Genomic DNA, 117,491 nt, shown 5'->3' with positions numbered 1-117,491 from the left:
GTGAGCTTATATCTTTAAAAATGTCAATAGTTCACAAGATACAAGGTCATTTCTTAATTATGTTGAATTGCACTGTATTTTCTTAACTATTGACATTTTCAAAGATATAAGCTCATCCCGATATTTCCTTCATCAAGAGCTTTCATTTGAGTACCCACCTGCATTTTTGATATATTTTTCATATATACATATATATAAATATATAAAATATATGAAAAATCGATGTGGGTACTCAAATGAAAGGTCTCGATGAGTGTAACATCGGGATGAGCTTATATCTTTAAAAATGTCAATAGTTCACAAGATACAAAGTCATTTCTTAATAATATATCTAAAAATAAAGCATTTCCGAATGCAGCCTAAATACTTATCATAATAAATTGACTATCGATGAGAATGATATGAAATTTTTAAAAGGTACAAATTTAAATCAAGACCTTTGCAATGACACTAAATTTCACTAAAAAAAACCGATTTTATCATATTACTATTCTGAACACAAAATTTTTCTTATCCTCAATAATACAGATTAAAATTTTTTTTAATTAATTTTTTATGCTTAAAAAAATTTTATTTTTCTTAAAAAACCTTAAAATAATTAATTAAGCTTAAAAATAAATCTCTTGAATCAAGTAAATTTTTTTCAGTGCAAAAAAAATTTTTTTTATAAAAGTAACCTCATAATTATATTAAAAAATGAACATTAGTAATCACTAATCAATAAACTTCTCCATTGCATTAGTCCTTAATTAATACCATTTATTTTTGATAATTGATTAAAAGAAACGTAAAATTTAATTTAACTATCAATGAGAGCTTGGAAAAAGCAATAAGCAATAAGTTAATTAAATTCCTTTAGCGCGTATTTCGCTAATACGCAGAGCACGAAAATGAATATAGAAATTAGAGAAGATTTCCAATTGTTAATTAAATATCTCTTTTTTTTTTTTTTTTATTCTAGCATCAAAGGTGTGTGTTATTTTTACTAAAAAAAAAAATGACAAAGCCGCATCGCGTCAATGAACAAAAGTATTGATTTAACTACAAAGAGAACTTTTAATTATAATTATAATTAAATAAAACGATATTGAGTTTAAATGAAATGAAATAAATAATTTTCTTTGTTCCTCGTCAAGTCACGTATATTTTTCTAAAAAAAAAAAATTAACGAGTGAGCCGAGCAAGAGTACAAAGTATCTGGGTTGGGGAAAAATATTAATTTAGTAAGCAATACCACAAAGAGGATTTAGCAATAAAATTGTACCTGGTATGATCCACAAAACGGGTAAGACCATCGAGGAACAAATTAAATTTTTAATTTTTTAATTGAGTCGCTGAAAGCCCATTTTTCCCGAATGTAAGAAAAAAAATGAATGGAAAATGTTTAATGATAAATATTGTGCTAGAAAAATATTCTACGAAAGTTGATTGATACCGAAATTTTTTGTCTGGTTGATCCAGTTGGGGTTCGATCAATTTTTGTACAAGACGCCACGTTGCCGGTAACGCGACAATCTTAATTGCCGGCCTCTTTACGAACGGTTAATTTTGAGACTTGAGATTAAAGTATTTAAATTCATAAGACTTATTATTATAATTATATTATTTTATTATTTAAAAAATATTTGCTTAAAATGAAAGTAAAATATTCACTAAAGTTATTGTGAATTTAATTATTAAGTGTAGTTATTAGTTATTAATTAACGATTAATACACGGTGAGAAATTTCTGTAGAAATTTACTATGCATACATAATAAGACTGAACCTTAATGACTCAATTCAAAATATTACGATAAAAATTTAAGAATATCATATTGTACCAATCAATATTTACTAGGAACCATAGTAAATTTGACCATGCAACTGTTACATAAACATATATAAAAAATTTTCGTAAACTGACAGAACAAAAACTGTTAGTGTGCTTAAAACTTTTCATTATAGTTCCATAGTAAAATTTCTGTTGCTCAGTCGACAATAAAAATTTATAAAAAAGTTTCACATTTAGTCACGTGTACTCGGTTTAAATTTAAAATTGTGACTATGAAATTTTCAAATGTCCCATAGTAAACGTATGCGCGTCAGTCGCGACGCGCGCTCTTTCATTTTTTCGTGTTGCTTTGTTTTGTCAACATAAGTGTACAGACGCTATCAGTAGTGGTTAACGGTGTTATGAAAATTGCAATAAACATTAAGTTTTAAATAAATATTAGTTTATAAATCCATCAACACATGAATAGTTAATGAAAATTTATAAGATTCATAAATAATAAAATATTTAATAATTTACCGTGAAAAATTAAAATGAAAACAAACATTTGATGGTTAATCTGCAACCGACACTTCTAATAATAATAAAAAATAATTTAAAAGTTATATATTGTGTTTATAATTATTCATAATAAAATTAACTGCCAAAATAAATCCTACGTTCATTGTTAAAAATGAAAAAAAAAATAAAAAAAAATATATTTTAAAAAAATATTTTTAAAAATTATTGCAAACAAAAAAAATCTTGTTTTATTTTTTACTCTAAAATTTTTTATTTTTTACAAACGTTTTCTTATTTTTTTTGCTATAGTACATTCGGAAATTTAAATTATTGCATATTTCATTTTACTATGGTACATTTCAATTTTTACCATTTACTATGTCTGATTTCATTTGTTTCGGAAATTACTATGGGCCATTGTAAAATTTTATTCTGAGTCAATAAGGTTCACTAGTAATATGCACCATTGTAATATCTAAAATCCATGCAGAATAAAAAATAATGGAAATTTCTCACCGTGTACCCTCGCGGTTTTGAGAATGCTGTAAAAATATCGTAATTTTTCGGAATTTACGATCATACCGTATATTTACCGCCACAATGCGGTTAAACTATGGTTGTTTTGGCCAGTTTTTATACTGTGATTATAAATAAATACGTAATTTATTTAATCCCAAAATTTAAAAAAGATTCACCGTTTAGTTACGTAGATATTAAATTTTAAAAATCACATATTTTATCTCCTTATACACGGGCTCTTATGGCGGACAAACGTTTTGTCGAGACTTTAATTTTTTTTTTCAATATTATCCTCCCAACTTTAACGGATGAAAAACTATACACAAGAAACTTGGATTATTGCAAAATATAAGAACAATTTAATAATAATACATTACCGATATAATTTTTGAAATATTCAAAGTCAAATTTTATGTTTGTAACTCGTTTCTCGTCAGCCATTTATTCGAATAAAGATTTGACAACATCGCGTCAACAGCTGAGAAAAAAGAAAAAGATAGAAATATAGTTACAAAGAGAGAAATCTATTGCCAAATCTGTTTATTTATTCCGGCAAGTAATAAATACCAAAGTCATTTTATTACTTTACTTTATTAAATAAGTAAAAATTATCAATTATTTAATTGTTTAAATTATTTTAAATTAAAATAAAGAATTTTGACCAATATTGGGAAAACTAAAATTTAAAAAAAATTTTAACATTATTTTGACTCATTAGTTACGCTCGAACTTCCTTAGTGCCCAAATTTTACCCTAATAATTACCGTAATAATACAATAATTTTTAAGTCATAAAACCATATTTTTTCGCTAACAATACCGTAATTATTATCGGTCCGCTATTGTACCCCTAATTTTGGGTAATAAATTCTAATTCTTCATATTAGAAATAAATAAAATGAAAAATTTCCAATTTTTCGTACACAGTAAAAAATTTTGCGTCAAAAAACTTAGTGTTAAAAATTTTTATGTTAAATATTTAACACTTTTATGTGTAAATTTAATAACACTTATTCTATTAAATCAACACATAAAAGTGTTAAATATTTAACATAAAAATTTTCAACACAAAATTTTTTACTTTGTAAATATTTCAGATTTTTAGCGTAAATATTTCGCATTTTGAGCTTAAATTATCCGCAACTTTACTATAAATATTCCCTAATTTTTCGATAAAAAAACTGACCAAAATAACTGAATATATGCTGAAAAAATACATCATTAATACTGTATAACTGCGACATTTTTTCGGCACTTGCAAAACCACTAGGATAATTAATTGATCAGAAAAGAGACGGCCTAATGGATGAATTTTGAATGCCAATCAAAATTATATCGTTCGTAAAAGTAAATAATTATTTAATTAATCACATCCTCGATAACTCGCTGGCCGAGTGTTTATTTAGCGGGCGTGACACTAAAGAAAGTAATCTTTGGTGAATATGCGTATTTACATATAAATATATATAAATTTAAAAACAATCAATTTCTAAATATTATACAAAAAAAGTTCAATGTAAATCAAATTCAATAACTATAAGATTTTTATTTATAATAATATAAATTATAACCTTTTAAAAATCTTCAATATTTAATCTCAAAAATATTTTTCTGCGTAGTTGCAATGATAAAAAAATATATATCAGATATAAATGTTAGATTTTAAATGAAATAAAATATATCTAAAATAAAATTTGCGCTTATCTCACCTGGTGAGAAAGGAAAGACAGAGACGATTATATTAAAAAGTGATAATTATCATAACTATCAAAAAAATATCTTAAGTTCTTATAAAAGAAGAAAAAATCAGTAATTATAATTACAATTAATTGTTGAAAAAGAACTATTGATGTTTGTTTTGTGTAAAGTAGTGTTAGATATATAATGTGAAATGTTTGTACCGACAAAATGGTCTCCAGAGATTCATATAACCTAATTAAAGCTGTTAAAGTGTCTATAAACTTATTAAGATAAAAAAATATACTCTAAAGAGCGCAATTGAACTATATTAAGAGCGCACAATGATCTATCGGCCTACTTAAGGTGTAGCAAAACACGAAAACCTTCTTAAGGGACAATCCGATGCAAGAAACTGCTATCGAAAATAAAACTTTTTCTATAACTCGATTAAATAAAATTTTTCTACCTTCAGCATCGAATACTCGTGGCCTCTCGTTAACTTGAAAACAATTCTATAAATATATATTATGTATGGTCTATTGCTGTGTTAATAATTGATATTAAATAATAAAAAAAAAATTGCTTTCACCCCCGCATGGAAAAATATATTTTTTTTGCGCTAAATATATGCAAACTTTTATGCCGCGATAAATAATAGAATATATATATCTACATATACGCTCGCATATATAAATATATATGTCTAGATATACATAAAAAAAAATTTAATTTGAATCAAGTAAATAATTTTGAAGAATTTCAAATTTTTTTTTCAGTGTCACTGATAGAAGGATTTAGTTCTATTTAATAAGATTTAGTAACAGATACTAAATGATTTAGTAACAAATATTTCATTACCAAATATTTAGTTATAGGTACTAAATCATTTATTAAAGCCCATTTAATTCTACCAAATAAATATTTAGGAGTATTTAACAAATGATTTATTGCTACGCAATAAATCGTTTATTGGCATCAAAGAAATTAATTTTTTAACTAATTTTAGCGTGTAACCTAACTTTTTAACTTAAAATAAATCAAAATAATTAAAATAAATAATTTTAAGTAAAGATATAAGGTATTATAAAGAAAAGAATCTCATTAAATTATATTTTTTTGTTTGAGACATTTATAAAATTTAAAATTAAACAAGTTTTTAACATATCAATAATAGACTAATTGAAAAATGTTAACTAAACTCTACTGAGAAAAGACATAAATAGAAGACATTTATTGGGAGTGTGTGTGTTTTTAAAGGTTTAATAAATCTCCCGAAATCGAGCTGAATAAAATAATCTGAGTGAGTGAATAGGTTATGTATCACATAAACATTGGAATTAAAGCATAGCCATCTACCGACAATACTTGCCAAAGAAATATTTAGTACCTGTTACTAATAGTATATTACACACCTAGGGAAGTAAAGTAAGAAATGTCTCAGATCACATGTAATTGTCGGCCGAGGCGAAGCCGAGGTTGACAAACATGTGATCTGAGGCTTTCTTATTTACTTCCCGTGGAGTGTATACTATTTTTTTGCTTGACGAAGGCGGAAAGCGGCAACTTTGTTTAGCGCAGCGGGACGAAAGTTGCCACTTTCCGCCCGGAGGGCAAAAAACATTATTTGGTGGAAATAAATATTTATTTCCATGTAATAAGGCTTTGTTCATATAAAGAAATCATTTATTACACTGTAACAAATAATATTGATGGGTACAAAATATTTGTTTCTTCCAACCCTCGCGGTTTTTAAAATACCGTAAATTTTCGGTATTAATGCGTTTACCATAAATTTACCGTTATAATTCTGAAATAATACGGTATTTCTGTGGTTGTTTTGGCCAGTTTTTTTACTATAGTTATACAGCATTTTTACCGTACTTTTGCTGAAAAGTTCAGAAATAATACGATAAAATTACCGTAAAACTCTAGAACTTTTACCGTAAAAAATCTATGTATTAACTATAATATTACTATAATTTTACAATAATAAAATCGTGTTTCTACGGTAAAAATACCAAAGATATACTGCAATTTTGCCGCGTTTATACTGATATAATTAAAGATATAACGCTTTCTACCGTAAGATCGACGGTTGTGTTTATTACTCGGTGAATGTTATTAGGTGACTGAGTAAATAGTTGCGGATAGTGTCTCTGATAGCTCAACTGGTAGAGCCTTCGGCGCGTAACTAAATGATCCGGGTTCGAATCCCGGTCTGGACTAAAAAAAATGATAATAATAATAATATTAATAGAGAAATTAATTTATCTACCTCTTAAAAATTATTCGTGATAATTTATAATATTATAAAAAAAAATTTTAAGCTATTAAAAAATAGCAGTAAAGCAGCATATTTTTGGTATTTTGCCGGTAATAGAAAGTAGGGATCTTCTTTTCCGTTTTTTTACTGCAATAGTGCCGCAGATATACAGTAAATATGTGGTACATTTACGGTTTGAATGCTGTTAATATACCGTAATTTTTCTACTGTTTTGCCATAAATATTCTGAATTTATTTCGTAATAATTCGAAAAAAAAACTGGCTAAAATAACTGAAGTATTACGGTAAAAATACAGCATTCATATCGTATAATTATATACCGAATCTTTACGGCATTTTCAAAACCGCGAGGGAAATAAATGAATAAAAATTTTGTTACTAAATCAATTTAGTACTCCGTACTAAATCCTTTTATCAGTTTGTATGTCTAGATATATGCCTGAGTCTATGTTTATATATGTTTACATATTTTTTTTTTTGCGTAAATATATGCGACATATATATTTTTCTATGCGGGCCATTTTGGACACAGTGCACTAATTAAGAGTTTAAATTTTGAATGAATATTAAATAGATAGAAACGCTTATATTAAAAATGTTTTCTACAAACGAAAATAATTTTCAAAAAACTAAACATAATTGTCTTTTTAAAGTATAAATTTAAGATAATTATTTAAGACAATTAAAACACTACCATCTATCTGATTTGACAATCGATCCTACGACTCATATTTTGGAGTTAATTATGCGTGCATATTTTATGTATGCGTGTATATATATATTTGTATTGGCTAATATTAATAATTATTATTACTATTACTAATAACTCAAAGCTTATATAAAATTACCATTTATGAATATTCCATAGAATCGTATGTAGATTTATGTATATAGAAGATAAACGCTTGGGTCCGAAACTTGCTGCATTAAACTGCTCACAAAGTTTCTCGGTGAAGAAGGATAGATATGTTTCAAACTTTATTAAATAATTTCAACAACTCTCATTTACATATTTTGATTCTATTATTATAAATATTATTATAAGTGTGATCATTGATTAAGGTTGTTATATTAGATTACCATTTCTTATCCCAATTATCTTAATAAAATTACTCATTTAAATTTTAAATTTATCACCGATAATTTACTGTTTTAACAACTTTTTTTACTAACTAATTTTTTAGGTAGATTTCATTAGAAATCTAGCTATTGCATTAGTTCTCATGGTGGAATTTTCACCTGATTTTGCTATCATATGTCATAATTAGTCAAGTAAGTTCCAAAAATAGCATTGGTTAAAAAATTTATTTATATATGTAATATAACCGACCTTGTAATCAGGATAACTGCAAAAGTTTTCAACCGATGGTGATGAAACTTGGTACACATATTCTTTGGGTAATTACCTTGAACGAGTTTGAAGATGAGCAAAATCGGTCAATTAGTTTAGAAATGGCGGCCATTTAAAATTTTCAAAACTAAAAAAATCGAACGCGCTTTGCGCGCTTCTGTCAAAATGTTATGAACATTAAGTTAGCTGACATCTAAAAACTTTTGGAATTTTTTTTATTAAAAAAATTGTTACAAAAAAAAGAAAATAAAAAAATTCATTCTTAAAAAGCTATCAGTGCAATTTTTTAAAAATATTTTTTAGTTCTTATTTAATAAACGAAAAAAAATCATAAAATTAAAAACGTCGGCTAACTTTAGTATTATCAAATTGTTTATTACCGACAATTTAATTAATCAATATTTTTTTTGTAGCTTTATTGAAGAATTACTTTTGGTTGAAAAAAGATTGCCTTTAATTTGATGCACATAACATTAACTTTTTTTTGTTTCTTACCTTCGCTATAATGACTAAAATTAAATATTTTTTATTAAGTCAATTTTTTTAACTTATTAATGATAAAAATATTCATATCACCGTGAATCTATTCGACATAATAATTGATAATTTAATATTAAAAAATCATAAATAGATTTTGCTCATCTTCAAACTAGTCCAAGATAATTATCCAAATAGTCAATACACCAAGAAAACTTTAACAGAACTTCTTTATTTTAATTAATTTCAAAATTTGGTTGTGAACAAATTATGATAGCGAAAATAAAGAGAATTTTATATCAAATGAAATCTACCTTCCATTTCTGGTGAGGCCAAATGGCATTTTTTTTTAATATTAAAACGGTAAATAAATTCTTCAGAGTTTTTCTTCTTGCTAATTAAAATTTATCAAACTATTGATAAAATATCTAAAAATTGTACTTTTTCGACAATCTCGGAATATTTAAAAAATAAACAGTTCAAATGTACGGAAATTTTTTTGAGTTATTAAGAACGATCTAAGCTTGAGAAAATAAAGTAACAATTCTACTGTGGAGGTCTAGGATTAAATAATTCTACTATAAATCACTAGCATTACGTCCAATCATGTAAACCATTAATGTTTTGAAGAAAATACTAATAAATATATCAATTAATGTTAATTTAAACAAATAGACATATGAGTAATGATTAATAATAAATATATTAGTGTAAGGGACATAAAATAATCATTTGGGACCCATATATGAACATATTGTGTAAATTATTCTGTAAGATCATTTTTTTATAATTATGTTACTAAATTATGTTTCAAATTTCTCCATTATTTACAATTGGACTCTTCTCTGATAAAACTCATTAAATTAATGTTAATTGAATATTAAATTGTACATTTCATCGCAAAGTATGAAAAAATCTTTATTGCCGACAGAAAAAGCTGTTTTCAGTGTTATAAAAAATATATTTTAATAATTATTGAAGAATTCAACACTTAAATCTCTTCAACTACCAAAAATTATTCAATTTTCATGAAAATAATTTTGAAAAAATTTTAAACTTATTTAAAATTAATCTGCCGATTAGGAAGCGAAGTTTGTAGTTAAACTTGGGGAAAAAATACCCTTAAAAATAAAAAGTATAACTTATAGTTAGGCGATATATATGATTAATTATCTGTAATTATAGTCATGGTAACTAATGAATAAATAAATTAATTAATTAATTAATTAATGTAAAAAATGTGTCGTGTATTGTGTATTGACTGTCACAAGCCATATATACTGTATAAAATAATGAAGAAATGATTATTAATCAATATGTGAATGATGAGTTAAGCAACGGTACTAACTTTCATTTTAACAATTAATAACATAAATAAATGGATTGTTTAATGATTATTGACAAAAACTGGAACAGAATGATGAAAAATGAATGATTTTTTTGTATTATATTTATATAAATGTGAGTGAAGTGATGAATTTATATTTTCCCGTTTAATTTATATTAAAATTATTGGTAATTTTATTGTTGGCGATTTTTTAAGTTCAAAATATAGTGTAAAAAATGTTATAATTATTGTGAGATTGGATTTATTTAGAAGCGGACTTGGATGACTGATAATTTATATTAATGTAAATATATAACAATTAATATAAAATATGATATGATTGATGCAAATAAACATGCATTGTGGTTCACTTTATTTACTCAAAAATTGGAAATTTTTAGTGTAAGAAATTAGAATTATTTATGTAATTTAAAAATTTATGTAAGACAAGAGGTCAGATTACCAAATACAGATTTAATTAAAAATAAATTTTGTGAATTATTTATTATAAATTTTTTTGCTAAGGAGCCATTCATCAATTAGGGGAGAAGGGGGTCAATTGAACCAAAAAAAGTTTAGTAATTTTTTACTATTCGAATTAAAACTAAATAATAACTTTTTTTTTCTTGGAATGATAGTTTATTAAGTCTACTATCATTATCAATACATAAATTAGTTAATAAACAACGTGAATTTTTAAAAATTATTAATTTATCCAAACGCGTCGAATGGTTCAATTGACCCCCGCTCGGGGGGCAATTGAACCACTGCTCGGGGTCAATTGAACCAATGACATTTATAACTCAAACCCGAACTTTTAATAAATAACATATTAATTGTTACTTTCTAATATTACTGTTGCACATTTTTAATACACATATATTATATTTGATAAATTAAAAATCGATTTAAAAATAATTTTAATTACAAATTGAGTTTATCAAATTGTTAGGTTATTTCCCTGAGTATTTTTCACGTCGAGTCAAGATGCGCGCGCATGTCCCATGCTTCTCCGTATGGTTCAATCGTCCCCGGGACTGCTGGTTCAATTGACCCCGTATAATTTTAAAACAATTAATAGTAAATAATAAATAAATAAACCATTCTATCACTATAAACAAAGTTGAGGATTATAAAATATAAGTATATACAACTACTATAATTCAAATTTTATCAATTAATTCAAAAATTTAAATATTATTAAACAATTTGTCACCAGCCGAAAAGAAAGTTTGCATGCCTAAAAATAAGAAAATCTCAATTTTTCAAAATTTATCGATCGCAATGATTTCAAATTTTGATCATATCCAAGTTTAACATATTAGAATCTAATTCTAAGAGCATGAAGCGTTTTTTCAATTTTTTCGATTTTTTAAGTCGAGTGGTTCAATTGCCCCGTGGTTCATTTGACCCCCTTCTCCCCTACGTAAGGACAATTTTTATCTTGATCTTCTAAATAATAAACTGTTATATTAGGAAAGGATCAATTTCACTAAAATTTACAATTCAAAGCGGATCCAGCATTATCAACAGACTTGATAGAGTCTGGCGCCAAGTTCCGTTCTCAAGCCAGACTACCGAGTATGTATATACCGTAAGCAGAACAGTTTTTTGAGGTTGCAAATTTTTTTTCAAATTTACTTTGATTTTTTTTTTATATGATATTTTATAATAGTAGTTCATGCTTTTTATTACGCGTATTACTTGATTATTATCAATTATCTTTATAATTTCTATTTAAAATTATTAAAAATAATCAGCACAAACTATAGCGACCCAGATTTTTAGATTTTAACTTTTTTCTTATGTAAAAAGCGGACGACCAGAGACTAAATAATATAAGGATGCATGCTAATCTTATAATAGATGGGAAACTACAGTGAAAAAAAGATATTTGACAGCTTGCAATTACACACGCCAGGCAGTGCAAGAATAACTTTTACATGAACTATAGCTTAAAGGGGATAGTTTGCCACCGGAAATGTATTAAATTAAAATTGTCAATTTTTATTATAATTACAAAAAATACTGAAATCCGAACAAAAACAGTTTCACTGTAAAATAAATAATAGTTTAAAAAAACTAAAAACACGCTTTTTATAGAAAACCAAACTAAAAAATAGAAAATAAATTTTAATAAATTTAAATTAAGAATAGTGTCAAAAATTTCAATAAATATAAATTAATTATAGTGTAAATAAAAAAAATGTATTTTATTTTAAAAAAAGCGTGGGGTGCTTTTTAAGATATTATCAAAATGATAATCACTCTACTCATATCTGTCAATAAAATATTTATAACTATTGACACCATGCACCTCACGCTTTTTTTAAAATAAAATATATTTTTTTTATTTACACTATTATTAATTTATATTTAAGCCAGTCCCATGGCTAAGCGGTATAATGCTTGTCATGCTTGCTTGGGACTGGTGAGGCGTGGGTTCGAATCCCGGTGTGAGCTGAAATTTAATTTTCAGTGAACATCGGTGCTCGTAACTCATGCCGGGCTGTACAGGTTTGGGTTTTTCGATGGTTTCCCCAAGCCCTGTGCTACCGGTGGGGCACAGGCAAATGCGTGCAGTTTCCCCAAAGTCGGCCCATCGCCGCATTACTCTCCATAGGCTGAAAAAGTATGTAATACCGCCAAACTTATTCTGCCAAACTTAATGTACCGATCAGCCTGGAGTCCCCTTCCGGTCTCGGCCGGACCCCCATCGAGACAGAAGTCTGAAAAGCGGAGTTAAAATAAAAAAATTTATATTTATTGAAATTTTTAACACTATTCTTAATTTAAATTTATTAAAATTTATTTTCTATTTTTTAGTTTGGTTTTCTATAAAAAGCGTGTTTTTAGTTTTTTTAAACTATTATTTATTTTTTACTTTTTAGTTTGGTTTATTTATAAAAGCGTGATTTTTTAGTTTTTTTAAACTATTATTTGTTGATTATCAAAAATATTCAGGCGCGCAAATTACCCACGGAGAATTACATACTGATACATACTGACATACAAGTGAAGCTAATAAAAAGCGTGTAAAAATCACGCCAAGTCCACGTTCATAAGACTATTAAGAAAAAAAATTTTTATTTCTTTACAAAAAGATACAGTCAACGCTCTCTGTATTGGACCTCTCTGTATTTTACCGCTCTCTGTATTTGACCACATTCTTCCTCTGTATTTGACGATTTTACACAGCTCTTATGGACAAGGACGAGTCAAATACAGAGAATGGTCCTGTACGAGCGAGTCAAATACAGAGAGCGTTGACTGTATAAAATAAAAAATTAAAAAATCCAAGTAACCGATATGGTTGTATATGATTTTCGGAAATTAAAAAAAATTTTGTTGTAAATTTAAAAATTAAAAGAAACAATTTTGGAACGTACTTGGTGTGCGTCATTGTGTACTTCAATTTTTTTTAAAAGTCCTAGTAGATAGATTTTAGGAATTTCATAAAAAGTGAAATATTTCGTAACCACGCACACTAAATACGTTCCAAAATTGTTTCTTTTAATTCTTAAATTTACAACAAAATTTTTTTTTAATTTCCGAAAATCATATACAACCATATCGGTTACTTGGATTTTTTAATTTTTTATTTTATATCTTTTTGTAAAAAAATAAAAATTTTTTTTCTTAATAGTCTTATGAACGTGGACTTGGCGTGATTTTTTTACAGTGAAACTGTTTTTGTTCGGATTATTTTTTAACAAGTAATAAATAAAATACTTGAAATATTAATTTTAATTTAAAATGTACTATAATTTTTTCTATAGAACCAAACATGGATAACAATAAAAATATAGAAAATTTTAATAAGTTATTTTTTTTTCAATAAACAATAAAAATTATTGAAACAAAATAAAAATTCGACTGTACACTTCAAAATTAAAAAAACTATTTAGAATCCAATTTACTCAAACATTGGACATTTTTAATGTAAGAAATTAGAATTATTTATGTAATTTAAAAATTTATGTAAGACAAGAGGTCAGATTATTAAATACAGATTTAATTAAAAATAAATTTTGTTGTGAATTATTTATTTAAAATTTTTTTCCTTCTTTACCTGAAAGTTTTTGTTATTATTATTTGGATGCTAACTAATGAGACAGACCGTTTTATTCTTCGTGTAAAAATTTATCCTCTTTGGTACGGCCTACTCTTCTCCACTTTAAATTGAAAAATCCCACTTTACCTAAGTAGAATCAGACCCAGGTACTTCTAACCATTTATGAATATTCTAGTCTTAACGATATTTCAGTACAGTAAGGTTGTAAACCAATTCGCTTAAAGCAAAGTGAATTTTTCGAAATCTATTCAAGTGAAAAGTATTTTAAATAATAAATATTCCAAAAATTAATCATAATATTTAGTTCCTTGATTATAAATTATAAAAAATGAGTAATCAAAGAAAAGTTCAAAGTTCGTTCGTTCAAACCCACGGCAGAAAAATAAATGTTATTACATTGAACTTATCAGAAAATTCAGTGTTTTCCAGAATTTTCAAGATAAATATTATCATAATAAATTCATTCAATCATCCGCTTATTTTTGCGGTTCGTCTGGGTGACATTGAAAAAGTGAAGGTGTTAGTACAAGAAGGTGTTGATATGAATGAATTGAGTCAAAGAAAGTGGACAGCTTTGCACGTGGCTGCTAGGTACGGTCACCATAAGATCGTTGAGCTTCTTCTACAAAATGGTGCTGCTGTAAGTTCTCAATTAGCTGAGGAAGAACTTAGATTTACTCCGCTTCACCTAGCTGTCTTAAACAATCATTTAAAGTGTGCGGAGCTTCTTCTTGAAAACGGTGCAACGGTTTTTTCCAGTACAGAAGATTTTTTTCATCCAATTCACATCGCGGTGTTTAAAAATAACGATAAAATGGCGGCTCTGCTTCTCAATCATGGCGCTGATATTAACCTCAGATTCAATAATAATTTTTTCCAAATTTTTTATCACGAGATGAACAATCACTTATGGCTCAATCACAATCTTCCATTACTACATTGTTCTATCCTTCGAAATTTCGAAATTATGACAAAATTTTTATTGGATCGGGGAGCTGATATTAATTTGAAAACAAACTTCGAAAAAACAACACTTATGCAAGCTGTGGAAGTTCATAATAGTGATTTGGTTGCTTTTTTAGTAGACAAAGGTGCTAATGTTAATGATAGAGATATTTTTGGACAACCTGTATTACATTTTATAGTAATTAACGCAAATTTCAAAGTGTCGATGTACAGTATAAAAGAAGTAGACTTAGTACCTAATAAATTAAAAATACTCTCTTGTTTACTGAATGCAGGAGCTGATATTAACGCTCAGTATTCTCCTGGTTGCACCCGCGATACAGTTTTTCACTTCGCGGTTTATTGTGGATATGCTGATTTAGTTGAGTTCATCTTGTTTAGAAGTAACTTTCGTTACAGTCTAATCGATTTATCTACTGCCAAGCTTGCGATGATAAACCAGTTGGCTGTAACGTTAGATATTCGGTTTAACTTGTATTATTATTCCCAATTGAAATTGAATATGAAATCAATCCCTTATCTGATAATGAAACACACGATGAGCCGACAATTAATGGGATTGCCAATTGATGAAGAACTCTTGTTGGAAAATCCGATCAGTGTTGATGTATCCATCGCAGAACATCGAAAATTTATCAAAGACGCCAAAGATAGTTTAGTAACACAAGTAGAGCTGATGAAACGAACCAAATTTGGTGATAGTGACGTCACTTTATGGAATGCGTTAACGTGCAAATTTAATGGGTTGGTTAGGTTGGTGGCAAAAGAAAATTTCAAGTTCTTTGAAGAAAAAAGTTATCATTACGAAAGTATTCATTTCTTTTTTGACAGATTAGAGACACGGATGTACGAGGCATTCAGAAGAAGCCTTTTGTTAGAAAAATCTGTCGAGGTTACATTTATTTTGAGCAATTGGTGTTTACCCTACGATTGCTGTGAATACATTCTTACTTTCTTGAATGTCAAAGAGTTAGAAGTAATGTTAGAGCTGTACAATAATATTACTAAAAGTAATTGTCGGCTCCCGACCAAACCGCCTATTATTATTACTAATATTAATTAATTATTAAGTATTTTTAATTAATAAATGTGATCTCTTGTAATTGATAAATATTTTTTGTATACATAATTTGTTGTAAATTTAATATAATGAAAACATTATAATAAAATATTGCAGTTTTCTAATGATTTTTCTGTGAACTTAATTTTATACAATAGATAATTTAGTAATAGGTTATTTGCCTACTACGTTTAATAACATTTTTAATTACCTTTTGATTTATGGATTTCAATACTTTAAGTAAGAAGCAAATGTATAGACCCTGACTAATTACAGAAATTTTCCTAAGCCCACATAAAAGCCGAACGAAACTCTTAATGAGATTACTCATTTACTTTCTTTGCCTACACTGATAGAAGGATTTCTTAGCATTTAAGAAGATTTCTTTGTATTTAAGAAATCATTTCTTAAACATCATTTCTTAGCATTTAAAAAATATTTCTTAGTATTTAAGAAATATTTCTTTGTATTTAAGAAATATTTCTTAGTAGTTATATTTCTTAATATTTAAGAAATATTTTTTTGTATTTAAGAAATATTTTTTAAATACTACACTGATAGAAGGATTTATTTGTATTAAAAAAATATTTGTTAATAGTTAACAAATCATTTATTAGAGACCATTTTTTAGTATCAAACAAATATTTCTTAATATTTAAAATGATTTATTTGTATTTAATAAATCTGATATTCATTCATTAAATATTAATAAATCTTTTTAAATACTAAACAATATTTGTTAAGGACTAAAAAGTGGTCTCTAATAAATGATTTGTTAAATATTAACAAAAATATTTTTAACTATAAAGAAATCCTTCTATCAGTGTGTAAAAAAAAACCGGTCTGAGTCCATTCGGTGTACGGTGTTAAAAATTCCGGTGTTAAAAACACCGGTCGCGGTGTAAATATTTTTTTTCGGTGTTAAATCGGTGTTATAAATTTTCCGGTGTTGATAATATTTTAAGTAACACAATTTTTATAATTAAACTTTTTATGTTTAATAATTAAAGATAAATAATCAAAAAAAAGTTAATATTTAATTTAGAAAGTTTAAAATAATAAAATATAAAGTAGATAAAAGTTTTTGATTAAAATAAATACATTGTAAAAAATTTCGATGTAAAATGGACCCAGAGCACTTTACATTGCCGTGTAGTGTGAAATAATGGTGTGAAATTCTCTCGGTGTAAATTTTCGATCCGTGTTACTTTAACACCATTATTAAAGAACAATTTTAGGACATCATATAGATAATCGGAAACTCTAAAATAGTGGATTTTAGTAATTATTTCATAACTTTTAAGTATTTTTTTAAGATTTTCGGAATACTTCTAAGATAATTTTAGAATCAATGCAATTTATTTGAAGCAATTTAGTTAAAATTTTGTCCTTAAATCTTATGTGGAACCTTTTTTGAATAATCTTAAAACATTTTTTTAACTATTTGAGAACAAATTTTGAATATTTTTGAGACATTTTTCGGATATTTTTGAGACAATTTTGGAACATTTTTTGGACAGTTTTAGAGTGTTTTTACAACAAATTTGAAACATTTTTAGAACAATTTTACTACAATTTTGAACGTTTTTTAAATGATTTTCATATAGATAATTTATTTTGGCACAGCTGTAGATTTTTCATGTTTAAAACATCCATTATATTATGAGAAACATCATGGTTACGATAAAAATAATTATTATATTGTTCCTAAACATTTAATATTGTAAATACTATTTAACTTGTTGTATAACATTCATTAAATCGATTTCTGCGTAATTTTATAAATTGAAAATTCTTAAATAAATGTTACTTGTCTCATTTTGATAAATATTGAATATTAATTGTGTTTTATGGATCATGTAATATTCATACTTCGATACGGTGTAAAATTATTCTACTGTTACACCTGTTTAACACCGGATTTTTAACACCGGATTTTTAACACCGGATTTTTAACACCGCAAAAGAGCACCGCTACACCGGTGTTAATACACAGGTGTCACATAGCGGTGTTAAAATGAGTCCATTTTAACACCGCTTTTTTTACAGTGTATACTTGAATGGAAATATTATCTTAATACAATGAAATGCATAAATTTCAATTTAATTATTTTTTGAACATAATACCTGAGTATGAAACTCTTCTAAGAATCAATTCTTTAGTCAAAATAATAATTAAACTTACACAGGTAAGAAATATTTTACTTTTTGTAATAAAAATAATAAATTATCAACATCATTACGTTTAATTAAACAAAATTAATTTCTTTAATATTGATGAAATTAAGTTTCATCCGGAAATTTTCAGGATTTATTAGCTAATAAATTATTATTTAGAGAATTCATAAAAAAAAATCTACTTTTTTTTTTTTAATATTAAAATTTATTTCTTTTATTAAGGAAAAATTTTATATTAACTTTTAAAATCTCTAAATACGCATTTTGTTATTTTTAAATGAGTAACAATTATTTTTTTTTTTTATATTCTATAAAAAAAAAAAATAAAAATTCACTCCGTTAAGTTTTTTTTTCAAATAATATATTTAAAAAAAAAATTATAAAATATCTGCTAAATTAATTTTTATATTTTAAAAAATTCAAATTTGAATTTATGCGCGCGCATTTAAAAAAAAACCTGCCGTACCGCCATCTGCAGTTCTAACTCCAGCTAACAGTTAGAAAAACAACAATGGCTGATTTTGCGCCAACACAGCGAGGTGCATTGTTGTGTGTTCATTTTCGTTTGTTACAATGTAGCGTTGAATTAAATTAAATTAAATAATTTATATAATTATTCTTTTTCAACATCTTAAATTAATCACTTACTGTGATAAATAAATAAAAATGTCAAAAGTAAAAGTTACTGCGGAATGGAAAAAAAGAGTGAGATCGGAATACATGAGACTCCGCCAAATGAAAAGATACAAGCGTGCTGATGAAGTGAAAATAGCATGGAATCAAAATCGCAAAGTTATGACAGGTATTTTTTATTTTTTATGAAATTTTATAATTAATTCATTTTTAAGCTGTCAAAAAAATATTACATTAAAATTAGTAGCAGTTACTTGATTTATTTTTTGCTATTATTTACTAAACAAATTTTTTCTGAAATATTATAAAATTAAAAATTGCATTTTTAATTTTATAAAATTTCTACATGTCAATTTTTTTTTGCAATAATTTATTAATTAAAAAAATTATCAAATATCTACTTTATTTATTTTAATTAAAAAAATGATAATTAATTTTTGTAACAAATAAATTTTTATGTCATAAAAAAAAATAAAATTATTAATGCCACCTTTAATGTCATTAGAAAAAAAATTAGGAAAACGGTTGACCCTGAAGGCCATCCCTGCAACTTCCCGCTAATTCCATACGTAGGCGCTTAAAATTGCACCAATGATGTTTTTGAGCTCTTCGAGCTCAAAAATACAATTTATGGGTTATTTTGAGCTCTCCGAGCTCAAAGAGATTGCTTTCCTATGCTTTAAAGCTCTTCGAGCTCAAAAGTCTGATAGAGATTTGATAAGACACTATTTTTTGAATTTTTAAACCACAATAACTTTTGAATGAATAAACCGATTTTCACGCGGTTGGCAGCATTCGACGCAGTTTTTCAAGCCTCACGAAGAATCTTAAATTTTGAATTGATCGCGCTAGGAATTTTGGAATTATTCCGAAAAAACACTTTTTTCGGTTTTCTTTCGTTCACGATATCTCTCGAATGAATCAACCGATTTTGACCGGACTGGTGGCGACCAACGTGGTTTTTTGAGGTTAAGAGCTGATTAGTTTTTGGAATTGAACCTTTAAGCCGTTTAAAAATTATTCCAAAAAAACCACATTTGAAAAAAAAATTTTTTTCAGTTTTTTTAAGATTTCTCAAAATCTATTGATCTGAATCATTCCAAATAGTTTTCAAAATCTAAGTTTGGTTAAGCCCTTTTGAATGGCACCAACCGCGATGAAATCGGTCAAGCCGTTCAAAAGTTATAAGCGGTTCACATACTTTCACACACACACACATACAGACACCGTGAAAACCTCGCGGGGATAGTCAGGGAAGCTTCCTGTGACCTTCAAACGTCGAGATCTGATGAAAACTCGATTTTTGCAAAACGGGGTGAAAACAATAACTTCCGATTTTTGAAAATCTTCGATTTTCTTAGCGGGAAGTTAAAAATAATTTTACAATTAAGTTTATAAAACTTAAAAATTTACAGATCTGCTGGTGACAGAGCAAAAGCGCTGGGCAGATGGCAAAGCAACGTGGGTGACCATGCAAGATGTCCCAGCTCACGTGTCCTGCATGAAAAAAGCCGAAGTGACGAGCTCTGAATCCGAAAACCAGACTTGTCCGGTTAAAATCATCAACGCAGTTACTCCCATTCCTACTATGTACACTTGGGCTCCAATCCAGCAGAATTTCATGGTGGAAGACGAAACCGTGCTGCATAATATTCCGTACATGGGCGACGAGATTCTTGACCAGGATGGGACGTTCATCGAAGAACTTATTAAAAATTATGACGGCAAGGTAATTATTGTTTATAATTAAATTAGCTGACAATTTTTTGATTTTTTCTTAATAATAAAATAGGTCTAGAAAATTATTTTTAAAAAATTACTTATAATTTTTTAGATCCTCTAAAGATAAAATTTTTTTGCTATAATTTATTTGTTAAAAAAAATTCTAAAAATTATCAGACATCTCTTAATTTCAGTATCATGTTATCTAACTATATTATTTACTGATTTTTAATTATGTCACTAAAGTTGACAGACACTAAAAAAATTTTATAGTAATTAAATTATGATGTAAAAAATTTAATGTGTCATATTAATAACTGCATCTAAAATTTTTTTGAAATAATTTTTTTATTAAAAAAAAATTTCTCAGATTTTATCTGTTGCCTCCCAACTTTAGTTTCATAATTATTGATGATTCCAAACTCAAAAAATTGTGACATTTTTCAATGGGACAAATAATGAAAAGAAAATCTCTTTTTCATAATATCATTTTTTTCTTAGAACAAGTTTTAATAAAAAAATTTTTTTTAGGTTCACGGTGACAGAGAGTCAGGTTTTATGGACGACTCAATATTCATTGATCTCGTAAAAGCATTGATTACCTACGAAAAAGAGGACAAAGAACGCGAGCCAACACGCAAAGTTCGTGATAAAGAGGATAAAGATAAGAAAGAAGACGCTCGTGGGGATAAAACGGACACCAAGGATATAAAACCTGTAGGACGTTCTCCAACCATGCAAATTTTCAACGTAATTATTTATTTTTTATATAGTCATATGATAAAATCGGTTTTTTAAAATGAAATTTTGTGTCATTACAAAGGTCTTGACTTGAGATACATAACTAAGAAATGACCTTGTGTCTTGTAAATTATTGACATTTTTAAGGATATAAGCTTACCCCGACATTACACTCATCGAGACCTTTCATTTGAGTACCCACATCAACTTTTTCATATATTTATATATATTATATATATATATATATATATATATATATATATATATATATATATATATATATATATATATATGTATATATGAAAAATATATCAAAATGCATGTTGGTACTTAAATGAATGCTCTTGATGAGTGTAACGTCGGGATGAGCTTATAACTTTAAAAACGTCAAAAAAGTACAGTGTGATTCAACATAATTAAAAAATGACCTTGTATCTTGTGAATTATTGACAATTTTAAAGATATAAGCTCATCCCGATGTTACACTCATCAAGACCTTTCATTTGAGTACCCACATCAATTTTTTCATATATTTATATATATTATATATATGTATATATGAAAAATATATCAAAATGCATGTGGATACTCAAATAAATGCTCTTGATGAGTGTAACGTCGGGATGAGCTTATAAATTTAAAAACGTCAAGAAAGTACAGTGTAATTCAACATAATTAAAAAATGACCTTGTATCTTGTGAATTATTGACATTTTTAAAGATATAAGCTCATCCTGATGTTACACTCATCGAGACCTTTCATTTGAGTACCCACATCAATTTTTCATATATTTATATATATTATATATGAAAAATATATCAAAAATGCATGTGGGTACTCAAATGAAAGCTTTTGATAAACGTAACATCAGGATGAGCTTATATCTTAAAAAATGTCAATAATTAAGAAAGTACAGTGCAATTTAACAAAAGTCATTATTTAATAAAACAAAATTTTATTTATTTATAGTTCACAAGTCACGGCAGTTACATAGTGACTGTAGGTTGCTAGTATTTTAATAACTAAGCAATAAAATTAAATTTTTCAGGCCATCTCAAGCATGTTTCCTGACAAAGGAAGTCCAGTTGAGTTGAAGGAAAAATACATCGAATTAACCGAACGCTCAGATCCAAATGTACTTCCTCCAGAGTGTACTCCAAACATTGACGGTATCAATGCTAAGAGTGTACCAAGAGAACAAGTCATGCATTCATTCCACACGCTGTTTTGTCGCAGATGTTTTAAATATGATTGTTTCTTACATCGTAAGTATTTTATTTTTTTTATCTAATTTTTTTTTTTTTAATAGTTGGTGATAATATTAATTTCAATTTAATTTAAAAATGAAGTAGAATTGATTTTTATTAATGAAAATTCTAATTTTAAATAACTTAAGCATCCAGGGAAGCATCACCGCAAGGTAATCGAAATATTAAGTGGGTTTTTAGTTTAGCGCAGTGACATCCAGAGATCATCTCACTTTTATCTAACATCATTTTGTGACATTGGTTTAAATTTATAAAATTGCAATTCTAATGATTATTTTTTGTAAAATTAGGCTTACAAGTTTGTCATCCGGGACCGAATCTGCAGAAGAGAAAGGGACCAGATTTGAAACCGTTCTCCGAGCCGTGTGGAAGCGAGTGTTATATGCATCTAGAGGGAGTGAAGGAAAAATTAGCGGCTCAGGCTGCTGATAATAAGGATGACGAAGGTGATGATAAACGCGGACCACGGAAGGTGAGGAAACAGGCGAGTGTTGATTCTGGCAATGAGGCTAGCAGTGAGGACAGCAATGACAGTAATAAGTACAGTCAGAATGGAAATTGTCAAGGTAATTTATATCAATTTATATTATTGAGATGATTGGGAAAATTTAGAGGCGGGCATATTTTTATTATAAAATTTTTTTATTACTATAGTTAAATTTAGTAACATGAATAAAATCGTACCTTAATTTTTATCTTTTCATATTTTGATATTCCTTCGAAAATATCGTTTGATATTTTTTTTAGTTATTCAAAAATAATAAAAATTTTTAATGGGCATATTTATATTTTAAAAAAAAATTTTTATAGTTACATTTAGTATTATCAAAAAGGTCTTGACGGAAATTGGTACCTTTTCAAGATTTTATATTTTTTTTTGGTGATAGTCAATTTTTTGGAAAAGTTTTAAATAGTTTGTTGTTCCATAAAATTAATTTTGAAATGGCAAAATAATTTTCAAAATTTATTTTAGAAATATTTGAACTATAAGTTATGATTAGAAATATCAAAAAATTATTAAGCCAAAATTTTTTTATCTATAATGTCATTTTTAACAGTCACATAGTGATTTCTGGTTATCATTATTGAACAAAATTCAATAATGATGATAATAATAACTATCAATCTTGCAGTCACTATGTGACTTCCGTGGCTGGTGAACTATAAAAAATTAAAATTTTCCTTTATAAAATAATGATTTTTGTTAATTTGCACTGTACTTACTTAAATATTGATATTTTTTAAGATATAAGCTCATCCCGGTGTTACACTCATCAAGAGCTTTCATTTAAGTACCCACATGTATTTTTGATATATTTTTCATATATACATATATATAAATATATAAATATATGAAAAATTGATGTGGGTACTCAAATTAAAGGTCTCGATGAGTGTAACATCGGGATGAGCTTATATCCTTAAAAATATCATTAGTTGGCAAGATACAATGTAATTTCTTAATTATTGACATTTTTTAAGATATAAACTCATTGTGATGTTACACTCATCGAGACCTTTCATTTAAGTACCCACATGGCATTTTTTATATATTTTATATATATGGTATTTGTGAAATATATATAATATATATAAAATATATGAAAAATTAATGTGGGTACTCGAATGAAAGGTCTTGATGTTTGTAACATCGGGATGAGCTTATATTTTTAAAAACGTCAATATTTCACAAGATAAAAGGACATTTCTCATGTATCTAGAGATAGAGCATTTTCGAATGCAGCCTAAATAATTATCATAATCAATTAACCATTAATAATATTTATATAAAACATTTAAATGATTAGATCTTGGGAATTTGGACAATAAAATTTTTTTTAGTTAATACAAATAATTAACATGTACAACAAAATAAGTTAAGATAACAATAGTTACTCTTATGGTTAACATCCTTGTCTCATTTTTACACAGTCAATAGATGTAATAGAGTAAAACAGCATATTCATAATGTCAAAAATTTTTTTTTTTTTTTTTTTTTATATAAAACTTTAAAAAGACACAAATTTACGTCAAGACAAAACTTTTGCAGTGACACATTTTTAACTAAAAAAAACTGATTTTATCATATAACTATCCTGAAAACAATAGTATATTACACCCCTAGGGAAGTAAAGTAAGAAATTTCTCAGATCACATGTGATTTTTGACCGAGGCGAAGCCAAGGTCAACAAACATGTGATCTGAGGCTTTCTTATTTACTTCCCGAGGAGTGTATACTATTTTTTTCCCCGACGAAGGCGGAAGCGGCAACTTTGTGTAGCTCAGTGGGGCTAAAGTTGACGCTTTACGCCCGGAGGAGAAAAAATTTCTCTTATTCTCTTAGATAGATAAATTTTTTATTTATTTTTCAAATTAATGTTTTGTCTCATATAACAAAAATATAGAAAAAAATTCAGATATTTTTTAAAGAAAATTTAATTTTATATAAAAAAAAGTTTCTTATATTTTTTTATCTTCATAAAACGTTAATAATAATCTTAGCTTAAATTTTAATATTATTATTATTATTATTATTATTATTATTATTATTATTATTATTATTATTCTAATATTGAAACTGTTCTAATAATAAAATAATAAATTTTCACAGTTAAAATTTCGCCAACAGATTTCAAGCAAAATGTAAACCACGAATCTGAAAAAACAGAAAAAACCGAAGAAGAAGATCAAGCACAACCAGACCACCAGTCGCCATTTATGCTCCTGGGTCTGGACAAGCGTACAAAGCAAGAGAGTCAATTTACATGGACTGGATCGGAGCAAAGTGTCTTCCGAGCTCTCTACAAAGCATTCCCCGGTAACCCATGTGCTCTCGCTCAAATAATGTTAACCAAAACTTGCAAAGAGGTTTACGAATTCGCGCAAAAAGAGGCTCACGACATTCCAGCAGTGGAGAGTCTTAAAGATTACACTCCACCGCGCAAGAAGAAGAAGAAGCACCGTCTCTGGTCAATGCACTGCAGGAAAATCCAGCTGAAGAAAGATTCGGGTGCGAACCACGTTCACAACTTTGCACCTTGCGACCATCCCGGTAGACCTTGTGACAACTCGTGTCCTTGCATCCAAGCCCAGAATTTCTGCGAGAAATTCTGCCAGTGCTCCACAGAGTGCCAGAACAGATTCCCCGGCTGTCGCTGCAAAGCGCAGTGTAATACCAAGCAGTGTCCTTGCTATCTTGCTGTGCGAGAGTGTGATCCTGATTTGTGTCAGACTTGCGGAGCTGATCAGTTCCAAGTCACTCAGATATCCTGCAAAAATGTCAGCGTCCAGCGTGGACTCCACAAGCATCTTTTGATGGCGCCGTCGGATGTCGCAGGCTGGGGAATTTTCCTCAAGGAGTCGGCTGTTAAGAATGAATTTATCTCGGAGTATTGCGGAGAAATTATCAGTCAGGATGAAGCTGATAGAAGGGGAAAGGTCTACGATAAATATATGTGCAGTTTTCTCTTCAATCTTAATAATGGTAAGTATTTTTTTTTAATTTCCTGATTTTTTTTTTGCGCTAAGGGGAAAAAAAAAAGTTTTTTTCAAAGAAATTTTTTAAATAATTCATATGAAAATTTGTATACATTTAATAGTTACATTTAACTTCAATACTAAGTTATTTTTTTATAAATAATTATTTTTTGAAGTTCTTATAGAAAATCTTTCAAAGGTTCGCTAAAAAAAGGTGTCTATCAAAAAATCCAAAAAAACAATAACGTCCCGATTTTTGAAAATCTTCGATTTTCTTAGCAGGAAGTTAAAAATTCTCTGATATAATCTCATCTCGATGTTACACTTATCAAGAGCTTTCATTTGAGTACCCACATGGCTTTTTTTATATATTTTATATATATAGTATTTGTGAAATATATATAATATATAAAATATATGAAAAATTGATGTGGGTACTCAAATGAAAGGCCTTGATGAGTGTAATGTCAAGGTAAGCTTATATCTTCAAAAATATCATTAGTTGACAAAATACAATGTCATTTCTTAATTATTGTCATTTTTTAAGATATAAACTCATTTTGATGTTACACTCACCGAGACCTTTCATTTGAGTACCCACATGAATTTTGATATATTTTTCATATATACATATACATAATATATATAAATATATGAAAAATTGATGTGGGTACTCAAATTAAAGGTCTCGGTGAGTGAAATGTCAGGGTGAGCTTATATCTTTAAAAATGTCAATATTTCACAAGATACAAGGTCATTTCTTAATTATTGACATTTTTTAAGATATAAACTCATTTTGATATTACACTCATTGATACCTTTCATTTAAGTACCCACATGCATTTTTGATATATTTTTCATATATGCATATATATAATATATATAAATATATGAAAAATCGATGTGGGTACTTAAATGAAAGGTCTTGATGAGCGTAATATCAAGATGAGCTTATATCTTTAAAAATATCATTAGTTGACAAGATACAATGTCATTTCTCAATTATTGAAATTTTTTAAGATATAAACTCATTTCGATATTACACTCATTAAGACCTTTCATTTAAGTACTCACATGGCAATTTTTATATATTTCACATATATGGTATTTGTTAAATATATATAATATATAAAACAAATGCGAATTTTTAAAAACATTTTTTTTTTATAATAATTGATTGGTTATAAAAATTCCAAGAATTTTCAGATGCCTACTAGTTTTAGCATCATGTAAAAATTAGAGACTATTTTTGATAAATCTTATTCGCTTATTTTGAAAATACAATTTTGAAAAAAAAAAGTTTAAATTTTACAAATAAAATTACAACTTTAAAAAATACTTTTCCGATTGACATTAAATTTTCTATGAACATACTTAAATATATCTACACTGCAAAAATAAAATTAAAAAAAAATTAATTTTCAAAAAATTCCAAGTGCGTACAACCCTTTAATTTATAAGTTGAAAAATTAATCATAAAAACCAATTATTTTTTCAGATTTTGTGGTGGATGCAACGCGCAAGGGCAACAAAATCAGGTTCGCTAATCACTCGATCAACCCCAACTGCTACGCGAAGGTAATGATGGTCAACGGTGACCACAGGATTGGAATTTTCGCCAAGCGGGCTATTCAACCCGGCGAAGAATTATTCTTCGACTACAGGTACAACTAAAAAATAAATTTCCTCTAAATCAATCAATCAATCAATTATTCCTACAATAAATCTAATTTATTTATTTTTTTTTTTTTCTTTCCAGATACGGACCAACCGAACAGCTTAAATTCGTCGGAATTGAACGAGAAATGGAATTCCTGTAATTTATATTACATAGTTGTAAATACATCGTTTAGTTGACCAGTTAATAGTTAATTGCTTAATTTATCTGTCTAATTAATCTAGACATTTTTAAAGTCTCTATATTTTTAGAGAAAAGAGTCTATTGATTTTCTGATAAAAATTTACATTTACAATGTAAATAATTTATCGGCCTTTAAAGTTCGCTAGTAATGAAATTTTTATACCTTTATTTACTGCTCCGGCACTATTGATCATTCCCAAGTGCTCGATGCCTTTAGATGTGTTCATGTTCATCATTTTTATGACTTACATTTTATAAAAAATGTATCGTCGTTTTATAATCAATTTTTTTTATCAATTTTTACGATAAAAATTTAAACATTTGATTTTTTTTTTTTAATATTAAAATAATTAATTACGCTTTTTCTATAATTTAGAAAAATAAAATTAAGGCCAGTTAAATAAAATTCTATTCAATTCTAAAAATATAAAATATATATATATATATATATATATATATATATATATATATATATATATATATATATATATATCGCGTGATTAATGCAAAAAGGGCGTATAATTTTTTTTTTTATCACCAATCGACTAGTTGACATATTCTTCGTCGAAAAATCAAGCATTGATTTCCTAAAGCTAAAAGAGCGTATGTCTCTAATTATGCGTCCTTTTAGCTTTAGGAATTTGAAAATTTTATGACCTAAAGCTAAAAGGGCTTACAAATTTTTTTTCTAAATAATTCATTAAAATGCTCATTTTTAGCCTAATAATAAAAAAAAAAACGGTAGATTAACGCTAAAGAGGCGTATTCTAACTCAACATAGACTCTTTTAAAATTACAATTAAAAATATTTTAAAAAAATTGCAAAATATGCATGATTGTATTAATTTATTTTTTATTTGAAAATTATTTCAATCCCATTAGTTTTCGATTAATTTAATTATCCTTTGCTTGTATAAAAATAGTTAAAAATTATTATTTTTTCAATATTGTTTAAGTACTTAAAAACAGCCGATCCCCTCTTTTTCTCGCGTCGCACTCACTGCAAGAAACGGTACTATCCTCGGTGCATTCATGATTATAAAGCTATTGAAGTTTTATGTGTTTCTTTTAAACAAATGACAATTTTGAAAAAAAACACCCTGCTATACGAAATAGATAATTAAAAAATCTATTACGTGACAGCGTTTTTTTCAAAATTCTTCTTTGTCTAGAAGAGAAATATAAAGCTGCAATCGTACGTGAAAAGAACAAGATGACACTGGATATCATCCCGGATTATACTGAGTAAAAAAAAATTTCAGATAGTAGTTAGTATAATCCAGATTACAATGAGTATAATCCAGATATCACGCAGTATAATCTGAATTTTTTTAAGCTACTATCTGAAATTTGTTTTCACCACAGATATAAAAACTATGGTGAAAAAAAAATGATTATATCGCGGAGTATAATCTGGGATGATACCCAGTGTCATCTTATTTTTTCCGTGTAGGGACCGGCTGTTAAGAAATTTTTTTTTTATTCATTAAACTTTTTTATATTATGTCTTGTGAAGCTATTTATCAAAATTTTTTATAAAAACTTAAATTTTTTTTATGTGCCCTTTTAGCTTTAGGATACTCGAATTTTTTTTTTTTACAGATCTTTGTGTTTCAAGTGATTTCAAGAAGAATGACAAAAAAAAATTTTTTTATGCACCCTTTTAGCATGAATCCCTACTAACCTGTAGCTATGCGCCCTTTTTGCATTAGTCACGCGATATATAATATATATATATATATATATATAATGGGAAATAATTTTTCCCGGATTTAAAAACTGGCCTTTTTATTTTTCTTTTTTTTTTTTTTGTTGACATAAAATTACAAGTATAAATTTTTTGGTTCTGACGTAATTCATATTTTTCGTTAATACTCATTAGTATTAGCAAACATACATACATACATATACATATATGTATACATAATTGTAATTGTACCTAAATGAATTTTCCTACACCATAAATTTGTACTTATAGGTTTGTAATTTGTCAATCAGTACGACTAAAGTCTTTCAGTAGTTAACTTAATAATTTTAGAATATTTAGCTTATAACTAAACTGCCTATTGATGTAATAATAATAAATAATAAATAATTGTAAAATTAATTTACATTTTATGTTTGGATATATTGTTATTATATAAGTGTGACTGTCAACTATTTTTATTTTTAATTGATAAAAATATATAAAAATAAAAATGGCAGCTACATGGAGAAGACATGTGAGATATGAGTATAGAAAAATAATTAAATCGCGAGAGTCGAGTATTAAGAATGTTAATAATTTGTGGAAAGATAATAAGAGTAAAATTGAAGGTAAGTTTTTAATTATTGCAATTATTATTTTTGTTTAAATTGTCAAATTTTTAATTTACTCTACTAGCAACCTTGCAGTCACTACGTGACTGCCGTGACTTGTGAACAATAAATAAATGAAATTTTGGTTTATTAAATAATGAATTTTGTTAAATTGCACTGTAATTCTTTGAATATTGATGTTTTTAAAGATATAAGCTCATTTTGATGTTACACTCTTCAAGAGCTTTCATTTGAGTACCCACATACATTTTTGATATATTTTTCATATATACATATATGTAATATATATAAATATATGAAAAATTGATGCGGGTATTCAAATGAAAGGTCTCGATGAGTGTAATGTCGGAATGAGTTTATATTTTTAAAAATGTCGATAGTTCATAATACACAAGGTCATTTCTTAATTATTGACATTTTTTAAGATATAAACTCATTTTGATGTTACATTTATCAAGAGCTTTCATTTGAGTACCCACATGACATTTTTGATATATTTTACATATATGGTATTTGATAAATATATATAATATATAAAATATATGAAAAATTGATGTGGGTACTCAAATAAAAGGTCTTGATGAGTGTAACATCAGGATGAGCTTATATCTTTAAAAATGTCAATAGTTCACAAGATACGAGTTCATTTTTTAATTATTGATATTTTTAGAGATGTAAGCTCATCCCGATGTTACTCTCATCAAGAGCTTTCATTTGAGTACCCACATGCATTTTTGATATATACATCTACATATATATAAAATATATAAATATATGAAAAATTGATGTGGGTACTTAAATAAAAGGTCTTGATGAGTGTAACATCAGGATGAGCTTATATCATTAAAAATGTCAATAGTTCACAAGATACAATGTCATTTCTTAATTATTGATATTTTTTAAAATATAAACTCATTTTGATGTTACACTCATCGAGATCTTTCATTTAAGTACCCACATGGCATTTTTTATATATTTTACATATATGATATTTGTGAAATATATATGATATATAATATATAAAATATATGAAAAATTGATGTGGGTACTCAAATAAAAGGTCTTGATGAATGTAACATCAGGATGAGCTTATATCATTAAAAATGTCAATAGTTCACAATACACAATGTAATTTCTTAATTATTGACATGTTTTAAGATATAAACTCATTTTGATGTTACACTTATCAAGATCTTTTATTTAAGTACCCACATGGCATTTTTATATATTTTACATATATGATATTTGTGAAATATATATAATATATAAAATATATGAAAAATTGATGTGGGTACTCAAATAAAAGGTCTTGATGAGTGTAACATTAGGATGAGCTTATATCATTAAAAATGTCAATAGTTCACAAGATACAATGTCATTTCTTAATTATTGATATTTTTTAAAATATAAACTCATTTTGATGTTACACTTATCAAGAGCTTTCATTTAAGTACCCACATGCATTTTTGATATATTTTTCATATATACATATATATAATACCTTGCCTTTACATATAAATATATATATATATAATATAAATATATGAAAAATTGATATGGGTACTCAAATGAAAGGTCTCAATGAGTGTAACATCGGAATGAGCTTATATCATTAAAAATCTCAATAGTTGACAAAATACAAGGTCATTTCTTAATGACGTGTCTAGAGATAGAGTATTTTTTTTTAATCGTAAAATTTTTAATTTATCATTTTTTTTATTGTAAAATTTTTAATTTACTATCTTAATTTTTTTTTCTTAGAATTTAAAATCGAATTGAATGAATGTCAACGTAGAAATGAATGGCAAGTGGGTGGTAGTAAAAAAGCAAAGTGTGTTGACATAGCGAAAATAGAGTCTGTCAATGAAGATGTTGAAGCACAAAATTGCTCTATCGTTAAATTTTATCCAGTTGAAGCTATTCCTCCTTCGTATTTCTGGACGCCGATAAGAGAAAACGTCAGAGTAGACGATGAAGTTGTCTTGAATCATCTTCCTCACATGGGAGATGAAATTTTTAAGGATGATGACACTTTTCTTATTGATTTACTCAAACACTACCGAGGCAAGGTATTGGATTTCATCGTTACTTTATTTTTTTTTAATTCTTGACAACCCGCTTGCAAAGTGCCCTTTTTTTTTTTTTTTTTTTTTTTTTCAAGGGAAGCAATCTCAGAAAAATTATCAAAATAAATTTGTTTAATTTGTTTTTATATTAATTATAAATTAAAAAAAATTATTTAATAGGTCCACGGAAAATCGGGAGTGTTAGATGACGATTTATTTTTAGAACTAGTTAATTCTTTAATTAAATATGACAATTCTTCATTAGATACTCCGAAAATAAAATGTAACGCTATTGTTAAAGTAACGCGAATGCCATCTCCTGATATCTTCAATGTAAGTTTTTTTTTTAAGTAATTAAAAAAAAATAGTTTATAAATTTTATTATATAAAATTTATGACCAATTTTTTTTAATTTTTATTTTTTATTTTCACTTTTTTAATTTTTATTATTTTTTTTTTTTATTTTCACTTTTTTAATTTTTATTTTTTATTTTCACTTTTTAAATTTTTATTAATTTTTATATTTTAATTTTTTTTTTAAAACATTGAAATGTTAATTAACTAGGCAATATCCGCGGTATTTATTGATAAAGGAACACCAAAAGACTTCTTGAAGAAATATTTACATCTGACAAAAGCATTAAACCCATCAGTAGCATTAGCTCCGCCGAATATTGATGGTGTCGACTGCAAAAGTTTATCAAGAAAAGAAGCGCTGAGTTCTTATCAGAAATATTTGTGTCGAAGATGTTTCAAATATAATTGTCTTCTTCATCGTATGTTAAATTGTTATTTTTATTTGCATATTTATTGATTTATTTCTTTCTTTTCTTCTTAAATAAAGTTTATTTTTTACCAGGTACTAAAGACAGCTTGGACCGAAATAAATTAATAGGACCGAGACTTGAAATATTTAAAGAACCTTGCGGTGAAAATTGTTATCTTCATAAAGTATTTTTATTTTTTTTTTTTTTTTTGATATAGTGTTTGAGTTTTTTAATATTTTTAATATGAAAAATTACTATTTTCAGGATGGATTAATTTCTTCAGAAAAAAAAAATTGTGGTGATGATATTAAAAGTAATAATAAAGAAGATTTAGATGATCAAAATACAGCCGATAAAAGTAATTATTGCTATTATCATTATTAGTAAACTTGCAATCACTATTTGACTTTGGAATTATAAAAAATTAAAATTTTGCTTTATTAAATAATGACTTTTGTTAAATTGCACTGTACTTTCTTAAATATTGACATTTTTTAAGATATAAGCTCATCCCGATGTTACTCTCATCAAGAGCTTTCATTTGAATACCCACATGACATTTTTTATATATTATACATATATAGTATTCGTGAAATATATATATAATATATAAAATATATGAAAAATTGATGTGGGTACTCAAATGAAAGGTCTCGATGAGTGTAACATCGAAATGAGCTTATATCTTTAAAAATGTCAATAGATTACAAGATACGAGGTCCTTTCTTAATTATTGACATTTTTGAAGATATAAACTCATTTCAATGTTACACTCATCGAGACCTTTCATTTAAGTACCCACATGACATTTTTTATATATTATACATATATAGTATTCGTGAAATATATGTAATATATAAAATATATGAAAAATTGATGTGGGTACTCAAATGAAAAGTCTCGATGAGTGTAACATCGAAATGAACTTATATCTTTAAAAATGTCAATAGATTACAAGATACGAGGTCATTTCTTAATTATTGACATTTTTGAAGATATAAACTCATTTTGATGTTACACTCATCGAGACCTTTTATTTAAGTACCCACATGGCTTTTTTTATATATTTTATATATATAGTATTTGTGAAATATATATAATATATAAAATATATGAAAAATTGATGTGGGTACTCAAATGAAAAGTCTCGATAAGTGTAACATCGAAATAAGCTTATATCTTTAAAAATGTCAATAGATTACAAGATACGAGGTCATTTCTTAATTATTGACATTTTTGAAGATATAAACTCATTTCGATGTTACACTCATCGAGACCTTTTATTTAAGTACCCACATGACATTTTTTATATATTATACATATATAGTATTCGTGAAATATATATAATATATAAAATATATGAAAAATTGATGTGGGTACTCAAATGAAAGGTTTCGATAAGTGTAATATCGGGGTGAGCTTATATCTTTAAAAATGTCAATATTTCACGAGATACAAGGTCATTTCTTAATTATTGATATTCTTAAAGATATAAGCTCATTTCGATGTTACACTCATCAAGAGCTTTCATTTAAGTACCCACATGCATTTTTATATATTTTTCATATATTCATAAATATAAATATATAAAATATATGATATATTGATGTGGGTACTCAAATGAAAGGTCTTGATGAGAGTAATATCAAAATGAGTTTATATCTTTAAAAATGTTAATATTTCTCAAGATACAAGGTTATTTCTTAATTAGGTATCTTGAGATTGAGAATTTTTGAATGTAGCCTAAATAATTATCATAATGAATTGACTATCGGTGAGAATGAAATGAAACCTTGAAAAGGTTCGAATTCAAATCAAGACTTTCGCAATGACACTAAATTTCATTTAAAAAACCGATTTTATCATTTGACTATCCTGGACACAAAATTTTTTTTTTTTTTTAATAATATAGATATTAAATTTTTGAAACAAGTTATTATTATTATTATTATTATTATTTTATTGTTATCATTAATTTTCAAAACATTTTAATAATTTTTATATTGAATTTTTTATAATAATAATAACTTCAAAAAAATTTATTAATATTATTATTCATTTATTTATTTAAAAAAAAAAAGAATAATTTTCATATTGAATTTTTTTCTTTGAAGGTTTCGAGTCTTTAAAATGCGAGGATTCAGAAACAGAAATAATAGCAGAGAAAGACGTTAAAATAAACAAACATACAAAGTTTACATTATCAAAGATTGATGAGAGAAGAGAAATATGGACCGGTTCGGAAGAAACTCTTTTCCGTGCCGTCTATCCAGCATTCCCAGGGAACCCATGTGCAGTAGCTCAAATAATTCTAACAAAAACATGTCAAGACGTGTACGAATTTGCATTACAAGAAGGCCATGATATTCCTCCCGAGACAACAGAGAAACTGAGTCCTCCGCGGGTCGTAAAAACGAATCAAAGCGTCTGGTCAATACGGCGCAGAAAGAAACAACTGATGAAAAATAAAGACAAGAGTTATTTATGCGGGTACGAGCCGTGTGATCATCCGGATAAGAAGTGTGACGAATTGTGTTCGTGCGTTAGCACCCAGAATTTCTGCGAAAAGTACTGCAAGTGCTCGAAAGAATGCCAGAATAGATATCCCGGGTGTAATTGCAAAGCACAATGTAATACGAAGCAGTGTTCTTGCTTTATCGCGATGCGTGAATGCGACCCGGATCTGTGTCGGACTTGCGGCGCTCACCAGTTTGATGTCTCCAAGATGACCTGTAGAAATGTTGGAGTCCAACGGGGACTGCAAAAGCATCTTCTGCTGGCACCGTCGGACGTCGCAGGCTGGGGAATTTTTCTCAAGGACTCCGCGGTCAAAAACGAGTTCATTGCAGAGTACTGCGGTGAAATTATCAGTCAGGATGAAGCTGATAGAAGAGGAAAAATTTATGATAAAAATAGGTCCAGTTATCTTTTTAATCTTAATAATGGTAAGTATTTTTTTAGATAATTTCTGGTTTTTATTCAAAAAAAAATTTTTGAAATAATTGATATGAAAATTTATACACATTTAAAGTTTAACTAGCAATTTAGCAGTCACTACGTGACTGCCGTGACTTGTTAGCTATAAATAAATAAAATTTTGCTTTATTAAATAATGACTTTTGTTAAATTGCACTGTATTTTCTTAACAATTGACGTTCTTAAAGATATAAGCTCATCCTGATGTTACGTTTATCAAGAGCTTTCATTTGAGTACCCACATGCATTTTTGATATATTTTTCATACATATATATATATATAAAATATATATAAATATATGAAAAATTGATGTGGGTACTCAAATGAAAGGTCTCGATGAGTGTAACATCGGGATGAGCTTATATCTTTAAAAATGTCAATAATTCACAAGATACTAGGTCATTTTTTAATTATGTTGAATTACACTGTACTTTCTTGACGTTTTTAAAGTTATAAGCTCATCCCGACGTTACACTCATCAAAAGCTTTCATTTGAGTACCCACATGCATTTTGATATATTTTTCATATACATGCATATAATATATACAAAATATATGAAAAATTGATGTGTGTACTCAAATTAAAGATCTCGATGAGTGTAACATCGGGATGAGCTTATATCTTTAAAAATGTCAATAATTCACAAGATACAAGGTCATTTTTTAATTATGTTGAATTATACTGTACTTTCTTGACGTTTTTAAAGTTATAAGCTCATCCCGACGTTACACTCATCAAAAGCTTTCATTTGAGTACCCACATGCATTTTGATATATTTTTCATATACATGCATATAATATATACAAAATATATGAAAAATTGATGTGTGTACTCAAATTAAAGATCTCGATGAGTGTAACATCAAGATGAGCTTATGTCTTAAAAAATATGATTAGTTGACGAGATACAAGGTAATTTCTTAATTATAGACATTTTTTAAGATATAAACTCATTTTGATGTTACACTCATCGAGACCTTTCATTTGAGTACCCACATGGCATTTTTTATATATTTTACATATTTGGTATTTATGAAATATATATAATACATAATAAATAATAGTTTAAAAAAACTAAAAACACGCTTTTTATAGAAAACCAAACTAAAAAATAGAAAATAAATTTTAATAAATTTAAATTAAGAATAGTGTTAAAAATTTCAATAAATATAAATTAATAATAGTGTAAATAAAAAAATGTATTTTATTTTAAAAAAAGCGTGGGGTGCATGGTGTCAATAGTTATAAATATTTTATTGACAGATATGAGTAGAGTGATTATCATTTTGATATCTTAAAAAGCACCCCACGCTTTTTTTAAAATAAAATACATTTTTTTATTTACACTATTATTAATTTATATTTATTGAAATTTTTAACACTATTCTTAATTTAAATTTATTAAAATTTATTTTCTATTTTTTAGTTTGGTTTTCTATAAAAAGCGTGTTTTTAGTTTTTTTAAACTATTATTTTTAGTTTGGTTTATTTATAAAAGCGTGATTTTTTAGTTTTTTTAAACTATTATTTGTTGATTATCAAAAATATTCAGGCGCGCAAATTACCCACGGAGAGTTACATACTGACAAACTGACATACAAGTGAAGCTAATATAAAGCGTGTAAAAAACCTACGGAGGAAAACACCTGGTTTCGAAATATAACTTCGGGATGGTCATCAGAGGATTCCGGGTTGATGTACGGGTTTATCTGTGCCATTCCCGATGAAAACCTACGGAGGAAAACACCTGGTTTCGAAATATAACTTCGGGATGGTCATCAGAGGATTCCGGGTTGATGTACGGGTTTATCTGTGCCATTCCCGATGAAAACCTACGGAGGAAAACACCTGGTTTCGAGATATAACTTCGGGATGGTCATCAGGGGATGACTAGGAAGGTCATCACCTGGGTTCTAGGTTGATAATAATCAAAATTTAAATAATATCATTATGGTAGTCTCTTTATGCGAAGGAGAGTTACATACTGACAAACTGACAAACTGACAAACTGACAAACTGACAAACTGACAAACTGACAAACTGACAAACTGACATACAAGTGAAGCTAATAAAAAGCGTGTAAAATATATCGACGTTCTAATTAGCAAATTGTCTAATTCCATTTTAGAGAATTTTCTATTTGTACGAAAAAAACAATTAGTTCAAAATTTATTATTACTTTAAAAAACCATTTAATATCATTAATATCTAATAGAGATATAATATTTAGGTTTAAATTATTCAAATAATTTATAATTGGATTATTGCTACATAAAAGTGTTAAAAAAAACACCCTCTAAAAAATAAGAAGTTAGACAAATTGCTAATTAGACCGTCGATATGAAAAATTGATGTAGGTACTCAAATGAAAGGTCTTGATGAGTGTAATATCAAGATGAGCTTATATCTTCAGAAATATCATTAGTTGACAAGATACAAGGTAATTTTTTAATTATTGACATTTTTTAAGATATAAACTCATTTCAATGTTACACTCATCAAGACCTTTTATTTGAGTACCCACATGCATTTTTGATATATATTATATATATAGATATATATAAAATATATGAAAATTGATGTGGGTACTCAAATGAAAGGTCTCGATGAGTGTAACATCAAGATGAGCTTATATCTTTAAAAATATCATTAGTTGACAAGATACAATGTATTTGTATAGTATTTGTGAAATATATATAATATATAAAATGTACGCGAATTTTTAAAAACATATTTTTTTTTATAATAATTGATTGGTTATAAAAATTCCAAAAATTTTCAGATGTCTACTAGTTTTAGCATCTTGTAAAAATTATAGGCAATTTTTGATAAATCTTATTCACTTATTTTAAAAATACAATTTAAAAAAAAAAAAGTTTAAATTTTACAAATAAAATTACAACTTTAAAAATACTTGTCCGATTGACAATAAATTTTCTATGAACGTACTTAAATATATCTACACTGCAAAAATAAAATAAAAAAAATTAATTTTCTAAAAATTCCAAGTGCGTACAACTCTTTAATTAATCAGTTGAAAAATGAATTATTAAAACTAATTTTTTTCAGATTTTGTGGTAGATGCAACGCGCAAGGGCAACAAAATTAGGTTCGCTAATCACTCGATCAACCCCAACTGCTGCGCGAAGGTAATAATGGTTAATGGTGACCACAAGATTAAAATTTTCGCGAAACGGGATATTCAACCCGGCGAAGAATTATTTTTAGACTACAGGTATATTTCTTCCCTAAATAAACTAATTCTCTCCCACCAAAATCAATAAATTTTATTTTTCTACAGATATGGAAAAACAGAACAGCTAAAATTCGTGGGAATCGAGCTCAAAGATTAAAAGCTCCGTCAACAAAATAACTTCAAGAGTTCCAGTCCTCCACTCTTATCATAAACCACCTACACTTACCCCCTACTTCCATTGACACTGCCCAATAATTCTCAATAAATTCCACCACCCACAGTTCCGTCAAAGAAGATCAATTAAGCCCATTGATTACTTCTTTCTCATTTCTAAATTGAAGACAAGGGTGTAAATAGATAAATTCTTTCTAATTAACCCAATAAACTACTTTTTTATTATTGAGAATTATTGTTTTTTTTTTTATTTCTATGTGGGATTGCTCTCCAGCCGAAAGTACGCAACCCCGTGGAAGGGGTTTTGCAAAACCGAGGCGAAGCCGAGATTTTGCCGGGCGTGAGGGGGGCGCCGCCCGACTTTTGCAAAGCCGAGGCTTTGCTGGTCGGGGCGGATATAAAAAAAAAAAAAAAAAATAAAAGTTAATTAATTGAAAAAAAAATGTTATTTTAAACTTTACTAATAAATGCTCTGATTAAGAGTGATATCATGCACAGAATTTGTCACAAATATTTAAACTCATTCTGATTACAGAATTTATTTTTTTAAGTTGATTAAAAATTAGTTTTTAATTAGAATTCGACGGCTAAGAAAGATTGAAATTAAATTATTACAAGTTTATAGAGTACATGGATTGTTTTATAAACATTGCTTTACTAACTATCAAAATATAAAAAAAAGCAAATAAAATTCACAAAACTATTATGTTTTATTTTTTAAACTTTTTATATAAATTATTTGTGCAGTATTATTATTAAATAGTTCATTAACAATGATCTAGTTAAAAATTATTTTTATTTTTTTGACATTTTTTAGTTAGTTTATGCGCTGACATTTTACATACAGACGATGTTGTGACTGTTATATATACAGTTGAAACTCGCTGTATAGGCCGGTCGCGCCACGAAAATGCGAAAGAAAACGAGGTTCTGTGCTGCCGAGCCAGAAAATATGCGTAGCGCGCATGCGTTAGAGCAGGCCATAAAAGTTGCTCTTCCTGGAGTAAATTGCTGCCAGGAAGAGCGTACTTTCGGCTAGGAGAGCAAGAAAAATATTTGTTAACCGTTAACAAATATTCATTAACATTTAATAAATCGTATTTAATAAATAATTTATTAACTGTTATTAAAGCTTATTTAATATAAACAAATCCTTCTATCAGTGAATAAATAAACAATATTTACAGGCGACGTCACTCGGAACATCAATGTAACACTTGTTCCAGTACTCCAATAGTCTTCCAGCCTATTGGTCCTATAATACTAGATCGCACAGCGTATAATATGTACACTGTGTACATCTTATTAATGTATACTTATTAAATATATACTAGAATTCAAATTTGCGCGCGCAAGCGCGCGCCTCATATTTATGGTCATGATATATTTATGTGTAGTTTATGTATATTATATTCACTTTCAACCAATCAAAATGAGAATAAATATTTTCAACCAATCACCATCACAACGAATAAATTGGTTTCACATACATTTCATCTCAATTTTATTATGGGACTAAAATTTGAATTTGCGCGCGCAAGCGCGCGCCTGACTATAGCATTTGCATATATTTTCATGCTTATGATATATTCGACCAATCACGTTACGAATAGTTTGATGCCACATACATTTCATCTCAATTTTATATTAGGACTAGTATACGTTGCGCGCGCAAGCGCGCGTGTGAATGTTGGTATGATATTATCTGTATTTTCATGATTATGATATATTTGACCAATCACTTTACGAATAGTTTGCTTACATGATATATTTTCATATTTTTCATGTAAATTATTTATATTAGGATATATATATATATATATATATATATATATATATATATATATATATATATCTATATATATATATATATATATATATATATATATAGAGATATATATAGATATATATATATATATATATGTATGTATATATCTATATATCTATATCTATATATATCTCTATATATATATATATTACACACTCGTGCGCGCTTTTGTCCTTCATCGAAGTTAACGTAAATGTAGTGAGTAGTGGGTATATATTTCCACTCGGAGCTTGGCAAAGGAGCTTGCACGCAGTCTGCCACCAGTTGCAGGCGCCGTGTGGCCGACGACACTCGCGGCCTTATATAAATACGCGGGTTTCACGGTTAATTATAATTGTATCTATAATTATGACAATTAAATTAAAATGTTTGTATTTTTAAATATTTTTTTTTTTATAAATATTTATAATAATTTATTTAGTTATAAATATTTATAATAATTTATTTATTTAAAAATATTTATAATAATTTATTTATTATAAATATTCATAATAATTTATTTATTTATTGAATAATATAAAAGTGAATTTTATTTTTATTTTTTAGGGGTCTGGTGTAAAATTTTTTTTAAGAAAAAATAGAACAAGTTTTAATAATAAATTGATTTATTTTACTCAAGAAGAGATATAATCGTTGAGAAAATAGCTAGTGAATTGTCGATAGAAAGTGCTATCAAGTTTTGTTTAAAAGTTTTACCAAGAGTTTATGTATTATTCAGTTTTGTTCAAGAAGAACAAGAACTAGAGCAGGAACAAGTTCAAAGTTAAAGAAAATATTTAGTAAAATGGATGAAAAAGGTATGATATTTTAATGTATCTAATGGGGTATTATATTCTAATTTAAAGTTTAATTATTTGTGCACTAAAAATATTATTTTATAATTTTTTTAACAAAAAATTTATTATTAAAAATTGTAATTTTTAATTTCTTTAACAAAAAAATTATTAAAAAATAGAATTTTTCATTTCTTTAACATAAAAATGATTAAAAAATAGAATTTTTAATTTTTTTAACAAAAAAATTATTAAAAAATATTATTTTTAATTTTTTTAACAAAATAATTATTAAAAAATATTATTTTTAATTTTTTTAACAAAAAAATAATTAAAAAATATTATTTTTAATTTTTTTAACAAAAAAATAATTAAAAAATATTATTTTTAATTTTTTTAACAAAAAAATAATTAAAAAATATTATTTTTAATTTTTTTAACAAAAAAATAATTAAAAAATATTATTTTTAATTTTTTTAACAAAAAAATTATTAAAAAATAGAATTTTTAATTTTTACATGTTAATTTTTTTTGGAACAATTTATTTCTTAAAAAAATTTCTAAAAATCTGCTACATTAATTCTTATAAATAATTAAACAGGGTTTTTATTTTATAAAATTAGAATAAGGGAAAAATAAAAAATATTTCATGAAAAAATGTGAATTTTAAATTGTAAATTTAAATAATGCGAGGATGAGATTTATAAGGTGTGGAGATGAAGTGTTTTATATTAGAGAAGTCGTTTATTCAATCGTTAGATTGTTGGGTTTTTTGTGGAGGACTGTAAGATATATAAGATTATTTGCAGGGTTTATATCCAGCAAAACACGTCGTATGTTACCACGACGCTCATTTCTGTCTTAAATTGTCGAGTACACGTGACAATTCAATTTGTTATTATTTTGGGTATATTAAGGCACAGGAAGTATTTTTTTAGGAAGACACTTTTGGTCATGGTTAATTGAAGGTATTTTTAGTAGGAGAAATTTATTTAGAAAACAGGCTAAAATTGAAAATTATTTTTTTATTAAAATAGGTTTTTTTCTTCTAATAATAAAACTTTAATACTAAACTAAATAATGACAATAAAATTATTTGAAAGATCAAATTTTTAACACTAAACAATTTTTTGAAATGAAACGGATTAATATTAAATCAATAAAAAAATTAATAGTTACAAATATATATTTTTTCACAATTCACAAAAAAATAATTAATTAATTAGTAAATAATAAGTCGGTTTTTTCCAATCAATTAAATTTTATTTATTGAAAATTAAACAAGAGAAAAAATCAATAATTAGATTGTTTGGTTCGGAAGACAAATTATAAATCATTTCTTCACACTTTAAATAAAATAATTAATATAACTAATTTTAAATGACGCTTAATAATAATTTGGTTTTTCTAAATTTTGAACCAAAAATTTAAAGAGGTTTTTTTGTAATAATAACACTAATACTAATCTAAATAATGACGAAAATATTTGAAAGATCAAATTTTCAACATTAAATAATTTTTAAAAATGAAACAGTATTAATATTTAAATTTGCAAATTTAAATTTAAATCAAAGACAGTATCAATTTTTATTTTAAACTTTTTTTTAAAATTATAACATATTAAATCTTTTTCTATCTTAAATTATATTGCAATAATTATTAATTCAAAATGCAAGAATTCAAATTTTTTTAGTTAAATTCTGCAAATGTACATTAATACAAATAATTAACTGCAATAAATATTGCGGATAAGTTTCAGTCCCGAGACTTAAATAATTATCTACAAATTACCAGACATATAATTATTTTTTTAATTTTTAAATAAAAAAATCAACTATTGATAAAATAAAAACTTAAAATTCCACTAAGGAAAATAATTAATTATTTAATAGTAAATTGTCTGGTAGTTTCAGTATCATGACTAATGACCAATAAATTCGATAATTAAAATTTTGAGAAAAAAAAAACCATTTAATTATATTTTTATTCAAAGGAATTTATTTTTTTTTAATTTTTAAGCTAAAATTTAAAGGGGTTTTTTTGTAATTTTAACACTAATACTAAACTAAATAATGACGAAATTATTTGAAAGATTAAATTTGTAACATTAAATAATTTTTAAAAATGAAACAGTATTAATATTTAAATTTGCAAATTTAAATTTAAATCAAAGACAGTATCAATTTTTATTTTAAACTTTTTTTAAAATTATAACATATTAAATCTTTTTCTATCTTAAATTATATTGCAATAATTATTAATTCAAAATGCAAGAATTCAAATTTTTTTAGTTAAATTCTGCAAATGTCCATTAATACAAATAATTAACTGCAATAAATATTGCGGATAAGTTTCAGTCCCGAGACTTAAATAATTATCTACAAATTACCAGACATATAATTATTTTTTTAATTTTTAAATAAAAAAATCAACTATTGATAAAATAAAAACTTAAAATTCCACTAAGAAAAATGATTAATTATTTAATAGTAAATTATGTGGTACTTTCAGTATCATGACTAATGTCCAATAAATTCGATAGTATACTTATAACAGAATTTAATTTATCATTTTTATTATTGTTGTTATTATTTATAATATTCGATTTTTACTCAACTTAAAAGACATATCAAGCGAAGAAAGTATTACAGTCATCATAAAGATAAAAAATAAGCGAAGAATAATGTACAGACATAAATAACTCTCCAGATAAGTATTTTTTATCTATTTCTCCTGGTAAAAAATATTTTTTTTTATTTTCTCATCAATCATATGTTTTAAAAACGTTCAAAAAATCTAAAAACATCAATAATACCCCGCGATAAATTTCCCAACTCGCAAAATAATTGTCTTCTGCAGCAATAATAAATTATTAAATAATCCTGAAATTTATCAACCGGTCATGATTCATCTTTTTATTAACAACCGCGAGCCGGAAAATTGATATTCAACGATACAGATCCATCCGCGGGATTTTATTACTCGATAATTGTTACGAATGGCTAGAATAAGACATAAATACTCCCATAATACCAGTACAGAGGTCAGCTTTCAATTGTTTTTAATTCTAGTTCAAGAGCAGCGGTGAATAATATCAAACCTTTAACTTTATTCAGGCAATTTCTTCAATTTAATTGTTTAACTTGATTACTTTCGATATTACACGCTTAAAAAATCTATATTATAAAGAGAATAAGCCAAATTTTGTCGTCAGTGTATTTATATGATAAAATGGGTTTTTAAGATTAAATTTGGTATCGTTGGAAAAGTCTTGACCTGGAGTTGTGACTTTTCAAGGTTTTACATCATTCTCAACAATAGTCAATTTATGATGATAAGTATTTAAGCTGTATTCAAAAATACTCTATCTCTAGATAGATAACTAAGAAATGACCTTATATCTTGTGAACTATTGACATTTTTGAAAATATAAGCTCATCCCAACACTACACTCATCGAGACCTTTCATTTGAGTACCCACATCAATTTTTCATATATTTATGTATATTATATATATATATATATATATATATATATATATATATATATATATATATATATGTATATATATATATATATATGTATATATCAAAAATTGATGTGGGTACTCAAATGAAAGCTCTTGATAAGTGTAACATCGAGATGAGCTTATGTTTTAAAAATATTCATAATTGAGAAATGATCTTGTGTCTTATGAACTATTGATATTTTTAAAGATATAAGCTCACCCCGACATTACACTCATCAAGACCTTTCATTTGAGTACCCACATCAATTTTTCATATATTTTATATATTATATATAATTCACAAATATCATATCTGTAAAATATATACAAAATGCCATGTGGGTACTTAAATGAAAGGTCTTGATGAGTGTAAAATTGGAATGAGCTTATATCTTTAAAAACGTCAATAGTTAAGAAAGTACAATGCAATTTAACAAATATCTTGTGAACTACAGACAATTTAAAAGATATAAGCTCATCCTGACATTACACTCATCAAGACCTTTCATTTGAGTACCCACATCAATTTTTCATATATATATATACAGAGTGTCCCAGAAGTATCGGACGCCATTGTAGCATCTGATAAACAAAATAATTCTGAGACGAAAAGTCCTTAGCCATTTTTTAATCAGACGCATAGATAATTAATTATTAATTAAAATAACGTCCTTTTATGCGTTAGAGAGAGAGCACTAGTGTCAAGTCAAGTGCGTTCCAACGAAGATGCTTGCACGTGTGAATGTGTAAGTAAATATGTGTGACTACGTTAGCTATAGAAACTAGTTAGTCATACAGTTAGTTGTGTCTTTGTTTGGCACATATTTTACTGGACACTGGCGCTCTCTCTCTAACAAATAAAGAGACGTTATTTTTAATTAATAATTAATTATCTATGCGGTTAATTGAAAAATGGCTAAGGACTTTTCGTCTCAGAATTCATCAAATGCTACAATGGCGTCAGTGACTTTTCGGCCACCCTGTATATATATATATATATATATATATATATATATATATATATATATATATATATATATATATATATAATATATTTTTATATATATTATATATATGTCTATATAAAAAATATATCAAAAATGCATGTGGGTACTCAAATGAACCCTCTTGATGAGTGTAAAATCGGGATGAGCTTATATCTTTAAAAACGTCAATATTTAAGAAAGTACAATGCAATTTAACAAATATCTTGTGAATTACAGACTTTTTTAAAGATATAAGCTCATCCCGACATTACACTCATCAAGACCTTTCATTTGAGTACCCACATCAATTTTTCATATATTTATATATATAATATCTTTTTATATATATTATATATATGTATATATAAAAAATATATCAAAAATGCATGTGGGTACTCAAATGAAAGCTCTTGATGAGTGTAACATCGGGATGAGCTTACATCTTTAAAAACGTCAATAGTTAAAAAATTACAGTGCAATTTAACAAAAGTCATTATTTATTAAAATAAAATTTTATTCATTTATAGTTCACCAGTTATGGCAGTCACATAGTGACTGCAAGGTTGCTAGTTATTTTAATAATAAGAAAAAAATTTTTTCAAGCAAAAATTCCTTTAAAAATAGAACATTGAGCCACTCGATATTTTAATGAATTTTTCGCGAAATAATTCACCTGTGACATTAAAAAATAAACTTTAAAATTTAGATAAAAAAAAAACGAGTCCGTCAGAATCTATAATACCTAGGAATAAAATATAAACTCGACAATCAATACGCGATATGAAAAATAAAGAAGAAATGATTAGTATTAGAGAGAGTGGAGATATGATAACTCAAAACTAGCTATGGATGCAAGCTGATAGGAGTCTGGAGTCGGTACTATACTATATCCGCCCGAGGGAAAACTCCCGTACCCTTTTAGTGTAACTTGGTATCTTTTTCATCAACTTTCAGCAGAAATTTCCGTCTGCGAGTGGAATTAATACGATGCTCTTGGAATAGAAATAAAACGAGCGTGTGTAAATAAGCTGGCTCTACGTACTAGATACTACATACTACGTACGGTTGGTCGAGCTTTCACAAGAAAGTAATAGCGTATAGTACACGTAGTAGACTTAATAGTAGGGACAAACATTAACGTAAATCATGCCAGTGACAGCTGTTTTCTCATCTCGGCATTGTTTAACTCGCAAACTAAAACCCTTTTTTCTCTCTGAGTATTACGTATAGTACTCACTGTACTCCCTTTACCTACTTTTTATTTCATTTAATCTAAATCCGCTCTCGATTCATCCGGCTCACTTTAAAAATATTACAATACATTTTTAATTTATTTTTTTGATGCATATTTTTTTTTTTTTTTTTTTTGAAAAATACATAAAAAAGCAAAATTCGAATCTTAAAAATCAATTATTAGTTATTAACAATCTAAAATTACTATTTGACTGACAAATATTAAAAATTATGAATTAAATAATTTTTGCTTAAAGATTTTTTGATATTTTTAATTACAATATACAATTAGGATACTTTTAAATGAATTTTAAAAATAATATTGTTATTTTAAGATCAATTAAAAATAATTTAATAGAGAAATTTCAAAAAACTATTTAAAACTTGAGAAAAAATTGACAAAATAAAAATAAATAAAAATCATAAAAATGGCACAAATTTACATGAAGATATTTTTAATGATACAAAATTTAAGTATAGAATTTTTTTTAAATAAAAAACTCGGTACAAATTTTTGGTTATTCTCAAAATTCTCTTAATTTAAGTAACAATTTTTTTAATGATGCGAAATTTAATTAAAAAAATTCATTTCGTAATAAAAATTCTCAATTAAGGTAAAAGACCCAGTTATTGACACTGACCCAGTTACTGACACTTCTAACGTTATTTTGAATTAAAAAAAAACTTTTCATTAAATAGTTTTATAATTTTTTTTAAAATTAAAATTAATTAATTATGTACGTAATTAATTATATTTCCAACCGTGAAAAAAAATAACAATAAAAAAAATTCTTTAAGTCTTGAGTGACTGTAGAAGCCATTTTTAAGCTATATATTCTCAGCAGTATACGTAAGAGCGTTCGTCTATCGAATCAATCAACTATTTATCATAAAAGTATAAAAATATAATAAAAACTATATAAATTAGTTAATTATTATACATTATTTAGGTTTTAATTATAATATGTCACTTTAAATCACATTTATGTATTAAAATGTGGGTGTCAATAACTAGGTCGATTTTTTTAAGAACGCTGCAGTTATTGACACTCCAATTTTAACCTACTAGAATTTGAATTTGCGCGCGCAAGCGCGTGCCTGACTGTAGCATTTGCATATATTTTCATGCTTATGATATATTCGACCAATCACGTTACGAATAGTTTGATGCCACATACATTTCATCTCAATTTTATATTAGGACTAGTATACGTTGCGCGCGCAAGCGCGCGTGTGATTGTTAGTATGATATTATCTATATTTTCATGATTATGATATATTTGACCATATTTGACCAATCACGTTACGAATAGTTTGCTTACATGATATATTTTCATATTTTTCATCTCAATTATAAGAGTGGACTAGAAGTCAAATTTGCGCGCGCAAGCGCGCGCCTCATATTTATGGTCATGATATATTTATGTGTAGTTTATGTATATTATATTCACTTTCAACCAATCAGAATGAGAATAAATATTTTCAACCAATCACAACACGAATAAATTGGTTTCACATACATTTCATCTCAATTTTATTATGAGAATTATGAGATTATCGAAGTTATTTCGTTTTCGACGTTTCAATGAAATATTTAAATATTTATATTTATTATACTTAATATATTATAATAATATGCTTTTATTTATAATCGTAGAGTTAAATTAACATTAAAAATTTTTTTAAACATAAAAAAAGTGTTTTACTTATAATACAGGTTTAATTTATTTTTTATTGAATGATTCTATTTTATTTTAATTAAATAATGTAAACCTAACCAATAATGAATAATTTTTATAAATGAGTGTCAGAAACTACAACACAAGAAATTTTGAGTGTCAGAAACTAGGCCCTACAACGTTACTGTTTAAAACATTAATTTAAATTATAAAATGGTCCCATATCATTCTATCGCGTTCACAATCTTTTCAAGAAATTCTAAATTTTTTTATGATGCAAAAATTATTTACTCCAATTAAATATTGTAATAATTATAGTGTTATAACCTCTGCCATCACTCTTAGAGTGTCAGAAACTGGACCCTTTACCTTATATGGATTAATATTTGAAACATAATTACATTGATCTTTCCAAATCAAAATAAATAAATAAAAAAATTTTATCTAGCGCGAAATAGTAATCTATTTATTATAACTCCTCTGAAAATTTATCATAAAAATTTAACTATCGATAAAAAGCGTATGAAACTTTTAAAAGGCACATATTCAGGTCAGGACTTTTCCAATTGTCCTAAATTACACTTAAAAAATCAATTTTATCGTATAAATACACCGAAAAAAATTTTACTTTCTTATTTTATTAATTATCTAGTCAAATAAAATTTAAATAGGTTTAAAGTAAACTCACATAAGGTAAAAGCCCCAATTATTGACGCTATAAGAGACAAAGTTATGATTTCATTTTTTTTAAGCAATCAAATATAAATATCGATTAATTTTGTTTGTGGTAATGTCTTCAGTAATGTTTTAACTAATCAATTTCTTTTTTTAAAATGGTAATCAGTGATATTTACTAATTAATTTTAAATAATTAAATATATGATCTGGATACACCAATTATTGACGGGTTAAAAAACTGATTGATCTAATTATTGACGTACCGTAACCCCAATTATTGACGCCCCTTCTGAACATGCGTCGAATCATTTAGTTATATTGTTATTTATCAAAAACTTGATATAAAGTAATCAATATTATTAAAGTTAATTAATAATAATTTCTATGAATGAATAATTATTATGAAAAATATAAAAATTTATTTAAAAACTTATTTAACACTAAAACACGCCGAGTTATTTGACAGTTAAAAGCCTTGAATATAATCGCGTATATAACGTATTTTATACTTTAAAAAAATTAGGAAAACGGTTGACCCTGAAGGACATCCCTGCAACTTCCCGCTAATTCCATACTTAGGCGCTTAAAATTGCACCAATGACGTTTTTGAGCTCTTCGAGCTTAAAAATACAATTTATGGGTTATTTTGAGCTCTCCGAGCTCAAAGAGATTGCTTTCCTATGCTTTTGAGCTCTTCGAGCTCAAAAGTCTGATAGAGATTTGATAAGACACTATTTTTTGAATTTTTAAACCGCAATAACTTTTGAATGAATAAACCAATTTTTACGCGGTTAGAAGCATTCGACGCAGTTTTTTAAGCCTCACAAAGAATTTTAAAGTTTGAATTGATCGCGCTAAGAATTTTGGAGTTATTCCGAAAAAACACTTTTTTCGGTTTTCTTTCGTTCACGATATCTCTCGAACGAATCAACCGATTTTGACCGGACTGGTGGCGATCGACGTGGTTTTTTGAGGTTAAGAGCTGATTAGTTTTTGGAATTGAACCTTTGAGCCGTTTAAAAGTTATTCCAAAAAAACCACATTTGAAAAAAATTTTTTTTTCAGTTTTTTTAAGATTTCTCAAAATCTATTGATCTGAATCGGTCCAAATAGTTTTCAAAATCTAAGTTTAGTCAAGCCCTTTCGAATGGCACCAACCACGATGAAATCGGTCAAGCCGTTCAAAAGTTATAAGTGGTTCACATACTTTCACACACACACACATACAGACACCGTGACAACCTCGCGGGGATAGTCAGGGAAGCTTCCTGTGACCTTCAAACGTCGAGATCTGATGAAAACTCGATTTTTGCAAAACGGGGTGAAAACAATAACTTCCCGATTTTTGAAAATCTTCGATTTTCTTAGCGGGAAGTTAAAAAAGGCGTCATAGCGCTGTCGACTGGCTGTCAATATGGGATTCACCATGAAAATTATGAACTAGTTATTGACTCCCATTATTTAAATATCATAAAGCATACAATTAATTTCGATTATTTAATTTTATAAATATTTCATATATTGTTTATTAAAAAAAAAATAGATCATATAATTACATGAAAAAATTAATTTAAACTCGGCAGTTAAAAAAAATGCTTTTTTAACCAAAGTTGTTAAGAAAATAGACGCTCGTAAGCTGATTTGATGAACTGGTGCTAACTTTATTTTTTTTTAATAATTAATATTTAATATTTTGAACTGCATGTAATTTTTTTCAATTTTTTAATTAATTAGAATTTAATAAAAATTTATTTGATCGTTATTCTTATTACAGATAATTTAATATATTTAAAAATAATTTAGGGTGTCAATATTTAGACCCCCGTTAATAATTGGGGCTTTTACCTTACTATTTTTTTTTTATTTCAAAAAAACAAATCCAAATATCCGATATTTTACTTTGTCAGTTTAATTTCTGAGGAAGTAATACTTCCGTGTTCCATACTTGAAGGCGGATGTTTGAGATTCGTCACACATTGGAAAATCCAACTGTGAAAAATAAACATCGAAAAGCCTTGAAGAAACGGAACAAGTCATAAAAAACTAAAACATATAAATGGAAAACAAGAAAAGTACAATTTATCACCATCTGTCTATCATCACTAAAAACAAGCTTTAGAAATAAAATTTTTTTTTATTATAATTTCTTTAAAATAATAATATTTATCATTATTATTATTGATGTAAAAAAAGTATATTTTTCAATTCTAGGCAATTAGCTGTAAAAATTGCATTATTACTCTATTATTATTCAGCAGACTGAAAATGTAACCACAAAACTCTATTTTTAACCCCGTCTATATTTACGGAGTAAGTGCGCCAGTATCATCATCCTCTTCGCGCTTCAATCTTACATTAATTTAATGACATTTTATTTTATAGCGTTTTATAATATAATATTACATCACATACATTTAATCTAAAGGTTTAAAATTTATTTTGCTTTCAGAAACTCATCACAGTTTCAATATAATTAACTCGACAAAATATCCGATCAATTATCGTAAACAATTTAAGTATTCCTATCTGTCGGCGTTATCGAATTAAAGCGTCAAATTTACAACCATTGTCCCCAATGTGTTGACCTCAATGGTCATTATCGTGATAATAAGCGCGTAAACAAATTACCATTGAAATTCGTTAGGGGAGATATAATATTAACCGGCATTTATATTCAATTATTTTCAATTATAATTATGCTTTCTCATATCAGATATATGATTCATATTTATTACATAATAAAAATAAAAATAATAATAATAAATTTTTTTTATTTATTTTTTAAATCAATATTCTGTTTAAAATATAAAAGATACAAAAAAATTAAATAAGATCTTTTTTATAAAAAATTTAATTTTATACAAAAAAAATTTCTCATGTTTTTTTCTTATCTTCAATATTTTACTTAAAATAACAATAATAATAATCTTGGCTTATATTTTATTATTATTATTATTGTTGGTTTTAAAAAAAAAATTAGTAATAATAATAACAATTTTTTTTGTCAGTCAAAAAAATTTGATTTTTTATTTATTAATTTTTAAACTTAATCAATTAAAAATTAATTCAATATAAATATGACAATCAGCTGCTTTTTTTATTGGAACTTTACCAAAAAATATCACTCATCTATATTATGTTATATCCAAAAAAAAAATTAAAAGAAAAAAATAATATAAATGTAGTTAACTTTTGTTTCTTAAGGAAACATATTTTATTTTTATGACCTTGTATCCTTACGATACAAAGGGACACTGTAAAATGAAAATGCGTTAAACGTTCTGTTCAGCTCTTGAAGGAGGCCTGGAAATTTCTAAATTTTATGGGCTCTTTTTTTTATGTATATCTAGACTATAAGTAAACGTAACCTGAACCTAAGTAATCAAGATAAGTTTGGTATTTAACAGAAATGAAAAAAATTCTAAGAATTAATAAAAGAAAAATCCAAACCAAAAAAAAAAAATTAGGAAAACGGTTGACCCTGAAGGCCATCCCTGCAACTTCCCGCTAATTCCATACTTAGGCGCTTAAAATTGCACCAATGATGTTTTTGAGCTCTTCGAGCTTAAAAATACAATTTATGGGTTATTTTGAGCTTTCCGAGCTCAAAGAGATTGCTTTCCTATCCTTTAAAGCTCTTCGAGCTCAAAAGTCTGATAGAGATTTGATAAGACACTATTTTTTGAATTTTTAAACCACAATAACTTTTGAATGAATAAACCGATTTTTACGCGGTTAGAAGCATTCGACGCAGTTTTTTAAGCCTCACAAAGAATCTTAAATTTTGAATTGATCGCGCTAGGAATTTTGGAGTTATTCCGAAAAAACACTTTTTTCGGTTTTCTTTCGTTCACGATATCTCTCGAATGAATCAACCGATTTTGAGCGGACTGGTGGCGATCGACGTGGTTTTTTGAGGTTAAAAGCTGATTAGTTTTTGGAATTGAACCTTTAAGCCGTTTAAAAGTTATTCCAAAAAAACCACATTTGAAAAAAATTTTTTTTTCAGTTTTTTTAAGATTTCTCAAAATCTATTGATCTGAATCGGTCCAAATAGTTTTCAAAATCTAAGTTTGGTCAAGCCCTTTCGAATGGCACCAACCGCGATGAAATCGGTCAAGCCGTTCAAAAGTTATAAGCGGTTCACATACTTTCACACACACACACACACACACACACACACACACACACACACACACACACACATACATACATACAAACACCGTGACAACCTCGCGGGGATAGTCAGGGAAGCTTTATATGACCTTCAAACGTCGAGATCTGATGAAAACTCGATTTTTGCAAAACGGGGTGAAAACAATAACTTCCCGATTTTTGAAAATCTTCGATTTTCTTAGCGGGAAGTTAAAAATAAGATATAACCGTTTTAATTTTAAACGTTTTAAGTTAAGGTAGTTGTAGCGTGATAGGCATTTCAACAGAAAATTATGAAATTTTTTTTATTGAAAGATAAATATATCAATAATTCACTACCAAAATTTCAGATCAATTGACCGCACCGTTGTTGAGTAATTAATTTTTGAAATTGCATCTTTTACACGTAGCGGTATAGTGAGATGATAAAATTAGTATGAAATCTTTGGCCCACTCGAGTGGTATGGAAGATGTCATACTAATTTTACCATCTCTCTATACCTCTACGTGTAAAAGATACAATTTCGAAAATTAATTACTCAAAAACGGTGCGGTCAATTGATCTGAAATTTTGGTAGTGAATTATTAATATATTTATCTTTCAATAAAAAAAATTTCATAATTTTCTGTTGAAATGCCTATCACGCTACAACTACTTTAAACTAAATATATTTTCCCAACATTAAAAATTACGCTCGAAGAATTTATAACATACGCACTTTGATAAAACGTATTTATTTATCAATTATTATTTATATAAATAAATAATACCAAAATATTAAGTTGATGAAATTAATAATGAAGAAATATTAGTAGTATCCCGGGAAAAAATGAATTTGCCTAATTATATATAGTTATATATAATCACTTATATATAATTAGACCTGAAAATTGGCCAGATCTGATCATATATAATTAGATATAATTATTTCTATAAAAATAAAGAAAATTCACCGTGAGCGGTGATTAAATTTTGAACCGAATAAAGTAAATTAAAAATCGAAGAATAAATAGTGATTAAAATAATTAATTGTCGATGAAACAACTTCAGGTATTGTCTATCTTTTGTAATTCTCCAATGTAAAATTTGAATGTTAATTTACAATTAAGTAAAATTTGTATCAATCTAGTTTATGTTCAATATATATATTAAATAAAATGAATAATAATTTTTATTAATAAATCCTGTCCCTCTAGTCTTCTGGGTTCCCGGTCTAGTGGTGATAACTCACCAGGACCAAAATAAATTAAATTCGTTTTTGTCCAATCACGGACATAACAATTAATATATCTTATACCCTTTTTATAAAATCGTAAACTGTAGATCAATAGCTTGCGTCAGAAGTTTTATCAAAAATTTTATTCAATAAATAAAAAATATTTTTTTTATATCAAATTACAAATTTATAGAAAATTTTGAATTTAGTGGGATTATAATAAGTATAATTAGTAACAATTTATCAATAAATATTAAAAATGTATTAAGTAAAAATAAAGATAGTAACTTGAATTGTAAATTATTAACAAAGTCCACTCTAGAAGTAAAAACCGTAGAAAATAAATATTATACTTGTCATGACCATAAATCATATATTTATGGAATTTATGTACATACTTACTACCCTGAAAATTATGACCTCGTCAGAGACATTCTGTCGGGCTATGCAAATAAATAGATAAATAAATAATTATTGTACAAGTTTCAGGTGCTTCTGAAGCTATGAAAAATAAAAAAATATTGATTTATGTTGTAGAATCGATGCCAGTGAAATTATTATGAATTACACTCATTTTTTTTTATTTTTTCAACTAATAAATTGAATCTAAAAAATTGCATTTTTTGTTTTTTAAAAATTTCTTGATACAAAATTTTTTCACCATAATTTATTTATTAAAATTGAAATAAATAAATTAATTAATTAAAAAAAATGATAAAATAATTTTTTTCTACCTGAAAATTTTTATTTTTCCTAAATTTGAAACTATTAATTATTTTTTCAATAATTTTAATAAATTAAAAAAATCAAGTCACTTTAAAAAAAAATAAAAAGTTTATTTAAAGTTAATATTTATTTTTCAGTCTACTAAAAGTGAAAAGTAAACTGTACTCTGTAATAAATATATACCTTCTGCAGATTCTGTCAGTACAATATACAACGTACAAAATTTCCGCGTTATACACGCCGAAGTACATACCTAGTACTATTTATCTTGTTAATTAACCCGAACTGAGAAGTTTAATGGATAGATAATAGGGCAGGAGTGGTATGGGCTTACAAGTGTGATTCGACTCGCTATGAATAGAGCAAATCAGTGAGATTTATTTCGGTGATACTCTCATGCACCTCGCGGTATTTAAATTAGCCAATTAACAATAATTACAGTCTGTAAATCGTACAAATAAATAAATATATATATATATATATATATATATATATATATATATATATATATATATATATATATATATATATATATATATATATATATATTATAAAAAGATCTTATTTAATTTTTTTGTATCTTTTATATTTTAAACAGAATATTGATTTAAAAATATATATATATATATATATATATATCTATATATATCTATATATATCTATATATATCTATATATATCTATATATATATATATATATATATATATATATATATATATATATATATATATATATATATATATATATATATATATATATATATATATATACTGTCACTTTTCCATTAAAATTTTTATTTTTTATTTCTTCTTAAGTAAAACTAGGAAAGAAATATATAATTTATAAAAAATGAATTAAAGTTTATAATTATGGTAAAAAATTCAAATTTTCAATTTTTTAACATTACACTATTATAAAAATTTATTAAGCTTATAATTTTTTTAATTTGATAAATTTTTTTTATTAAAAAATTTTTAAAAGATTATTTAATAAATATTTTTTAATAGTTAATATTTATTCGGACCTTTAAATAAAAAAAAGTGTTTAAATTTTATTTAGATAAATTTTCAATTGATCCAGTAATATAAAAAAAATTTAATATATATATATTTATTGTCACTTTTCGATCTAAATTTTTATTTTTTATTTTTTCTTGGGTAAAACTAGGGAATAAATATATAATTTATAAAAAATAAATTAAAATATGTAATTATAATAAAAAATTCAAATTTTTAATTTTTCTACATTACACTTTTATAAAAATTTATTAAGCTTATAATTTTTTTAATTTTATAATTTTTTTCGACTATTAATAAATTATTCTTTATTAAAAAATTTTTTAATAAATATTTTTTAATAGTAAATATTTATTTGGATCTTAGAATAAAAAAAAATGTTTAAATTTTATTTAAATAAATTTTCTAATTGCTCTAGTAGTATAAAAAAAATTAGATATATTTATCTAGTAATTTTTCAATCTAAATTTTTATTTTTATTTTTATTTTTATTTCTTCTTAGGTAAAACTAGGGAAGAAATATATAATTTATAAGAAATGAATTAAAATATTTTATTATGGTAAAAAATTCAAATTTTCAATTTTTTAACATTACACTGTTATAAAAATTTATTAAGCTTATAATTTTTTTAATTTAACAAATTTTTTTTATTAAAATATTATTTAATAAATATTTTTTAATAGTTAATATTTATTTGGACTCTTGAATAAAAAAAAATGTTTAAATTTTATTTAGATAAATTTTCTAATTGCTCCATTAGTATAAAAAAAAAAATTAAATATATTTATATATAGTCATTTTTCAATCTAAATTTTTATTTTTTATTTTTTCTTGGGTAAAACTAGGGAAGAAATATATAATTTATAAAAAACAAGTTAAAGCATGTAATTGTGGTAAAAAAAATATTGAATATTTTTTAAAAGCTTTTCTATAATAATAATAATAATAATAATAATAATAATAAAAATATCGGTTTTAGGTGATGCGTTGGATATTCCCCGAGAAGAAACGAGTGTAGAGGAGCTTCAAGAGTTACCGGATAGATACGAGGGTAAAGTAACAGCTTCTCTTTACACTAGTACTCTCTTCATAGCTGCAGTGGCTTCACTCATCGCACTCATCACCTTGTGTGTATTGCACTCCAACGTAAGTGCATTCATATGATCTTCAGTCTATATATTTTTCATAAATGTAATGTCTCGCTTATTTAAAATTTTATCGAGACAATTTCACGCTTTTTAGGAATACATTTTGCAATTAATATCAAGATTAATATTAAAGATTTTTTTTCTTATATATTTACTCTTATTAAATCAAATTTGACATCTAAAATTTTTTTTAATCAAATATATTAGTATTAAAATATTTTTTAATAATTTTATTTAAAATTTCTTCTGTTTTAAAAATTTTACAAGTGAGATTTTAAAAAAATTTTCTTTATAATAATTAAATTATTAAATTTAGCAGAAATTTTTTTACTTAATAATTTTAATAGATAAAATATTTACTGCAAAAATCTAAATATTTGATATAATATTAATTATTAATTATTACAGACAAACAGAGACACTATTTGAGGGTGCATTGATGTAGTAAATAATAATAAAGTTGTGCAGTGTACCATCGAGTTAAAATTTAAATTACGTGGTAGTACAGGCTGTTTGATTTTGAGTAACACAATATGTGCAACTAGTTCTCGGCTTGGAGTTTATCCCGCAGCTTCACAATATTAATACACAATATAATGTAATTAAATCCAGCGCAGAGACAATATATCAGTAATTTATTAAATTACGCGAGCAATAATTAGCTTACTTTTTCTGTAAATAAAAATATGTTTCTCTGTCTAAATTTAGATCTTGACATTACAATATTTTATCGGTACAAATATAAATAATGCTGTGAAGCGGGAAATAATAAGAGTTACGGTAATTATTAGGTGAAGCGTTCCACATTCACGTAACAGGATTTTGGTAGGAAAGGATTGAGAAAAGAATGTGGAGAGGATCATCTTAATGTGAGTTTATAGAATATGCGAGAAAAAATTATTAGATAGCTCGGACTGGGATTCGAACCCAGAACCTTCCGAAGACATGTCGGCTACTTTTGCACGACTCATGATGCGAAGCATCAGAGAGTGCTTTACGATCGAAAAATTTTTTTCGCCTCATTTTGGCGGCTATTTTTATTATTATAGCCTTGTTAGTTCACGGAATCAAGATATTTTGCATACTATTGTCGAGATAATTTAATGGAGATTAATTTCATACTTTTTAAAAATTGATTTACTGCAATAGAATTGGAAAAAAACACCAAAATAGGCCAAAAAATTTTCCTGTCCGTCATGTGTGAAACCCGGAAACACTGTAACTTGTGAAAAAATCCATTATTTGAGTTAAATTTTTTTTTTTAAATTCTAATCGACGATTGTAGTTCACTGAATGCGAATGATTAATTAATTCAGTGTCGTTTAATTGCAATTAATAAAAAACGAAAACTACAAGACTGTATATCTATATATATCCATGTAAAATTAACATGGATGGTGATATATCTATATCTATAGATGTTATGTACATTTTATTCCACCAGGGGCGCTTGTGCAGTACCTTCCTACTACAGCTGTTTTTTCGGCAATTAATTTTGAACGACTCGAACCAAACGATCCGGGTTCGAGTCCTGGTCTGGGCTGTCTGAATTATTTTTTTCGGTTACCGAAAAAATTCCTACTGAGTAAGGTCCCTCCTCCCCCCTTTATCCTTTATTTCCCCAGTTCCCAAATTTGTCTTTAATGACAAATTTAGCTATAAATTATCGGAGTTTTTTTTTTTTTTTTTATATTTCATAATTAAATGAGCATTATGAGTCGTGCACTTTTGGATTTTCCAAACTTTTTTTTTTTTTTTTTTATTCAAGCGTTTATTTATTTAAATCATTGATACATAGATATAAACATAATACACAGGTATAAACGTAAGACCTGTTACTTAAAATAAATTGTCTACCTGGCCCATACGGGCTCTCATAGAGGATAACATAATAACATCATTGTGTATGTCAAATTTTTTTTCAGTCTTAGTAGATAGATTTTACGAATTTTATAAAAAGTAAAATATTTTGCAACCACGCACACTAAATACGTTCCAAAATTATTTCTTTAATTTTTGAATTTACAACAAAATGTTTTTTAATTTCCGAAAATTATATACAATCATATCGGTTACTTGGATTTTTTAATATTTTGATTTTATATCTTTTTGTAAAGAAAAAAAAATTTTTTTTTCTTATAAGTCTTATGAACGTAGACTTGGCGCGATTTTTTACAGTGAAGCTGTTTTTGTTCGGATTCTATATATATTAAGTTAAGCCATACCGTCCATCTTACGGCAAGCATTTTTACAAATATAAATAATGCTGTGAAGCGGGAAAGAATAGGAGTTACGGTAATTATTACACTTGATATTTATTTTTTATAAAAAATTATCTTCTTTAAAAATTCGAGTTTTCCATTAAATTTTTTCTCAAACTTTAAAGATTTAAGAAATAGAGCAGCCGAAAACTATAAATTACTATTTGGCCTAGAAGGTACAACCTTGGAAGAAATGACCATCGCCTCATTATATTTATGCTACTGGATATACCTTTACATATCTCTTTACCCTCAATGAATGTCGAATAAAAAGCTCCAGTCTATTGTCATATCGCATAAATAATAGAATCTTCTTTCAGTCTATCTCTTTCTTTGCGGATGAAAGGGAAATAATTGGAATTGTAAACGAGTCTCGATATCATAAGTAACTGTGTCAGTTATGTTAAATCCTTTATTTTTTATTTTTATCTTTCGAATTTTTAATTTTTTAACATTAGATTTTTGTCAAAATTTAGTTAGCTTATTTTTTAGATTTTATAAATTTTGTTTAATTATTTTTTATTAAAAATTTTTTAAAAGATTTAATTATTTAATAAATAAAGATAATTTAATAATTTAAAGAATTTCAAAATTTAATTATTTAATAAATAATTTTTAATAGTTAATATTTATTTAAACTCTTGAATAAAAAAAAAGTGTTTTAATTTTATTTAGATAAATTTCATAACTTGGATAGATAAAATTCCAATTAATTTAGTAGTATAAAAAAAATTAAACAAATTAAATATATATAATAAATAATGATAATTATGAATGAGAGAATATTAATTTAATATAGTAAAATTTATTTCAAAAGATATTTATTAAATTAAATATTAAAAAACTTTTTATTTCTTCCCAAAAAATAATTATTAAAATTTCAAAAGTAAATTGCTTATACTTAATAAATTTTTTTTAATTAAATTAATTTTTTTAAATATTTTATTTAATTATTGAATTTTAAATCAATTGGTTACAAAATTTCAAATTAATTATTTTAAAAATTGTAATTATAATTCAAATAACAATTTTTCATTCGAATAAAAATTACAAAATTGTAAAAATAAAAAAATTTGGAAAATTAAAGAAATATAAATTCAATATTATTTATTAAAATAATAAAAATTATCTCACATTAAAAAAATTAAAAATTAGATAAAAGAAATTTTAAAAGTAAAATTACTTAATTTTCCATAAATTCATTTTTTAAAATTAAAAATTTAATATTTATTCCCAAGAAATATTTATAAAAATTTGTTTATTATTTATTTAAATAAATTTTTATAAAATATTTCTTTTATATAATAAATATTTATATAATAAAATATTTATTTTATAAAATATTCCTTGGAAAGAAATATTAAATTTTTAATTTTAAAAAATGAATTTATGGAAAATTAAGGAATTTTTACTTTTAATTTTCCATAAATTCATTTTTTAAAATTAAAAATTTAATATTTCTTTTTAAGAAATATTTTATAAAAATTTCCTAGGAAGAAACATTAAATTTTTTATTTTAAAAAATGAATTAAGGAATTTTCAATTAATTTATAAAAAATAATCATTCAAATTTAATAAAATAATGAATAAATTTATCAACAGTTAAAAAATTCTTTTATCAGCGTAAAAAAAAATATCTTCTCTATTTAAAAATAAATATTTACAATTCTCAACTCTCGTAAATATTAATAACGCAAAAATAGTTATTTGAATTCTTATCTTTGTCCCGCGAGTCCATTAAACATCGCGTACACATTAGACCGTGTTCTTCAACATTAACTGGAACACAAATGTTAATATTTTGAAAAGGGATTACGAGATTGTAGTTAAAATCGCCTGCGGCACCTGTCTCTGCACAACGTTCCTTCTCTTCTGCTCCCAGCAGTGTCATGCTCATAGCTTTAGTTTATTTTCGCAGTTAGTAGCTCGAGTATGAATCACAGCATCTGAGAAACCGAGTTGGAACCAGAGGGTTACCCAGAAGTTTCCGCTACACCTGACAAAATCTCTCACATGAAATTCAGATCGAGATTAAATTAATACAACAATATAAATTGCCTCACATTCTAGTTAGTAATTTTTTGCCGACTTTACATTGACAGAAGGATTTGTTTATATTTAATAAGCTTTATCAGCTGTTAATAAATTATTTTTTAACATCATACAAATTATACTGAGTAAAAATAAAATTTCAGATAGTAGCTAGTATAATTCAGATAACAATGAGTATAATCCAGATTACAATGAGTATAATTCAGATTACAATGAGTATAATCCAGATTACAATGAGTATAATCCAGATCACAATGAGTATAATCCAGATTACAATGAGTATAATCCAGATTACAATGAGTATAGTCCAGATTACAATGAGTATAATTCAGATTACAATGAGTATAATCCAGATTACAATGAGTATAATTCAGATTACAATGAGTATAATCCAGATTACAATGAGTATAATCCAGATTACAATGAGTATAATTCAGATTACAATGAGTATAATTCAGTTTACAATGAGTATAATCCAGATTACAATGAGTATAATCCAGATTACAATGAGTATAATTCAGATTACAATGAGTATAATCCAGATTACAATGAGTATAATTCAGATTACAATGAGTATAATCCAGATTACAATGAGTATAATCCAGATTACAATGAGTATAATCCAGATATCACACAGTATAATCTGGATTTTTCTAGCTACTATCTGAAATGTTTTTTTACCACAGATAAAATCTGTGATGATATCCAGTGTCATCTTGTTCTTTCCGTGTAGGATTTAATAAATATTTATTAACCATTAATAAATTATTTATTAAATAATAAAATATTATAATAAAATATTTATTAACAGTTAATAAGGAATTTATTAAGTACAATTTACTAACTGTTAATAAATATTTATTAATGGTTAATGAATATTTGTTAACTGTTAACAAATATTTATTTAAAATAAAAACCAAAAATATAAATTTTCTTTTGACACTTTTTACAACCCTATAGCTGGAATTCATGATAATAATTCAATTCATTAAATAAATTGACGTTTTTAATATTTAAAAATATAAAATATAATTATAAGCTGTGATAGAATTTGCTATTTTACAATAAACGTTATTATAATGTAATGTAATTAATGCAAATAATTTATAAAGATGATTTTTTTTTAAAAGCAATCTTCATATTAAATGACATTGCAAGCGAAACAATTTCACTCAACAAAATATTTATCAACTGTTAAATAATATTTGTTACCTATTAATAAATACTTATTAACTGTTAATAAACATAAATTTTTCCCAAATAAATATTTATTGAATATTTGCAACCTCAAAAAACCGTTCTGCTTACGGTATATACACACTCGGTAGTCTGGCTTGAGAACGGAACTTGGCGCGAGACTCTATCGAGTCTGTTGATCCTTTATATACATATATATAAAGGACAAAAGGTTTAACTGAGAAATATAGATTCAGGTAGACGGAGAATCCCTAATGTCTTTTGTTTGACTAGACTCAACCGAACCAGTTTGGAGGCCGGGTCAGTAAAATGTCTATAGCTCCGAAAATAATTTAAATTTTCAAAAATCCTCTCGTAGACATATTCTTAAATAGTTAAACTTTGAAAATATAAAAAAAAAAATCGATTTTTTTGTAATTCTACACTAGAATACCCCCTTAATGCAAATAATTTATAAAGATGATTTTTTTTAAAAGCAATCTTCATATTAAATGACATTGCAAGCGAAACAAATTCACTCAAAAAAATATTTATTAACTGTTAATAAATATTTGTTAACTATTAATAAATACTTATTAACTATTATTAAATGTACTTTCCTTCCAAATAAATATTTATTGAATATTAAAAAATATTTATTAAATTAAATAATTGCCTTCGAATAAATTCAATTATTAATAGTTAACAAATCCTTCTATCAGTGTAATTTTTTGCCGACTTTGGGTGATAAATTTAAAAATTTACGAATTTTTGTCCGCTCATACGACCGATAAAAATGTATTTCATGTTTGGAAACTTTTTTATTACAAGGTTAAATAGCTTTCAACATTTTAACAGAATTTTCTTTCATACTCAGGCTTTTTTGTTCAATTTTTAGAGCGCTAATGGAAAAGTTTTTTTAACTTTTGATAAATTATTAAAGCAGGTTATTTAAAAGAAATGAACTTGTAAGTAATAGAGTAAATTTTTGGAGTTAATTGGAAATTAGAAAGAGAAAAGATCAAATACTTGGTCCTTTTTTTTTTTTTTTTTTTATTAAAAGCTTGTCGTGGATCTTTGAACTCTCTAGCCGACGAGGGGATAAAATTATGAGTGTCTAAATATTATTGTGTGGGGAATGTTAATCTGACAGCTTAAGTTACTTAGATTGATTACATAGGCTTAATAGTACGATTTGTAAGCAGTAGAAATAGCGGTAATACTTTATCTGGATCAAATTTATCGGAAAAAAATAACAACTGATATTTTTCATGGAGAAAAGTTATTTTATATTTAAGGGAATTAATTTAGAATTTTTTTTTAAATTTAAAAAGATTTTATTGTAATAATAACACTAATACTAAACTAAATAATGACGAAATTATTTGAAAGATCAAATTTTTAACATTTAATAATTTTTAAAAATGAAACATAATTGATATTTAAATTTGCAAATTTAAATTTAAATTAAAGACAGTATCAATTTTTATTTGAAACTTTTTTTAAAATTATAACATATTAAATCTTTTATTTTCTATCTTAAATTATATTGCAATAATTATTAATTGAAAATGCAACAATTCAAATTTTTTTAGTTGAATCCTGCAAATGTCCATAAATACAAATAATTAACTACAATTAATATTGTGGATAAGTTTCAGTACAGAGACTTAAATAATTATCTACAAAGTACCAAACATATAATTGTTTTTTTAATTTTTAAATAAAAAAATCAACTATTGATAAAATAAAAACTTAAAATTCCACTAAGAAAAATGATTAATTATTTAATAGTAAATTGTCTGGTACTTTCAGTATCATAACTAATATATAATAAATTGGATAATTAAAATTTTGAAAAGAAAAAAACCATTAAATGATATTTTTATGAAAAATTTGATAATTTTTTAAAATTTCGTTTTAAACAGGATTTCTTTAATTTAATTAATTTTTATCCGAAATGTAATTATTTCGTTTATTTAATTACTTTTAATATTTTTGATCAATTTATAAAAATTTCAATTTTCAAAAATTATTTTTTACCGAAAAAATTTTTTAAGTATACGTCAAAGTGCAAAAAAAGAAGAAAATTAGTTAAAAAATGACTGAAGTTCATAATTCTTTACCGTGAACCCTTTTTAAATGATTTTTAAGATGATGTTTGTGATAAGTCCTCCAATTTTCACAATACGGACAAATAGATTTCTTCTCTTTGCCACACTGGATCGTAATATGTCGACATAAATTTGTTTTATATTTATAGGACCGTGAGCAATTAGAGCAAGAGAAGCGACCTTTGCCAGTTTTAGAAAGATTCACAATTTTTTCAGACGTCTTCCTTCGCTTAACGGGCTTCACAAGATTTTTTGAGGGAATTTTCTCCTTATTATCTTTAGATTCGTCTCTAAATTTCACGCTTTGGTCAAGAGTTATTTCTTCAGGCTGTAAATTATTTTTCAAACAATCAAAGGAGTGTTTATCACGTTGGCGCTCGGTATTGAACGTCAAGTTGCATTTTTGAATATGACACGCGTATTTTATGCTATTTATATTCAGTTTGTTCAAATCATCGTCTTCTTTGACTGGGAAGGTTTCTTCGTGGCCTGGGAAGTCGTTGGAGCTCGTTTCCATGGTGGTTAATTCTGAAACAATTTTATTTATGGTTAATAATTGAATTTTGTTTTTTGAGGGATTAATATTCAACCATATTGATTAATAATTAATTAATTGGTAAATAATTACTCGATTATTTTTTTAATCAATTAAATTTTGTTTATTGAAAATTAAATAAGAGAAAAAATAAACAATTGGATTATTTGGTTTGGAAGACAAATTATGAATTATTTCTTCACAAGAATGAGACTTTTTAAGGAGAATTAATAAAAAAATGAAAAAACAACTTTCCGGGATATTTAATCAAATAATTAGGTTTGAAAATTGTAATTTTTACATGTAAAATGGAGATTCCACCAGCCGTGTATTTGGTTAAGAATTTAATGCAATTAACGATTTTGAAAAAAATTTTATTTTCATTAAATTTGATTGAAAAACTAATAAGCTTTCGATTAAAACAATAAAAAAGTAGCTTTCCGAACGTATTATGGAGATATTTTATATTTTTTATAAAAAATCACTCGGAACGCGTTCTTTAAAGTCTTGTATTTGACTTGGCAACACCGCTTGCGCAGTTACTCGGCGCAAAAGTAACCGCGGTTTTTTAAATGCTAGAAGATTTTAGTCATTTTAGTTAGACAGTAAACATAAATAAATTTTAAAGTTAGGGACACTCTTGCGGTGTTGTCAAGTGTATACCAGTAATTCAGAGTGCTATATTTTTTATCAGTCAATTAAATGTTAATAATTATTTAATGAATAAATTTATCGAAAATTTCCCCAAAAATGTTATTAATTAATTAAAAAATTAATTTTAAGATGCATAACAAAAGTATTTCTACGTATTATTTTTTTATAGACATTCTTTACAGTAGGAGCGTACTTGGATCTCCTTAAGGAGATCCACACAAAGTAGTCAAATTTTTAAAACTTCCTGAAAATTTGTAAATTCAATCTACATAGCCTAGTAATTAATAAAAAAATGAAAAAACAACCTTCCGGGATATTTAATCAAATAATTAGGTTTGAAAATTGTAATTTTCACATGTAAAATGAAGATTCCACCAGCCGTGTATTTGGTTAAGAATTTAATGCAATTAACGATTTTGAAAAAAATTTTATTTTCATTAAATTTGATTGAAAAACTAATAAGCTTTCGATTAAAACAATAAAAAAGTAGCTTTCCGAACGTATTATGGAGATATTTTATATTTTTTATAAAAAATCACTCGGAACGCGTTCTTTAAAGTCTTGTATTTGACTTGGCAACACCGCTTGCGCAGTTACTCGGCGCATAAGTAACCGCGGTTTTTTAAATGCTAGAAGATTTTAGTCATTTTAGTTAGACAGTAAACATAAATAAATTTTAAAGTTAGGGACACTCTTGCGGTGTTGTCAAGTGTATACCAGTAATTCAGAGTGCTATATTTTTTATCAGTCAATTAAATGTTAATAATTATTTAATGAGTAAATTTATCGGAAATTTCCCCAAAAATGTTATTAATTAATTAAAAAATTAATTTTAAGATGCATAACAAAAGTATTTCTACGTATTATTTTTTTATAGACATTCTTTACAGTAGAAGCGTACTTGGATCTCCTTAAGGAGATCCACACAAAGTAGTCAAATTTTTAAAACTTCCTGAAAATTTATAAATTCAATCTATATAGCCTAGTAATTAATAAAAAAATGAAAAAACAACTTTCCGGGATATTTAATCAAATAATTAGGTTTGAAAATTGTAATTTTCACATGTAAAATGGAGATTCCACCAGCCGTGTATTTGGTTAAGAATTTAACGCAATTAACGATTTTGAAAAAAATTTTATTTTCATTAAATTTGATTGAAAAACTAATAAGCTTTCGATTAAAACAATAAAAAAAGTACCTTTCCGAACGTATTACGGAGATATTTTATATTTTTTATGAAAAAAATCACTCGGAACTTGCGTTCTTTAAAGTCTTGTATTTGACTTGGCAACACCGCTTGCGCAGTTACTCGGCGCATAAGTAACCGCGGTTTTTTAAATGCTAGAAGATCTTAGTCATTTTAGTTAGACAGTAAACATAAATAAATTTTAAAGTTAGGGACACTCTTGCGGTGTTGTCAAATGTATACCGGTAATTCAGAGTACTATATTTTTTATCAGTCAATTAAATGTTAATAATTATTTAATGAGTAAATTTATCGTAAATTTCCTCAAAAATGTTATTAATTAATTAAAAAATTAATTTTAAGATGCATAACAAAAGTATTTCTACGTATTATTTTTTTATAGACATCCTTTACACTAGGAGGGTACTTGTAAATTTATAATTTATAATTTTACAGAATCTGAGCGCTGTGGTGTTCCAAATATCAGTTATAACGATAATGGTAGTGTCGTCAATAAGCTTCTTAGTGGTCCTGCAGTTCCCCATAATTCTGACCTCAGGACGAGCGCGTTTTATCATCGGATTGTCAGCCTCTTTGGTCCTGGGAGTTGCTGTGTCAGCTCTCGGCGGTGCACTGCCGCTCTTCATCACTGTCCTGACAATAATAGCAATCTTGCCGCGTATCAACAACAATTACTACCCGAGCATCATCGCCTTTCTTCTCGCCGGGTCCCACATTACACAGGGGATAATTTCCTGCACCGTCGACCAGCCCGCTCACGCTTGCTACCAGGTAAACACTGAGCATTAAGCTCAACAGTCAATTTATTTGCTTTTTTTATTTTTTTTACTCTCTGTACACTAGGCTACTCTTTAATAGCCTAGCTGTCAGCGCTCTGTAACGCGTGACAATCTATCGACATTTAGTCGGTCAGTCGCCAGTCTACATAAAATATTTTTTTATGTATTTAAACTAGGTTGTCGCGGATGGTGTTCTACTGCTTTCCGCTTGTCTGGCTGGAATTTATTACAGAATTTTAACCGCGCAAGCTCACAGGCAAACATTTTCAGGGACTAAAACTGTAATTGAGTCAAGGATTAAGCTTGAATGCGAAAGAGAACAACAGGAACAGTTATTATTAAGTGTAATTCCTGCTTATATTGCGGCGGAGGTAATCATTTATAATTATTTTTATTTAATTATTCATTCTTTTTAAAGGAAGAAAAAATTATGCAGTCAAAAAATTTAATTCCATAAAACTATTATTATTATTATCTATATTATTAAGATAATATGAAAAATTTTGACTGATAAATTAAGGCTGTATTTAAAAATTCTCTATCTCTAGATACATGATTAAGAAATCACCTTGTATCTTATGAAATATTGACATTTTTAAAGATATAAGCTCATCTTGATGTTACACTCATCGAGACCTTTCATTTGAGTACCCACATCAATTTTTCATATATTTTATATATTATATATATTTCATAAATACCATATATGTAAAATATATATACAAAATGCCATGTGGGTACTTAAATGAAAGGTCTCGATGAGTGTAACATCGAAATGAGTTTATCTCTTAAAAAATGTCAATAATTAAGAAATGACATTGTATCTTGTCAACTAAAGATATTTTTAAAGATATAAACTCACCTTGACATTACACTCAATGAGACCTTTCATTTGAGTACCCACATCAATTTTTCATATATTTTATATATTATATAAATTTCACAAATACCATATATGTAAAATATATAAAAAATGCCATGTGGGTACTTAAATGAAAGGTCTCGATGAGAGTAACATCGAAATGAGTTTATCTCTTAAAAAATGTCAATAATTCAGAAATGACATTGTATCTTGTCAACTAAAGATATTTTTAAAGATATAAACTCACCTTGACATTACACTCATTGAGACCTTTCATTTGAGTACCCACATCAATTTTTTATATATTTTATATATTATATATATTTCACAAATACCATATATGTAAAATATATAAAAAATGCCATGTGGGTACTTAAATGAAAGGTCTCGATGAGAGTAACATCGAAATGAGTTTATACCATAAAAAATCTCAATAATTAAAAAATGACCTTGTATTTTGTGAACTATTGACATTTTTAAAGATATAAACTCACCTTGACATTACACTCATTGAGACCTTTCATTTGAGTACCCACATCAATTTTTCATATATTTTATATATTATACATATTTCACAAATACCATATATGTAAAATATATATACAAAATGCCATGTGGGTACTTAAATGAAAGGTCTCGATGAGTGTAACATCGGAATGAACTTCCATCTTTAAAAATATCAATAATTAAGAAATTACCTTGTATCTTGTCAACTAATGACATTTTTAAAGATATAAGCTCACCCCAACATTACACTAATCAAGACCTTTCATTTGAGTACCCACATCAATTTTTCATATATTTATATATATGACATATATGTATATATGAAAAATATATCAAAAATGCATGTGGGTATTCAAATGAAAGGTCTTGATGAGTGTAACATCAGGATGAGCTTATATCTTTAAAATCATCAATATTTAAGAAAGTACAGTGCAATTTACCAAAAGTTATTATTTAATGAAGTAAAATTTTAATTTATTTTAGTTCACAAGTTACGGCAGTCACATCGTGACTGCAAGGTTGCTGCTTATTATTATTAACAAAAAAGTTTATTAAAACTTATAAATAAAATTTCTTCATAGATCTCGCGAGTACCATATACAAAATTTTATTATTCAGATGATCGATCCTCGAACTGAAAAAGTCACGTCGTTACTAAACTTTTCATTTTAGCGTGCATAAAAGCAAACTCAAAGACTTTCATTACAGGAATTTTATTCGCTTTTTACGATTTTGTGAAGCTCTTTACCGTCTCGATAATTCAATTGTGTGATCTTCATACTATATATAAGAGCATTAAAGCAATACAGCTAAGACCGTATGGAAAATTCCAATAAAAAATTAAAATGTGACACGAATGATTGATATTAGCAAATAGAAGCAAGACGTGATTGTCAGGTACTTAAAAATTTTAACATTCTCAAGATTGGACTATTATATCCAGTTTCCGATTATACTTTTCCGAGCTGACATTCTTTATCTATAAATTAAAGCGTTAACTTCTGTGACAGCCTTGAATCTCAGTACTTATTTTTTTTTTTTTTTTTTTATTAAATTTATACCATCGGAAACCAACTCACGTTCTCCGGATTTTTCATCCGTCTTCCATTTTTTTTAATTTCGTCAGGGATTTACGTCACATCGTTTCAAGTCATTAATTTTTGATTTTTCCGAATTATGCAAATTACATTAAAGTTATGGTTATTATCTTTATTTTCTTTTTCTTTATCTATGATAGAGAGATTGACCTTTTTTTAGTGATGTCATTTCTCGATAGCTGTCATGTTAAATTACCTTTAATGACCCAATCACAAAAAAGATCCGAGGTATGGGAGATATGGATCTTTGGAAGCCAGCTTCTAAGTAATAACCATCATTCTCATATACCGCACTAAAGCCTCATGGTAACATCATCCAATTACTCAACGAGCAAGTTTACAAACTAGGGGTCTAACTTGTGACAACTAGAACTAATGGTGTCTTATATCGATACTTCCAATTAATCGAATTATTATTAGTTAATTGTTCACTGTCTATAATTTTAGCTTTTCAGATTCATTTAATCGATATATACTTACGTATATATATATTAATATAACTGATCAATAAAACAATAATAATAATAAATTTTCTATTTAATAAATGATCATTATTAGTGATATTTTCGCCGAAATATTAAAGGTATGAAAAACTAATAACTAATTAGTAATAAGAATCTTTTTTTGAGAAAAATAAAAATTTTTCGTGACAAGTTTAAAATTATTTTTTTGAGGTGATGATAATAATAATAACTAGCAACCTTGCAGTCACTTTCTCAAATATTGACATTTTTAAAGATATAAGCTCATCTCGATATTACACTCATCAAGAGCTTTCATTTGAGTACCCACATGCATTTTTGATATATTTTTCATATATATATATATATAATATATAAATATATGAAAAATTGATGTGGGTACTCAAATGAAAGGTCTCGATGAGTGTGATGTGGGAGTGAGCTTATATTTTAAAAAATGTCAATAGTTCACAAGATACAATGTAATTTCTTAATTATTGAAATTTTTTAAGTTATAAACTTATTTCGATGTTACACTTATCAATACCTTTCATTTAAGTACCCACATGGAATTTTTTATATATTTTACATATATGGTAATTGTGAAATATATATAATATATAAAATATATGAAAAATTGATGTGGGTACTCAAATGAAAGGTCTCGATGAGTGTGATGTGGGAGTGAGCTTATATTTTAAAAAATGTCAATAGTTCACAAGATACAATGTAATTTCTTAATTATTGACATTTTTTAAGTTATAAACTCATTTCGATGTTACACTTATCAATACCTTTCATTTAAGTACCCACATGGAATTTTTTATATATTTTACATATATGGTAATTGTGAAATATATATAATATATAAAATATATGAAAAATTGATGTGGGTACTCAAATTAAAGGTCTCGATGAGTGTAACATCAAGATGAGCTTATACCTTCAAAAATATCATTAGTTGACAAGATACAATATAATTTCTTAATTATTGACATTTTTTAAGATATAAACTTATTTTTATGTTACACTCATCGAGACCTTTCATTTAAGTACCCACATGGAATTTTTTATATATTTTACATATACGGTAATTGTGAAATATATATAATATATATGATATATAAAATATATGAAAAATTGATGTGGGTACTCAAATGAAAGGTCTCAATGAGTGTAACATCGGGATGAGCTTATATCTTAAAAAATGTCAATATTTCACAAGATACAAGATCATTTTTGATGTATCTCGCGATAGCGCATTTTTGAATGAAGCCTAAATACTTATCATAATAAATTAACGGTGAGAATGATATGAAACCTTGAAAAGGCACAAATTCAAATCAAGACCTTTGCAATGACACTAAATTTCATTAAAAAAAACCATATGACTATCCTGGAAACAAAGTTTCCTTATTCAATTAATAATATAGATAATATTCATGCAATTAAAAAAAAACTCTTTGAGTATTTAATATTTTTCTCCCTTTGAATTATAAATAATTGCATTGAAAAATAAATTAAAATAGTAAAATAACAAAACATTATTAAATAATGAATTCTTAAAAAAAAAACTTTCCATTGTCTTTAAAAATTCCTTTCATCATAAAAAAAAAAATGATCCGATTAACCAGTAATCCTATCTATGAATTTTTATGAATGAACAAGAGACAAAGAGCACCTGGAATGAAATTCAGTCTCTAGAATTAGAACTAACGTTTGTTAAATCTTGTAATTAAATATCTTTTTCATAAATCCGTACAGAAGCGTGGGGTATAATTCGTTATATTACTACTGTTACCGTCTCAATTGTGAACACGATCGCTTCTATTCATATTACGGGCATATTATATTTAGACATGCATATATATAGTGACAAAACTAAACATAACACTAAGAGTGCATATTGAATTAATCAAACACTATTAAATGTCAGCATACACATAACACACCTGTATGCATATTAATATACATTATATAGATATATATTACTATGATAACTTGTACTAGAATCCTAGCACTCTATTACATCCAGAATTAGTCTTTAATTTACACGGTCTTTGTTACCAAATATTAACATGACAATGCACACACTTGAATTGCTGAATTGTGATGTATTTTGGTGCAGGTGAAGCGCAGCATTATGCTGAAGATGGCTGATGTGTGCCAGGAAGTCAGTAAGCACAAGCCGACACGTTTTCACGAAATGCATGTTCAACGCTTCAACAATGTCAGGTAAACTCTATTTATATATTTGTACTTATAAGTGTATATATGTGTGAAGAAACTTTCGCTAAATTACTTATACATGTCACGCATAATCCCTGTGTACATAAACTTGTATAATAGCAAACAACAACTGACAACTAAAATGTCTTCACTACAAGATTATTTATTCAATTTTACGTTCAACAAGTTCATTTATGTTTTAAATTCTTGACAAATTTAACTTTATAATAATATATAATCCTGTTTGTATTGTGATTCTGATTTTATCTAGAGTTTCCGGGGAAAATTTAGTTTTATTAAAAACTTTTCTTCTTTTTTTTTTTATTTTAACTTTGATAGAATTTAGAAGATTTAGAAATTGAGAAAAAAAATTTTAATTGTTTTTTTTTATTTTTAGCAATTTTTTTATATTTAAAATGTAATAATAAAAAATTTTTAAAAAAGTCAATTAATTTTATTTTTGAAAAATTGAAATTTTTCTTCATTTTTTTCATATTTAAAGTATAAAAATAAGAAAATTTTTTTTTATTCTGTTGATTATTATTTTTTTAAATTTAACTTTGAGATAAGATTTAGAAGATTTATAAATTGAGAAAAAAAATTTAATAGTTTTTTTTTTAGAGAATTTTTTATGCAATTTTTGATTTTTTGGAATTTTCTCGTGATTAAAGTGTAGAAATAAAAAATTTAGAAGAAAAAAATAAAAAAAAAGTCATTTAATTTTATTTTTAATTGAAAAATTAAAACTTACAAGTTTTCTTCATTTTTTCATATTTAAAATGCAAAAATAAAGTGCAAAATTGTTTTTTGATTTTTTTCGTTTTAAAAATTAAAAATAAAAAATTTAGAACAAAAAATTTAAAAAAATGTCTGTTGATTTTTATAAATTTTTGTTTTTAATTAAAAAATTGAAACTTAAAAGTTTTCTTCATTTATTTTGTATTTAAAGTGTAAAAATGAAAAATTATGTTGATTATTTTTTTTTAAATAAGAATTGACCCTTAAAATTGTTTTATTGATTATTTTTTTCGTTTTTAAACTTCAAAGTAAAAAATTTAGAGCAAAAAATTAAAAGAAATGTCATTTTTGATTTTCATATCCTTCTTTTTTAATTAAAAAATCAAAATTTAACATTATTTTTTTTTTATTCTAATTTTGATAAACTTTAAGAAAAAAAAATTATTTATATCATTTGAATTAATTGCAATATTGAGAGAAACTAAAAAGTTACTAAAAAATTTTAATTTAAAACAAAAACAACAATATTACAAATTTTTATTCTTTTTAAATAAATTTTGTTTTTTACTTTCATAAAAAAATAAAAGAAAATTAAATGTCAATTTTATGATAAAAAAAATATGATTTAGGGTTGAGAAAAAATGATCACCTAAGGCGATGTAGTAAATTTCTTTTAAAAAAACAATTTTTTTCTTTTAAGTTAAGAAGCTAAGCATAAAAAAAATTTATAACAAAATGAATCTTTATTAAGTAGCAATAAATTTTTTTCTAGCATACTGTACGCAGATATCGTTAACTTCACTCCACTTTCGGAGCAATTATCAGCGTCGGATCTTGTAAAAACTTTGAACGAACTCTTTGGAAGATTTGATCAAATAGCTCAGGTATGTACACAGTAAAATATAATATAATAATGGTTGTAATTACAATTGATTTACCAGATACGGGCTAGAGAAAAGAATAAAAAAATAAAATTCTTCAGATAATGATATTTGGAGGGTAGAATAAGACCGAATATTTTATTGAAATAGAAAGGAAATATCGAGTTGGGATGTACTTCAGCCCGAGGATTGAGAATTGGATTTTCCTGGGGTATAGAATGGCTTTTTTGTTTATTCACTCCACCTACATATACACTCATTTTATTGGATTGGATTTAGACAGACAATTCCGTTTTGTCAAAATTTAATTGTAGGCTAGGTTGAATCTATTTTTCGGACCATTAATAAAACCTGATGTTTTAAAAGATTGTAAACTATTGGGAATTATGTAGCTTCATTGATTATTTTCATGACACTAAATATTCTTTTATTTTGAAAAAGAGTATGAGAGTTGAGTAGTAAGATAATGTTGCGTGAGGGTGGAACTAAATAAATCACCCAGTCGATTTAAGATACTGGAGATCGAAAATAAAGTCAAGGAGACCGGAAGTTCTTATGTTACTTCTATGTATTTAACTAAATTTTAGAATTATGGGTTAAAAGCATTATTATTATTATTATTATTATTATTATTCATTTTTAAAACAATTTAATAATTTGTATATTGAATTTTAATAATAATAATAACAATAATAATAATAAATAATAAATAATAAATAATAAAATTTTGGAACAAGTTATTGTTATTATTATTATTATTATTCATTTTTAAAACAATTTAAAAAACCCATAATTATTATTATTATTATTATTATTAAAATTCAATATACAAATTATTAAATTGTTTTAAAAATGAATAATAATAATAATAATAATAATAATAATAATAATAATAATAATAATAATAATAATAATAATAATAATAATAATAATAACTTGTTCCAAAATTTTATCATTATTTATTATTATTATTATTATTATTATTATTATTATTATTATTATTAAAATTGAATATACAAATTATTAAATTGTTTTAAAAATGAATAATAATAATAATAATAATAATAATAATAATAATAATAATAATAATAATAATAAATAATAAAATTTTGGAACAAGTTATTGTTATTATTATTATTATTATTATTATTATTATTAAAAAAAAATTTTTTTCATTTAATTAAAAAAATTTTAAACTTGTGCTAGGAATAAAAATTTAAATTAATTAGCAATTCATGAAATTGAAGATAGAATAAAATATTGCAATGTTATTAAAAATATGTTAGCAATTTTATTACATCTATATTTAATTACAGACTTACTGTAAAAAAAGAAAAAAAAATAATAAATTGAATGTAAAGGAAAAATTTTGTTAATTAAAGTGGATTAAAGCAACAGTCACTCCCATTTAATAAATAAAATTACATGTCTACCTTAGAATCAATACGCATATGAATATGACTGTGAATGAATGTTTATAGTCGGTCTATAGACACTTAGATATTCAGAGGAAAATACCTCAAACAAATTCATTTAATTCCTCAGCTACTGAATTAGGATATTGCAAAAATACCTTCTTGTGTCAAGTAGTTGTTATTTGTTTCAATTAAGTATTTTTAGATGCTAAATTTTATTTGAATAAATTCATATTTATAGTTTAAATTCTTTGGTAAAGCTTCCGCTGACCGGTTATTAGCTCATAGATTATTCTAGGTATTTTAGTCAGCAATTCAATAGTTTAAGTCTATTTTGAAATTTTATTTTGAATATTAAATCAAAAATAAATAATTACTAGCAACTTTGCAGTCACTATGTGACTGCCGTGACTTGTGAATTATAAATAAATAAAATTTTGCTTTATTGAATGACTTTTGTTAAATTGCACTCTACTTTCTTAAATATTGACGTTTTTAAAGATATAAGCTCATCCCGATGTTACACTCATCAAGAGCATTCATTTGAGTACCCACATGCATTTTGATATATTTTTCATATATACATATATATAATATACATAAATATATGAAAAATTGATGTGGGTACTCAAATGAAAGGTCTCGATGAGTGTAATATTAAGATGAGCTTATGTCTTCAAAAACATCATTAGTTGACAAGATACAATGTCATTTCTTAATTATTGACATTTTTTACGATATAAACTCATTTCGATGTTACACTCATCGAGACCTTTCATTTAAGTACCCACATGTATTTTTGATATATTTTACATATATGGTATTTGTGAAATATATATAATATATAAAATATATGAAAAATTGATGTGGGTACTCAAATGAAAGGTCTCGATGAGTGTAATATTAAGATGAGCTTATGTCTTCAAAAATATCATTAGTTGACAAGATACAATGTCATTTCTTAATTATTGACATTTTTTACGATATAAACTCATTTCGATGTTACGTTCACAAGATACAAGGTGATTTCTTAATTATTGACATTTTCTAAGATATAAACTCATTTTGACATTACACTCATCGAGACCTTTCATTTAAGTACCCACATGTATTTTTGATATATTTTACATATATGGTATTTGTGAAATATATATAATATATAAAATATATGAAAAATTGATGTGGGTACTCAAATGAAAGGTCTCGATGAGTGTAATATTAAGATGAGCTTATGTCTTCAAAAATATCATTAGTTGACAAGATACAATGTCATTTCTTAATTATTGACATTTTTTACGATATAAACTCATTTCGATGTTACGTTCACAAGATACAAGGTGATTTCTTAATTATTGACATTTTCTAAGATATAAACTCATTTTGACATTACACTCATCGAGACCTTTCATTTAAGTACCCACATGTATTTTTGATATATTTTACATATATGGTATTTGTGAAATATATATAATATATAAAATATATGAAAAATTGATGTGGGTACTCAAATGAAAGGTCTCGATGAGTGTAATATTAAGATGAGCTTATGTCTTCAAAAATATCATTAGTTGACAAGATACAATGTCATTTCTTAATTATTGACATTTTTTACGATATAAACTCATTTCGATGTTACGTTCACAAGATACAAGGTGATTTCTTAATTATTGACATTTTCTAAGATATAAACTCATTTTGACATTACACTCATCGAGACCTTTCATTTAAGTACCCACATGTATTTTTGATATATTTTACATATATGGTATTTGTGAAATATATATAATATATAAAATATATGAAATTGATGGTAAATGAAAGGTCTCGATGAGTGTAATATTAAGATGAGCTTATGTCTTCAAAAATATCATTAGTTGACAAGATACAATGTCATTTCTTAATTATAGAAATTTTTTACGATATTAACTCATTTCGATGTTACACTCATCGAGACCTTTCATTTAAGTACCCACATGTATTTTTGATATATTTTACATATATGGTATTTGTGAAATATATATAATATATAAAATATATGAAAAATTGATGTGGGTACTCAAATGAAAGGTCTCGATGAATGTAACATCGGGATGAGCTTATATCTTTAAAAATGTCAATAATTCACAAGATACAAGGTAATTTCTTAATTATTTACATTTTTTAAGATATAAACTCATTTCGACGTTACACTCATCGAGACCTTTCATTTGAGTACCCATATGGCATTTATTTATATATTTTACACTAGCCGTTCCCGCCCGCCCGCTTCGCTGGGCGAATTATAAAAGGAAATCAATTAAATTTTATATTTCATTTTTATTTTTATTTATTTAAATTTTTATTATTATCCTTTTTTTTTTTTTATTTTTGTATGAACATAAATATGCCCCGTGGATAGAATTGTAAGCATCGATACTGTTTTGACTTGCACAGATTCCAAATTCCATCGAATTAGCCAGTTCCTTTTGTCCATTTGATTTTTCTAGCTAATATTCATTATAACTTTCGATGTGCAATGACTATAATATTTCCGTGGCTTTCTTACAAAATTTAATAATCATTGATACGAAGAAAAAAAGTTGAAATGAGCATTAAAGTTTTAGTTAAAGTAATTGCAGGTCTCATAAGTGAAGTTGAAATCTGCTTAGCTTAAAGGGCGACAAATTTTCTGTTAACTAAAATTTTCTCCATGACATCAATTTTTCATAAAAAATCAATTTAACATGTTTTTTACGAATTATATTCCAATAAGTAGCCAAATTTATTTTTCACATATATAGTTTTTGGAAAATGCATTCATTTTAATCTGTTACAATCCCACGATCCCGCAATAAGAACAATTTATAAGTCATGTAATCAGCAAAAATAGCATGTATGTAAAATTCTTAGTCCTTTGACTGAATTACTACATGTAATGTTAAGTTTTAGAAAACTTACAATGACTTTTTTCCCGCTTCTAAAGAGCCGTTTGTTGTAAGGAAATTTTTAGTAAATGTTATTGAAACTCAATAAACATGACCTAAATTTGATCTTTCAAAAAGTCCTAGTTTATACACAATAATATTTTTAGTAGATTTCATAGAAATCTCACTGTGTTATTTCATGGAACCAATTATTATAACCAAACACACGATCAGCATATAAATATAAATTTTCAACACTTAGTTCACCAGACAATAATTAGCTTCTTTCTTCAACTTTTTTTTAATGACACACTGATAGAAGGATTTGTTTATAGTTAAAAATATTTGTTAATATTTAACAAATGATTTATTAGAGACCACTTTTTAGTCCTTAACAAATATTTCTTAGTATTTAAAAAGATTTATTAATATTTAATAAATGAATATCTGATTTATTAAATACAAACAAATCATTTTAAATACTAAGAAATATTTGTTTGATACTAAAAAATGGTCTCTAATAAATGATTTGTTAACTATTAACAAATATTTTTTTAATACAAATAAATCCTTCTATCAGTGCATTAGATCAATCAAATATTAAGGTTATGTAATAAAAACAAAAGAAAATCGTATTAAAAACAAATGAATGAAAAATGAGTCATTAGTTTTTATTAGTGGGAAAAAATGTATACAAAAATTAATCGTAAAAAAAATGAGAAAGGGTTGATAAAATCCAAAAATAAGTAGCCTTTAATCATCTATGAAAAATTCTGCGTCGAATGGTAGCAGTCCCATCCCGATAGCTTCAGTAGTTTTGACGTTAAATTTAGTCAAAGGAACCCTATTTTGCTTATATATGTATATTTTCCACCCACGCGTCTGCCCATGCATGGGTAGATCAAACTTAATTCTAAAAAAAGAAACGTAATACAAATTATTTCCTTTTATGCTGATAAATAAACAAACGAATTGAAGAAAAATGCTCGTCTTTTGTTTTTATCGGCGGGAAAAAATGTTTATTAAAGTTAAACAGAAATAAAATGGTGAAGGATTGATGGAATTCGAAAAATAAGTAGCCTATAACCATCTACAATTCATTCTGCGTCGAATGGTCCTAGTCCCATGTCAATACGTTCAGTAGTTTTTGCGTGATTGACGGTCTACGAAACCCACTTTCATTATATATGTATAGATATATGGTAATTCTGAAATATATGTAATATATAAAATATGTGAAAAATTGATGTGGGTACTCAAATGAAAGGTCTCGATGAGTGTAATGTCGGGATGAGCTTATATCTTTAAAAATGTCAATAGTTCACAAAATACAAGGTGATTTCTTAATTATTGACATTTTTTAAGAAATAAACTCATTTCGATGTTACACTCATCGAGACCTTTCATTTAAGTACCCACATGTATTTTTGATATATTTTACATATATGGTATTTGTGAAATATATATAATATATAAAATATATGAAAAATTGATGTGGGTACTCAAATGAAAGGTCTCGATGAATGTAACATCGGGATGAGCTTATATCTTTAAAAATGTCAATAATTCACAAGATACAAGGTGATTTCTTAATTATTGACATTTTTTAAGAAATAAACTCATTTCGATGTTACACTCATCGAGACCTTTCATTTGAGTACCCACATGGCATTTTTTATATATTTTACATATATGATATTTGTGAAATATATATAATATATAAAATATATGAAAAATTGATGTGGGTACTCAAATGAAAGGTCTCGATGAGTGTAATGTCGGGATGAGCTTATATCTTTAAAAATGTCAATAGTTCACAAGATACAAGGTAATTTCTTAATTATGTATCTAGAGATAGAGAATTTTTTAATGCAGCCTAAATATTTATCATTATTTTGTTAAAACGAAAAAAATTTCTTCAAAAGTTTGAAAGAATTTTTTTAATTATTTTTAATATTAATAATAATAAAATTTTTATTCTAACAAAAGATCTCATAATTGCTCGATTTGTCCATTAAATTCAATAAAGATAACTAATCTCAATAATTAAATAATCCATCAAATTCATCATAGTTAATAAAAAAAGCGCATCAATAAATCATAGAAGAAATAGATAAAATAAAAATGATAAAGGATTCCTATTGACTGGATGTAACAAGTGAACCGAGGGATAAAGAAACAAGGTTCCCTTGTCCTGAGATAACGCCTCAGATAATCGAGGGTAGAGGAATAAACTCAGAATTTACTATAAACAAAAAAGTATCTGAGAATGAATCTCGGCGACCCTTGGAGTCCACACCGGCAAAACATTGTAAGCAATCAAACGAAAGCGATGAAACTAAAGATTCCGAAGAAGAAAATAAAGCTTATATCCCTGAGCTTTAGTTTTATTTATTTTACACTCTTCGGTAAAGATTCTACTCATTATTATTACGATTGTTATCAACATTACCATCACACACTTTTATTTTATTTTCTGCAATTAAAAATCGATTACTAATTCAATGTTACACTTACACCTTAAAGATAATAAGTATAAGTGTTATTTATATCCAACCAGCAGATCAACAAAATTAAAAGACATAAAAAGTTAGTAAGAACTTTAAAAAAAGTAGATCTCATTTAACTTATTTCATTTTCCTTCTTTTATTTTTTACCTCATTTTTTTCTTCACCTTACTTTTATACTTCTCAAAGTCGCTTAAACTTTATTTTTACAACCATTTTGTTCTCTCGTTTTAATTAAAATTTTATCTAATTATTATTAATAATTAAATTTCATTTTTTTTGTATAAAAAATAGATAGAAAAAAAATTTTTTTAATCTTAAATTTAATCGAAAGACGATTAAAGCATCAAAAGAAAATTAATCCACGAAAATTCAATCAAAGGCAAAGGGAATAAATTACTAATTCCGGAAATTACATGTATGGATTAATGTCTATTTATTCTTCAATACATGTGTTTACACACATGTATACTGTATGATAGAAAAAGTTAATCATGCTGATGCGGAGTAGTCACGAAACAAGCCCTTTAATTATTTAATAAGACTTTCCAACGTTTGAAATACGTTCACGAGATAATTATTAATGCATACTCGATCGAACTAACTACCGGTTTACTCTTCAATTATATTTATCTTTATCTTGTACTAATATTGATTTATTAGTAATAATAATAATGAAATTTTTATAAGAATTTATGTTGTTTTTTATAACTATTTATTTTTAATCAAAAGAATAATAATAATAACTAGCAACTTTGCAGTCACTACGTGACTGCCGTGACTTGTGAACTATAAATAAATAAAATTTTAATTTATTAAATAATGACTTTTGCTCAATTGCACTGGACTTTCTTAACTATTGACGTTTTTAAAGATATAAGCTCATCCCGATGTTACACTCATCAAGAGCTTTCATTTGATTACCTACATGCATTTTTGATATATTTTTCATACATACATATATATAAATATATGAAATATATGAAAAATTGATGTGGGTACTCAAATGAAAGGTCTCGATGAGTGTAATATCAAGATGAGCTTATGTCTTCAAAAATATCATTATTTGACAAGATACAATGTCATTTCTTAATTATTGACATTTTTAAAGATATAAACTCATTTCGATGTTACACTCATCGAGACCTTTCATTTAACCCTTCGTAGGTAGCGTGTCTTTTCCGAACTAAGTCGGTCGCATGGTGAGCGCTCCGCCGCCGTGTTAAAACGTACGCGCTGTTGCCAAATGTAAACTAATACTATTTCCTTGTGAGATAAAGTATTTTTTCAATGTTTTATGATTAAATATAATTTTACTTTTATATTTTATCATAAATTTAATTGAATAACAAAATTTTTTTTTATTTTTATCACATGTGATTAAATTTAACATCTAAGACCAGATTATAAAATTATAATATGACATTAAATCTAGCTGTCACTTAAAAATTTTTTAATTTTTTTTAACAAACAAATTTTTTCAAAAAAATTATTTTTAACAAATTGCATCTTTAATTTTTTAAAACGTCTGAATGTCAATTTTTTTTATAATTATTTTTTGTCATAATTTATTTGCTACAAAAATTCTTAAAATTATCAAATATCCGCTAAATTAATTATCATTAATTAATTATCATTAAGACTAGCCGACACAATCTTTGTAGAGGGGTGTGCTATTCCTTATAGTAGCACTGTAAAATACCTTGGGGTGACTATAGATAGTACTCTCTCATGGGAGAATCAAGTAACAAATGTGTGCAATCGCGCTATGAGTATTCTAGCACAACTAAAAATAAACAATGAAATATTTAGTGAAAGTTTACGTATTAAGCTAGTATCTACTTTAATAATTCCTCTCTTTGATTATTGTTGTGCGGCGTATACGAATATGTCAAACAAATTATTATTAAAGATGCAGCGTAAATTGAATTCATGTGTTAGATTTATCTATAAAGTACCAAAATATGAACATGTTACTCCATATTTCAAAAAGTTAGGTTGGCTAAAGCTTGCAGCGAGAAGAGATTATTTCATTGCTTGTCTGTTTTATAAGGAAATCCGACTAAATTATCGGCAGCTATTCGGCTCAAAACTAGACTTTTTGCCTGTAGCACTGCGTAGAGGTGATGTCCGACAAGACTATCTTCGTATACCGCAGGCTAATTGTGTCATGTATGATAATTCATTCTTAATTCATGGCATACGTATCTGGAATGCAGTGCCAGCTGAGACTGTGGCTGTAGATAATTTGGTTGAATTTAAAAATGCTTGCTTCAATCACTTTTTTGAACATGACAATTAACAATTGCAATCTTTATTTTGGATCTTATTTAAATATTTTTTCTTGTAGAATTATTATGACTTTAAATTAAGTTATTTGTTTGTATTAAATAATCTATTTGGATTTTATAACATTTGAAATTAAATCTAATTGCAAACCTTTAATTAGTTAAGTAATCTTGTAACCTATGTAAACCAATGTAATTTAAATATTGATGGCTTTGAGGGAGCTTAGGTTCCAGAGCCAAATAAATTTTTTATCTATCTATCTATCTATCTATCATAATTAGAATTAAATTCCATCAAAAAAAAATAATTTGAAAAATTGGCATCCATTGTTATTTTTTTTTTTTTTTTTAATTCGTTCACCTGAAATTTTTTTGTTTTTTCATTATTTAAATAATTAGTAATATATAAAGCCAGACATCTGTTAATTTTAGTATGATCTATTATAAAATAATTTATTTACCAATTGTATTATTATTACTATTTTTATATAAATAATATTTAATATGAGTGTAATTATTACAGTATTTTGAACAAATCACAAGTTATAATGTAAACAGTGAAACTAACCTCAAACATTACTTTATTTTTGTACCTCACATGCGGTAAAACAGATTGAAATAGTGGCGGTAACGACATTTGGCAACAGCGCAGTTAGAAAATCTCCCGGAGGCTCACTCGCACCGGGCGGCATAGCGCCGCCCGGTTCCGAAAATTGATTTTTTAAGTTATTTCGTAAATATTTTTATGCTTTTTGATAACGTCACGATTTTTAGAAAGGTTAAAAGAATGCACTTAATTTTTTTCAAAATTATCAATGAACTCAATTTCGAGAAAAAAAAAAAAATGCCGAAAAGGCGGCGCCGCGCTCATTATGCGACCTACGAAGGGTTAAGTACCCACATGGCATTTTTTATATATTTTACATATATTGTATTTGTAAAATATATATATAATGTATAAAATATATAAAAAATTGATGTGGGTACTCAAATGAAAGGTCTCGATGAGTGTAATGTCGGGGTGAGCTTATATCTTCAAAAATATCATTATTTGACCAGATACAATGTCATTTCTTAATTATTGACATTTTTTAAGATATAAACTCATTTCGATGTTACACTCATCGAGATCTTTCATTTGAGTACCCACATGCATTTTGATATATTTTTCATACATACATATATATAAATAAATGAAATATGTGAAAAATTGATGTGGGTACTCAAATGAAAGGTCTCGATGAGTGTAATATCAAGATGAGCTTATGTCTTCAAAAATATCATTATTTGACAAGATACAATGTCATTTCTTAATTATTGACATTTTTTAAGATATAAACTCATTTCGATGTTACACTCATCGAGACCTTTCATTTAAGTACCCACATGGCATTTTTTATATATTTTACATATATGGTATTTATGAAATATATATATAATATATAAAATATATGAAAAATTGATGTGGGTACTCAAATGAAAGGTCTCGATAAGTGTAACATCAAGATGAGCTTATATCTTTAAAAATGTAAATAATTCACAAAATACAAAGTCATTTCTTAATTATTGACATTTTTTAAGATATAAACTCATTTCGATGTTACACTCATCGAGACCTTTCATTTAAGTACCCACATGGCATTTTTTATATATTTTACATATATGGTATTTATGAAATATATATATATAATATATAAAATGTATGAAAAATTGATGTGGGTACTCAAATGAAAGGTCTCGATAAGTGTAACATCAAGACGAGCTTATATCTTTAAAAATGTAAATAATTCACAAGATACAAGGTAGTTTCTTAATTATGTATCTAGAGAGCGCATTTTCGAATGCAGCCTAAATACTTATCATAAATTGATTACCGGAGAGATAAATTTTTTAAAGTTATTATTATTGTTTTTATTAATAGTTAATAATTTTTATAATTATTTAATAATAACAATATTATTGTTTGATTGTTAATTAGGCAAATCAATGCATGAGGATCAAGATTCTAGGTGATTGCTACTACTGTGTTTCTGGTCTACCAATTTCTAGGCCAAATCACGCCATTAGTTGTGTCAACATGGGCCTGCAAATGATTGAAGCCATTAGGTATACATCAAAGTTCAATTATTACATGCAATAATTATCTAAAAAGAAACCCCGACAAACTAGAAATCGATAAACACAACCAACAACTAACAAACTAACAAACAACTTGCAACTGATACTTATCACTTCTATTATTATTATTAATAATAATACTTACAAGAGTAAAACTAGTGCTTGCAAGAAAAAGAAGAAGAAGAAGAGTTAATAAAAATTAAAGTCAGTACTTTCAACCGCTGCACACTCGGTACTTTACGTCAAGATATATTTAAAACTTGGGACAGGGTGACTTTTCAAGAGACATTAACTCCCTCGGTGAAATGAAAGCAAAGAATTGTAAAAAAGTAACGCTACATTTTACTATTTTCTGCGTCGGCTTTCCGCAATATATTTCCACTTGTTTAGCGAGTGGCGTTTAAATAAAATAAGTACTTTTGATGACGGCTGCCCTCACAATTATACTCAGACTTTTATTCAGTTATTTAATACCATTTGTCACAGACGCGCTTAAATAAAATAAAATTTATTTTATTTTGGTAATAAATTGTCGGGATTTAAATTTAATTTGCTGTTTATGATCTATAAATAATTATGATAGTAATTTATATTGTATTTGTGTGGCTCATAGATTTGTACGAGAAGCTACGGGATTCAACGTTGATATGAGAATAGGAATTCATACCGGAAACGTTTTATGCGGCGTCCTTGGACTAAGGAAATGGCAGTTTGACGTTTGGAGTGACGATGTCACTCTTGCAAATCATATGGAAAGTGGAGGATTACCTGGGTAATTTATTTTATTTTTTTTTTTTGATTAATTTCAAATTTATTTTTTAAAAATTTAAAATATTTATTCTTAATATTATCATAAAAAATAATTTTAAAAAACCTTTTAGACTTTTTAATAAAAGTTTTTTTGTTTAAATTAATATTTTATCTAAAATATTGAAGATACGAAAAAATTGACACTTTACAATAATAATAATTTTAAAAAATTCTTTTAAATTTGACAATAAAAATTTGTCATTGTTTTTTTTTTTTAATTTTATATTCTGTTTAAAAGATTGAAGATACAAAAAAATTGACATTTTTTCATATTTTTGATATTTTAGTTCAAAATAATAACAATAATTTTAAAAAATCTTTTTAAATTTGACAACAAAAATTTGTCATTGTTTTTTTTTTTTTATTTAATATTCTGTCTAAAAAATTGATGTTTTTTTTTTTTGAGAATTTAATTTCCGACAAAAAAGGTCTCATCATTTTTTCGTATTTTTGATATTTCACCCAAAATAATAATAATTTTAAAAATTCCTTTAAAATTTGACAATAAAAATTTGTCATTGTTCTTTTTTTTTTAATTTAATATTCTGTCTAAAAAATTAAATTAAAGATACTATAGTTGCTACTTTGGCCAAAATAACAATAATAATAAAATTTGAAACATGAAACTAAAAAACTTTGAAATTTTTCAATAAAATTTTTTTATTTTTTATTTAAATTTAATATTCTGTCTAAAAAATTAACGATACAAAAAAATTGATGATTTTTTCATATTTTTGAAATTTTTCACCGAAATAATAATAATTTTAAAAAATCCTTTTAAATTTGACAATAAAAATTTATAATTGTTTTTGTTTAATTTATTATTATGTCTAAAATATTAAAGATACGAAAAAATTGATAAGGACTTTTTTTTTCATAGAAAATTTAATTTTCTACAAAAAAGGTATCATTTTTTCATATTTTTGATATTTCGCTCAAAATAATAATAATTTTTTAAAATTCTTTAAAATTTGGCAATAAAAATTTGTAATTGTTTTTTTTAATTTAATATTCTGTCTAAAAAATTAAAGATAGTATTTTGATATTTTGACCAAAATAACAATAATAATAAAATTTGAAGCATGATACTAAAAAAATTTGAAATTCGTCAATAAAATTTTTGTATTTTTTATTTAAATTTAATATTTTGTCCAAAAAATCAAAGATATTAATGGAAAAAATTGATAAGGACTCTGTTTTTATAAAGAATTAAATTTCCTACAAAAAAAATCTCTTATTAATTTTTCATATTTTTGATAATTCAGCCAAAATAATTTATTGAATAAAAAATTTATTTTATTATTAGTACTATAATTGCTAATTATAATTTTTTTTTCTTTTCAGACGAGTCCATGTAACAAAAGCAACATTAGACCAATTAGAAAACCGTTTTGAAGTAGAACCAGGGAATGGAGAATCGCGGGATAGTTATCTAGCGGATCATAAAATAGAAACTTTTTTAATAATCCCTCTAAAGGTAAATTTTTATTACCCAATTTATCCTACAATAATAATTCGCGCACATTAAAATGATTGAGAGCCCCGAAAAAAAAATTATTAGATTATAACATGAGTCACGAAGCTAATTTAATATTTTATTTTGTTTATTATTCCAGAAAAAAACCGAAGAAAGCGAGCTGGAAAATGGAAAGCTATCGGGAGTTAAATCTGCCCCCACTCGCTCTCGACCCGGCAGCAAAATGACTAAATATGTCGAGTGTTGGGGTGCTGATAAACCTTTTGCAAACATTGCTGAATCTACACTTGCAAAAAATATCGGCTTAACTGTAAGTTATTATTATTTCAAATTATAAATTTATCAATTGTCAATAATTATTTTATATTTTACAGAGTATCGCGATGATCGAATCTAATTTTTTGACTAATGACTCTAATTGTTGCAATATGAAGTAAGTAATTACTAATTACCTAAAAAATAAATATCAATATTTATAATTTATAATAATAATTTTTTTTTTTTTTTTTTTATTAAATACAGACAATGCTGGGGAAATAATGAAGGAATGTCATCAACAACTTACTGGTTTAGGGATAAAAGTCAAGAGACACAGTACCGAGATCAAAGGGATGATCAATATCCTTGGTATGTCATCGCGTCTAATGTTTTGTATCTTACTATGTTTTGCATTCAGATAATTTATTCACCAAGGTAATTATTAATTTAAATATTTTGTCAGTTGGGGTTTTATTAAGTTTATACATTTTAATATATATTATCAAGAGAATAATTAAGAAATGACCTTGTATCTCTTGAATTATTGACATTTTTAAAGATATAAGCTCATCCCGATGTTACACTTATCAAGACCTTTCATTTGAGTACCCACATCAATTTTTCATATATTTATATATATTATATATATATATATATATATATATATATATATATATATATATATATATATATATATATATATCAAAAATGCATGTGGGTGCTCAAATGAAAGCTCCTGATGAGTGTAACATCAGGATGAGCTTATAACTTAAGAATTGTCAATAATTAAGAAATGACATTGTATTTTGTCAACTAATGATATTTTTTAAGATATAAGCTCATTCCGATGTTACAATTATCAAGACCTTTCATTTGAGTACCCACATCAATTTTTCATATATTTATATATATTATATATATGTATATATGAAAAATATATCAAAAATGCATGTGGGTACTCAAATGAAAGCTTCTGATGAGTGTAACATCAGGATGAGCTTATATCTTTAAAAACTTTAATAGTAAAAAAAGTACAGTGTAATTTAATAAAAGTCATTATTTAATAAAGCAAAATTTTATTTATTTTTAGTTCCCAAGCCACGGCAGTCACATGGTGACTGCAAAGTTGCTAGTATTAATTATTTTTATTTATTATAACGTACAAAAAATATTTTAATAAAAACTTTAAAAAAACTCCAATTGACTGTAAAAAAAAAAAATAAATAAATATAAAATAAAAAAAAAAAAGATAAAGTACCTCTTTTTAAATATTAGGAGCATAACAATATACGGGTGTTTCGGAGCAGGACTTATCTCCCTGACGATGTTCTCTGGGATTTCATGGTACGCTGATAAAACCAGCGACAGCTCCAATGATCACGATCACCCGACTGTTTTGAGCCGAGGGATTAGAATCACGGTTTATCTCATCACGGCAGTTCTTGCGATCGCTTCGGCTCTTATTTCTCTCATTGATTTTAATGCTGACGGCAATATCGCGCCTAACAATGTGAGTGTTTAAATTAATTTTTCAATCAAATTAATTTATTAATTTATTAATAACAATAACAAAATAAGCCAAAAGTATTAACCTTTCAGTACCCGCGCTCTGAGATTTTTACTCATGCTCGGTTTCAATCTCAATTATATATTTATTTAAATTCAATTGAAAATTTTTTTATCTTTCTATAATTTAATATTTTCATAATTTATGCAATAAAAACATCAAATTTGTTTAGAAAAAATTTTTTCTCACGGCGAGAGTATTTAAGGTGCTTAAGTAAGAGTATGAAGTTAGTCAATAGTCAAAACTCGCAAAAAAGTGAAACCTAATTCCTTATTGGTCAAAATAAAGGCGCGCGCATAGCGCGCTATTTAAATTTCTAGTGCTTAAAAATTCGGCTGCCTACGGCGTGGATCGGCTTTTTTCGGTAAGCGCTCCGCCGTTATATTTATATCATATGTTAATTAAAAATGTGAGATTTTTTCTCACGAAGTATAGATACTATCTATAGTATCTATAGTATCTATACTTGGTGTTTTTTCTCATGGCGAGAGTAATATAAAGAAGGTGAGCCGAATAACGTGGGTACTGAAGTGTTAATTAAGGTAGTTGCTGCGTGATAGGCATTTCAACAGAAAGTCATGAAATTTTTTTTCATCGAAAGATAAATATATTAATAATTCACTACCAAAATTTCAGATCAATTGACCGCACCATTTTTGAGTAATTAATTTTCGAAATTGTCTTTTACACGTAGAGGTATAGAGAGATGGTAAAGTTAGTATGAAATCTTGCGTACCACTCGAGTGGGCCAAAGATTTCATACTAACTTTACCATCTCTCTATACCTTTACGTGTAAAAGACACAATTTCGAAAATTAATTACTCAAAAATGGTGCGGTCAATTGATCTGAAATTTTGGTAGTGATTTATTAATATATTTATCTTTCAATAAAAAAAATTTCGTAATTTCCTGTTGAAATGTCTTTCACGCAACAACTACCTTAAATTAAATTAACATTAACAATAATAAAATTTTAAGGCAATATTCTGGTCTAGAAATGATAAAAAATCGATTTTAAGCCGGCCGATGGCTCAATAGAGCAAATCGCGCAATAAAAAATACAGTCGACGCTCTCTGTATTGGACCTCTCTGTATTTGACCGCTCTCTGTATTTGACCACATTCTTCCTCTGTATTTGACGATTTTACACAGCTCCTTATGGATAAGGACGAGTCAAATACAGAGAATGGTCCTGTACGGGCGAGTCAAATACAGAGAGGGCAGGTTGACAACTGTACTCCAAATTACTCAACTCTATGCCAGCTTTACTCAAGGAGCATCCGTAACTCGAAATTTTTAATATCACGGTGAAAACAACTGTACTCCAAATTACTCAACTCCGTACCAACTTTACTCAACAGCATGTGGCTGTAAATGAAAAATTTTTTTTCAATTCGCACTGTATTCAAAGCCAACAGTATTCAATGCAGAGTTTACTCAGCGCTGAATAGATAAATAAGCAAGCCTCGGTAAGAACGAATTCAATCAGAGAGAAATGACCATATGGCGCTGTATGGAGATTCCGAAATCATCTTGAATTAATCAAGATAATATTTAAATAGATTGAACTTGGTAATAAATATAAACTAGTCATTACTTATTAGATTTATTTATAGAAAAAAAACTAGTCTATTTTTATTATACATTTATAAATAATTATAAAAATTATAAAACTTGGGTTAAAAATATTTAAATATTAATGAAAATATTTTAATTTTGATAATTATGGTCACACGATTTATTTAAAAAATTAGTTTGATTATAAAAACTTTATAATATTTTATTAGTTAAAATTAAGACAATTTTATTATAAAATAACATTTTGTGCACAATTGTTAGCTTACATTAAAATAATTAGGTTTAAGAACAAGTATGTGAAAAAAAAATTGCTTCTAGAAATATATTTCTAAAAACTTGATTGTGTTGAATCAATAATACTCGTTTTATTATTAATTAAATATTATTATTAACTATAATAAATTTAATTAATAAAAAAAACTCTTATTATTGACTCAACACGATCAAATTTTAAGAAATTAGTTATAAGGAAAATTTTTTTTCTTATAAAAAAACGCTGGCGAAATCATAATGATTCAAATGTAAGAATAATTAAAACTTATTAAAATTGAAAACAAATGTTCGAAAAAAAAATCTTAAAATCAGTTAAGAACAGAAATATTAAAAAAAAATGCTTCCACAAATAAATTTCTGAAAACTTGATCGTGTTGAATCAATAATATTCGTTTTATTATTAATTAAATATTATTATTAACTATAATTAATTTAATTAATAAAAAAAAACTCTTATTATTGACTCAACACGATCAAATTTAAGAAATTATTTTTATGATTTTCTTTTATTTTTTTAATCTAAACCTGCACTATGGATGATTGGTAAATATTTTAATTTTTCGTGATTTTTCACGACAGAGTGGACAGCGATCTCCAATTTTTCGATTGCACTCATTGCAAAGACATAAATGACCGCATTTAATAAATGCCCAGACAGCAGCCCGAAATCTACAGCAGCAGCATATGCTTGTCCCTTCCGGAATAATCTCTGAAAATATTAATTTAAATTAGTAAAGAAAAATTGATTAAATTTCATATAATAATTTCTAAGTAAAATACCTTCGTCGTCACATGCTGAGTTACTTTGAGTTACTGTTAAGCCAGACGTTGACAGACTAGACTGTGACATACTAGAACTTGACAAATTTGCCATCGCCGGGCTAGAACCGGCGGGGGCAGACGCAGACGATTCGTTGACTGTTAAGCCAGACGTCGACGGGCTAGACTCTGACATCCTACGACTTGACAAATTTGCCATCGAAGAACTAGAACCGGATGGCTCAAACGCAGAAGAATTGTTGAAAGTTAAGCCAGATGGTGTGGACGCACGGCGATCAGTCACTGAAGTTACTAAGAAGTTAATGAAGTAATCTGTAACAAATCCAATTATTTATTAAATTGTTTCATAAGATGGCCAAATGAAAACTAAAAAAAATAATTAATGAAAAATTACCTTCATCATCACTATCCGATGAGATTATTAAAGTGTCATCTAAAGCACTCGCATTTTCCGATGATCCTGCAACCGTGTCATCAATCACAGCTTCAGCTGACATAGGCTGTCTTGGCATAGTCGGTCCCGTTGATGAGGTTCTTGGAGTGAACCTATCTGGGTAGGTACGTTGATTAATGACATTAGGCGGATCCTGCAGATCCGTTAATCGAGGCACTCTAATATTTAAACCTAGATGAGTTTAAGAGAAAACAGAGTAAAAAAAAAAAATATAAAGTAAGATTATTCATGAATTTTAACAACTATAGTGAAACATAGTTATTAAAGACAAAAAATCTTACTAGCTTCACTGGCAACAGCACGCAAAATTAAATCCTGCTGATAGCGGTCAACAGAAGTTGCCAAAAAATCTTGAACTGTAATTTGTGAAGCGAGCAAATTACTTCGCAGTTGGTCAATATTTCTGTTTGAAAATTGATTGTTAGTGTTTAATACAGGAGGACGATTCATTTCTTGTACACCATTTGTGAAAGCTGTGCTCCCTGATCAAACAACTGAATTCGACCGAATTAAAAATTTTAATTCTGTTATATTCTGTTAAATTCGGTAAAACCGAATTCAAAAGAATTAAAAATTTTAATTCTGTTCAATTCTGCAAAACAGAATTCAACTAAATTAATAATATCAATTCTGTTATATTCTGTTAAATTCGGTAAAAAAGAATTCGAAAGAATTAAAAAATTTAATTCTGCTCAATTCTGTTGAATTTTGCAGAACAGAATTCAACTGAATTAAAAATATCAATTCTGTTATATTCTTGTTAAATTCATCAAAATAGTATTTAAAAGAATTAAAAATTTTAATTCTGCTCAATTCTGTTGAATTCTGCAAAACAAAATCCAACTGAATTGAAAATCGCAATTCTGTTATATTTTGTTAAATTCGGTAAGACAGAATTCAAAACAATTAAAAATTTTAATTCTGTTCAATTCTACGGAATTTGGCAGAGCGAAAATTAAAAAAAAAATTGAAATTTTCAATTCTGTTCAAGTATGGAAAATAAATCTGAAAATTGTAACATAATGTAAATTAAATACTACTGAGTTCTTTGAAATTTAATTTTTTATATTTTGAATCGTCTTAAATCTTTTACTATCGCAATTTCACTGTTATTAAATCCTAAAACTATGATTAAAATAATATCTATGAAAGGATTTTTCATCCAAATGAGAAATATTGTTATCAATTTTTGATTTTTCCTTACCAAAGTCTTGTTTTAATGAATAAATTCTAGTGATAATAAATATCTTGCTGTCGAGCAAAAAAATAGGATACACCCCTCGAGAAGTAAATAAGAAAGCCTCAGATTACATGTTTGTTAACCTCGGCTTCGCCTCGGCCAACAATTTTAAATGTGATCTAAGACATTTCTTACTTTACTTCTCTAAGTGTGTAATATACTATTATGGCCGGGAAGGGAGTTCAAAATATTCTAGAGCCAAGTAGAAAAATTTCTCGGATATGAAAATTTTGAATTGAGAAAAAAAATTCTTTCGTTAATGAATATTTATTCTTCGTACGAAATTATAATTACTTACTGAAGAAAATTTTATTTTATAATCTAAGTAAACAGTTTTATTCATTTCAGAGTACTATTTACTTAAGGAAGTTCAAGCGAATCTAACATAAAAAATAATTTCCAACTTTGAGCTTTGAAATTAAGTATACGTATAAATAAATACGTCATTTATCTAATCCCAAAAGTTTAAAATGATTTACCGCTTAGTTACTTAGATATTAAATTTTAAAAATCACATATTTTATCTCCTTATTCACGAGCTCTTATGGCGGACAAACTTTTGTCGAGACTTTCATTATTTTTTTCAATATTAACCTCCCAATTTTAACGGATAAAAAACTATACACAAAAAACTTGGATTATTGCAAAATATAAAAACAATTTAATAATAATACATTACCGATATAATTTTTGAAATATTTAAAGTCAAATTTTATGTTTGTAACTCGTTTACCGTCAGCTATTTATTCGAATAAAGATTTGACAACATCGCGTCAACAGCTGAAAAAAAAGAAAAGGATAGAAGTATAGTTACAGAGATGTTTAACTCACACACTCATCCACGTCTCTGTTATGAGTATAATCAAGCGCGCTATTGCCAAATTTGTTTATTTATTCCGGCAAGTAATAAATACGAAAGTCATTTTATTACTTTACTTTATTAAATAAGTAAAAATCATCAATTATTAAATTGTTTAAATTATTTTAAATTAAAATAAAGAATTTTGACGAATATTGGGACTAAAATTTAAAAAAATTTTAACATTATTTTGACTCATTAGTTACGCTCGAACTTCCTTAATTAATACAAAAATATTCAGATTTCAACAAAATTTTTAATTTGTTTTAATTCAGTTAAATTCCGAGTCAGAGCCAAAAATCCGAGGATTATTTCCGAATTAAATAGAATTCAACGAAATTGAACATTTAAAATTTATTTTAATTCAGTCACAGTCGGAGTCGGAGTCAGAAATTCGCGGATCATTTCCGAATTCGAAAGAATTGAACCAAATTGAAAATTTTGAATTTGTTTTAATTTAGTCTAACTCGAAGTCAAAACCAGAGATTCCAGAATTATTTCAGAATTCAACAGAATAGAACTGAGTTAATGATTTTGAATTTGTTTTAATTCAGTCTAATTCGGAGTCAGAGCGAGAAATTCGAGGATTATCTCCTAATTTAACAGAATTGAACCGAATTGAAAATTTTGAATTTGTTTGAATTCGGTCTAATTCAGAGTCAGAGCCAGAAATTCAAGGATTATTTCCAAATTTTACTGAATTGAACTGAATTGAAAATTTTGAATTTGTTTTAATTCGGTTTAATTCGAAGTCAGAGCGAGAAATTCGAGGATTATTTCCGAATTTGACAGAATTGAACCGAATTAATTATTTTGAATTTTTTTTAATTCGATCTAATTCGGAGTCAGAGCGAGAAATTCGAGGATTATTTCCGAATTTAACAGAATTTAACTGAATTAATAATTTTGAATTTGTTTTAATTCGGTCTAATTCGGAGTCAGAGCCAGAAATTCGAGGATTATTTCCGAATTCAACAGAATTGAACCGAATTAATAATTTTGAATTTGTTTTAATTCGGCTAAATTCTGGCTCACCTGCCGAATTAAACAGAATTCATTTTAAAATTAGGTACCGAATTAACAGAATTTAACTGAATTCAAAAGAATTAAAAATTTAATTCTGTTTAATTCGATCGAATTCAGTTGTTTAATCAGGGCTGATACATTCTGTAATAGATAATAATAACAGTAGTATGGATGTATATACATACATATACATATATATATATATATATACTAGCTATTACTCGCCTGCTCCGCTGGGCCCTTTATAGAACTACATTTTTAGATCTAGACTTAAAATTTAATCAGAGTATTGTTTTGACTTGCACAGATTCTCAATTCTATCGAATTGGCATGCACCTTTTATCCATATAATTATTCTAGCTAATATTCATTCTAACTTTCAATGTACAATAATTATAACATTCCCGTGTCTTTCTTACAAAAATTAATGATAATTGATTTGAAAAAAAAAATTTGTAATGAGCATTGAAAGTTTCAGTTATAGAAATTACAGGTCTCATAAGTGAAGACATCTGCTTAGTATATAAACATAAGCAATATAATTATCAAATTTATTTTAAACAAATGACAATCGAATAGAATAAATTTAGTTACAAAAAAAATTCATCATTTATAAGTCAAAAAAATATTGGTTCCGAATATATATATATATATAACTAAAAATTATTATTATTACTAAAAATTTATATATATATTAAAAATTTTTCATGAATATACATTAATATTACTTACGTAGAAGTACATTAAGAGATGGGTTATTACGTCTGCATAGACGGAGTAATTGTTCTGTGTAATTTTCCGTGATGTTCTGAATACGTAATGGACCGCTTTGCCTGAAGACTGATTTTAAGATTTTAACTGATTTTAAGATTTTTTTTTCGAACATTTGTTTTCAATTTTAATAAGTTTTAATTATTCTTACATTTGAATCATTATGATTTCGCCAGCGTTTTTTTATAAGAAAAAAAATTTTCCTTATAACTAATTTCTTAAAATTTGATCGTGTTGAGTCAATAATAAGAGTTTTTTTTATTAATTAAATTTATTATAGTTAATAATAATATTTAATTAATAATAAAACGAGTATTATTGATTCAACACAATCAAGTTTTTAGAAATATATTTCTAGAAGCAATTTTTTTTTCACATACTTGTTCTTAAACCTAATTATTTTAATGTAAGCTAACAATTGTGCACAAAATGTTATTTTATAATAAAATTGTCTTAATTTTAACTAATAAAATATTATAAAGTTTTTATAATCAAACTAATTTTTTAAATAAATCGTGTGACCATAATTATCAAAATTAAAATATTTTCATTAATATTTAAATATTTTTAACCCAAGTTTTATAATTTTTATAATTATTTATAAAGGTATAATAAAATAGACTAGTTTTTTTTCTATAAATAAATCTAATAAGTAATGACTAGTTTATATTTATTACCAAGTTCAATCTATTTAAATATTATCTTGATTAATTCAAGATGATTTCGGAATCTCCATACAGCGCCATATGGTCATTTCTCTCTGATTGAATTCGTTCTTACCGAGGCTTGCTTATTTATCTATTCAGCGCTGAGTAAACTCTGCATTGAATACTGTTGGCTTTGAATACAGTGCGAATTGAAAAAAAATTTTTCATTTACAGCCACATGCTGTTGAGTAAAGTTGGTACGGAGTTGAGTAATTTGGAGTACAGTTGTTTTCACCGTGATATTAAAAATTTCGAGTTACGGATGCTCCTTGAGTAAAGCTGGCATAGAGTTGAGTAATTTGGAGTACAGTTGTCAACCTGCCACAGAGAGCGTTGACTGTAGACGGCAGATGTTGTCGAACGACTTGAGGATTCGTTCTTTCCCGGAATTCTTTTGTACTCGACATAAACCTTCATATATTTAACATATACCCTCAACATACTATATATACCTGGAACTGCATATAACTTGGTCATAGTATAGTGTTAAATTTGATTGTCATTTATTTTTATTATTCCCTTCAGTTTAGTTTGAATCTTTCAGCAAAGTAAACACGTGCTCTGTGAATAGTTTTAAAATAATAAATTAAGGATTGTTTTTTAAAATAATTGCTTAAAAATGGATAGAAAAGGTTCGCGAGGAAGCCAAAGTCGTGCAGATAGGAGAAAAAAGAGGCGATTTTCGTCAAATCAATTTACCGTTGAAAGAGAAACTAGTCATACAAGTGCTTCTGCGGCAAAGTTTAAAAATTCTGGCGATGAGGAAGTAATTATTAATAAAAATTTCGGGTACTGTATTCTAGAATTTTACTCAGTTTTTCAAACTCTGTCAACCTTAATTGTATGTGCTACCTGCAAAGAAGAAATAAAATTTTCCCAAACGGCACCTCGTGGGTTGGGATTCAAAATTGCACTGCAGTGCAATTGTGAAAGTATTACTTATATCCAATCATGTCCGACGGTGAACAAAGCTTATGAAATTAACCGCCGGATTGTAACAGCTATGAAACTTTTAGGGGTAGGAAGAGAAGGGATTAATATTTTTTGTAGTGTTATGGATATATGCCAGGGTTTGTGTGTCAATACTTACAACAGTTGTCTTGATAATTTACATTCTGCTGCAAGTGCAGTTTACCATCAGCTGATTTCAAAAGCTGTGAAAGAAGAGGAAGAATTGTTAGCAGAATCTGAGCCAGGTGAAAATAAAAAACACTTGACGGTTTCTGGAGTTAGTACCTGGAAACAGCGAGGGTTTGCTTCACTTTTTGGCGTTACAACCCTTATTGGTAAATATAGTAAGAAAGTTGTTGATACTGTTGTAAAATCTAGCTTTTGCCAAGACTGTAATTTGTGGAAGGGTAAAAATAAATCTGATGTTAATTATCAAGATTGGTTTAAAGAACATGCAAATTCTTGTGCGATAAATTGTAAAGAAAGTTCTGGGAAAATGGAGCGAGATGCGGTGCTAGAAATGTTTAATAGATCGGTAGAAAAGTATGAAGTAAAATACAGTAAATTTATTGGAAATGGAGAAGATGTTCTTGATATGAATCCGTATGATGATAATCCAGTTGTTGAAAAACAATGTCTGGGTTCGGAAACTCAAAATAATAATAATGAATCACTCTTTTCACTGATATGGACTTTTGCTCCAAAGCATATTCTTCCTGGAACTCACACAATTCAAATTGCCAATTATTTAGCTGTTGCTATTTTTAATGAAGGGTTTTTACCGATCTTGAAAATTATGGAGCTTATGGGTATTACTGTTGGGACTGAAGCTCATACATTTGCGGTGAGAAGGAATGAACTTCGGGTTGATAGCTCTGAATTAAAAGCTGCTTCTGCTGGGTCAAAAAAAATTCCAGAGATTGGGTATGAAGTTGAAGAAGGGCCAATGTATGGATCTGGGAGCGCTGATTAATTTGAAGTGAGTATTAGATATTTTTTTCATGAAAATTAATTTAGAAGGGATTTAATAATTTTTGTAACATAAATTATGGCAAAAAAAAAATTTTTTTTAATTAACATGTAGAAATTTTAAAAAATCAAAAATGCTATTTTTTATAAATATGTTTTTGGAACAAATTTGTTTGTTAAAGAAAATTAAAAATTGTTAAGTGACAGCTAAATTTAATGTCATTATTATCCGAAGAGAAATAAGAAATTTTTCTTGGTTTAAGTAAATTTTACGTGATTCAAGAATTTTTCGTCTTGATCCAATTAAACTCTTCAAAATTATTTTCTTGGTTCAAGAATTTTTCTCTCGATTCATGTTAATTTGTTTGGTAAATATTGACAAATGGGGTCAACCATTTTAATTTTTTTAAATGAAATTTCTATTTAATTTTATTTATATATTTTTTTTTTTGAAAAATACATTATAAAAATGAACAATTAAAAAAAAAAAGTTGATTATCACAATTTTAATAAATTTTCAAAAAAAAACTTATGAATTTTAATGAAAATTGTGATATTCAACTTTTTTTTTTAGTTGCTCGTTTTTTATGTACTTTAAAAAAAAAAGTATATCAAAAACATCAAAAAAAATAGAAAATAAAAATTTTATCCAAAAACATGAGAGCCAAAATTTTTTTCAACTTTTGAAGGCAAAAAAGCTATTGAAATCTTTATTATTTTCTTTCCCGGAATTTTTTTATTTTAAATGCGCCGTAAAAACAAGCAGAATAAAAAAAAATTTGAAAATTTTTATTTTTACTTAGTTATGGCCCAAAATGGGGTTGACCCCACTTATAAATAGTTACCAAAAAAAATTTTTTTTTTTGGCTAGGGTCAATTAGATGACGATATTTTTACTGATTGAGAATTTCTCACATTTTTTATTTCAGATCACTACTAGGGCTGGAATCATGTCAACCAGAGTGCAACATTTTTTTTTTGCCCTCCGGGCGGAAAGTGGCAACTTTCGTCCCGCTGCGCTAAACTAAGTTGCCACTTTCCGCCTTCGTCGGACAAAAAAATAGTATACACTCCTCGGGAAGTAAATAAGAAAGCCTCAGATCACATGTTTGTTGACCTCGGCTTCGCCTCGGCCAACAATTACATGTGATCTGAGACATTTCTTACTTTACTTCCCTAGGTGTGTAATATACTATTTTTTGTAGCCCCCACTTCACCAGCCTGTAATTCAACGAGTTTTTGATTTTCTCTATTACAATTTCTTTTTTTATTTTTATATTCTTAAAATTTCAATAAATATCATACCAAAAAATTTATAGTAAAAATGTTTCTCATTTTATTTTTATATTAATTTGAAAAATGTCTAAAATTTAAGCTTCTGGACCAGAATAGTCTTAAAAAAAATTTTTTTTTTAATTTTTAAATCATTAATAGAAAAAAAAAAATGTAATAAATTTTTTAAATTTCAGGCTTATGTACATTCGGTAGCAATTGCATTAATAATAGGATGGGTACATCTAAGAGTAGGCTTCCTATTAAAATTTTTCGTGATGCTTTTGTCGATAATCACCGTCCTGATGGTATTTTTTCAAGCTCAAATAATTGGTTCTTACCAGCAGTCCGAGCGAGAGTAAGATAATTTATAATTTAAAATTACTGAGGCGCAATTTTTCTTATATAAAAAATACTTGAATGGTTAAAAATGAATCTAGGTTCAATAGAGTGCCGTACTTGATCCAGATCGGGTTCCTGCTGCTCTTGATAGCTTCAATTCTGCACGTACTGGACCGACAATTGGAGTTTACCACGCGTACGGACTTCCAATGTAAGTATAAATTGAAAGTTGAGCAAGACGAAGTGGAAACCATGAGAGGAATCAACAAAATCCTGCTGGAGAACATCTTACCAGCTCACGTCGCTCACCACTTTCTCTCCATCAGCGACGCCCAGGAACTCTACCACGAGAGGTACAACAGCATCGCGGTGATGTTCGCGTCTATTCCTAATTATAAAGAGTTTTATGATGAAACTGATATTAACAAGCAAGGTCTGGAGTGCCTCAGGCTGCTCAATGAAATCATTTGCGACTTTGACAAGTTGTTGCTCAAGCCTAAGTTTTCTTGTATTGAGAAGATTAAGACTATTGGCAGTACTTATATGCTTGCTGCTGGGTTGAATCCGGGGAAGGAAGATAATGAGAATAAGGTATATTTATATTGAAGAAATTAAAAAATCCGTACAAAAACAGTTTCACTGTAAAAAAATCGCGCCGTCCACGTTCATAAGACTATTGAGAAAAAAAAATTTTATTTCTTTACAAAAAGATATAAAATAAAAAATTAAAAAATCCAAGTAACCGATATGGTTGTATATGATTTTCGGAGATTTAAAAAAATTTTGTTGTAAATTTAAAAATTAAAAGAAACAATTTTGGAACGTATTTAGTGTGCGTGCACGGAAAAAAGTAAACTGTAATATTCACTCGGATTCCGGTTAATTTTTATAGTTTCAAACAGTAAAGCGGACATCGGGATGGCAAAAACATAAATATTATAGAACTTAATGTAGAAAGTATAAAAGCCACAATTTATAATTTAATATCCAAAATAAGTGATTAATAGCTGTCACTATAGTAAATAACGACTCTTTCATCTTCAAAAATTATAGTTTCAAACAGTAAAAATTGCCATTTCAATATATAGTCGATATTATGAGGAGAAGGGGAACTCAGATGAAAAAGAAGGGGGTCTCACTCTGGGAGAATTTAACATTTGAAACAGTAAAAATTATACTTTTTACATATCATAAGATCATTTTTTAGGTACGAAATGATAAATATCAAAGTTTGAATTCTTAATTATTATACTTTAACATTTTAGACATTTACATAGCGAATATTACTGTTTGAAATAGTATTTTCTTCCATGTAAAGAGTAAATTGTAACGTTTAAATGGTAAATATTATAAAGTGAATAGTAAAATCACGATTTTACTGTTTGAAATGGTAATTTTTAGCAGTTGATCATTACTTATTATAAATCGACTGTTATTTATTACAGTTTACTTTTTTCCGTGTGGTTACGAAATATTTTACTTTTTATGAAATTCCTAAAATCTATCTTCTAGGACTTTTAAAAAAAATTGAAGTACACAATGACGCACACCAAGTACGTTTCAAAATTGTTTCTTTTAATTTTTAAATTTACAACAAAATTTTTTTAATTTCCGAAAATCATATACAACCATATCGGTTACTTGGATTTTTTAATTTTTTATTTTATATCTTTTTGTAGAGAAATAAAATTTTTTTTTCTTAATAGTCTTATGAACGTGGACTTGGCGCGTTTTTTTTACAGTCAAACTGTTTTTGTACGGATTTCAGTATTTTTTGTAATTATAATAAAAATTGACAATTTTAATTTAATACATTTCCGGTGGCAAACTATCCTCTTTAAGCTATAGTTCATGTAAAAGTTATTCTTGCGCCGCCTGGCGTGTGTAATTGCAAGCTGTCAAATATCTTTTTTTCACTGTAGTTTCCCATCTATTATAAGATTAGCATGCATCCCATATATGTAATACTTCTATATGGACAGTTTCTATAAGTGGAAGCTGTTTCTACTAAGAAAGACAGAAGAATAACACTTTCTCTGTCCTCTGAGGTCCCAGCTCGGTTCTGCGCATTCTTTTGTGCGCAAAGGGGAAAGCAGCGGGTTATTCAAAACAGGAATGTTATTATAAAATTTTTTTTTTAATTCAATGCAAATTTATTTTAAAATACAAAATAATACTGAACAATTAGTTTTTCTGAATTACAATAATAAATATATTTGTAAACAGAATCATAACCACAAAATTATTCCCCTCATTCTTCCCCCTCTATTAATATCATGGGGAATTCTCAAGCATGCGCAACGTGAACCAGGTATCTGGGACGAGAGAGAAAATAGTATATGTCGGCACCTTAATAGTGGGACATTCCTTCCCATTTAAACTGTCCATATAGAAGTATTACATATATGATGCATCCTTATATTATTTAGTCTCTGGCCGTCCGCTTTTTACATAAGAAAAAAGTTAAAATCTAAAAATCTGGGTCGCTATAGTTTGAGCGGATTATTTTTAATAATTTTAAATAGAAATTATAAAGATAATTGTTAATAATCAAGTAATACACGTAATAAAAAGCATCAACTACTATTGTAAAATATCATATAAAAAAAAAATCAAAATAAATTTGAAAAAAAATTTGTAACCTCAAAAAACCGTTCTGCTTACGGTATATACACACTCGGTAGTCTGGCTTGAGAACGGAACTTGGCGCCAGACTCTATCGAGTCTGGTGATTTATTTAATTTAGGAGTGTTATAGGCGCGCAGTAGCCTTATCGGATCCGGCTCTTGCTTACCAAAGCATTGGACCGGGTTCGAGTCCGGCGTACACCAATGAATATTTTCAATATTTAAGTTAAGTGTATTATTCTGCTCAGCCCAAAAAATAAAACGAGTTCCAATCTCAAAAGTTTACCCCCTACCGTAAGGGCTCATTACCTTAGTAGTTTATGCGACTTTAAAACAAATTAAAAAAAAAAAAAAAAAAGAGTTTTATTCTTAGAAAAAAAATTTTTTAATTAAATTTCATGAAGACTTGTTGAAAAAAAATTTTTTTTTCATGAAATTTGATATAATTTTATGTAATTAATATAATTTTATGATATTTTATTGAATTTTTACAAAATTTCATGAAACTTCAGGAAATTTTATAAAATTATGTGAAAATTTATTAACAAATTAGAAATCAATTTACATAAAATTTATTATATATAAAATTAATAATAAATGTATAAAAAATTTATTACTATTCTATCAAATTTACCTTCTGATATTTCATGAAATTTTATGAAAATCATCTCTTGTTCTTAGATAAAAATTATGAAATTTTATAAATTTATATAAAATTATCTAGAATTTCATAAAATTATACAAAATTTTATATAAAATATTCCTTTGAATCTTGATAATATTTTTAAAAAAAGTTTTATAAATTGCTACGACATTTTAGAAAATTTTTATAACTCTTTTTAAAATCTCATTAAATTTTTTATCTACCTTAATTAAGTAACATGAATTTAAATGTTTAAATGAACAAATTCAATTATTTAATTTTTTTTAGGATTTTACAAAGCAAGAAGAACATAATGTTATTGTACTAGTTGAATTTGCAATTGCTCTTATGACGGTACTTGATCATATCAACCGAGAATCATTTCAAAGGTTTAAACTTCGCATGGGTAAGAAATTATTTAATTATTAATACTACTATTCTTCTTTAATATTTCATTTAAATTACATTAAAATTTTTTTTCTTGTATAACTTTTTATTTATTTTCAAATAATTTCTTCTTCTATAATTCTTTTATAATTTATCTAAAAAACTTTGTAATTTTAATTTCAAAATTTTCAATAATTATCAATCATTTATTAATAAAAAAGAAATTATTGAAAGAAAAAATAAATAATATATTAAAATTTAACATGAGAAGAAATATAAAACATGACTTATTAAAAATTTTAAAGTAATTTTGAATAATTATTTATAAAGAAAAAATAAACATAATATCAATGTTTAAAAATTTAACATTAGAAATATAAAATATGACTAATTCAAATTCTTTGAGCAATCTCGAATAATTATTGATAAAAAAGAAATTATCAAAAAGAAGAAATAAATAAAAAAATTTTAATTTAAAAATTTAACATGAGAAGAAATATAAAATATGATTAATTAAACATTTTTAAGAAATTTTAAATAATTATTAATAAAAAAGAAATTATTACAAAGAAGAAATAAATAAAAAAATTTTAATTTAAAAATTTAACATGAGAAGAAATATAAAATATGATTAATTCAACATTTTTAAGAAATTTTAAATAATTATTAATAAAAAAGAAATGATTAAAAAGAAGAAATAAATAAAAAAATTTTAATTTAAAAATTTAACATGAGAAGAAATATAAAATATGATTAATTCAACATTTTTAAGAAATTTTAAAAAATTATTAATAAAAAAGAAATTATTAAAGGAAGAAATAAATAAAAATCAAAATTTTAAATTTTAATATGAGAAGAAATACAAAATATGAGTAATTATATTTTTCAAGCAATTTTGATTAGTTATTAATAAAAAAGAAATGATTAAAATATTAAAATTTAAAAATTTAACATGAAAAGAAATATAAAATATGACTAATTAAATTTTTCAAGCAATTTTGAATAATTATTGATAAAGAAGAAATAAATAAAATATTAAAATTTTTAAATTTAATATGAGAAGAAATAAAAAATATAACTAATTAAAATTTTCACTAAATTTTCTATGATTAATATTAAAGAAGAAATTATTAAAAAGAAGAAATAAAAAAATATAAAATTTTTAAGATTTTACATGAGAAGAAAAAAAAAATATGACTAATTAAATTTTTAAAGCAATTTTTAATAAGTATTGATAAAGAAGAAATAAGTAAAATATTAAAATTTTTAAATTAAATATGAGAAGAAATAAAATATAATTAATTAAAAATTTTTAAGTAATTTTGAATAATTATTCATAAAGAAGAAATTATTAAAACGAAGAAATAAATAAAATATTAAAATTTAACAAAAGAAGAAATAATAAATTTGACTAATTATAAATTTATTAGGTTTGAATCATGGACCAGTAATAGCTGGTGTAGTAGGCGCTCAAAAACCTCAGTACGACATATGGGGCAACACAGTCAACGTAGCTTCAAGGATGGACAGTTGTGGCGAAATCGGGCGTCTGCAAGTAACCGAAGACTCCGCGAAGATATTAAGAAACGCCTGTTATGAATTAATTTGTCGCGGGCCTACCTACGTCAAGGGCAAGGGTACGCTCACGACGTATTTCGTCAAGACTCCCTTCGACGGCCGTGAAGACAATTATTAACTAATAATTTACTTTAAGGATCTAAATTTGTCTTAGTATCTTTTTGTACATATGTTCAATATAAATGTAGTTGTATATTTTAAGAAGAAATCAAAATATATTTTAAATTCGATAAATATTAATAAATTTGACTGTGAAAAAAAAATCTCAGATATAAAAAAAGTATATATTAGAAAAATGCGTGTAATATATTCATAAAATAATAATAATGATCTCATATGTGTATTTAATTCATAAAATTATAATTTTAAGAATTAAGATTTTTTTTATATTTTAAAAAATTATTTTTTAATAAATATAAAAATCTATTAATTATAATTATAATTATAATTATAATTAAAATAGAAATAAATGTAATTATTGTGTATTTAAATTTTTTATCAATAATTAATTTATAATAATTATAAATTATAATTAAAAGTAGGAATTATGGATTTAAAAAACTGTCTATAGTTTAGAAAAAAAATAAATAATTTATTTAAAAAAAAAAAAAAATTACAATAATTAATTATTAATACTGATTAATTAACATAATAATAATTTAAGTCTTTTATTATTAAATTAATTAATAATAATTAATTAATTAATTAATTTAAATTAATTAATTAATTAAAATTAATTAATTAAAATTAATTAATTAATTTAAATTAATTACTTAAAATTAATTAATTAATTTTATTTAATTACTTAAAATTAATTAATTAACTTAAATTAATTACTTTAAATTAATTAATTAACTTAAATTATTAATTAATTTTTATTAATTAATTAATCAACTTAAATTAATTACTTAATTTTAAGTAATTAATTTAAATGAATCAATTAATTAATTTAAATTTGCGCTGTTAAATTAGAATGTTGTGAGTGAGTCTTTTCATGATCACGAAGATGATGCCGATGTTTGAATTTCTTCTCGCAGAGAGAGCACTGGAACCTTGGGCCGACTCCGCACTCTAGTCTGAGGTGTCTCGTTAGGGTGCACTTGTGAGAGTAAGTCCTGGTACACTTAGGACAAGAGTAAAGCCCGTAGGACGATGTCTCGGGAAAAGCCCAGGCTGTAACAGAAATTAAACTGTCTATTTATTTAAAATGACAATTAACCAACCGGTTTGGTTTTTATTAGCAGTCCAGTTGATATTGTCCATTCAGATAGTCTTAGTTAATTAAAGCGTAAGTGTATGCGATAAAATTGTGATGCTATTTATAATAATTGGCTAGTGATTGACATGCGAAAGAATAACGGGATAAATTAAAGTTTTTAGTAATTAGAAATAGTTTATTAACTCATGATTGTACAGGTACAAATAAATAAATTAACTTGGGGGAGGAAGTAATCCTCGGCCGGTTAAAGTTTCACCACACTGATAGAAGTATTTATTAATTATTGATAATTTTATTTATTTGAAGACAATTATTTAATTTGTTTAATTTTAATAAAACTACGTGACTGCTGTGTCTAATGGATTATAAATATATAAAATTTTGAGGTATTAAATAATTAATTTTGTTGTACTTTTTTAACTATTGACTTTTTTAAAGATATAAGCTCATCCTGATGTTACACTCATCAAGAGCTTTCATTTGAGTACCCACATGCATTTTTGATATATTTTTCGTATATATATATATATATAATATATATATATATATATATATATATATATATATATATATATATATATAAATATATGAAAAATTGATGTGAGTACTTAAATGAAAGGTCTCGATGAGTGTAACATCAGGGTGAGCTTATATCTTTAAAAATATCAATAAATCACAAGATACAATGTCGTTTCTTAATTATGGACATTTTTTAAGATATAAACTCATTTTAATGTTACACTCATCAAGAGCTTTCATTTGAGTCCCCACATGCATTTTTGATATATTTTTTATATATACATATATAATATATAAATATATGAAAAATTGATGTGGGTACTCAAATGAAAGGTCTCGATGAGAGCAATGTCAGGGTGAGCTTATATCTTTAAAAATATCAATAATTCACAAGATACAATGTCGTTTCTTAATTATTGACATTTTTTAAGATATAAATTCATTTTAATGTTACACTCATCAAGAGCTTTCATTTGAATACCCACATGCATTTTTGATATATTTTTTATGTATACATATATAATATATAAATATATGAAAAATTGATGTGGGTACTCAAATGAAAGGTCTCGATGAGTGTAACATTAGGGTGAGATTATATCTTTAAAAATATCAATAATTCACAAGATACAATGTCGTTTCTTAATTATTGAAATTTTTTAAGATATAAATTCATTTTAATGTTACACTCATCAAGAGCTTTCATTTGAGTACCCACATGCATTTTTGATATATTTTTTATATATACATATATAATACATAAATATATGAAAAATTGATGTGGGTACTCAAATGAAAGGTCTCGATGAGTGCAATGTCAGGGTGAGCTTATATCTTTAAAAATATCATTGGTTGACAAGATACTATGTAATTTCTTAATTATTGACATTTTTTAAGATATAAACTCATTTTGATGTTACACTCATCAAGAACTTTCATTTAAGTACTCACATGGCATTTTTTATATATTTTACATATATGGTATTTGTGAAATATCTAAATATATAAAATATATGAAAAATTGATGTGGGTACTCAAATGAAAGGTCTCGATGAGCGTAATGTCGGGATGAGCTTATATCTTTAAAAATGTCAATAGTTCACAAGATAAAAGGTAATTTTTTAATAATGTATCTAGAGATAGAGAATTTTTGGATGCCGCCTAAATACTTATCATAGTAAATTGACTATCGGTGAGAATGATATGAAACTTCAAAAAGGCACAAATTTAAATCAAGATCTTTGCAATGACACTAAATTTCATTAAAAAACAACCGATTTTATCATATGACTATCTTGGCTACAAAATTTTTCTTCTTTTTTTAATAATATAGATTATAATAACGTTCATTGTAAAATACTCAATTTTATCACAGCTTATAATTATTATTAAAAACATTAATTTAATTAATGAATTGAATTATTACCATGTATTCCAGCTACAGGATTATAAAAAGTTTCAAAAGAAAATTGTTATTTTTGCTTTTTATTTTAAATAAATATTTGTTAACAGTTAATAAATATTCATTAACCATTAATAAATATTTATTAACAGTTAATAAATATTTATTAAATCCTATGTTAAAAAATCATTTATTAAAAGTTAGTAAATATTAAATATAAAAAAATCCTTCTATCAGTGCAGACTCGCTGGAAGATTATCTTTAGCGGCTAATGATAAGCAGATATGTGGTTCGTGAGCTCGTATCGGTATCTGAATTTCCTGGAGCAGGCGTTGCAAGAAAATCGTTTTTCTTTGTTCCCACACTCGACCCTCTGGTGCCTCCTCAGGCTGTCCAGCCACTTGTACCCTTTCCCGCAGGCGCTGCACACGTACAACTGCGTCGACTGGTCAACAGATGCCGCTACATATGTTCCACTCGTTCTGGCGCTCAACTCCGGTTCCACTCGTTCCGGGAACCACTGCTCGTACTGTTCCAGCATCTCTGCAACCAACGACACATTATTAGTACCAGCCGGTCAATAAAATTCCCCTGAATAAACTCACAAATATTATAATAGTCTTCTTGGTTATTAATAATAATTATTATTAATTATACTTTACCAGAAATTTGATCTTTATTAGTGTGAAAATATATAAATACACAATGCTTTTACAATAAATTGTCAATTATAATTTATAAATTTTATAATTATTTTTTTTTGTTCCTTTTTTTTTAAACCCTAAATATAAATAACCCTTGCATAGAATACAACACACAGTGACCTTAATAAATAGAAAATATTTTTATCCTTAATTTTTAGTTTATGATTGTCTTGACAATATATATAAATTATGATATTATAAAAACAAATATTATATTGGTTCAAATATATAGTAGTAACAATTTTAAATGCACCTCTATTAAATATTTAAATATTTATATAATAAATTTATATATTCTTCTTTATATTAAGTAATTGATTATTAATATTTATATAATGTATTAAATTTTTTTTTTTTTTTTTTAATTTAATGTATATTCTTATCTTATTTCTTCTTATTTTTAGTATTATAGAAATGTTTATAATTTTCTAAATTTTAACAAATATCACAAATATAATTTATTTTTTAATTATTTCTTCCCACATTTTTGGTTTTGTATTTAAAGACATATTTTTTCAAGTCAAAAAATAATATTTATTTATTTATTTTTAAAGAAACAAATAAATAAATAAATAAAATATTAATTCAATAAAATATAAGTAATCAATCCAAACTATGATTATTTGAATATAACATATTTTGTAAATATTTACTACTCTATATACACGGATAAAAAATTTCTTGATTCAAAATCAAGAATTTTGAACTAAAAACACCATTTGAAGAAAATAACACTCTCTAGTCAAGAAGAAAAATTGTTAAATCAAGAAAATTTTCTTGAGTCAAGAATTAATTCTTTTTCTTCAAAATGATGTTATTAGTTAAAAATTCTTGCTATTGAGTCAAGTTAATTTTTTTATCAGTGTATGTTTATATAACCCCATGAAAAAAAAATATATGTCGAAATACATAAAAATATATTACAAATCTATAAAAAATATATAAATTATGTATAGTAAATATATTTTTAATAACTACCTTTTAGTTTATTTCAAATATATTTTAGATATATTTAAAATATATTTTTTTTTGCCCTCCGGGCGGAAAGTGACAACTTTCGTCCCGCTGCGCTAAACTAAGTTGCCGCTTTCCGCCTTCGTCGGACAAAAAAATAGTATACACTCCACGGGAAGTAAATAAGAAAGCCTCAGATCACATGTTTGTTGACCTCGGCTTCGCCTCGGCCAACAATTACATGTGATCTGAGACATTTCTTACTTTACTTCCCTAAGTGTGTAATATACTATTATGTATTTTAAGATATATCTTGAATATATCTAAAATATATTTAAAATATATATGAAAATCAGCCAAAAGTTAGTTATTAAAAATATATTTACTATATATATTTTTTATAGATTTTTAATATATTTTTTATATATTTCGACATATATTTTTTTTAACTTCCCGCTAAGAAAATTGAAAATTTTCAAAAATCGGGAAGTTATTGCTTTCACCCCGTTTTGCAAAAATCGAGTTTTCATCAGATCTCGACGTTTGAAAGTCACAGGAAGCTTCCCTGACTATCCCCGTGAGGGTGTCACGGTGTCTGTATGTGTGTGTGTGTGTGTGTGTGTGTGTGTGTGTGTGTGTGTGTGTGTGTGTGTGAAAGTATGTGAACCGCTTATAACTTTTGAACGGCTTGACCGATTTCATCGTGGTTGGTGCCATTCGAAAGGGCTTGACCAAACTTAGATTTTGAAAACTATTTAGACCGATTCAGATCAATAGATTTTGAGAAATCTTCAAAAGACTGAAAAAAAAATTTTTTTCAAATGTGGTTTTTTTGGAATAACTTTTAAACGGCTTTATGGTTCAATTCCAAAAACTAATCAGCTCTTAACCTCAAAAAACCACGTCGATCGCCACCAGTCCGGTCAAAATCGGTTGATTCGTTCGAGAGATATCGTGAACGAAAGAAAACCGAAAAAAGTGTTTTTTCGGAATAACTCCGAAATTCCTAGCGCGATCAATTCAAAATTTGAGATTCTTTGTGAGGCTTGAAAAACTGCGTCGAATGCTGCCAACCACGTGAAAATCGATTTATTCATTCAAAAGTTATTGCGGTTTAAAAATTAAAAAAATAGTGTCTTATAAAATCTTACAAAAATCTCTATCAGACTTTTGAGCTCGAAGAGCTCAAAAGCATAGGAAAGCAATCTCTTTGAGCTCGGAGAGCTCAAAATAACCCATAAATTTTATTTTTAAGCTCGAAGAGCTCAAAAACGTCATTGGTGCAATTTTAAGCGCCTAAGTATGGAATTAGCGGGAAGTTGCAAGGATGGCCTTTAGAGTCAACCGTTTTCCTAATTTTTTATGGGGGATAATAGGGTGTGCCAAATTTAAACTTCAGTGATGGACCTTTTAAAATTGAAATTTTGAGTTCCGCTTTTAACAGGAATTGTTTTTGGGCATTTCCTGAGATATTTTAAGCGTAAGGGATTTATTTGATTATCATAGAATTTTTCACAGGAGTTTTATTTAAGCATTTTTGCTGAAATTAAAAAATTTCAATATTTGGCCAAACAAAACTCCTGTTAAAAAATTATATAAAAACCAAATAAATCCCTTACCCTGAAAATATCTCAGGAAATGCCCAAACATAAATCATGTTAAAAGCGAAACTCAAAATTCCAATTTTAAGAGATCCATCACCGAAGTTGAATTTTGACACACCCTATTGAATATAACATATTTTATAAATATTTTTTGCTATATATATGTATACATAATAAGGTACCGGCGGGTAATAAGGCCTAGCTAGGGGAGATTTTGAAAAAAATCGAAAATATTGCATTTAATTATTGAAATGTAACGTTAATTTTTATATTAATACATTAGCTACATAATATAATGAAGTAATGGTAATTTTCACCATAAGCAAACACAAAATTGAATTTTTTCAAAAACCTTGCGAATAGGCCTTATTTTACTACGGTAGGGTAATAAGGCTTGCGGGTTAAACATACTGGAAATAGTTATACGAAAATAAATAAAATTGGTATTATACAATCTTGGACATTAATTTGTGTCAGTTTCTAAGTTTAAGGATTTATGGCCATCAATAAATTTGGCCGTTTCTAAACTCTAAAATTTGAAAATATGAAATTTTCCAATTTGTAAAATAAGCAAACCATAAAAAATGATATTATAAAAATTTTAATAATATAAATAAAGTCAAAAGTAAATTATACCTGTACTAAAATGTGACAAATAAAAAGACAGCCAACTGTAAATAATAAAATTTCTAAATGAATTTATTTTTAAAAAATGAACAGTTAAAAAAAAGCATTAATAAAACGTCATTAATCTAAAAATATCGGATTAAAAAAAAAAAAATTATTAAAAATATTCCCAATTAAAAAAATGATAAACTAAAAGTTTGAACATCTAAAACAACGTTACATTATAACTGAGAATATTTAAAATCACGAATTTTAAAATATGACGATCGCTAAATATTGAAAATTTAAAACCTGACAACTTGAATTTAGCTGGTTTAAAATTTAGAAATCGCTAAAATCGGCCATTTCTAAACTTGGTAACTCGTTAAATCAGCCGATTTTAAACCTCGAAATTCATAAAACTTGCAGATTCTTAAAATTATTTAATTTAAAGCCTGGGCAGCGTAATATTAATGATATTTATGTTAAAAATTAGATTTTACATATTTTGAAATATAACAACCGAAAAATTCACTCATAAATAAAATAATTTTGTTTTTTTTTTATTTTTGTTTTATGTGTTGGATTCATGAAACTGTCAATAGAAATTTGATAATCATTTTAAATGCTAAGAAATATTTGTTTAATACTAAAAAATGGTCTCTAATAAATGATTTGTTAACTATAAACAAAAATTTTTTAATACAAATAAATCCTTCTATCAGTGTAGAGAAGCCTTTAGCGGAAGCGGTTATTTTAAATAGCATTTCTATCACTTAGGCCTTATTACCCGCGGGTACCTCATGTATTATAAAATTGGGTGATTATAAATTATCAGTGCGCGTTTGTATACGTTTAAGGCATTGTTTCATGTGAAGCTCAAGCTGATAATTCTTGTAGAACTTTTCTTCACAAATAATGCACTGAAGAGTCGGCTCTACAACGCATTTCTTCTTGTGGCGCCTGAGGGAGCTTTTACGGGCGTATTTTCTTCCGCAGGAAGCGCAGACGAAGGTAGTGTTGGGTTTGTTAACCCGTGGGACAGCTTTTTGCGGCTCTGCGGACTCCAAGTCGGGATTTGTCGAGTTTTCTTCTTCTGGGTTGCTCGAAACTTCGCTTTTTACGCACCAGCTCCATACGCGCTCTATTTTCAAAGCTAAAAACAGTCAAAATTTTTTTTAAATTAATTAAAATGAAATTAATTATTAAGAAATTTTATTTTAATTTATTAAAATAAAATTAAGTATTGAATAAACAATGATTAATAATTAATAAATTATAATTTATATTACTGGTTAATTATTTATAATTAATAATTAATGATTAATGACAAATGCGGTATGTACACAATGCAAAGCAATTAATTAATTAATTAATTAACAATAAAAATTAATTAAGGATTTTTTAAAAAAAATAATTCATTATTTTATTATAAGTTTTTTTTTATTCAAACATTTTTAATTTAACTGATTAATTTTATTTTATTACTATTATTATTATCATTATTGTTATTGTTGAAAAATTTTTATTAATGTTATTAATTAAATTAATTTTATCTGCAAAAATTAGTCTGATGCCGGAGCAAAACATCTTTGCGGCTGAATTGTTTCTTGCATCGGTCGCACTCGACGGTGTTTTTTTTCTGTCCGCAGTGAGACTTCTGGTGTCGGTGTAAGTTAGACATACTTGAGAAAAGAAGATGGCATCTGTGACAGACCAAAGTCGGGCGACTATCAACGGCTCTGAATCCGGGAAGTCCCAAAGATTGGTACACTTTTTTAGAAGTTTTGCGCCAAGTTCTTCCAAAATCTGAAAATAAGAAAAGTTTGTTAGAAAAAATTACAAATTTTTATTTTTATTTTTATAATTAGTATTGCTTAATATAATTTTATAATTTATAAATTAGTAAAGAATAATAATAATAATAATAAAGATACGAATTTTTGAGACATGCAAGTATTTTAAGAAAGAAATTTTATAATTAATAATTAATTAGTTCCAGGGAAAATATTTATTTATTAAAATCATTTTGAGGTATTACAATTTTATATTTTGGTTTTTGTTGAGTGTATTGATTTTTTTTTTGGCAATTATAAAAGTGGATATTATTAATTAATTAATAATAAGTGTAATTATTTTTAAAAATTCTAAGTATATATTTTTTTAGTTAATAAAAAAAGAAAAATATTAATATTTTATTATTTTAATTTTTATACTTAATGTCCTTTAACAAGTATATAAAAAAAATTCTCAAGTGTAAATGTAACATATAAAAAAAAATTATTTTGATTAACACAAACATAATAAAAAAATTAAAAATTAAAAAAAAAAATTAAAAAAAAAAAAAGGTGAATTACAAATTAGAGTATTTATGAGGATTTGGACTTATTAGGATTTTTTTTAATGATCTTAATAACTTCGATCCCGAGAAATTTTCTCTCGCAATTGTCAATATGAGCGGTGAGAACAAATTTGTGTCTGAAGCGCCTGTTACAAATGTGACACTTCTGAGCGGGGTCAACTCCGCACTCGAGCCGCTGGTGCCGCCTCAGAGAGGTTGAGGCGATGTATGATTTTCCGCATTTAGTGCAAACATATTTCCCGTCGTCGTCTCTAACTTCTTTAGAATTATTAACCGAAGTTTTGTACGCGACACCGAGAAGATTTTGCGGGTAAATTTCCTCGTTGTCCGACGAGGACTGAGACGCCGGCAAATATCCATCCCCATCTGTAACAAAATATTTAAATCATCAGTAACCTTTTATTCGACACACTAATTATAATAACTTT

The 117,491-nt window shown here is 26.2% G+C and overlaps 6 protein-coding genes across 13 annotated transcripts; 3 read left to right on the top strand and 3 right to left on the bottom strand.

Annotated features, from left to right (window-relative positions):
- The first annotated feature begins 18,708 nt into the window (after positions 1 to 18,708).
- On the top strand, positions 18,709 to 39,622 carry LOC123262913 (histone-lysine N-methyltransferase E(z)). 6 transcript variants are annotated; one of them, XM_044725401.1, is made up of 9 exons: positions 18,709 to 18,991; positions 20,238 to 20,551; positions 21,076 to 21,294; positions 22,334 to 22,550; positions 22,682 to 22,705; positions 22,844 to 23,119; positions 25,165 to 26,037; positions 27,529 to 27,694; positions 39,322 to 39,622. In XM_044725401.1, the coding sequence occupies exons 1-9, from the start codon at positions 18,856 to 18,858 to the stop codon at positions 39,371 to 39,373; spliced, it is 2,277 nt and encodes a 758-aa protein (XP_044581336.1). In that variant the 5' UTR covers positions 18,709 to 18,855; the 3' UTR covers positions 39,374 to 39,622. The 6 variants fall into 6 exon arrangements, with proteins under 6 accessions (XP_044581336.1, XP_044581337.1, XP_044581335.1 ...); XM_044725402.1 differs by lacking the exon at positions 39,322 to 39,622 and adding an exon at positions 27,790 to 28,213 and having other exon boundaries at positions 25,183 to 26,037; XM_044725400.1 differs by lacking the exon at positions 39,322 to 39,622 and adding an exon at positions 27,790 to 28,213.
- Positions 39,623 to 41,453: 1,831 nt separating this feature from the next.
- On the top strand, positions 41,454 to 107,937 carry LOC123264131 (adenylate cyclase type 2). 2 transcript variants are annotated; one of them, XM_044727268.1, is made up of 18 exons: positions 41,454 to 41,585; positions 41,765 to 42,015; positions 58,170 to 58,336; positions 68,774 to 69,109; positions 69,294 to 69,488; positions 74,173 to 74,279; positions 75,784 to 75,895; positions 86,984 to 87,111; positions 87,737 to 87,895; positions 89,278 to 89,410; positions 89,550 to 89,720; positions 89,785 to 89,843; positions 89,933 to 90,103; positions 90,944 to 91,178; positions 102,314 to 102,474; positions 102,557 to 103,049; positions 106,017 to 106,134; positions 107,546 to 107,937. In XM_044727268.1, exons 2-18 carry the CDS (start codon positions 42,003 to 42,005, stop codon positions 107,809 to 107,811), a joined length of 3,024 nt encoding a protein of 1,007 aa, XP_044583203.1. In that variant the 5' UTR covers positions 41,454 to 41,585; positions 41,765 to 42,002; the 3' UTR covers positions 107,812 to 107,937. The 2 variants fall into 2 exon arrangements, with proteins under 2 accessions (XP_044583203.1, XP_044583204.1); XM_044727269.1 differs by lacking the exons at positions 41,454 to 41,585; positions 41,765 to 42,015 and having other exon boundaries at positions 58,178 to 58,241.
- LOC123264138 (MDS1 and EVI1 complex locus protein EVI1-A-like) lies at positions 65,877 to 91,011 on the bottom strand. Of its 2 annotated transcripts, none has more exons than XM_044727287.1 (2): positions 90,927 to 91,011; positions 65,877 to 66,469 (listed from the first exon to the last, which is right to left on the bottom strand). In XM_044727287.1, exon 2 carries the CDS (start codon positions 66,456 to 66,458, stop codon positions 65,940 to 65,942), a length of 519 nt encoding a protein of 172 aa, XP_044583222.1. In that variant the 5' UTR covers positions 66,459 to 66,469; positions 90,927 to 91,011; the 3' UTR covers positions 65,877 to 65,939. The 2 variants fall into 2 exon arrangements, with proteins under 2 accessions (XP_044583222.1, XP_044583221.1); XM_044727286.1 differs by lacking the exon at positions 90,927 to 91,011 and adding an exon at positions 73,997 to 74,177.
- LOC123264135 lies at positions 93,593 to 98,347 on the bottom strand. The gene is made up of 6 exons (XM_044727284.1): positions 98,179 to 98,347; positions 97,580 to 97,587; positions 94,603 to 94,801; positions 94,262 to 94,492; positions 93,868 to 94,179; positions 93,593 to 93,796 (listed from the first exon to the last, which is right to left on the bottom strand). The coding sequence occupies exons 1-6, from the start codon at positions 98,330 to 98,332 to the stop codon at positions 93,618 to 93,620; spliced, it is 1,083 nt and encodes a 360-aa protein (XP_044583219.1). The 5' UTR covers positions 98,333 to 98,347; the 3' UTR covers positions 93,593 to 93,617.
- On the top strand, positions 98,907 to 101,851 carry LOC123264134. The gene is made up of 2 exons (XM_044727283.1): positions 98,907 to 100,854; positions 101,774 to 101,851. The coding sequence occupies exon 1, from the start codon at positions 99,544 to 99,546 to the stop codon at positions 100,846 to 100,848; it is 1,305 nt and encodes a 434-aa protein (XP_044583218.1). The 5' UTR covers positions 98,907 to 99,543; the 3' UTR covers positions 100,849 to 100,854; positions 101,774 to 101,851.
- Positions 107,938 to 115,525: 7,588 nt separating the features above from the next.
- Positions 115,526 to 116,385, bottom strand: LOC123262949 (zinc finger protein 214-like). Its single transcript, XM_044725450.1, has 2 exons — positions 116,316 to 116,385; positions 115,526 to 115,857 (listed from the first exon to the last, which is right to left on the bottom strand). The coding sequence occupies exons 1-2, from the start codon at positions 116,383 to 116,385 to the stop codon at positions 115,526 to 115,528; spliced, it is 402 nt and encodes a 133-aa protein (XP_044581385.1).
- Positions 116,386 to 117,491: the final 1,106 nt, after the last annotated feature.

The sequence above is a fragment of the Cotesia glomerata genome, linkage group LG4 (assembly GCF_020080835.1).
Source record: "Cotesia glomerata isolate CgM1 linkage group LG4, MPM_Cglom_v2.3, whole genome shotgun sequence".
Taxonomy (NCBI): domain Eukaryota; kingdom Metazoa; phylum Arthropoda; class Insecta; order Hymenoptera; family Braconidae; genus Cotesia; species Cotesia glomerata.
This window is presented reverse-complemented; position numbering and strand designations above follow the sequence as displayed.

What these genes read in the sequence shown, in the direction of transcription:
- LOC123262913 (XM_044725400.1), top strand. Translation starts at nt 18,856, where the DNA reads ATGTCAAAAGTAAAAGTTACTGCGGAATGGAAAAAAAGAGTGAGATCG. An exon ending in ATATGATTGTTTCTTACATC is followed by an intron (nt 22,551 to 22,681) that starts GTAAGTATTTTA and finishes AAATAACTTAAG; the next exon opens with CATCCAGGGAAGCATCACCG. An exon ending in GAATTATTCTTCGACTACAG is followed by an intron (nt 27,695 to 27,789) that starts GTACAACTAAAA and finishes TTTTCTTTCCAG; the next exon opens with ATACGGACCAACCGAACAGC.
- LOC123264131 (XM_044727268.1), top strand. An exon ending in GAAAGTGGAGGATTACCTGG is followed by an intron (nt 87,896 to 89,277) that starts GTAATTTATTTT and finishes TTTTCTTTTCAG; the next exon opens with ACGAGTCCATGTAACAAAAG. An exon ending in GCAATATCGCGCCTAACAAT is followed by an intron (nt 91,179 to 102,313) that starts GTGAGTGTTTAA and finishes TTTAAATTTCAG; the next exon opens with GCTTATGTACATTCGGTAGC.
- LOC123264138 (XM_044727286.1), bottom strand. Translation starts at nt 74,018, where the DNA reads ATGTATATTAATATGCATACAG. An exon ending in GTATATTAATATGCATACAG is followed by an intron (nt 66,470 to 73,996) that starts GTGTGTTATGTG and finishes AAATTGTTTCAG; the next exon opens with AATTAACCACCATGGAAACG.
- LOC123264135 (XM_044727284.1), bottom strand. Translation starts at nt 98,332, where the DNA reads ATGTTCGAAAAAAAAATCTTAAAATCAGTTAAAATCTTAAAATCAGTC. An exon ending in ATCGGATAGTGATGATGAAG is followed by an intron (nt 94,180 to 94,261) that starts GTAATTTTTCAT and finishes GATTTGTTACAG; the next exon opens with ATTACTTCATTAACTTCTTA. An exon ending in CTCAGCATGTGACGACGAAG is followed by an intron (nt 93,797 to 93,867) that starts GTATTTTACTTA and finishes TAATATTTTCAG; the next exon opens with AGATTATTCCGGAAGGGACA.
- LOC123264134 (XM_044727283.1), top strand. Translation starts at nt 99,544, where the DNA reads ATGGATAGAAAAGGTTCGCGAGGAAGCCAAAGTCGTGCAGATAGGAGA.
- LOC123262949 (XM_044725450.1), bottom strand. Translation starts at nt 116,385, where the DNA reads ATGTCTAACTTACACCGACACCAGAAGTCTCACTGCGGACAGAAAAAA. An exon ending in CACCGTCGAGTGCGACCGAT is followed by an intron (nt 115,858 to 116,315) that starts GCAAGAAACAAT and finishes GACTGTTTTTAG; the next exon opens with CTTTGAAAATAGAGCGCGTA.